Genomic DNA, 113,485 nt, shown 5'->3' on the forward strand with positions numbered 1-113,485 from the left:
ATGTCTATTTTCACTACTGTTATTTCAAACTCTAAATACTATCTGCAAGAGATCTTACTTTAGCTTCCAGCCCTGGCAGAAGGCTGGATTTTTCAGCTAATAAGGACCTGGAGGTTTTACAAGACCACAGGGTTTTCAAAATATCTTTGCATATTCAAAGCAGGCGAATTAATAGATCTTATGCCAGACGCAAAATGGCATTTTATGGATTACTTTAAAACAGTACTAAAAGTGAAACTTTAGGATTACATAAAGATATGCAACCAGTTAGTTCAAAATAAACTCTTATTCTACTGCAATCATTATCATATATTAACTGTTCTGCAGTGAATTTTCTGTAATGCAGCTTGCAAGAGCTGTAATGCAGCCCAGAGAAAAATGCTTCACTAAAGTCCTCTGCTTTTGAAACACCTCAATCTTGACCAATCACAATTTGACAGCACATGTGCCCATGCAAACACACACAAATATACATGACATGCAGTTGTATACTTTCATTCTCATCTATTCGCTTCAAAACTGTTCAAATAAATACAACCATAATCATTGGAGTTTTCAAGAGGACTGCACTGTTATTCTTATGCCTTAAAGCCATAAATCTTACAAGCTTTCTATGCCCTCCTTGCTGTCCTCCATAAGAAAGTCAGTAAAATAATATAAACACCTTGGTCTTTGTATTGGATTTTTAATTATTTCACATCACTACTGCTCCTGAATAATGTTGCTAGCTCATATAAAGATACTGGTACTTTAAGTATTTTAATAGTAAATATATAATTAATGCTAAAGACCAATACACTTTAATACACTCACATATTTGAAAAGTAATATTGACAAAAGAACACGAAAAAATATTTGGACAAATGTTGGAATTCCAGCAACTCAAAATGAACAACAACAAAAATGAGCTAAAAGCAAAGAGGAATGCAATAAACTCCAGAATATATCAAATTGTCTACAATGCAGTCACCATACATGTTAATATTCTCCAAATCATACACAGAAAGGTTATTAAACAGGAGTGGGTAAGACAAGATATACTTTGCTTTATTTTGCACTGAAGTTTTATAATGGTATTTGAATCTCAAAATAGGGATTGGCTCCAGAGAATTAGTGGAGTGTCTGGCTTTCTCAAATGCCTGCAAGGCAATTATAAAATAATCTGGATATGTGCTCCTACTTCAGCTTTGAGGGACAGCTCAGAGGCAGCATTAGTCACTGGCAGATATTCTTTATCACATAGAAGAGAAGTCATCTCTCAAGTAATTGCAACAGTCAGAGGGCAAAAATACCCGTATGCTGCCCATCTCATTGAACTGGCAAACTCCAGATTTAATGCTGGTTTTCAGAAGGGTTGAGCACACATTGCTTTCCCATCTGAAATTAGTTGAAAAGGTACACTCCACCTCTATTCACTGAATAGCGGCTGCAGGTGCAGAAAGCAGGGGAGTAAAATTGCTTTCCAGTGACACCAACCCAATAAAACTGTTCTTGGGACTATCAGCAGCCTTAATAGGCATCTCAGATGACCCTGTTCAGTCAAGATTTAATGGTAATAGCACTGCTCATGGTTTAAGAAGTGCTTATAATCCAGAGAGATGGGTCAAAGAGAGCTGCGATACAGGTCCTGAATCAGGTTCTGTCAGAATTACCTAATGGTTCTGTTTAATGATGCTGGACGCTTTTGTCTTCGTGAAGATATTTCAGAATGTCACCATTAATTTAAAATCCGTACCCGGACTTCATCACTGGGACCAGCACAATAACTACCACTAGCTCCAAAAGAAGTTCTTCAGTGTGATCCCTGACAGCTAGACACACGCTAAAGTCTGAGCATCTGGTGAACATACGCAATAAAAACTGTGTACAAACATAGAATCCTTAAGGTTGGAAGGGACTTTACGAGATCATCTAGTCGAACTCCATGTAAGTTATTCTGAACTTCTCCTGCTATGCTGTTTATTGGACAAATTTTCAGAAATAATGCGAGCACTAATTGTTGTTGTCCCACTTTTTGGTTTGCTTCTGATAAAAAAAAAAAAAAAAGGCAATGAGTATTTGCTAAGGGGAAACTCTTAGAAAATGCTCTAACTTGCCTCTCTCCCACTCCCATGGAATGTTTTAAAAAGATATAGTTGTTCTTGGTACAACCACTGGCTAAATGAACTTTCTGTAGAATACAGAAGTATGACTACAATCATTTTAGGTGGAATAACATAATCTTAGTTATACAACAGTTATTGACTGCTCTGTTTGATGACACCTATATTATGATTTTTTCATACATGTTATACACGCATAAACCAATACCAAGCCGGAAAAAAGACACCATGTAAGAATTTCCATGTCTGAAAGGGAACATTTCTTCTCCATGAAGTAATGAGTCCACTTATTCATAATTTTGTTATTCATAACAATGCATACTGCATTAGAATCTTGCAGGTGAAATTTCAACTGTGGGGAAGAAAAAAAAGCACTAAAGTACTTGGGCTCAAAACTGATCTTGTTATGGTATTATGATTACTAACTTTTAGATTTGCAATCTAATTTCTAATATCTAAAACAAGTTTACTGAGTGGTTTTATGATTTTTCTTTTTAAAGCCATTACGGAAGAAATCTCATATTTCTATGGAATATATTCATTAAATAATGGTACATTCTCTGTTTAGCAGTTCTAGTATATCCATCACTTGAACCCTACCACAGTAAGGAAAAACATTTTACTAGATTTTATAGCATGTAATTATGCCAGAGTGTGCTTACTGAAGAAATAACTTCCTAGCTTCAGGCAAATGAGTTGGTTAATCGTGAAGGATGAATAGACCAGAAATAACTCTTCATGTATAGAGTTTTTTGGTTTTTTGTTTTTGTTTTTTATTTTGATTTTACTTTCTCTGTGCATCATGCAGCAACATTCGGCATACAAAAAAGAATAATGGAAAAATGAGAAAATTCAACAGCGATAACTGAGAAGAATCCTCAAGGGAATACAATTCCCTTCTCTTTATCCTGCTTACCACCCTACAACTAAATATAAAAGAAGGCACCAAAAAGAACAAATCAAGAAACAAAGCCTATCGCTTTTCTTCAAAAGCCATCTCTTCCTACCCCCTTTCCTCTGTATTCATTTATCTGTAGAAACCTGTATGTCTAAATAGATACCTATAGAAACTGAAATCTGCTCTGGGAATAATTAAAATCCTAATCATTGAAAGAAAATTATGAGCAGCATAGCAGAAAAAATATTTTCATGAAAGCAAACTTTTGTGCAAAACAGTTGTTTGCTTCTTGGAAAAGTTTTTACATATATTTTCCTCACTAGAGTGGAGATTCTGGGGGTTCCTTTTCTCCCCAAATTCGTATCAGTTACAGAACTGTCCTTCTTAGCACCAGATTAAGCTCAGCTGGTTCTGGTACGGCCTTTTCACATGTCTGCACTTTTTGAACATGCTGAATAATTTTCAGGATCCTTTTCTGAAGTTACTGAATTCCATAATTCCTGAACACAAATCTTAAGGTCTGAAAAATAACTATTTCAATGAATTTCCTTCTCTCACACAGAGCAGTGGCAACTCAAAATGAACAAAATCAAAAGGGCAGTATTTTTCATAGCCATATTCCACACACTCACTAGTCATAATTTTGACAGATTTATAAACAGAATACACTTGAGCAGTCAATACTATTTAAACAAAATATTCATAATTTTAAATAATCAGCAGTTAACATCCTTGAGCATGAACAATTTGCCAACAGACAGGAAAAGAGGAGAGGAAAAAACAAATACAGAACACAATCCATAGGACTGTGAATACTCAGTACATATGGGTGGGGCGGGGGAAGCAAATACCACTTACTTCAGATTTGGAGGATATGTTTTCCTCTATGTCAGAATCATTGGGATCCACAATATTATCAAAAGGTAGAAGAGTAGATGTCTTCTTTTCCAGTGTATCATTTTCTGTTTTGACTTTCCCCATCTTGAGTTGAGCTCTATCCTTGGTTTGTTTTTTGTCAGATGAACAAGTAAGAATCAGTGGTGGAGCACTAGAAAAACTTTTAAATAAAGACTCTGAACTACCTTTTTTTCTTTTTTTGGTAGAAAGTTCATCAGAATCCACAACAGAGGGCCTTTTTGTAGGAACCTTTTTTTCCAGCTGCTGTCCACCAGTTATGGTAAGGATGGGAGTGTTTTCAGATTTTGGCTCCTTGGTCATAGGTTTCGGTTCCTTGAAGGCCATCTTAGGAACTATTTTTTCATCTTTTAATGGTTTGTTTTCTTTGGGTTTCTTAGAGCATTCTTTGGAAGATTTACTGTGTTCCCTGGAAGGTTCTTTGAAGGCACTTTTATGTTCTTTTGAGTCTTTAGAAGTTTTTTCCTTGTGCTCCTTTATTAGCTTATAGGGCTTTGAAAAACTGTTAGTACTGCTGCTACTGCTACTCGTGTTCATTATCTTAGTTGGGTCCTGCAAAAAGGAGAAATAAAGCTTTATTTAAAAACAATCAAACAAATAATAATAATAAAAAAAAACCCACAAAAAGCTCCAAGACACGATATGGAACCATGATTAATTTTTTTAAAATAATAATAAAAAAAAGGACTAGAAACTGCAAATTATTCTGTAATAACCAAATCACACAAGCCATCATTCTGGTCAACTTATGTGCTACAAGGTGGTGGACCATGAGCAGTTACCATTGTTGGTCAGCGTTTCTAAGAAGAGAATTGATTCGTTATCTTAAAAACCTAACATGACTTTTAAGAAACATGATTTTTAAAACATAAATAGAGCTTGTTTAGAAAATGTTAAATGATGACTACTAAATTGCTGAAGGAGAAAAAAAGAAACATGTAAGAAAAGATCAGCACAGGAGCCTGCATACTCCAGAGAGAATTAGGGCAAAACATGTCATTTCAGGCAAAGTTGAACTTTTCAGCCACAATTCTGTCTTCATCTTTTGTCAGACCATTTTCCTCACTTGCAGTGACAACTCTGGGTCTAGACTAGTTATGCAGGCCTTGATTGACACCTCTCAACAACTAACATCTCTCTAGTGAAAATTTCTCCTAAAGAAAAAGAAAAAAAACCCTTTCCTCCCCCCATTTTCTTTGCTGCTGTTTATGCTAAATATTTCATTACATATTTTAATACAACTGCAGCAAGTGAAGAGTTTCCTGAGAGTGTGATGATAAGCATTCTAAAGATACGCAAAAGTAGTTAGGAGCAGAGCAGTATCTTTCCTGGCTCATCTATTTTTCTGCTAAAATCTGAAAGGTTAAAGAGATAGGGAAAATTGTGATCTTTTTAACTAGAGTTGACAATAAGGGAACTGAACTATTTGGAACAGATTTTAAGGGATCCTTTTTTCTGAATATTAACTAACGTCCTTTCATATTCTCTGTGTATTCATTGAATTTTCAAAAGATAAAACTACTCTGAACACCACCCAATTTCACTGGAACCACGTGCAGCAGCAGCTCAAAAATACCTACTAGCCTAACTAAATAGGTAGGCTAGTACCTATTTTACACTACTTGCAGTCTAGAAAAAGACAGGAATTAACATTAACAGGAATATATGCTGAACAAATTTAGGTTGTTTGTTCCTTACAGGCACATTACAAAAATATCTACCTATATACTGGTCCTTTTCAAAGACACTTTCAGGAAGAAATACTTAAAGAAAGATGTTGCATATACATGGGAAGGAAATCAATGGGTATCATTTAAGGTTCTAGACTGGCTATAAAACCCAAGACCAAATCCAAATCCAAGCAGTATGATTCTTTTCTTATTTTTACATTATGCAAAATCTGATAAAATCCTAACTGTAAGTACAGATTTATACGGAAAATGATTTCATTAAAAATGTCATGCTAAAATAAACAGAAAAAGAACTCATACTAACCCCCTGAAGCATTAAAAAAAAAATTACTCCTGTTGAAAACCCGTAAGACCGTCAACCTACAAGCTGAGGAAATCACTGCTCTGAGAGGAGGATCTGCCCTGACCAAGTGCTATACTCCATGAGAGCACACAAACCTCCAGCTTTCAAATGATCAGACTCATGATTAACCGAAAGAACTCTAATAGCTTTAATGAAGCTAGATGGGCTACAGCCATTCCAGTATTGCAAGGATTTCCTGGCCCATGTCTTACTTGTTGGCAAATCTAGATAATATAGCAGAATAATTTTAAATTACTCTTCCTCAGGACAAAAAAGGGGTTAACACTATTTACCAGACACTAGAATGAATTAACTTTGCCCCAGTACATATAATGTTTTAAAATTACAATTCCACTGAAATTCTGAAAGTGAAGAGCGCTTGATGAACAAGTACCTACAATTAAATTTTTTCCATTACAATCCTTACACAAAAAAGCATTACTGAAAACGGTTAACTACTGAAGAAAATGTTTATCCATATAAATATTAAAAAGGCATTTCTATTTTTGACTTTCAATAATATTGCTTAGTAGTCCAAGTTTGCAGGCTGCAGAACAAAGTAATACCCATGATTCTTTAGTCTGCTTAAGACATGATACCCTCTCATTTATACAAACTTCATGAACAAATACTTAGCTCTATTTATTTTTGCAGAAATCTGCATCAATGTTTACCCACCATGCTACAGTGATAAGATCTGCTTTTCTGTTTCGACCCTCTAGCATACATGCAGATCTGGTTTCTCCGACTGTTTCACACTGCCACATACTTACACAATAGCAGAAGGCAAAAATATATTCAACTTTTCTTCCCCCACACTTCACCACTGTTTTAACCCCAATATAAATGTAAGAGCAATAGTGCAGTGGAAGTCAAAGGAGAAAAACAGGGCATGCAAACTCCAAATTCTACATGGAATGACTTTTTTTCTAAGTACAATCTGTAGAATTGCCCTGAAATCCACCCTCCCTACCCTCCTCCCCCCTGCAAATAAACAGGACATGAACAATTTCTCAACAAGATAAGAAAGTAAGACAAGGAATATACCCAATAATATACCCAATTATTTGCTGCCTATTAACAAAATTAGCAGATCATGTCTATTACGACTTGAATAATACGAATGTTGAATGCTGTAAAACCTGGATGTTTTAATCATATGTACAGAGAGAGCAGACTCCATTCTTCTGCCTACCAACAGGGGAAAAATCAGTTAAAACAATTACTTTCTCTTCATATATTTTAAAAGTTACCTTAATTGAATTAGTAAAATACTGAATTTTCACACATATACAGCTGAACACACACAAAAAAAGTTTTTATTGTGTCATTATTACAAGTAGATTCTTACATCAGATTTGGAAATCTATATGTACCAATATTAACAACAGGCAGAAGCATAAATCCAGCACTCAAAGCACTAGGAAATATTCAAGTTCAAATCTTGCAAGAGAAGTGAGGATTAAGAATGACTGGCCTCAAGTTAAATATATGCACTATGGATTAACTCTTCAAAAGCAATCCTAATGTATGCCAAATTTCTGGGGAGACCATCTTGAGCTGGCAGAAAGGAAAAATATTCCATCAATAATGTACAAGAAAATGTTCAGTCTACAAGTGTGAAAGATTCTCTGGAAACATCAGCTTGGAAAGTAATATGGCAGAAACACCAAAGTTTTTCTTCTCGTTTTTATAAATGTAAATTTACTTTAAATGTTGGGGAAAAAAAATTATTTTGTCTATCCAATATAGTTTATCCAAAACAGCGTGAGTCTAAAACATAAATTGAAATCTTTATCACTCCTGAGCAAACTTTGGCTGTGATCAGCAGCCCAAATCCCAGTTTTATTGGCTAGCCTATGCTGCATACACTTTTCCTTACGGTGGTCTGCCAAAAAGGTTAATTTTGAAATTTCAGCTATCAAATTAATATACACTCTACTAACATTCCATGCTAATGAAAGACAAATGACTGTAAACACAAAGCTGTAAATAAAATTTTTTTTTCTCATAAACAATGAACAATATTCTGATGACATCTGAACGTCTAAATAAAAGGCATATCCTTGTTTCTCAAAACTGTAAAGGCATTAATCATTCCCTGCATGTGATTAGCCAAGACTATTTGCCAGGTTAAAAAAAAAAAAAAAAAGACTTTTTTTTCTTTTTAAATACAAAACCAACACACAAGGTATGTTGTATGAATTCATTATTAATGCTTTCATCTTCAGATCTTGTTCTATCACAGCAGAGCCAGAAGTGCTGCTCAAGGAAGAAACAGGGTATGTGTAAACATAAATTTGCAAATTTGTAAACAAGATGGAGTCCTCTTATTTTTTTCCACCTTCCTTACCATGAATTTTAAAATGCCCTACAAGAGGAAGCTAGTTTTAACTGCTTTCCATCAGAGAAATGTGAAATCAACCTTGGGAGGCAATATTATCACAACCACTGGAAACTGGGGACCTATGTCTGTCTGTCTGTCTTTTTTTTTTTAGACAGCTATACTTCCTTTTCCAGAATATGGCAGAAGCCTCCGCTTCTTTCAAGGAAATCAAAGTATAAATATATGGTATGTACTGTGACATTTAATACCATGTTTAATTCATTCTTTAAGTAAATAAAGTATCTTTTGTCAATTTCTAATCTTCAACAAAACAGCTGAAGAAACAGTATGAGGCACTCAAAATTAAAAAAAAAAGAAAAAATATAAAAACAAACATACTAACTTATAAAATTCTATCATTCTAGTGGTGAGTGCACATCTGATTTGGGGTGAGCTGTGGGTAAATTTTCATAGCATGTGCTACATAGACCTTAATGTAAATCAGAATGTATGCTTAAATGTTTTTTTCCCCAACTTAAGAACTGTTGTGAGGAATAAAAGTGAATGATATTTTTTCTGTGTGACATAGCAAATGGGCTTTTTTCAAATTGCATATGCAATATAGAGACTGTGGGGTTGTGACAGATACTATTTTTACATACCATAGCTTACATTTGTGCATTCATCAAATATTATTTTAAGAAACCCAAGTATACTTTGATATATTGCAGGACAAACACTGAAAGAATAATATAGCAGATTATAGGCATATTAAACAGGCTGTAAACATCTTATTTTATTAATCCAAGCAACAGCAATCACACATATTTCAAGATATTCGGCCCCTTTGACAGATCATCAGTAACAGGCCTTTAAAAATAAATGTTACAGAAAGTGTGATATAGTCTTCTCAAAACAGAAAAATGGTGTTGCTCAACAAGTAGCGTATTTCCACTTCTGGAGTCACAAGAGAAAGAATGGTGTTGAATTTTCTGTATATCTTGCAGGGCTGGATTTTAACTTCCTACTACAAAATGTAACTCTTCATTTGATTAAAATGGATAAACCATTTAGGATAACCAATGTCCTCTGAAAGTCATTTCAAACATCTCCAGGTATTGACACATATTGACACATACTAGTTAGAAAATAAGACAATTTTTTTGAGTTCATTAAGTGGCTCATTAAGTTTGATTAGTCATTAAGCTGAATACATTGGTTAGGCCACTCCCATCTACAGTATTTTTATGTTTAGACAAATAATTTAGGATTGGGGGGGTCATTTTATGACCCCACATTATTTTCACTTGTAATACAAAAATGTCATTTATTCAACTGTTATTGAGATAATATGGTCGTGTCCTGGAACGGAATTAGTCTCAAATATGCCTTCTGCTCTCAGAAGGAAAAGAGGAGGAGTTACCTAAAAGGAATTGCTTGTGGGAATTAAGATTTCTAATATATACAAATATGTTTAGTATTCAACTGAAAAAGCACAAATTGATTTAGATGGGGAGAAAATAAATTATTTTAAAGGTCTCCACAAGTACAGTGTTGTTATTTCACTTTCTAATAGCATGCTAGAGATAAATTCACCCACTGCCAGTTCTCACAGAATTACCATGGTCCACATTCCCAAAGCTTTCCACACTTCATGAAACTTCTTTCTTGCTTGCCCAGCCCATTGTATAATTACGAACGATGGCAGCTGGACAAAGAGAAGCAGGCTACACACAGCAGTTGGAGACAGCCAGAAGAAGCAACATAAAATTCTTCCTTCTGATCAGACACGAGAAAAAGAACTTGAAGTAAACTAAATTTCTATGCAAATGACTGTATGTTTTATTCCTAAAGCCAATTTTCCTGATTAAACTGATCATACTATTTCTCTGTTGTTCCATGCATACAGTATTTTACATGACATAAACATGGTTACCAATACAACTGCCTTGAAAGCAACAGAAGCATCTGGAACTAGCATGTAGTTATTTTTATACTCTGAAAAGATTCAAAAAATAAATAAATGCATGCAATAAGGAAAAACATTAAAACTTTTTTTTTTTAAGAGTAACACTTTTTTTTAACTAATGCACTGAGTCTCACTAACACACTACACTACTTACACATAAAATAATGGAATTTCAGCAATGTGGACACCCACTATTTATGAACCCATATTCCTCAAAAGTATGAGAAAGAAAGCAAACTGATAGTTGTCTTACGTAACCCTGTGCTGTACATTTTTGATAAATGAGCATTATCATATTTTTGCACATGCTTACTGTCTTGACCACAATTCTCTGCTAAGAGCAGTTGTGTGATAATTTGTAGATGCCAAATGGGTAGGCAAACCTTAGGGTTCTGGTTTTACATATTCAGAGTTATGAATTGACCCTGAACTTTAGTTTGGTATTCACAGATACCAAACAAACACACCAGAACAAGCACATCGAAGTGGTACTGTTGCAGAGAAAGAGAAAAAAAAAAAAAACCTGCTTGAATACTTGCAGTGCAAACACCTACAGTTTTAGACTCACTGATAATCCATGTCCATTAGCAAGACTGATAATTACCAAACTCTCCTACAGTTACCATGTTATATTTAAATTTGAACACTGAGGATGTTGCATCACATGAAAATAAGTAGACTTACTCCAAATTATCAAGCAATAATTAATGTGACCAATTGTTTGAAAACACATACCTCCCAACAAAACAAAGCATCTTCAGGACAAAAAATCCAAGACTTTTAAACTGTTAGAATTTTATTATAAAAGAACAAGTGTCTAAGGTTATCTCTTGTGCCTATTCCTCAAAAATAGCTGTTGATCATAAGTAGACCAGATATTTACAACTGTTTCTTAAGAGACACAGAAATAGCTCCTCATTAGTGTGTCTTTTAAATTGGAGAGGATCTATCCTGGACAGGAACATCACTCCCAGGTGACATTATATTGTTGGTATTATTTTAGGAGCAGAGCTACTTTATCTTGAATACAGTTATGAAGGGATGACTGGAAAAGGAAAAGCATTGCTGCTCATGGTCCTATTTTGAAACAAAACATTTTGGGGTAAGAATGCCACTGATACAGAATATGATTCTTAGTCATGATGTACATCTGAGTTCATATTGACTCCCACAGTAGTTTTGTTGCTGTGACCAAACTCATTACAGGTAATTACCTAGGCAGAAGTGAAAGATTGCTGATGTTTGAGGTAGAATCAGTCTGAGACTAGACTGGGCCCACAGGAAACATGCAAGCACACTATACTTGCCAAGGTCTTCCACAAGAGACAAAAGTTCATTACCTGAGAGAGTTTAAAATAAAACATCCCAGGTACCATTTGTCATTAAAGGAATTGAAAGGGAGACCCAGGATTTACCATGGTGTACAGTAAGTAGGTGAAGGACTAGTGCAGGACTTGGTGTCGCTTCTGTACTTTTCTAATCCTTTCTGTAGGAATTTGGCCTGCTTGATTTAGGCCAAGCCTCCACATGCCTGCACTGGAATGTAGGGCAAGGCTCAGGGAAATCCACATAACAGCTACATCCAAAGAGGATGTTCAGAAACCAGTTCTACGGATATACCCAAATTCACAAGGAGCCATATTATGGTGAGTGAAGTGTCCCAAGTAACTCATCTGCAGTACCCAAGTGTTTGCAGCTACCTCCCAGGCCAAGTGGCTGGGCAGTTACCTCTGCACCCTTGCATCCCTTCCTTCTAGGCACTACACACCGGTTTTGGTGCCTTCAGCCTCGTCCTCAGATTCACTCTGTCTCATGCCAGGGAAATGAAACTGCCCAGACCCTCTGGCTTTTACAAGAACTGCACTACAGAACGTAAGGTGCTCGGACGCAACACAAACCAGGCATTGACATACTAAAGTTAACGTTGTTTCTCTAAATATCCTTTTTATTATGATACCTTTTTATCAATGTGTATACTTAGGTGTAGGATAGTTCACTGCCTGTCCGTTCTTTCCAGATAAAAGACTGGGCATTTTTCTAGCACATTTTGTACAGTTATAGAACATGAAGATTACTGGTAAAAACTAAGATTGTTCTTGTAACACCAAAAATCAGATGCCAATGAGATTAGGCATAATAATAATATTATAATAATATATTAAGTATAATAATATATTTCAATCTAGAAGATGTGACAAAAGGAAAACCAAATGCCAAATGATTTTGAAAACAGAATAGAAAAAAAAATGCTAATTCATTTATGAAGCAAGTAGTAGTCTTGCGTTCGTTTTTCCTTTTAGAACGGGCATACTTCTTATTCCTCCACAAGATTAATTTATTTTGACAAGCTGAAGTGCTCTGATGTTTTAGAAAGGTTAATTTATATTTCTCAAAAAGTTCATCTGAATACAAATTTTCATCATTTTCTAGCTCTGTGCATTCAATTTAATGTCCTAGAAATTGATAGCATATTGCTATCTTTGAAATACTTAATAAAGAATTAATCCCTAAAGTTTAAATATAATTAAAAACACTAGAGAAAACATTTTTTTCAAGTTTTTTCTACACAGTTATCTTACAAAGCATTCATTTATAAATATTTAACAAACCAACCAGTTATCTTAGTATTTTCTCAAATTCTATCCATTTCTGTAGATCTCATTAAATCTTTTCCTGGGTAAAAAAAAAAATAGTTCCCTCCCTCCTCCTTTTCCCCCCCTCTAAGACCACAACAGACAACTAGAATTTTTTCAAGTTTATTCCCTGAGTATGCCTCATTGGTTCAAGTGTCTTCTGTCAAAATAAGTCTCACCTTTGTGCCATGAGATGACTTCTTCTTCACTTCAGAAAAAGACAGGGAATTACTGGGAAGGTTGGGTAGATGAAGGCTCTGTCCTGAAGAGACTGATGTGTTATCTGACATTACCATGATCTGCCATAAGAGGAAAAGCATTTTAAGTCAAATAGCATCAATAGAGAGACAGAGACATGCATACAGAAATATTTTGACCTGCCTAAGGAATTAGTAAATTGCACTGAAGTGGTGGAATACCACTTCTCCAACATTTAAATTTAATGAACAAATTGCATCTTTTGATTTCCATGCAAGCACAACACAAGCCTTTGAGAAAGTGGCACAATTCCTCATTCCTGTACCATTACTGTTCCTTACATTGCACTACTCTTGAACCCTGAATTAGCATCTCTTTCACTTATTCTAATATCTGGTAAAATTGAAAGTTTATCACACCTGTGGTGAAAGTTCATCAGATTACTGACATTCCATAAAGCAATGCTATGTGCAGCAGTCTTTACTTTTGGATAAAGCAGCATGATGGAAGGCACACTGGTATACTGTGAAATTACCTTTATTTTTAGTTCTGTTTTAGTATGAAAATAGTATAACTCTACATCTAAGAACTCGTCATTGTCAAAGGGACTAGATCTGCACCAACTCCAAGCTTCTGCCTTATGAGTTCTAGAGTACATAGATCCCTCACGAATAAACAGTGCTTCTGCTGTACCAAGAGCCTAGTACTGTCATCTGCTTGTTGATTTTAAAGACTCAGGAATAAAAAAGATCAAATGCAGAGTGCACAGAAAATTCAGCCACGGCTAGAGTGGTTACTAGACCTGACAAAATTCATGCTTTCCTTCAAAGCTAAACTCAGTTACCTCCCTGCTGTGCTCTAGTGCTGCTGTGCCTATATCTTGCTACTTCTTAGCAAAGCTATCAAGTAATTTCTTGCTTCAAAAACACTAAATGCCAGACACAGCTGACTTACTGTCTGACCAGCACTGTAAATCTAGAGAGAAGTTAGAGCTCTGCAACTGCAAGGAAGGAACAGCATCCCACACAACAATCTCATCACTTTCCTGGACACCCTGTGTGATCACCTTTGCCCCTCACATGACCCAAGGAGTTCTTCCTTGCTGTATTAAAAATAAACAAAACAAAATAAAACAAAACAAAACAAAATAAAATAAAATAACACTTACTAGAAGCTATTTATATAATCATCAAATACTCTGTGAAATAGGATTCTGCACAGAACATGCCAGGAGGCAATTCTCTCCCCAAAAAAACGGCAAGGAAAAATTGCTTCCAAATTGTAATCAAGGTAAAGCCAATGTGAATTAGTTATTGTGGTTTAGCACATCAGGTGATTTTACTTTAGCCTGACATATACTTTCACCTCCACTTGCCAAGGGTTTTGACTGAACTAAGCGCAAATGAAAGCAAAGAAAGGGAGAAGCCAACAGGGAACGACCAGTAACAGGGTAATGAAGGTTACCACGAAGCCCACAGCCATACATACACATATATCACTTCTGGAACATACCAACAGAAGGGTCATGACCGTTATTCTCTCATGGACCCAGTTTAAACTTGGTGCTTAAATAAGATTGTTGGTTTAAAACTTGCACTGAGTTTAATTTAAAGGAGAACAGCATTCTTTGTAGGAAATACCATCTGCACTAAAATCAGATGACCTTTCAGTAGAAACAGACATGAGGTCACTCACCCTTAAAGATTTTAAAGAGGTCATTTATTGATGCAGAGCAGTTCTCTTCATTTACTTGTATGAGTAAAATCTGCATATCTATGTGTTAGAGGAATCAAGAGGAATCTATGTGTCAAGGTTTGCCTCACTTTGATTACAAAAGCAAAGAAACGAACAAACAAATCTACCATGGATCTTTCTCCTAGGGTTGGAAGTTGCCAATTTTTCCTTGAAACATAAGATTCTGACTAACTAAAATATGTCAAGGCTCAACCACTATCCTTTTTAAATTTAAATTGGTAAAAATTCCAGCTTAGAAATACTTATACATTCAATATAATACATAATTATTCTCACAAGGCTGATATTTTAAAAGAAGCTTAGCGAACTTTTAGATATGTTCATTTCTGGGCTAGTATCCATTAAACTGTTATTTGGATTATTGACCTTCTCAGTGTCAGGACTGCAGAATATTAAGGAGCAAGATGGCTCTCTACAGGAAGAGCTGTAGGGCTGAGACAACAATTGTGCCATCCCAGTACAGGAAGGCCTGGCAAATCTAGCTCCAGACAAACAGGCAATAAATCCAATACAGATTTCAGAAGACAAAAATCATAGAATCATAGAATCATAGAATCATAGAATGCTTAGGGTTGGAAGGGACCTCTAGAGATCATCTAGTCCAACCCCCCTGCATACGCAGGGACACCTAAAGCACGTGGCGCAGGACTGCATCCAAGCGGGTTTTGAAGATCTCCAGAGAAGGAGACTCCACAACCTCTCTGGGCAGCCTGTTCCAGTGCTCTGTCACCCTCACTGTTAAGAAATTTTTCCTTAAGTTCCTATGGAATTTTTGATGTTTCAGTTTCCGGCCATTTCCTCTAGTCCTATCGGTGGCCACCACTGAAAAGAGACCATCCCCGTCCTCTGCACTCCCTCCCTTGAGGTATTTATATACACTGATTAGATCCCCTCTCAGCCTTCTCTTCTCCAGGTTGAACAGGCCTAGCTCCCTCAGCCTCTCCTCATAGGGCAGATGTTCCAGGCCCCTGATCATCCTTGTAGCCCTGCGCTGGACTCTCTCCAGCAGCTCCACATCCCTCTTGTACTGTGGAGCCCAGAACTGGACACAATACTCCAGATGTGGCCTCACCAGGGCTGAGTAGAGGGGCAGGATCACCTCCCTCGACCTGCTGGAGACGCTCTTCTTAATGCACCCCAGGATCCCATTGGCCTTCTTGGCCACGAGGGCACACTGCTGCCTCATGGTCAACTTGTCGTCCACCATGACACCCAGGTCTTTCTCCGCAGAGCTGCTCTCCACAAGCTCGGTCCCCAGCCTGTACTGGTGTCTGGGGTTATTCCTCCCCAGGTGCAGGACCTTGCACTTGGCCTTGTTGAATTGCATGAGGTTTTTCACCGCCCAGTTGTCCAGTCTGTCCAGGTCCCTCTGGATGGCAGCGCAGCCCTCTGGGGTATCAGCTACTCCTCCCAGTTTGGTATCATCAGCAAACTTGCTGAGGGAGCACTCTGTGCCTTCATCCAGGTCATTGATGAATAAATTGAACAGGACTGGACCAAGGACTGACCCCTGGGGGACCCCACTAGCCACAGGCCTCCAACTAGACTCTGCACCGCTGATCACCACTCTCTGGGCCCTGCCATCCAGCCAGTTCCTAATCCATCTCACTGTCCACTCATCTATCCCACACTTCCGGAGCTTGCCCAGGAGGATGTTGTGAGGGACGGTGTCAAAAGCCTTGGTGAAGTCGAGATAGACGACATCCACCGCTCTCCCCTCGTCTATCCAGCCGGTCATTTCATCATAGAAGGCTATCAGGTTAGTCAGGCAAGATTTTCCCGTGGTGAATCCATGCTGACTACTCTTGAGCACCTTCTTGTCCTCCATGTGCTTGGAGACAACAGCCAGTATGAGCCGTTCCATCACTTTTCCGGGGACGGAGGTGAGGCTGACTGGCCTGTAGTTGCCTGGGTCCTCCTTCTTGCCTTTTTTGAAGACTGGCGTGACAAAATCTGGCTAGCACATCCAGAAGGAGAAAATATGAAGGCATGTCTTATTGCAAGGTATTAATTCTGCAGCAAGAATGAAAGTTCATAAAAAAAGAATGTATCAAGACTTCTCTAGTACAAAGTCAACTTTGAAAACAAAAACAAACCAAAACAAAAGCAACAAAAAAGCATACTCTTCTGCACTGCAACTTTCTTACCAGGTTGCAGTTGCGGAGGGCAGTACACTGCAATGCATCAAGGACACTGCTGCAGCCTTCACTTAGGTCAAAACCACCTTGTGCTTGGGCCTACCTGCTCCCACAGTGACCCGCTACAGGGACAGGAATCAGCAACTGTATTTATTCCTTTTCTCAGCCCCTTCCATGAGTTACTGCCTTGAGTTACTGAGTCCACCAACTCAAGGGGATCAAGACAAGGAGGTGGGATCTGACACCAGTGCCAGTGTTAATGAAGCAAGGTGAGGTCACAGAGGCAACAGTTTGACTTTAAACAAAACAGTTAAGGTCATCATATTATCACATCCTGGATGCACCAGTATTTAAAGCCTGAAGTTCCAGTTATAGTTGTGCTGCTCTTTCACAGATTTAGATTCCTCTTGACTATTTTAAACCAAGTGCCAGGCTCTCCATTTGACACTTTCATATTTTTCCTGTTATGACAGGGTCTCCTACAGACTGGACTTAGCTAACGATACCCTGAAGTATATTGCTGACATGAGCATTTTAAACTATCAGACAAGGTAATTGTGAGTCCAGTCCTTAATGTAAAAAATTTCATCCACAGTATGGTTAGAGACTGTGGAGGTGACTGCTTATACCAGAAACAGGAATGAACAGCTTGACAAAATGAAGAATCTGGCTCAGTCAAAACTTAATGACCATCAGGGTGCCAGAGGATCACTGCGAAAACTAAACAGTTGTACAACGGCGGCCCTCCATTGTAGACCCTTCAAATTCTCAGTCCCTTTCTCTTGAAAGTAGGAAGACTTCTAAAGTTATTGAAGAAGAGAAGGCAACGAAGAAATTCTTCTCTAGAAACACTAAAAACATTTGTTACAAAAAAATAAATTACAGTGAAGGGTCAGGTCAATGGATACACGGTATATGCAAACATGGTGGCTCAGGGGAAAATGAGATAGTGCTGGGAAGTATCAGTGGCTTGACCACATCCTATCAGTGGCACAAGAGAAATGTCAGAGAACCAAATTATAAGTGGAGAAGTGGACCTAAAATATCAATTTCAGCTATAGCATATTATATAAGGCTTTTCCAATACCTATCTCAGGAGCAAATAGAAAGACAGTCTTAACACAAGCTTAAGAATAAAGGAAAAAGAAAAGATGCTTCTAGCAAGCAAGCTTTGGAAGTGATACAGAAACTTAGGGAAGCACGAGCTCTAAGCTATTTTTAAAAGATTTTAAAGCAGGACACTGGAGAAATGCAGACAAGAATAGAATTAAATATTGATTGTAAAGATGCATCCTTCTGAATGAAGCTAGGAAAAAAACACTTTAAGTTAAGAAACAATGAACTCCTAAGAAAAAGAATACTTATTAAATAGGTCATGTAAAAATAGGCAGTTGAACAGAGCACTAAATATTTTAGGAAAAAAAAGTTGGATGAACTGGAAGATCTGGTTCAGAATAAGCATTCAAAATATAGTCAGAAGAAAATAATTTACTCCACAGTGTTACATCAGGGCATAAATGACTCAGATGATAGAATAAATTATTTTAAGAGATATGTCTTCATGTTGGGGGCATTTAAAGTGGGGTGTTTAAAGCTAAAGGAAACATATGTAACATTAACTTTATCTGTAGAACTACAGAATACTTCTATAGAATAAAAATATACAAAATTAAAATTCCTTGCATCCATAGAAAGTGACTTATATTATGCATTGTGAATGGCAATAATTGGAGGTTCTACAAAAATAATGGCAATAAAAAGAGGGCAATGGCAAATGTGGACATGCTGCTCAATGGGGCAAGAGACCTTGAAATAAAGAACATGAGAAAGAATGAGCTGCTCAGTGCTTTTTTTCTCTTGCTGTTCCCCGCTCCCCACCTCAGTTTTCACTAGTCAGGTCTGTCCTCTTACTTCCAATGCCCTGAACCTCCTGCTGAAGTTTGTGAGAGGGAAATGACAAGGGACCCATGGGAGAGCAGGATTGAGTTAGGATGCCAGTCAGACCCTGTGACACAAGGAAATCTATGGAACCAGAAGGGATGCATCTGAGAATGCCGAAGATCTCTCTCTAGTATCTTCAAAAGGTTCCTAATGAACAGAAAAAAAGGTAAACATCACACCTTCATGTGTCTTCAAGAAGAACAAGAAGATCCATGGCACTGCAGGCTGGTCAGCCTGACCCAGGTCCCTGGGAAGCTGTCGGGGAAAAAAAATCCTGCAGCTCATGTTGTGAATGGGTAGATTATGAAAGGGTTGAAAACAGAATGGACTGGCAGGCTTAAAAACTTGTGTTCAATAATAAAAGGCCCAAATAGGAATCAACTACTAGCAGTGCTCCTCAGGGATCAACATTTGGCCCAATAGTGCCAAATCTTCATTAATGTCTGGGCAAGATGGAGTAAAATTTTGGCAAGTTCACAGAAACTAACAAGTTCAGTGGAATAGCCAGAGTGCTAGAAGGCAGGACTGTCATTTAGGGAAATCTGGGTCTGCTGAAGAAATGGATGGACAGGAACCTAATATATTCCCCAATAGATAAAAAGCCAAAAAAATGCCAAAAGGTTGTCCCTGGGAAGGATTAACCCCTTGCAACAGAAGAGGCTGATGCTGACTTATCAGGGAGCAGTTTTCCAAAACTGGCCCTGGTGATCATGATGGACAGATTGGGCAAGAGCAAGCAATGCAATCAAGAAGCAGTGAGAAAAAGCATGGGCAGGGAAGGCTACTTACCTTCAATTATAAAGTTCCTCATAAAAGAAAATGACAAGTTTACTTTTTCAGCAACCCCTTTAAATAATGCTTAGAGGTTGCATGCAGAATTTTACAGACTGTAGTCAAGGATGAACACAGTGCTCAGTTCTTCCCAGAGTACTGCCCTACTTCAGAGAGTGAAGTAGCCACAGCAGGAGAGAAGGGGAAGAATTCTCTATGGATCTGATGGCCCCATCTGCCTCACCATCACACAGTTCTAACTATCATCACAGACAGTTCTAAAGGTTCTTCAGAAGGAAAAATGCGAATATGTTGGAGTAAAAACAAATAACATTTTTATGAGTTAACATCATAATCAGATAAGTGCATTTTTGTTACTGTTATTGAGAAAGTTGTTCTGCAAACATACAACATTAGTCTGTCCATCTGATAAAGAATCTCAAGTTTTGTTAGAAATGACAAGCACAGCTTTACCTGCCATGTTCCAGTTCAGACTGTAAGAAACATTTTCACAATCATCTTCTCTCCCTCTGACCTTTTACCGTTACTCAGACTCATGCAGTCTGAGATGGCTTTCACAACACAGAATACACACAAACACAGCATATGGTGATTATTAGCTACTTAACCACTACAAAAGTGCAAATCAGGAACTGAGCAACATTCACAATTGTAATATGTATGCATTTGACTGAGTGCTTTACTTTTTCAGTTTGCGTTTTTAGGGGGCAATTTTTAAAGTACCACAGTTAACATGCCCCCTGCATAGCTTTTCTTGTTATTTATTTGTGAATGAAGCACTGACACAAATGGAAGAGTGGAGGAGGAAGCACACAACCTTAGTTTTTACATCCTAGATTATCAAACAGTTTATATTTGCACACATTCTTTTTAGCTTAATCTGATACAAAACAGCTCACATATAGAGGAAATATAAATGATCAGTACATGTGTCTTAGGAGAGAAAGCTTGTCATGACCATTTTTACGGCCCACCAATACACACAAAAAATGTAGTATTGGCTGATTTGTGAAGACTGACTTTCATGAATAAATTGATTTTTTATGTGTAAATTTCTTCTATTTCAGATTTTTGAAAAAAGTTGTTTTCTTTCAATGCCAATATTATTCTGAATAATAAAAGCAAGGTAGAGACCTTGCTCTCTTTCCATAGTCATCACCCCATCCTATATGCACACTTGAATATATTCCATGAATATATATAGCTCCACTTTTCCGTAACACTTTTGCTATGGATAACTAGCCATTTTTCACTGCATGAAGTATTCTGTCATCAACATGACAAAAAAAGCTGCACCTTCTCCACAGTTAGGACTAAGAATGAGAAGTAGATTTCTTCTTGTTCTCCTTCTTAGGCAATCCAGAAAATAGGTATCTGACTGCTTTTCAGACAACCCTCTGCTGTTCAGAAGCTCCACTACATGAACATGAGTGTTGGAATGGATAATCACACACAGAATCACAGAGTGGTTGAGGTTGGAAGCGACCTCTAAAGACCATTTCAAGCAGGGACACCCAGAGCACGTGGCACAGGGTGGCATCCAGGTGGGTTTGGAAGATCTCCAGAGAAGGAGACTCCACAGCCTCTCTAGGCAGCCTGTTCCAGGGCTCTGGCACTCTCACAGGAAAGAAGTATGTTCAAGACAAAAAAGAAAAAAAAATTGCTAGTATGACAGAAAACAGAAACAAACTCAGATTCTTGCTTATGTTAGTCCCCGTCTTGTGCCAAAGTCTGTTCCAGGGACACCAAGGAATGTGGTCAATGAAGAGTTCTAGGAGAGTTATTTAATAATTCAACTGTAGAAAGAGATGGAAGGAGCCACACTGCATTCCACCATCCCTGTGAAAGGAGAACTGGAGGCTCAGTGTGGGCACCTCCTCAGTGCAGAGCATTTGGGAGAGAGATTTTTTTTCCTGGTTTGCATTGTGACCCATAGGTTTTCAACAACAGCAAAGACCACAAATAAGCCATTACATACTTGGTATATACATATATATTATACACATTACCTTTAGCTTAGCAAACAGTGGACATGATGACATCAATGAAAGTTTTAACAAGATCTCATTGTAGTAACATATCTAAGAAATAATGGTGAAAACACCACAAACCCAAATCACACTGGAACATCCAAATATTACGTTAACGTCATGATGATGTTAACGCAGAAAAACAACTACCACCACCACCGAAAAGTGTGCATAAGCTATTTGTTGCTTTCACCGCTGTCATAGCCATATGACTTAAAAACTTTTTTATTATTATTTCTCCAATCCAACCCTAGAGACATATTTCCTCTTTTTGTCATCAAGGGCAATTATGGCACTATGCATAGAAGTATTCAAATTGATCTCTTGGCAATACTGAGTTAACCAAACACCCAGTTTAATTGCCTGGAGCTATTGAGTTGCAACTAAAGCCTTTGTGTGCCAGTTAACAAAAGGCGGCTTCATTGGCCAGGGCAACAGAGGATTTCCCAGGAACCAGTTGATACAGAAGGCCAATTTGTACCCATATTGTTGGGTAGGAATGAACTTATTGCTTGATCCATCTGAAAAGAGTGATTTAAAAAATACTGTTAGAGCTGCAGGCACTCTCCAGGGGTATTTCGTTTTGCTGCTCAGGACAACCAAGTGCTATGGAATGAAAAACCGGCATACATATCCGGATTTATACAGTCACATGCTCTGCAGAACAAAGTAGGGAATGAAGCAATCATAACAGTGTACCACCAATTAACCCAATATAAATGTGAGGCCTCTTCTACTAAACACAACAACTTTGGCAACATTCTAAAACCATAATGCCTATATATAAACCTAGTCACAACATATTCACAAACTGCATACCAGAATCTGACACAGCCAACACTCACCTACCAACACATTTGGCACCTTGAAATACTCAGATAACCACAGTAAGATGAGTCTTCTTTTTGAAATGCAAAACCTTGCTTTTTCAGATTCCAGTAGAGCATGCCTGAGGAACAGCCTCAAGTGTTCCGTGAAACTGAACTTCAGCTTCCACAAATAGATATTTTATTACCCTAGATCTGTAGAGGTCACAGTCCAACCAGCTACAAAGATCCTTACTTATTCAAAAACTTCATTAGTTGTCACAGTTGCTCCAGATTAACAAATTAGTGCTTGTATGGGAGAATGAACCACTACTAGACAGCTCTTGCCTACATCTTGATTTTTGCTTTTCATAAAAGACAAGAAGTCACCAACAAGGTTGAAATAACCTTATGTTAAAAGAATCTGCACCAGGCTACCTATAGTTTTCACTTACTGCATTTGTAACCTAGGGGCACATCCATGATGAGTTTCCCTTTAATGTGCTGCACAGAAATTCAAATAATAGTATCTTCAGTGAGAGCTACGGGAGGTCTTCTTTGAAATCTAGGCAAAATGATCCATTACAGCAACAGTACTAAGATGCAATTATACTTTTTTATCATAAGGAGTAGAAGAACTTCAAAAAAAAAAAAAAAACCAAAATTACTGCTTGCAGGTTCATTTACCCTTAAAACTAACCAATGACACTAAGAGTCAAAACAAAAATCCAATTACCTTGAAAAGCTAGCTATTAAATAAAGAAATAAATAAAAAAATCCCTAAGGGAAAAAGGAAATTCTAGATTTTTTAAGTTCCATACTTGAAAAAAGGAAAAAAAAAAAAAAAGGCAAATGTTAAACATACGGTTAAAGACAATTCAATCACTTAATTATGAAAAATGCCTGGAGCAGCAATGTATCTAAGGCTGTCACTGGATGGAAACCAACTATTCTAACTGACACAGGACTGGCAAGGAAAGGGGGAAGACAGAGAAAAGGGAAATCCCCACAGTTTCTTCTTCATTATAGTAGGTTAGGATCACAAGCTTCATAACCTACATAACATAACTAAAAAGCTATCTATTAACTTTCAATCCAGTGAAAACATGAGGACATAAAACAACCTCCAATAATTGAATGCAGTGTCTTTTGGCAAAATATCAAAAATTTTTACCATTATGTTTTCTAAAAATTGTATCCATCTCAGAACGTTTCCTTCTCTTTTTTCTTCTCATTAATAGTTGAAATGTTTTCAAAAAGAAAGTTATGCCTGGTACAGTAGAGCTGTTTTCACTTCCAAATGCATTTTACGGGAAGTGGACAAAAAGAAAACATCTGTTCATAAAAAAAAAGTCATTGCTATTCTAACAGCTACCTATTGCTTGCATCTTCTAAGTCTGAAACCTCAAAACACATATTAATAACCATGTATACTTGTAATAATGCTTGAAATTATACTGTTTTTGTAAGTTGGGATAACTGCTCTCTGAGGAGCACCTGTAAGACAGACTTTCTTTTACGAAAACAAAACAAAACAAAACCTAACCCTAAAATACTGTTTGTGCAATATTTCAGTCCAATTAAAAGCATAAATGATCAAATCGAGACTTCTTCCAAAAAGTTGGGACTACTACTATACAAGTTCACACTGTACAATGCTATACAAACATTCTCTTTAAAAAAAAAAAAATCTTTCTCTCTCTCTCTCTCTTTTTTATGGACTTATGGCAGACAAGGCTGTATAATATTGCTGCCTTAATGCGAACTGAAAATGTTTTCATTGTCCTTTTCCTGAAAGGCTTGAAAATAAGTTGCAGTAAAATCATATTGAAACAGGTGATACCTGAGCAAAACCTAGGCTTCCAGAGGCAAAATTCAATTGAGGTAGCTGTTAGGCAGGTGTCATTTAGAATCTTCAGAATTATTTTCTTACTATTGGCTCATGAAGTAGATTAAGTTTCTAATTTAAATTTATAATCTTTTCTTAAAATTAAAAAACACACAAGTCAAGACATCAATAGAAGTAGCATGAATGACAATGGAAAAACACATAAATGGAATCATACGTTGTTTATAAATAGCTAGATTCAACATTCAAAAATCTAGTTAAAAATTGAAGAACGTAAATCAATGACTACTATTTCCTTATCACTGTCAATCCTCTTCCCATCTTCTAGCCAAAAAAATCACCATTAGGTATTATACTGCAGAAGCGATAGCAAAGAAGTGCTCAATGTTATAATATTAATAGCAAAATTTTCTAAAAGAGTGTTATTTAGCTTATATACTAAGAAAAATGGAATATAAACAATAATACCCAGTTCTTAGGCTTAATTTGCTCCATGCATTCTTGAAGATATTTTTCTTAATATTCCTGAGTATCTTTATGATACACATGGGCCATTGGAAGTAAGTAAATAGCAGGAATAAGCTTAACTAACTAAATCTTTTGTGGGAGAAAGAGTCCTGTGCAGAATGTATGTTTCTGAAGATGACAGACTTTGACAAAATCTTTCCTAACATATCCTTTCACAAAGGACTTAGAAAATGGTACGCAGTCCCTGTAAAATTGAACAAAAGGCTCAGGGTGACACCTGTCATACCTCTAGCTAATGCAAAGACTTCTTCCTGTAAGTATTGAACGATAAAATTCCCAGCTAGGAAAAGAAATCAGCAACTCAGGGGCCTGTTATTATGACTGAGTATACTAAGGCATCAATTCTGATTATATTAACTGTAACACTAAGAAATAAATATTGCAAAGAGCTTATCTATATGATGTCAGACATCACCGTAAATACTCTCTTTGCCTTAGACAAAGATGCCATAGCTGCACTAAAAAAAAAAAAAAAAAATAGAGAGAAAGAGAGAGCGAGAAAAGGAGAAGAGCACTGCTTGGAGTAATTCTGAGGAGTGAAGTCCGGTATTTTCAACAGCAAATACAACTCCACCTGTTCTTCATGCCTGTCCACTTTGAGCAAACGCCTTGATTTACAACCAAAGCAGATGCCAGGTGAGTAATGTCCTACACAATTCTGTGCTTCTTCCCTCCACAAGGACATACAATTTTTAATATACATATGTTTCTGAAAATAAAAGATAAAGAATTGTGTTTAGTAGTTTACTTACTTTTGCTTGGAGAAGAAAATGAGAGAGCTAGGCTGTGAAGTATGCAGATACTATGCAATTCACACCACCATTTAAAAGCAAGCCAGCAGAAGTTTTCAGTGTTAAAACCCTTTCCCTACAGCTATCATTCAATATTTCACATTTATTCGGTATCATTCATTTTGAGGAACATGAAGTTGATTTTGTCTGATTTGTTGCCAGACAAGGACATTATCTGTGATTTGTTACTTCTATTTTTCTTCTTAAGACAGCCATAGGCAGAAGTATTAATTTGGCTTACATAACAACAAGGCCCTTTTCAAATGGTCTGCTTTTCTGTAAGTACTTTTCTTTGGATGAAGCACAGTAGTTACATGACAGTTAATGTTTTCGGTATTCATTTAGTTGTCTATTGTACTCTCCACTACTTATGAGACAATCAAAAACAACAAAGATGGCAATCCATACGAGTATAACAGGCCTTACGGCTGTAACTGTTTTCACCAAGATATTTAATAAAGAGACAGAAAGACAGACAGGACATCACCTGCTCGCAGCTGACTGGGCAAATTGCAACGTAAGAAAATGTACAGAAGAAAGCATGAAAGACTAATAGCTTCAAGAAAGAGAAACCAATTCTAGGAATAAAATTGGAGACTTGGAAGAAAGAAAACCAACAAAACCCCCAAGTCACCAAGAAGTTTGCATCCTCTAAAAGACAAACAATCATCATGCAAAGCACTGTAAGAACACACTGATATATTCAGGGCAAGAATTTGACAAACATGTCCCTGTATTTCTTAGTTAATAATTAGTTGAATTTTTTGCTTTTATTAAGTCAAGACACATAAAATATAATCTAAATATAACCTAAAAAACAACGAACAATGAATAAAATAAACATACATTTCAATGTACATTATATGTTTATTCTTCTCATTCTATGCCCACAACTCCAAGCTGCCTCTTGGAGATTTACTACTTATTACACTAGCAGGTAAAACTTTTCCACTGATAGCCTGAAATCATAGAATCATAGAATTGTTAAGGTTGGAAGGGACCTCTAGAAATCATCTAGTCCAACCCCCCTGCACACGCAGGGTCACCTAGAGCACGTGGCACAGGACTGCGTCCAAGCGGGTTTTGAAGATCTCCAGAGAAGGAGACTCCACAACCTCTCTGGGCAGCCTGTTCCAGTGCTCTGTCACCATCACTGTTAAGAAATTTTTCCTTCAGTTCCTGTGGAACTTTTGATGCTTCAGTTTGTGGCCGTTTCCTCTAGTTCTGTCGGTGGCCACCGCTGAAAAGAGGCCAGCACCATCCTCCTCACTGCCTCCCTTGAGGTACTTATAGACACTGATTAGATCCCACCTCAACCTTCTCTTCTCCAGGCTGAACAGGCCCAGCTCCCTCAGCCTCTCCTCACAGGGCAAAGCACTATGTTCCAGGCCCCTCATCATCCTTGCAGCCCCGCACTGGACCCACATCCCTCTTGTACTGTGGAGCCCAGAACTGGACACAATACTCCAGATGTGGCCTCACCAGGGCTGAGTAGAGGGGCAGGATCACCTCCCTCGACCTGCTGGAGACGCTCTTCTTAATGCACCCCAGGATCCCATTGGCCTTCTTGGCCACGAGGGCACACTGCTGCCTCATGGTCAACTTGTCGTCCACCATGACACCCAGGTCCTTCTCTGCAGAGCTGCTCTCCAGAAGGTCGGTCCCCAGCCTGTACTGGTGTCTGGGGTTATTCCTCCCCAGCTGCAGGACCTTGCACTTGGCCTTGTTGAATTGCATGAGGTTTCTCACCACCCAGTTGTTCAGTCTGTCCAGGTCCCTCTGGATGGCAGCACAGCCCTCTGGGGTATCAGCTATTCCTCCCAGTTTCGTGTCATCAGCAAACTTGCTGAGGGAGCACTCTGTGCCTTCATCCAGGTCATTGATGAAGAAATTGAACAGGACTGGACCAAGGACTGACCCCTGGGGGACCCCACTAGCTACAGGCCTCCAACTAGACTCTGCACCGCTGATCACCACTCTCTGGGCCCTGCCATCCAGCCAGTTCCTAATCCACCTCACTGTCCACTCATCTGTCCCACATTTCCGGAGCTTGCCCAGGAGGATGTTGTGAGGGACGGTGTCAAAAGCCTTGGTGAAGTCGAGATAGACGACATCCACCACTCTCCCCTCGTCTATCCAGCTGGTCATTCCATCATAGAAGGCTATCAGGTTAGTCAAGCAGGATTTCCCCTTGGTGAATCCATGCTGACTACTCTTGAGCACCTTCTTGTCCTCCATGTGCCTGGAGACAACGGCCAGTATGAGCCGTTCCATCACTTTTCCGGGGACGGAGGTGAGGCTGACTGACCTGTAGTTGCCTGGGTCCTCCTTCTTGCCTTTTTTGAAGACTGGCGTGACATTGGCCTTCTTCCAGTCTTCCGGCACCTCCCCTGTTCTCCAGGATCTTTCAAAGATGATGGAGAGCGCCTTAGCTATGACCTCTGCCAGCTCACACAGCACTCTGGGATGCATCCCATCAGGGCCCATGGATTTGTGGGTATCGAGGTTCCTTAGGTGCTCTCTGACCCAATCTTCCTCTACCCAGGGCAAGTCTTCCTCTCTCTAGGCTTCTTCTCTTGTCCCTAGGGCCTGGGACTCTAAAGGGCTGTCCCTGGTAAACACTGAAGCAAAGAAGGCATTCAGCAACTCTGCTTTTTCTGAGAGTAACCAGGGTGCCCATTCTGTTCACCAGTGGACCCACGTTTTCCCTGATCTTCCTTTTGCTGTTAACATATTTGAATAAGTTTTTCTTGTTATTTTTAACATCCCTTGCCAGATTGCGTTCCAAACGTGCCTTAGCTTTCCTTGTCACATCTCTGCATTCCCTGACTACGTTCCTGTATTTCTCCCAGGGGGCCTGTCCTTTTTTCCATATTCTGTATACCCCCTTCTTCTGCTTGAGCATTGCCACAAGCTCCTTGCTCATCCACCTGATACTATATATATATATATATATATTTGTAATATATATATATTCAACCTGATATAATGGTTTATATGATATAAAAAGCAATAACTTCTGAGGTTTTCAGAATATAATCTTAATATTTTACTTGCCTACACCTATAGTGTCCAGCAATGTACAAGATCTCACACATGCAAGTCCAATACACAGCTCATGCTTCACTTTCAATAAAACTGTAATTACAACAGTTCTCTGGGAAGAAAACAAGCTCTTTCTAGTTATGCCTGCTTCTTATTCCTGTTTTTCCAAAGGTCCTCCTCAGCAGACAGGATGCTCTAAAACTAGCTCCCTATTTAACTCAACCCTAGAACCTTCTGCTGTATAATTGCACCAAATTTGACTAATATTCTTTGTTACTTATGACTACTCAAAAACATAAAGACAAGCACTGACCTAATATAAATGGAGAAAATGAATCATAACTTAATATTTCTACCAGTGACCTGGAGGCTGAGACAGCATGCACTCTGTCACATCAAGTCTGCAGAAGACACCAAGCTGGAGGGACAAGCTCACACTGTGAAGAGCAGGGCTGCTGGTCGAGGGGGCCTAATCATACTGGAAGAACGGGTGAATGGAAACCTGATAAAATTCAAAAACAGAAGATGAACAGCCCACTGTGACCGGAGGCAACTCGGAAGAGCACTATGGGGTCAATGGCACTGAGCAGGGCATGGCTGAGCACGGGTGCTGCTGGATCCATCCTCAGAGGATGGAGCCCTGAGCTCCCATGGCTGAGCGTGCACAGGGCAGGATGCTGGACCAGGAGCTCCCAGGCCCCCCACAACAGCTTGCCCAGGCCTGCAATTGTAGTGAAGCACAGAAGAATATTGGCTACGAGCATACAAAGCATCATATTAAAACACTCCTGCGGGTTTCACCTTCTCCTCCCTTCAAACTTGCTTACTTCCTTTTTTTTTTTTTTTTTTAAATATTCATTCCATGAACACATAAGTAAGTCTACACAAGTGAAAGGTGCATCTCTGTACATCGTCTGACTCAAAGTGGGTATGCTATACACTACATGAAATTTAAGTAGATTTACTTATATATAAGGTTTTCTGACTTGTTTTGCCTCATATCTACCTGAAATTACTATGCTTAAAATAGTCATTATTCTCTGAACACGAAATGTTTGTTTTCTTCTTACTTATTCCTATCCTAGTAGCCTTAATGTATTTCATGTCTGAAATAAGTTTCATTTATAAGGTCCAAGATCCTTATTGCTTCTGATGAAGTAAACATGAATCATTTGGGTGTTAAGATAGGCAAGATGTAACTGTCTGAATAGTGTAGCGTAGTTAAGATAGGCACATGGTCCCTTGCTCACTTGTTCCACTCCAAGATAACAAGCACTAAGGTCCTAAGATAAGTTAATCACAAACACTTCACTTTTTTCACTGTCAGGTCAATTTTTATTCTACTAATCATGCACCAGCAATAAGCAGCAATATCTTTATTGTGATGGCTTTTTACACGGGTGCAGGACTCACCCCTCCTGCCTTTAGCAGCTTTCTTCTGAATTCCTCTGTCGGGTTGTTGAATGTGAGCTTTTCACAGCGGAGGTGATTTACAGGTGGGTGGCCTTCAAGGTGCAGGAATAAGTCATAGTCAAATCGAACTTTCTTAGGTTCTTCCTGAGGGTTGAAAATAACCAGATAGAAATATCTAACATGAAAGCTAACTAAGTCGAAAACAAGGGCTACATAAAGACTGACAATTAAAATGAAAATTATGTTATTTTAACCATTCATTGTGTTCATAAACACATGATGGAATTTACTGAGCGTCGGCTGGGCTACAGTAAAATAGAAAAACTTCTATGAGCCCATGATAACACATGGTAATTTTATGAGCTTCGTGAACTACAAGCTCTCCTGAAAAGACTTCATTAAAAGTATTTTACATCACGTTTTCTGCAAGCTAAATGTATATGCAGAGTCAAGAATCATGATTCAGCTGACACAAGGTAGTTCAGACACCAACACAACCACAGTCACACTTCTGAGTCCTGCCTAGTGTAGGAGACACTGCAATGCATTTGCAAGCTTCTCCACAGAAATCAAACATCTCAGAAAAAACCATGAAGAAAGGAGTGGGATAAAAATGTAACTGCTGCAGCAAACTATACTTGACTATACTATGGTATCTGCACATTTATTAATGACATCGCATTCTCTTGAGCCATTGTGGCCAGCTAGACTTCAAATATTCCACCACAGCTTCCAAGTGAATAAAATTCTCTGCTATCAAAAGGAAGCAATGAAATTGAATGTTCCCTGTAGCAATATGGAAAGAATAAAACAGGATAAAACAGGAAAGGCAAATTATTTTTGAAAAATCATTAGTACTCTATTGTTTGGAGAAATCCTTTGCCAAAAAAAGAAACTAATGTCAATGAATACACTACAGTTTGTGTTACAAAAGAAAACATATTAAATACATTTTGTGTTATGCATTGACACAGTTCTATTCTAGAAACCAAAAATAAGTTATGCATTCTATTAAGGCAACACTAAATAGCCTTTCCTGCAAGGGCCCAGATGTGCAAACAGAAGCCACCAAACCAATGGAAGTTTTATTTGGCAAAACACAAATAAAGGCCAAAATCAAGAAAGCCTTCAGCAAAATTAGAACAATGACAAAAGAGAAGAAAGAAAGACAGAAAAAATCTTAACAGATATCCAACACTAAAATTCTAATCAAAATTACAGAGCAATTTGTGTGCTGTTCAGTGGGAAACATCCCTGAGAAAATATTTAATTTTGATTGAGAATTCAAAGGATGTGAAGAGCAGGAAGCATAGAAGTCTCAAGTATGGCCAAAAAAAAGAACTTGATGCAGACACAGAAAGAGACATGGGCTAAAAAGCCTGCAGCAGCTTGTTTCTGAAGACAGAAGATGGTAGTTCCCTTAAATGAACTAGTTGTTTGAAAACCCTGTTTCATAGGCAACCATGGGTGAAGACACTTCTTATTTTTAAAAGATTAACACAAGATTTATTTCATAAAAAGTGAAAATGGTTTATTTCCCAGCCTGCATAGAAAACAAATGTCATGGGTAATCAGTTGGTACCAGTTGGTACCCATTGGCATAAAAGCAGAATTGTAAGAATTGACAGAGTGGAGACATCAAACAAATCTGAGGAAAGTTCGATGATTACAGATAGGGATTTTGAAACTGTATTTTTACACATGAATCACTCTCAGTGCCACTGCCATTATTTTAAAACAGTCTTGACAGTGAAGGCAAGTATAAGGCTAATAATGAGTATATTTTAAGTAATTGCATTTTCCAGTGTAGAAATCCTTGAACATAAAAGGATTTATTCAAGGACAACAGCTCACTAGCAAACAGCTACCGCCCACTTTTGTTGAACATGACAGGTTTTAAAAATGAGTTGGTTTAACTCCTTAGAGGTTGGGATATTTTCTTTCACAGAGAAATGGTCATTAGATGTTTGATCTTAGGAATGGAAACATGTTAATTCTTTGAGTTCAAGATCCAAAATGGGTTCTGATGCCCTTGCTTTCTCTGATAAGGAGGGTACTTGTTGAACCAGAAATGGGAAGTTGTCTACCGTGAATAAGTGATGACAGTCTGTTTTCTTTTTCTCCTCCAGTCTATCTCCTCTTTTTCTGTATTGGAATAGCCTTAGGGGAGAGGGAGTAGCTGAGCCTGGAAGAAGTGGTAATTTTCCTCAGGAATGACTATTCAATTTTTGTGACATTTTTCCTTCTTATTCTACTGATCCCAGAAAAGGGCTGGCTGCTGCATGAAGAGCTAGCTGACTTACAGTCTGACTACAGCTTGTTGTATTCCATGACACTAAAATAGGGGTGAGAGATTTCTGCAAACTTCCTAATTCCACATGCTGCTTGAGGGTGAGGTGAGTTGTAATCATTGGAGCCCTCTTGATTTCAGTATAACCCTCAACTCCTGCTGGGTAACTCCTGAGCCTTGCAGGCCTCCACAGTCACCAAAGTCAGACAAAGTCTGAGTGGAAAACAGAAAAGAAATGATGGGATGGAAGCCTTCTGAAGAGTTGCTTCACTGTAGAACTGGCTCCTGACCTTGTCTCCCTGCTTTTGGTATAAACTCTGAATGGAGGAGGTAAACAGGATGGTCTGCTTTTCTTCAATAAAATTAGATTTCCTGCAATGGAACAAATAGTGTCCCTAATGGGTACACAGCTAAAGAGGGTACCAAGAAAGTCAGTCAAGTCACTGGGGCAGTTTTGTTTCTTTTTCCATCAGCAAGTGGGGTAAACTAAGCCCTATTGTTCACAGATTGATACAGGGAACATTTCAGAATTAATTCTTTAAAACATATAACTTAGAAAGTGCCTGAGCCGAATTGTGCACCTGTTACACCTTGACAGAACTTCCATGAAAGACAAAAGAATATTAGAAAATCCATTTAAAAGTATGCAAAATTAACATAGTTGTATACTCCTGCACCTGTAATTGTATGTGAACAAAATTTCAAAAAAGGTTTTTGTACTATGCAATTGTTTTTTTTAAACTTTCCACAAAATATTCAACAAGTCAAAGACGATAAAACTTCTACTTGATTAAAACAATTATGTTAAACTACATCCTGATATTATACAATAAATACACACTATCTCACAAGCAAGTGTGATGTACAATAACAGGTTCCACCAAAACACATGGCAAAAGATGTCTAATATATAGCAATTATTAAAATACTGTAAGTACAAGAAACTATGTGAGCTTTTTCTTTTTAATTCCCTGGAAATAGGATTCTTTTTGCCTGAACTAGTTATTAATTATACAAATCCTGTTATGTACATTAAAGGAAATCCCTGAAATTATTACTGGAAAGACGCAAAATAAGTGCAGTGTTTATTTAGATTCAGAATATGAGCTACCACAATAATACCAGTTTTGTAGAACAGCAATAGTTTTGTTTTTAAACAAAATTGTGCCCTGGTAATGTTGAGTAGAATCAATATTCACATATACTCTAAAAGATGTTGTTTTAGACTGAGGATGCAAGGCTCTTTTTGAAAGGCAAAAGTAAAAAAAAAAAAAAAAAAGTGCAGGACCTTGAAAGAATGGCAATATTAAAACAGAACAATGGCTTCATTATGAAATCAAAAGGATCAAGATCCGTATCACTTCTTGAAGTTTTTAAATGCCTATTTAACTTCCTGAAGCATTAGTTAAAAAGTATACCGATATCTGACCAGCATACTAATCCCTCTGAGTAATTATAGTCAACTAATTTATTTTATCAGGTAATCCTAATCACTTAGGGATAACTTCAAAAGTAAAATTAGGCAATTCTACAAGTTACAGTTAATTTGAAGAACAGCATTTATAAAGATATTCTAAATGCTAATATTAAACCAAGCGTGGGAATTAAAATGTAAATCCTAAAACCTCCGTATGATTTTTTTCTAATACAAAGATGAAAGTATGTGATACTATACCTTGTTTTTGAAGTAAACTTCAATTGGCAAAATAAAACCAGCATACCCAGATTCTTCAACTTTATAAGGTGGATCCTTGCACACTGAAACAGAGAAAAAAAAATCTTTATACACACGCAAAATAAATGAGCAATTGGCTTGTGTGATAATGCTACTACAGCAGCAACAAAACCACACATACAAACTGGGACACATCTTGGAACATATTTATGGGAAATTCAGAGATAGAAGTGCATTTTTTTAAGCACCTTCTGAAAATGGAAACACCAAGGACATCCACACCAGATAAACCATAGCAACTGAACAAATACAACAGCCATGTAGTCACTGAAGCCGAGACTCATTTTGAAAATAGAAAAATTACATGTTTTATATCTTGAGAAATGTTCAAATCACTTATTTGGGTGGAGGGGAAACAAAGATATTCCAGGACAGAAAGAAGAATCTCACAAAGGTTAACCGTTATATTATTGTTATGTTAAATTAGCATCAAGGTCTACTGGATAAGACTTAGCCTTTTTTAATGTGACAGTATTACTAGCTCCAATATACATAGATAATGTACAACTCATAACACACTAGCTGGAGAAACCATGCTTTGTCTCCTGCATCATTCTCTCAGTTGCTTCCAAATGCTGCTACTTAAACAAGCAGTGCTGTGGGCACTACCACACCTCAGTGACATCCTGGGATGCTAACAGTTTCTTTGCTCAAGATTGCTAGAAATGATATAGTTCCAACAAGTCAGACAGATTTCTTTGGAACCATTCACACCAGCACTATAAATATCCTACAAAAAATTATTCTCACATGGCTTATCACTCCCTAGGATGGGTGACTTTTCCAGAACTGCTGGGCATAGCTCATTACACTTTATCAAATGCAACTTTCACCGTTTGGCATACTCCATATAAAAACTGTGCTTGGCAGTTATCTGTGTCACAGCCAGAATACCAGAAGTATTTTTTTTAACCCAAGTACTATAGTCTGAATACCGTAAGTATTCTTTCTATCAAAGTACTGCAAATGGGCATTTAACACCCATCATTCCCAAGATAATTCTCCCAGCATGTCCAGACCCATCAGAAAAATCCTTTTTTTCCCTCAAATCCCTCAAAAAAAAATCAGCTTTCTCAGAGACAGGCAAGCTTTGTTAGTATCCACTTAGAAGAACACAGCAGCATAAAGCGAAATGTGAATAATCTGTTTTCCAAATTCTCTCTGCAGTACTTTCCTCTTATGTCTACAAAATTTGTTTTTTCTTGGCAGGAGTGAAAAAAAGGAACTTGTAAATCAACCTTTGAAAAGATTTGAAGAAAAGCCAATAAGACAATAGGTTAAACCTGAGAAGTGATTTCAGACAAACAAAGCTTTCAAGTTCAAGAATCTGATTTTTTTTTTTTTTTTAACAACCTCCTAGAAGTAGTATTTCACCTTATAATGACATGTCTTCCCTGTAAGAGGTCTTATCAGTATTTGTAAATGTAAATATAATAATCCTACTTCAGTACGGTTACAGCTTACAATAATAAGTACTGATAACTTTATCAACTGAAGTACAGGAGCCTTGCTGCTCCTCCTCTGCGTTTGCAAGACTGCTTTAGAAGAAAGCCTTCCCAGAATTATTTGAATAATACATGTACGTATAGCGACAGAAGTCTGAAATCCACTTAGAAAAACAGGAAGAGGTTAAACAGATATTTATATAGATGAAAAATATAGAAGTTTTCTCTATTGGAATAATATGTTAACTGGTATTGAAATTTCAGGTTTCATTACAAATCACCTTTCACTACCTTAAAATGTCTTGACAACTATTTCCTGAATATTTAATTGGTGCAAAAAAAAACACTGCTAGCACAAATACTTTTCATTTTCTTCCTCAAATCTCTCTTCTTCTGGATTTACACAGTTGTCAGCAACGCTGAAGAGTACCTTAGAATCACAGAATTGTTATGGTTTGAAAAGACCTTTAGATCACTGAGTCCAACCATAAGCACTTCAACACCCTGCCTGACAAATCACATCCCTCCCTAAGTGCCCCATCTACACGTTTCTCGAATGCCGCCAGGGACGGTGACTCCACCACTTCCCTGGGCAGCCTGTTCCAAGGCTTCACCACTCTTTCCTCATCAAATTCTTCCTCATGTCTAACCTGAACCTCCCCTGGTGCAACTTGAGGCCATTTCCTCTTCTCCTAAGGGTAGTTATTAGAGAGAAGAGACCAACTCCTGTCTCACTACAGCCTCCTTTCAGGTAGTTCCAGAGAGCAATAAGGTCTCCCCTGAGCCTCCTCTTCTCCACACTAAGTCACCCAGCTCCCTCAGCTGCTCCTCATAAGGTCTGAGCTCCAGCCCCTTCACCAGCTTCACTGCCCTTCTCTGGACACACTCCAGCACCTCCATGTCCTTCTTGCAGTGAGAGGCCCAAAACCGAACCCAGTATTCGAGATGCAGCTTCACCAGCACTGAGTACAGTGGGACAATCACTTCCCTGGTCCTGCTGGCTACACTGTTCCACCTCTAGGATGACCATCTCATGTCAAGGAAATGAAGGTGATCAGGAGTAGTCCACATGGACTCACCAAGGTGCAGTTGAGTTTGACTAACCTGATAGCCTTCTATGATGGGACGACTGAGTGGATGGATGAGGGGAGAGCCGTGCATGTTGTCTGACTCGTCTTTCACAAGGCTTTCGACAGCATCTCCCATAACACGCTTATGGGGAAGCTCAGGAAGTGTGGGTTAGATGAGTGGACAGTGAGGTGGATTGAGAACTGGCTGCATGGTAGAGCTCACAGGGTCATGATTAATGGGGCTGAGCCTGGCTGGAGGCCTGTGGCCAGTAGTGTCCCCTAGTGTCAGTAGTGGTCGCAGTGATGTTTAGCTTGTTCAACAGTGACTTGGACGAGGGCACTGAGTGCACCCCGAGCAACTTTGCAGATGACACCAAAGTGGGAGGAGTGGCCGACGTTCCCGACGGTGTGCTGCCGTTCAGAGGGACCTGGACAGGATGGAGAGTTGGGCAGAGAGGAACCTCGTGAGGTTCAACAAGGACAAGTGCAGGGTTCTGCACCAGGGCAGGAATAACACCAGATACCAGCACAGATTAGGGACTGACCTGCTAGAAAGCAGCTCCGTGGAGAGGGATTTGGGAGTCCTGGTTGACAACAAGTTAACTGTGAGTCAGCAGTGTGCCCTTGTGGCCAAGAAGGCCAATGGGATCGTGGCCTGCATGAGGAGGAGCACTGTCAGCAGGTTGAGGGAGGGGATCCTGCTCCTCTGCTGAGCTCTGGTGAGGCCGCACTTGGGAGTATTGGGGGCAGTTCTGGGCTCCCCAGCACAAGAAGGATATGGAGCTTCTAGAGAGGGCCCAGTGTAGAGTGCTAAGGATGTTTAACATACCGGTCAGATTGAGTAAAGAACAGCAAAAAGTCCCTTTAGATAGAAGCTAACAAACATAGAAGCTGTTGACAGAGCAACGTCAAGACCACAAGGAATTATGATGGTACATATAGTGTGTAGATAGTACAGACGTGCATATATGTAGCATGCACCCTGCAGACTTCATGAAGTAGATGCTCATATGAAGTAAAAACTTGTGAGAGAGAACTGGTTTACATCACTATTTGTATTGATACCCTGTAGCATATTGGTTATCCTTCAACCAGCTTTTCCCTCTATTCACCATTTTAATTGACAGAAGCCTGCTTTTCACAGCAAGTCTGACTGTAGTACTAAATCCCTCCTGCCTCAAAATGACATCTTTAAGGCAATCAGCTGAGATCTAATAAGAGCTTTTGGACCTTGCTGTTCATTAGCTCACCTTCCCAGCTGGTGGACCCCAATACTTTGGCTCTGTACAAAAAGTAGGAAGAATAGGCATTCATTATGCTCTAACTTCAGTCATTAATACTAAGAAGTTATTAAATCTGCTCAAACAAAAGCTAGTTGAAATTACAAAGTTGTGTGACTTAAACTGCCCCTTGAACTCCAGAACTTTTTACACAATATTTTATGCTGACAATATTTCATGAAAAAATACGGCCTCTTCATCAACTGAGATATGCTATTTAAACAAGACAGGAGGAAAGGGAAAGAACTTGCTATGTGCCCAACACGCTTTCCAAACCAAGTGCTACTTGTCCATACCTTTTAAACATTGCTGAATACCAGCAGAGGGAGTAGTAAACACTCACTCATAATCAAATTTCAAACAAAAACATACTAATAAAGCTAAGTTTTCTCAGTTAAACACAAAATATCAAGAAAAGCTAGTTCAAGTCTGCTTGTGCCCTTTTAATTCTGTCACCTCGTGCACAAATGTAGCATTCAATCTTGAACACAAAATTGTTAATTTCTGATATACAGAAGTGATTTTTTTCTGAATCTTTAGACTCCGGTGGTGCAGCTCATACTTTTGCACTTACAATAATGCTAATAGACAACTTTGAGTGTATTTTCCTATAATTTAGCCTTAATTGCAGGATGGAAAAAAGGTGCTTTTTAAAACTAAAGTTATTCCTATACTATATTTCGCTATCTAGACCTAGACCAATAGAATGTCAAATTAATGTCTTTGCATTTCTCTATTTCAACTTCATTATATGATACAAAGGTCAACTTGAGGAAAAATATTTTCAGAGTTATCAAAATTGTCTTGTATGCAACTCACACTTGCATCAAACTTTCTCTAGCTGAAGGGCCAGGGCTTAGAGTTTTTCCATCACATCACTCTGCCTTTGTCATCATTTCACTTTGTTAATGATTCATAAATATTAGTTCTTTTATTTGCAAGGCACTTATTGCTACAGATCACATTCTGCAACTTTCAAAACATAACACTATGTTTCTATTATAATAAACAGTTTCATTTACACATACGTACACGCAAACATATTTTCATCAGTGCTGACAGATGTTATTTCTCCACCAAGGAGTGCCCCAAAAAAAAAAAAAGAAAAAAAAAGGAAAGAAAAAAAGAAAAAAGAAAAACTGGTCATAAACTAATCTTCAAAGTTGTACAATCTTTCCATTGTGTTATCAGGCAAGAATTGAAACTCAAGGGAGTTAAATTGCCTGGTATAACTGCTATGAATACTTCAGACCAAAAAAAACCAAAATCTGCTATTTCAAAGACCCTTCACCATTATGACTAGTCATGATAAATCTAGCTGGCATTTTACGTAGCAATTAAAGAGTCCCATAAGTAGAACAAGTAACAGTCCTAGGTGGATTCCTGCACAACTTGAATAGCTACTGGTTTGGATCAGCACTCTCCAGCAAAAGCTAAGTACCAGAGGCCTCTCGTCAGAGACAGTGAAATGAAGTGTTTAACAAAATAAAAGACAGAAGTGGGAGCTGAGGGCATACCTCCATTCAAGTGGCACAATCCAGGACTGTTCAGTTAATGAACATACATTTTGTGTTGGAGATTAATAGTATTAGCTATTATCAAAGAGTTAAGATAGTTATTCAAAAGAGTTAGCATTGTCCTAATTATTTCTCTCTTCAGGTATACTAATTATATATATTTATTGCCCTTTGAAGCCTGCAAACACACCAAAACACTAATTTAGATGAAAAGGAAATAGCTACATACAGAAATACTGTAGTATTAGTCAGATTTTTTTCTTCATATTAAATATACTGGAAAACCACAACCCATGTTGCCTGACACCCTTCTTGATGCATTTCGGAATAGCTGCATAAGACATCTTTAAAGTTGGTCCATATTTAATAGTAAATTTAGCAACTGAATAGTGGTAGTTAGAAAAGGCAAGGAAATTAAATTCTTGCATATTTTGTATTTTTCCCATCTGTTCACAAATAATATTAATAGAAAAATATGCTATCTAAGCTTTTTAGTTACTTTAAACAAACCACTAATATGGTATGTGCTTAAGACTACAGAAGGGTGCAGCTAGTGCCGAAACAATTGTTTACACACAGTGCTTACATGAATGCTAGACCTGACTGTTCTGACTTTTTTTTCAGCAACATTTATGCAGGGAACAAATCCAAAGCTCTACAACTAAAAACACTCTGAAATACACAGATCTGAGGTCGTTGTGTAAACCAATTCCGCAACAAGCACTATGTAGGTGTATGCCCTAGCACAAAAACACATCTTAAAAGCTGTGTTTGCAAGCATATGTTGCTTATACTGGCATGCAGGTAATGATGACAATTATATTACATTGGTACTCAACATTTGAGGCATGAAAACAGGAGAACAGCAGTTAATACAAAGTGCATCATAAGGTAGAACAGAAACATCAACCTTTGTTTTCTTTAGACAAAAAATTGTTAAAATTGTGATGGGTGAGTAAAAAGTTAACAAAACTGCTGAAGTGCACAAGCTCTGCCAACAGGCCAGATGGATGGCAGAACAGTCTACCAGTGATGGCAGAAAAGTCTATCAGAAAAGAGGTAGTGACACTTTGGGTGCTTTCCACAGCAGCAAATGGCCATACGTCATGCGCAGGCAGGATGGTCTCACTTTGCTGACATTTGCAAAGAAAGACCCCACTCAATAAAGAACTGGTACACTTGCAAAGCACCTGACAGGGGTAAAACTCAGCTGAAAATAGTGGAAGGACCTTGTGAGTATGACTATAAAGGGCAGAGTCTAGCAGTGAGGAGTTGAGCAGGGATCAGGGAAAACACCTGACCACCTCCTCTGGCTGGACCAAGGTGTGAGTATCCCTTCACTCCCCTTAACCTGCGGTGCTGGGCTAAGGTGACTCTCTGCAAGGTTGAGTGTCCCCTGTACTTTCAGGCTGTAGAAACGCTAACATATAATTTTTCACTCCATGCAAGGTTGAGAGTCCTCTGTATATTCGGGTTGTAGTAATGCTACAGCAAACCCTTTAAAATATTTTATTTCATTTTCTTTTAGCTTTTTTAATTATTATTATTTCTTTTTTTTTTCTTGGAACAAGCAGTGTAGTCCACTCTAGTTGTACTAATTCCTAAGTCCTGCTTATTAATTGATCAGCCGAATCCTATAACAATCGCAACTGTTAACAGTGGATGCTGTTATAATAAAGATCTTGGCTGCATAATAAAAAAATCAACTAAGTAAGGCCCCTCTGGATTACTTTACTGTCTCCCTTTAACAGTAGGATAGCACGACAAATTGTAGTCCTGTTTCTGAACTCTATAGTGCACACACTTTTTGCTTTTGTAATGTATACAAGGTAACAGATCTTTGTTGACTTCTGAAAGTTAACAATAGTTAACTTTTTTCTCATATTTTTCAGTCCTACATATTATATAGCCTTAATAACAAGTTCTCCTTTGTATACATCACATGGAAAGAAAGAAGAAAATTGGACTAGATCTTAAAAGGAAAAAAAATGAAAGTGGCATATAGTCTAATCTTCAGTAGCTGTTTTTAGTTTTAGGTTAACTCCAGCAACAACTGAACAAATAAAGTTTAAACGAAAAGTACACCTTAAGAAACTGCTACATTTGCTAGACTATATTTGCACTAATTACCTGCTGGTAATCTGTAGGGGATTTAAGAAAGCAGTCTGCTTTCTTAGGCATGGAAACTAACCATTTTGGACTCCACTTCTGCTCTTTTAATAACATCTTTAAGAAGTGACAAAGTTCTTTTTGCAAATTGATCTGATTATTAAAAACTTAAATATATTAGAATTGTTTTATTCATCCCATGTTTTAGAAAAACATGCACTTGAAAACAAACAAAAAAGCAACTCCTTGCAATACATTCACAAGTAAGTGAGAAAGCAGACTCTAAAGGCATATGAAAGGGGCAGATGCTAAAAAACACAACAGTAACTGCAAAATTAAGTTAGCTTCATATTGGGACAAACTAGACAAAATTAGAAGCTCTTTCTTCACTATAAGCTTGAAGCCAATCATTTCTAGGCGGATAGATCATACCACGTTATAAACAAACATAATGCCATTTCTTCAATATCATGAAAAAGGAAAAAAAAGAAAAGAAAAAAGAAAAGAAAAAGAACTAGCCTACTCTCACAGAAGAACATTGTACTATTATGTCAAAAATGACTTTTCTAAAGAGAGTACCAGCCTTTAGAGACTGCCATCTGGCTGCTGACATACTTTTAGGAACCCAAGACAGCCCAAGCATCTGGAAGCCCTTAATAGACTCAAGGTTTCCTTATTGTTCACAAATAATTGGAAATTCTGTACTTGTACATGGATGCACACACATACACATACATTTACACATGCAAATAAAAACACTGATTCTCCTGGAACACTTATATGAGTTTTAAGAAAAACAAAATACAAAACAAAGCTTTAAAAAAAAAAAAAACAGCTTATAAAATCATACTTTCCTTCAAAGACACATCCAGATTGGAAAGACATCTATGTTTTAGAATATCCCTGAAACTTCCATTTTTCTCTTCTGTGATATCTTCATAATTCCATTGTGGGTTTTTAGCATTACGTAATAAGCATATAATTTTGTTGCAATTCAAAAGGAATAAACTTGTGGGTTTTTGTTTGAAAGGTGGTTTCTTTTTCTTCTTTTTTTTTTTTTTTTTTTTAAAAGAGGGCATTGGCTCCTTACTGTGTTAGCTCTGCACATCTACAAAAGTGCTTCATATAAGTTCAGACTATATTCAAAATGCTAACATTCACTTTTATACTGAATGCTCCAGCCTTTTTTTTTCAGGGTTTGGATAATATTAGGATACAAAAAATATATTTAGAAGCAATAGCAGTTGTAAGCATGATATTATTAAAAATAATATCATACTCTAAAGATAAAAGTTTCTGCTTCTATAAAATAATTCAAAAAATTCCAATAACAGAATTTGAAGAATAGTTCAGTGAAGCAAACAACCAACAAAAATCTGATTACAAAATTATACTACAGAAAAATACATCTGTAAAGCTGCAAACTCAGTAAATTCTCCACTAAGATTAATAATACAGAGACCTGGTATAACTAAACTTGAAAAGTTTATAGCTAGACCAGAATAAAGTGCTTGACCCAATGGATATATTTATCCATGGATAAATATATATAATGGATATATTTGTATATATATATTATATTTATCCATGGATAAATATATATAATGGATATATTTGTATATATATATTATATTTATCCATGGATAAATATATATAATGGATATATATACAAATATGGATATATATGGATATATATATGGATATATATATGCATTTGGATATATACAAATATATCCATTATATATATTTATCCATGGATAAATATAATATATATATACAAATATATCCATTATATATATTTATCTCCAATATATATATCGAATATATATATAATGGATATATTTAAGCTGACTTTTCTCAAAAAGTGTGCAAAAAACTAATACTTAACATTTTCCTTCATCTGTACCCTCTGAAAGTAATTTGAACCTCATTTCTCAACACAGTTTTTCATCTCTCCTTTTCTATATTCATTACCAAGGTACTGAAGGTATTTTTACTGCTCTATTTTCACTATTGAGATGATCTTCTATTACTTTGTAATCTTCGTGATGAAAAGGATTTGAACTTTTGTTCTTATTCCACCTTCAAGTTCATCAAACAGGAAGTCTATCAAGCTGTGATGAAGCAAACTTAATGAAGCATCTAAACGTTCTTTACATGTTAAAATAATCATGAACAAAACCTATTACAGACACTCTAGAATGGATTTTGGTCCCCTGAAACAAAACAGATCTTGTTTGTCATGTACTATGCTAGGTAAAATTGCCATTTTTAAATGGTTTAAATAAGTCAGGGCCAAGCACAAGGAAACATAAGAACACACTGAATTTTGTTATTGATTTTACTAGACTTTCTGCTTTCATATCACTCCTATCACACTCTAAACAAACCATCAATCTTAAAACACGCGAACACTGAAAGCAACCAAAAAATACGAATATGGTCAGAAACTCCATAGCAATTCATGACTTGTCTTTTTTTTTTCTCTCTCTCTCTCTTCTCTTGACATTTCTCTTCTCTTTTTGCATTTCTCTTCTCTTGGCATTTCTCTGACATGTATTTTCTATTTGTATTTTATTTGAACAAGTAAGAGGTCAGCATAAACACCCTGAACAAAGAATTAAGTGCATGACACCGGCCAGACACACAGGAAATGGATAATTTCACACTTCTCTTGTTTCATTGGTGATCACGATTCCAAAGTACAGCAGAACAGAATTTTTTACACTTTTCTTCAGTTTCAGTGAGGGGAATGTGATGGAGTGAAGTACTTGAAGTGAAGCAATATAAACAATGCAGATCTGCAAAATTATGTACAGCTGGCAATAATTTGGAATACATACTAGAGGACATGAACTATATCAAAATGGAAATCAGCATTTCAGACTAGGCTTATCAGATACTTTCAAAGAAGCCTCATATCTTTTCCACATCCCATCTGACTTCTTTGGACTTCTTTACTAGTTCAAAACATGAGTTCCCACAGTATATCTCATGAATGACAACTAACTGCACAAGATAGGTTTTTAAAACGCAGCATGTTCAATTCTGTGGTTTCCTTGGCTTATTATTTATTTATTCAAATAGCAATTGCCCCTGGTACTTGTCTTAACAGATGCTACCTAAATTATTTTCACAATTGGATCCTTGGTTTAAAGAAACCCTATTCAGAACAAAAGCAAGACTATAGACTACAGAAACAAAAATAGAAAGAAAAGCATCTACAGAAATTGAACCAAATCAGAGTAAAACTCTGAAGTATCTACTTTAGCATTTTTCCATACATTTCAGAAGGTAAAGAATTCTTCCACCAGTCAAGAGCTTTAAAAATAACATTCTACTCAATGTTAATGGTTTGGTTTTAAATTCGTATTATTTACATTATGACAGTAAGCTATTAAAAAAGTTATCCTATTGGGACCTCTCCCTTATCACAGGAATGAATGGGATGCTATGGTTGATCAGCATATGCCCTTTTGTTGTTAAATAAGAGGATGGTGGAACACAGGCCCGTAGGAACCGGCCCTGTTCATTGCTGAGCACTCACGAGTGAGCGCGCATTCAGGATTGCTTCCTTGCCACCAACCATATTAAGGGCTAGTTCATAATTACTTCTGCTTTCTGAGAAAAATGAAAACAAGAGAAAACCCTTTTACTTCAGTGAAAAGGTCACAGTGTTAGAAATGTCTCTCTATGGCCTCGTTCTGGGTGAGAGTTAAAGAAACCTTCCCACATACATAATCCAATATAATACAAAGAAAATGCTAACAATAATAAAACCAAAAGTGTGATGACTCGTAATGTTCAAAGCTAAGAAAAAAGAGAAAACAATTACACATTCCATTATGGAGAGCCCCAAAGCCAAAAGGTTCAGAGCAGGAGAATAACAAACTGAAAAGGAGTGAAGGGAAAGAATTGCTCTAACACTAAATATTCATCCTAGTTCTCAGGAAGTGAATTCTGTAAATCGGAGAAGTTAAGTTATGTCCAACAGGAACTAGAAATATTTTCTTTGCTTCTTGCCATAATACTATATGTATAATATTGAATCCTATTTAGATATATCAAGATTAAAGGAAATACTAAAGAACATGGAGCAACTCGGTAACATTGTCTTCACCTGTAGGAACAAAAAAAACTTGAGAACAGCAAGCAGCCTTTTTATGAGATTCAGAGTTTTCCTCTCTAATAACGATTTACCCTTAGGAGCAGTCCAACTAAAAAGAGCTAATGTCATTTAAAAAAGAGAGAAAAGAAATGAAGGGACAGATGATACTGAAAACATACATATCCTAAAGTGCTAGCTTTAGAACTCACTCTTATCTTTAAAATGCCTTAGAGGTTCTTTATAGGCAATATTTACGTATACGAAAGATACCACAGTAAATCAAGACAAAACTGTATTTATGATCCACATAAGTGTAAGTTCTTATTAACATCGCATAAAAGATAAAACCTTCTTGTGCTCTGGGGCACTCTTCAGGGAAAGGAAAAATTAACTATACCTTTTTCTTACAAAACCGTTTTGCTTAATTAAGAAAAAATGCAAAGACAGGGAGTCTGAGGAAGCAATATCTCATCTAACTCAACTTTTACTTCGAGAATAACTGTCAGCATCTGACACTCTTAGGCTTCCTCATGGACCCAGTTAAAATTTTAAACTCTAGAAACAAAGCAGTAGAAGAGACAGTAGAAATGTCCGCTAGACAGGCAGAGACCAAGGCACACTTGTAAGGAAACTTCCCATAGTCTTACAGTACTTTCTTCTCAATTAAGTCAATTAAATGAGTCTCGAATTACTGCATTTGAATGCTAGGTCATGACTCTATTTATTCCTACTTGGCAAATTGAGAACAAATAACACTATAATATAGGTTGGCAAAAAATCACAGATATATATAGCTAACAGACTTCACAAAAAAAATCTTATGTGAAATCAAATGAATACAGAACACTGAAGTTGTTCAGAACACTTAAATTGTTCAGTAATGATTTTTTTGTTGTTGTTAAACATACAAAGTCCTTTGAAATTAATGATTCTTTATTCACTGTTTTTCAACATGTAAGTCCTGGGCCATTGCATAGATTTATTAATAGCTGGATGCAAGGCAGGTAGCCTAGGAGGCAAAAACACTCATGAAATAAATTTGCTCAAGATCCAGCTGAATATAATAAAGAAATACAGGTGATTTCATAAAACTTGCTTCATTAAACAAGGTAATGACAAATAGAAATCACTGTAGAGATAAGCATATTGTAATATAGTGATATGTCCTAGAAGGAGACCATTCGATCTTAACCACCCATGGCAGCATAACTCGCTTATAAACAAAAACAATCAAGACAATCCTAGATGAATCTAAATGAGTGACTATTTCATGTAATCATTTCTCTTGTCTTCTACAACGTAACACAATTACTCTGAATAAGGGAACTGTGGCAACATTTATGAAAATTTGAATTTATTTTTTTCTTAAACAAAAATCTTAACAAATATGGAAAAAAAAGAGTATTAGAGAAGAATTGTAATATTACTGAGAAATGTTGAGGTAAGTCTTCATTCATAACTTAATTCAAAATACAAATGGCATACCCAACACAAACAAAACACAAATGGCATATGCAATAATTGCCTTTGAGCTAGCTTTAGCATACTTTCTAAATCCACCTATACACTTTTGAAAGCACTTGTCGGAAGCTTTACAAAAAAAATGAGAAAATCATAACACCTCCATTTTAGACTGACGTATAACTTGTAAAGAATAAAAGCATTTGCTGATAATAAGCACCAGTTACCCTTATTTTAGAACACAGCAGTTATCATAGGCCACTGAGCCGTAGGTGCTGATAAACACTGCATTGAAATTGTCCATCATTTAAACCACCGACACATTTAAGACAAACTTAGCATACTTATGCACAAACAGGGCACTACACTGTGCTCTGCATCAGGGAAATACTGGTTTTAGCATTCAGTGATAACAGGTTCTTCGCAGCAGAAACACAGGAACGCTACCACTGGACAGCAGACGTACAGCACCCTACAAAGACGTTAGTGTTCACCTAGTCTCAAATTTACTGCTGAAAACTAAAATCCATCATTAAAAAAACAAGTGGTTTTTTTTTTTCTGGAAAGAAGTAGTAACTTTAAATATCTTTTACCTCAAACAATGGTTACCTAGTAAAACATGAGTAACAGGAACAGAAAATGTACGCTCAGGTAATCTGTAATGCATAGGAATGAAACTAACTGCAATTTCTTAGCTACATAAATCTCACAAGAAATACTTCTAAAGCCAGCAATTTCCAGAAAACAACTCTTCAACTCCCCATTAAAGACACAAATCATTCAGATAATGGTGTCATGCTCTCCTATAACCAGAGCAGCAGAGCTTGGTAGAACTTGCACAGCTTCTGTGGTTGCTTTCTCAGAAAGGGAACATAAAAGGCAACCAGGATATCAAATACTTGGGGCATTAGCACACTGATCAGCATGCTGGCTAGATACCACTGCCCACAACTTCACTTCGCCTCTGTAACCCTCTCCTCTGGGGTCAGTAGAGCAAGGTATTCTTTCTGTTCTGAACTGCTATGGACAATTGTCAAATATTTGCCACAGTACTTCGGAGTTATTCAGTTCTACAGACTTAAGGAAAATCAGGTAATTTATTAGGCTATTAAAAATCAGACTGTTTAACATTAACAGTGGTCTCAAACCATCTTAAGTTTTATAATCCCACCCTAAGACAACCTGACTCTTCTACTAGCTTTCTTCTACAGTGCCTCCTGTAATGCAGAAAACTGAACCACATGTAACTGTCCACATACCCCTGCAGCAATGCAAGCTGTGACTATTCTTCCCGCTGCTCTCTGGAATGCCTCCTCCTAATTATACTGTAGTAGCTGTTTCTGATTCTACATACGCCCAACATAGAACAAGCCATTTGCTGTTCGCTATGAATTTCTAGCCTTTTTTCCCCATTCCTTCCTAAATCTGTTTTCAAGACTGCTCTCTGTAAACTTGCCATTATGGATTCAGTCATTAGCTCATGATAAGCCAAATTAAATCCCATTTTATTATTTATATTTAAAAAAAGAAAGAAAAAAAAAAGAAAAAACACAACCCTCCAAGTCCCTTTAGTGTTATTTCTTCTGCTATAGCCTCCCTACAGAACAACAGTTGCCATTTCATTAGCAACTTGCTTAGACCAGCTATGTGATTAATGAGGATGTTAAATAACAACATTCAACACAAGTCCCCCTGATATTCTGCTGAACAATATCCCCAAGCCAAATTTACATCTGTATTTAACATCTTCACTTTGTCTGTGAACCTTCAAAAAGCAGTTTGAAGGTGTTTATATCTGGGCCCATTTGAATTGTCTTTACGGAATTAGATTTCACAAGACAGCTCTTTACTTGTAGAAATTGCTTAACTTGTTAAGTTAGAGAAATTTATCTTTTTGTTAGGCTTGTGTATCATAGACACTGAATTAGGTTAAGTTTCACCTTGGCCTCTTTAATGACTACTCTCAGAGTACAAAAATGAGCTTTTCAGGAAATCTGTAAGGTTTGAATAAAGTATGTGGCAGAGAGTTTGGGGAGAGTACCAACACCATTATTTAAAAGGATAATTTCCATGCAACTGCGGAAGAACACTCTTAGAGTTACATTTTGACTGAAAGCTATCTCACCGATACCAAGCTATCAAGATACCTTTACTTTCCTCTTCATCCACTCCTTTCCCCACTAATCCATTTTATCCTGGTTATCTCCCTTAGAACGGAAGTAGTAAATAGAGAACTTAAGCTTACCACTGTTACTTGGTAACATATTTAAAAAGCATTGCTAACAGCCCAAGTCCACTCTCTACAAGGAATATCATTCATTAACTAAAGCAGGAGCTACTTCATACAGATTTCTAAGAAAAACTTCATTTTTGCTTTAATATGATATACTTATCATTAATTCTGTGCTACCTGCTCCCTAGAGGGGAGGCTCTTTCTTCATGCACCTGCAGGCAGAAAGATCTTCCACCATGCTCTTAAATGAGAAGGCTTCAAAGGAAAAATAGTAGAGCCAATCTTATTTTCAGCATCCACCCAGCTCTCTACTGGAAGACAGAAATCAGACTAAAGGTTACAACTATGAATCTATTAACAATTTAATTTAATCCAGCATTTCTTTTTGGCTATAAATCTTCCAACAAGAGTTTCTTGTGAGTTATTCTCAAGTCCCTCCAGCATCTAATGCTTACCCTCTTTCTTTGACTGTGATGGTTCTTCCTTTAAAGATTTTTTTGTTGTTGTTCACCTCCCTATAGATGTGTCTTATCTTGTTATTTTTTGTATATGGGACACATAGGAGCAAGGTCAGATCCTCCATTTAAGGGTCTCGTTTACCCTTGTATTTCCAGCAGAAGTTATCTAACCTCTCCAAAAACAAACAACAAATGAACTGTGCAAAAACAACAGATGGACCGTTCACACTTTTGTTCCTCATTTCTTCTTACTAGTCTTACATGAAGAAATTTAGAGGAACAGAATTCCAAATTTACTCCTCTGCCTTTGAGCGGCTTTGGGAAATGACTACCAACAAAGCAGTATCTGTTCATCTTGCCCTGGGCCTGGGAAGGCCTGAAAATTGAGAAAACTGACAAGAAAAGAGGCATGATTTTTAGGAGTTGCATGAAGAAGATACAAAGTTTTAGCCTCAGAAGTGTCACACAGAATTAGAATTCTTTAATACTGTTTCTTCCATCCTTCCATCTTCCTTCCTGCATCTTTACCAAAGGAGGAGAAAGGTTTAAAAAGAACAACAAAAAAACCTCCCCCCAAAAACAAACAAATAACACAACATAAACATTAAGCATTAAAGCAAAAATCAGTAGGTGTGGGAGGAAGGCGGCCTCTATTTTGATTAGCAACAAGTTGCTCTCCCAACAGCACAGTTTCTCCATCCTTGTTTTGTGCAGATACAGGGCTCCATGCCTCGCCTACCCTCTTTGGACTCATCAGCTGGAAGCATAACCAAGCACCCTCCTGCATGCACAAGCAGGAAGCAAGCATAGACAAGCAAGTGCTGTAGCTCATTCTGAGGTGTCTGTCTCCTGGGTCAGCAACATACCCTCAGCATCATACATCCCTCAGTGGTGGCAAACTGACTTGTTTCTGCCCTTCTGCCCTCCCCAAGACATCCATTTTCAAAAAAACAAGGAAGAAAGTAATAACCTCAAGATTTTCATATATCTGAAACTGGCTTAAAAAAAATCTATTCCCATTGAATTGGATACTCTGATTTTTTTTTTTTTGCTTTCACTAAAGCTTCAATAAAACATTTGTATTCTGATGATTTTGTGAATTACACTCCACGTTTTCCTTCACATCTTTAAAATACAGTTTTCCCACAGAAGCCCCTAATTTGTATCATGTATATCAGGATGAAATTCCCAGAGGTTACAAGCTTGCTCAGATTGCCAGAGTTTCCTTGGCTCTTATGCATTTTTCTTCACTTGAGTCAGCTGTTTCAATAAATTATTAACAAAATTGAAGATGACATTTAAATGCTTGGATTTCAAAGCAGGCCATGGCTAGAAAAATGCTGCTGTAGAAACACATCTGGGCTCTAAATATTTTTGTTACTTAAATATACTCCTAATAATTTTGGTCACTGGCTAATGAATTTGCAGAAACACAGGTGGTATTAAGATCGCTTATGACATGAGAGGCATTACTCACTTAATTCAGTGTATTGTCACAGATTACAGCAGTCTGGTCACTGTATACCTCTCTTCCAATAATATAACTTTCAGTAGGAATAATCTTCTTTCTAGCTCAAGTTTGTTATAATCATATAGCTAGGCTGACTAATGAAAAATGAGAAGCTGCTATTTAGAAGAGAATCCCAAACTCCTTTTGGGAAACTTGACCAAAATGTTTCCTCCCCTGTCCAAAATGTGGGGCTTTACTGAATTCCATGTTTGCAATTTTCCTAAAGCATTCTTTAGAATACAGTAGTTGAGTCTGAAGAAAACAGTACCTCAAAACATATTTTCTTGTCTTGAATCATGAACAAATGATGAGAAGCTCTCCCTGCTGCTCCAGGACTTCCCATGTCTATTTTCTGCTCTTTACATTATCTTTTCATACGAAAGATATACCACTGACTTCCAAACTTCCATTGTTCTCTTTATATGATCTTGATTACATAGACTGAATGTGTGCATCTGTATACACACACACTTCTCACCTGTTCAAATGGATTTTTTTTGCACTAAGGACCATCATCTACTCTATGACATTGTGTGACTGAAGGTAGGTAGCATAGGTACCTCTGAAGGGAAAACTGGTGAATTAGTTTTCTGCACTGTTATGTGGAGAAATTTATTATCTCCATCAATATTATAACATATAACATACATTAGACATAAGTCACCAAATTTATATGTCCAAACTTCAACAGGGGAAACATCCCCTTATGTGTTTATGTAACAGCACATAAACATAAGAAGGTGCCCAGGAAAACATACAGGAAAAGTTTTAGTCGCATGCAATCACCCTTACAAGTTACTTAACTGAGGACAAACACAAGCTGCAAGTGAACTTAAGATTTATTCTTTTTCATCACGTCAATACCAGCAAGGAGGTCTAGTCATGAACCATAATTCATGCTTATTAGTGCATTCAGGAAAAAACAGTCCACTCCTTTCTGTTTGTAAAAAAATAAATGTGTATTAACAACTTTTAATTTAATTAATTAACTTTTAATAATTAGTCCAGTGACAATTTTCTAAAATCCTTCTTTGTTTCTTACATGCTCAGCACTTTTCAGTCCCCTCAGTTCTTCAGTTGTACAGGATTTCTGGAGAGGAAGTTGTTTTTTTAAAAAATATTAGAGTAGGCTATCCAATTAAAAGAGCATCCAGGATAAACATTATACCATAAATATCATATTAATGTGGTAGCCCGTAAAATTTCTGTTCAGCTAAGAAAAGAAAAGCTATTTTAAATTACTTATCAAGACAAGCACAGTAGTAAGTTCAAAGCATCTTATGTAGGAAGGCAGGATTCAGAGCCACCAATTTTAAAAGGATTTTGGGACGAAACACATAAACCAAAGTTATCTACTAAATCAGTAGTAAGAGTCAAGAAGAGATGCCTGGGCTTCTGGTTTCTATTAAAACATGACTGTATCCACAGAAGACTTGCATTCTGATGTAGTTTTACCCAATCACACCTGAAATTGGCCACATTTAACAATCCCAAGGGCCCAGGGCAAATCAAGAGAAACAAACTAAGATCCTTCCTTCAAACATATTTGCTTCTAGCCTGCTCTGTACACAAAATGCCTGTTAGGAAACAATTATATGACTTTGTCTCCCACTCCTTTTAAGGAGTTTAAAATTCTGAAATAACACTTGAAATACACTCTGAATAACATAAGCAACATATATTTTTTTGTCAATCTTATTACTAAACCTTAGCCACAATCCCTCAGAGTGTTAGGCCAGACACAGATGCGCATGAGATAATTTTCTAAACTGAAAAGTAAGTAACCTTTTTCTTCCTAATAAGATTAGCCTTTGGATAAAGAAAAAGCAATAGCTGAATTGTTTTCAAAGCTTTTAAAGTGCAATTAAAAATGTTTAGAGAATGTGTTTTCTGAACAGCACGTGGTTGCCTTGTTACAAATACAAAGCATTAAAAGCAATGAAGCATTAAGCGTAAAGGTAGAGTAAATCCAACATGTTCATTATGGCAGAAGATCTGCAATTATCACAGACCGATCAGGAGCACTGGAAAGAGATCATATTCAGTAGAAACAGAAAGACTTAATACACAAGCCCAAAACATCCCCTTTAGGGAAGTACCACACAACTGATTGTCTTATCTAACAGCTGGGATTGCTGTTGCATTTATAACTGAAGTGATAATAACACACTTTTGGAAATTATCTATTAATTAATCATGACATCAGCATTGCTAGGGGGATCAGCAAGCTGTAGCAAAGCCTGGGAAGGTGAACATGTGATGCATTTTTACCTTCTGCCTGGAATAACATGTTGTTGAATAAGTTACTTTCCATTGTCCCCATCTTTCACTGTTTTCCACCCTGCAGCTTTGCCTACGTAAGTTCCATTTTTTAATTTGGTTTTAAGAAATTGGATAGTTTGTCATAAACATTACGGTTGTATGTTCACATTATTTTAGGAAGGCATCCCTGACCCTTCTCCTACTCATTTTCACAAAAAGTCTTGATTTTTACTATCCCATCTTAAACTTGAAACTTGATATTGAAATGTTTTTTGTAATATCTTTCCCTTTTCACAGTCACACCTGTATGCTCACTGTTTGCACAAGTGTGTATATGCAGCTTCATGGCTGTGGAAGTAGATGTCCTCTCTTCCATACATTTTACAGGGAAAGATGGAAAATAATTTAGAAAAAAAAATAAAAATTGCGTGGCCAAAACCATTTATGAAGAGCTTTCTACTTCTTCTTCCACCTCATGGCAAAGGGTTAAGGTACCAGATTGGCATATGACACGCTACTCTTCCTCATGCCCTAGGCAGAACTGCCAAAGATAGGATCATCTCTGCATGTGCCCAGAGCAATCCATTTTTAGAGAAAAGCACAGGAGACAGAAGCATTTTCTACATTTTCACATTGCATATTCCTTCACAGAGAAAGAAAAGTTGACCAGTATTCAGCCACATTCTCCACTTCTGGACGACAGTTGGAGTAAAATATCTTTTTTTTCCCCTCACACCTCTCCCTTACCACCTACCACCTATCTGCAAGGTGAAAAACCATGCAGGTGAACTAAAAGCTTGGCTGATATTTGTTGCATATAGTCAGCTACCTGTGATGGGATACTAGCTCTGGATGTGAGGAATGGTCATAGACAAATTTGCCCAAAATCTGGGTTTCCTTTTTTTTGTTTGTTTGTTCTTTGGGGTGGGTTTTTTTGTTTGTTTGTTTGTTTGTTTTTGCTAAAAGGATTGGCTGATTCAATGAATCATTAGAAGTTGCAGGATGTCCCTTGCCTATTGCATTCTGTTAAACCGTTCTGAGAGAAATGCTTTTCAGGAAACAGTAGTTCACAAAGCATATGTACTGATCTTCCTGCCAATCAGCTACTACCTGGAAAATCAGTTTGCAAAACACTGATGCTAGGAAATTAAGTTAGGGTGGTATCAACCCATTTGCTTTGTGCAGTTGCAAAAAAACATCAGGACTATGCAACCCAAAGCACTACAAAAACAAATAAAAACCCACAAAAAGACCCAAGTCCCAAACCATCGAGTTTTAGGTACAAAGTAAATCTCCAATAAAATTTTGACTTTTGTGGTATCCGATGACAAAGTTTTTGCCAATTTTTTTTATTGTTCAATCAAAGTCTTCTATATCTAATTAGAACTACCACAATCAGTAATCACCGGTCAAATTTAAAATCATTTATAACATAGCAGTCACAAGTTGGGATTTTTTTTTTTTTTTTTTACTTATTCAGTTTAAACTAGAACTTCGTCACACACATTTACAGAGAAGATTGGTGATCAGTGAAGTGCTTTTCCTTTACAATACATTTGGTCCATGAGTTTGTCAGCTGCAGTTTCTATTCACAAGCCCTTCACATGAAGAAGAAAATCTTATCTTTCCAGAAGCACAAGAGAATCCCACAATCAGCAAAAAATGTATCCTCTTTTTGAATTATTTACTTCAAAAAACAAGCTCTACAAAGTTTTAGTGTCTGCAAGTTAATTAAAATCAGTGATTAAGTAGAAATCTCTCTGCTAACTTTTTTATTCTAGTTAATATTTTACTATTTGTTGTATGTTAGAAAAGATGTACATGGTTTAGTTAATTCTGATTGTCACCCCTAGTTACAACAAGAAATGTGTGTGTAAATGTAAATTGTGGTACAATTATAAATGGAATTATGCAGCCTTAACATTACTTTAGCAGTTTTTTGCAATTATGTAAATCATAATAAATGACAACTCTATAAGAATGTAGCGCAGATCTTCTGGCAATTGTCTGCGCTGCAGTTAAGACAGAACACACACATTCTCTCTCTCTCCTACACTTAATTTTCACTTAAGATGACAATAGAACACCAGGTACCGAAGTCCATCTAAACATATGGCTTCTGCAGTGCCTACTTCCTTCATATTTTTAGTTCTATTGTTTTCTACACACACAATTGCAAGCGAGTAAAGTGAAAAATGCCCTTCCTTGCTCTAAGTTACAGACCCACTCCTACTCCTTACCTTTCTGTTTTCCTTTACAGGAGGCATAATCCTTTATGATAAGCTTGCATTAGCATCCATATAACTGATTTTGGCTTAAACAAAAGGAAAATATTTGGTACCAGAGATTGCAGCAAGGCATGGCTGGCTGTTCTCTCAGTTCCATAGAAATTACAGATGATTCTTAAGAATAGCTTTACCACTAAAAAGGAGAAATCCAAGGAGAGGTTCATGGACATTTAAACATCTACAACTTTGACAAACAAGTAACAATTAGAATTTTTGCAGTCAAAAAAAAAAAAGTGCACAGAACTTAAAAATGAAAGCTAAAGTTCTGTTTTCATTCTAGCCATCGAATGTAACTGAATCCTACTACACATGTTTTTTATTTTTCCATTCTGCAAACCATTCCCATCAAATCCCAAAGCAAGTATGTTCCAGTCCCAAGGTCAGTACAAACACATGCTTCACTCTGTCCCTTTGTAAATTAGCTTTTGTAAATTTTTGGAGAATTTTCAGCCTTCTTAAGGTAACAATAGACCTTTTCGCCATGTCAAAATGTTACTCAGTCTCCTATGGGCCTTATTACCTTGTAGGCCTGTGTTATGCAATGTAGTCGTCACCCTCCAAAACTGTTTTTTATAAACTTGTGACTTAGAAAATTACTGAAGAAATATCAGCCTTGTGGTTGGATGGCACAGCTCTTGAAAACATGTCTCTAATGGATCACTACAGGGGATTAGAAGGTAGTTCTTCTCCCACAACAAATGTCTCTTGTTACCTCTAAGTCAAAAGAGAAAAAACAAAGCACACTGCCAAAACACTGTGGAAATCCAGGCCCTGAATTTCTCTTTTCATGCATCTAGACTTCATATGACAACACAATTTGGTCTTCAGATTAGCTACTTGCTAGTCTTTCATACCGTCTCTCTGCTCAATTCAATCTATCTATTTATAGGATACAGTAATTCTAAAGATATGATAAATGTTCTGTGAATGACAGAAAAGTCCTACCCATTAATATACATGATAGAACAAGAGACAATCTTTGAAAGATTTTTTTTTCATAAAAATACAGCTGGTTAAAAAGGTCAGCTGTATATCATCAACCTATTTTTAAATTTAGTGAAAATCACAAAGCATACTTCCTTCTTTATACCTCTTCAAAAACTCTTCCCTGTTACAGCTGTGTTATCACCTGTCAGAAATACCTTATGTATATTCATTCACTGGAATAAAGAAACTGTAACTTCAAAATGAGACTAAAAAAAAAATACCCTGCTTTTGCCAAATGTTCTAGGTGAGAATGAGGAAAGATGATGCTCTACAGTGATAGTTCCTTTCCCTGAATTTAAATTACCCATAAAGGAATAGATAAGAAAACAGAAGGTACATGAAAAATTAAAATTGAAGGAAAAAAAAAAAAAGGAAAAGGAAAACTCAACTCTAGGAAGGAGAGAAAGCCTCGGTTTGTTTCTGTTACACAAGTTGGCAGACAACTTCTCATGTAAACAGACATTTCCATCACAGTTCATGGATGTTTACTTGGTGTGGGAGGTAAGTGAAGTTTAAATTCTCTTTTAACCTAAAGCAGTAGTGCTACTTGTACTAAATTCAGTGCTCCCCTCCCCTCTCATTTAAGTTTCTTGGAGTGACTGAGCATAGAAATGAAGGATTTATTGTTTCAAAAAGAATGCTCTCCAAAGTACTTCCTTTAATTTCTAAGGAATTACATTTCACTTAAACAGCATTTAACTAATTCAGTATATGCTTGCCCTACTTCCTATCTATTTTGCTGTTGTTGGTAGATGCATCCTCTTCCTCGTGATGTTTTCGGAATCAGACTACTGCCTACCAAGTCTTTCAGCTTGCTGAGCAAATTGCCATATTTGATGCTTTGGGGCAGTTTTTGTTGTTTTGTTGTTTTTCTTTCTTTTTTTTTTTTTTAAAGAACAACGAAATCTCTGCAGCTTTTCATTTTCCATTCTCCATCTACAGATTGCACCTACTGCATGCGCAGGCTGCTTAACACAAACTTATTGGTGAGTGGAGCAAAAGACACAGCTAGAAAAAGTTTTGAAGTCCTGCATCTGCGTATTACCCGTATGCTTAAAACAGCTTTCCATTTATGTATTGCATCTTCATACCAGCACACAAATTTTCTGCTACTGTGACTTTCTTTTTAGACAGTGCATCACTTTCACAGATCTCTAATACATTTCATCCTATCATAGCCAAGAAATACTGTAAGACTAAGGATCACAGAGGTTCAACATGGATATTGCTTTCATAACCAGCTTGGCAACTGGAAGCAATTATAAAGATAGGTTTGGATTAATTACATACACACATGTTACTGGTCAAGACAATTACTATTTCCATGTTGCAATATGTTGCAATATGTTTAGCAATATTTATATATCTTTTATTTGTGAAAAAAATCCAAAATGATCTTAATTTTGAGATAGATCTTCGTAGATCTTCTCCCAGAGAAGGAAGGAAAATATTTTTTTACTGGAATATCAAACAAACAAACAAACAAACTACATCAGAATTCTGTGAGAGGAAAATAATTTTTATAGAGGCACTAGCATCTCATGTTTTGATTCCTCAAGTCCCACATACAACTCAATCAATGGCCTTAGTTCTGTTTTCTCTGGCACAACTGCTTGCCTTCCTACAAGTCTGTCGCCTCTCAATACTTCATATAATCACTATCTTACACAGAAATCCATTTTCAGGGAAAAGGGCCAATGAAAGAGGAAAAAATAGAATATCACAGACACTACCATCATGCTCTGCTGAAACTCTTAAAGGATTAGAGGGACAGTACTTGTTTAACAGAAGCAATAGCTTTTTGGTCTAATAAAAGACTCCAAGCAGCATGTTTTTGGTAGAGCAAAGGAAAAGGGAAGAGCAAAAGAAGAAAAATAAGCAGCAATGAGTCAGTTTCAGGATTTTGAAACTCTCCTGATACCTAATTTATCCTTTCACTTTCAATCCCCAAAAGACATAGTAAAGATACTACATTAATGGGTTACATATCTAGTAAAATTGCTCTGTATACTAGACTCCAGACCTCCCCAAGTTTTTCACAGGGTTTGAGCTGGAATTTTATTTTGAATGATTTTATGTTCAAAGCAAAAATACTAACCTTTTTTACACAGGGAATCACTTATATGGTCTGCAGTATGTTCATTCTGATTTCAAATTCTCAATAGTCTTGCGTGGGGATAGCCTCTGTTGTCTTCTGTAATGTTCTTACACTGAAGAGTTTGATTTTTTTTTTCTTTTTAAATGCTGAATTAATTGAAGGAGCAGAAGAGGCTTCCAACAACAAAAAATATGGAGAAGAAAAATACCCACCACAAGGTACCTTCCGAAGTAAACAATGGGTATAGGAAAAACATGCTTAAAAAGAGTACAAGTAATATTCCATGGTTACGAGAGTAAGGTCCAGGTACCGCCATATCCTCCCACATTCAAGACCTGATTTAAAGAAAGGCAACATCTTAAGCAAAGAGACTATAGCAACAAGAGCAAATGAGCTGTGTGATGGGCAACTGACCTAACTCTGATGTCACAAATAAACTGAATTACCTTTTAGTGCTGACACATCTTAAAACAACCTGAGAGAGACAGACCGGTACGTGTTTCCCTTGCTTCAGGAGAGGACATAACTTTGATTAATCAGACCAGAATCATTATGAAAATATTCTGTTTACATGTAATGTTAAAAACATCTCCATTTAAACTTACTGGTGTTTCAGTTACAGAAAAAATACCTTTTCCTACATACAATTACTTTTCCTACATAAAATTATTATGATTATCTGCATTCAGTTTCTTTAATATGCTTGCCTGTGTCATACAGAAAAAGGCAATATAAATATATGAAATAATCCCTCTACACAGTTTTTTGAGAATCATCAAAATCTTCAGTGCTTTGAAATTTTCTTTTGATCTAAATTTAAACTGACCAAACTGAGTGTTTAGTATATACCACTAACCGAATTCCCGAATATATATATTTGTTTTAATTTTGAAAGAACTGCAATGCAGAAGAAAAGCAGCATTTCCTATAGGTAAGAAATATCAGCTCTCAAGATTTTTAACAAAACAAGCATTAAAGAGCTGCTTGAGGGCAATCGAAGGGCATGACATTATTTTAACCCCAAAGCAAAAATGATAAAGACACCAGAATTTAACTAGTGATTGTAACAGGTTGGTAAACAGTTTAAAGCCAATTGGAAATCATTCTTGGCTTTAATACTTTAGCAGTCCTTATCCTTAGAGACATTTGTTTTAAGAACTAACCATGGTATCAGTTAAAAAAAGCTTAGTTTAAAAATCATGGGAATAAGGCTGGAAGAAGAGATGACAAAGCAGTACTGAATTTACTTTGCTGAAATTATGCTGCTTGAGCTTTATGTCCCCTGGACATAAAATTTTATATTCTCTACCATAGACATTTAATAAAAACTAGAGCTTGTAAACACATAACCAATACTAAAAGTAGTAGTAGTAAAACAAAAAGAAAGCCCACAAAAAAAAGCCAAAAATGGGCATTTACACCATCATGGTTTTGATCTTATGCCTTGGAATTAAACAGAGACTGGAAATCCATTACAGAATGAACAACTACTGTTTTCAAAACAATACCTCACAAACCACATAGCAATAATAGCAGCAAGTGAAGTAGAATTGCTACACAGTTATCTCACCCAACAAGGCCCATTGCTGAAACTCAGTTTTCAAACAGAATTATTTCATAAATAAACTTCTCCAGGCTTTCTATTAAAGGCTGTATCTTTTTCACAAGGGAGTAGCCAACTACTCTGGCAGTACGTGTAGCACTTTTTCCTCACCTCATAGGGCACCATCCTTCCTCCCTGCCTCTTAATCCAAAGCATGAGCCCTTTGAAACTTCACTTTTAGGTTACTTAATTGGTACCACAAAGGGGGCACCATGGTTGCTGAGTCACGTTCCTTACACTCTTGTCATTAAAGGGACCTTAATGACTGCCGATCAGCCTAGCTCCATCCACTTCCTTGCCCAAGGATGCAGTTTCAGTACGGCCTGGAGCTCAACTGCAGAATCATCCCTGGCCCCCTCCAATGGCAAACCGAAACCTCAACTCCGAAGGAGCTCTAGACCTGTAGTAGTACAGGAGAAGGGGAAACTTCCAAAATGTCACTGTAAACTTGTTTTATGTAACACAACTCTACTCATGCAATTGCTCTCTTAAAATACATGACAAAAAAACAGCCTAACTGTTCAGAGAACAATTTCTTTCTATTTAGAAGGCATCAAACCAACCATGCTTTGGTAGTCAAGTATATCTGTGATAGCCAAATATGTATTTGGAATCTGTGCCAAGATCTTAATCTGGCTGCAAGATATTTTCTAAACAAGAACAACAAAGCGAAAGAACTAGAATCATATATAATGTGTACTTATATCCAACAGGATTTCTTATCAGATGCCATAATATGTACCAAAATACCAACATATGAGAACTTATTCTTACAATAACAAAAAGCTGATTTCAGACATAGACCACATGTATGAATCAGTCATCAACGCACTATGAACTAGACTTGTATCTTCTGTCTTTTCCTGCATCTTCCACAGCTCCAGACACTCTGAAGTCATGTCTGGAGCACTTGAAGAAATAGGTAGTTCAGCTTCTGCAGTGAGCACTCCAGAAGGTGCTTCAATCAAACTCGGACTTTTTGGATTGCTATTTAAAGCGCAAGTCTCTTTACAAAGAAGGCTCACAGGGATTCTTCTATGTATTACAGAAAGAGGAGTCCTAACTATTATTGTGTATGTACCTACATACAACACATTAAAATCAGCTGTGTAGTCAATTTTTCTGCTTGTTATAGCAGCTTTCAGAATTCAGGCAAGATGGCTGCTTTACCTGTAAATCTGCAAGGACATACGTGCACAAGGAAGATCATGCCCTGTCTATAGCCGTGCTGAAATGATGAAGACTGGACAGTACGTAAAGTTAATATTAACTATCTCTCATAACGATCATAAATGTGGTGTAGGGACCTAATTAGGGTCTTGGAAGGGAAGGTCTTGGGGGGGAAGCATTTGCATTTAGATTTCTAGGGGGTACAGCTATTAGAACATAAACCAAAATGGCTGATGGTTAAGAACTGTTTAGTTCTTCACCTGTATTACATTCAAAGTACCACTGAATTGAGGAAAGACTCCTTTTCTACTCTCAGGAAGTCTACTGTCAGCCCCTAAGTAACATTCAGACCACAAATACATTATACATGGTAAAAACTTATTATAGAATAACAACTTCAATTAGGTTATCATAAAAGAAAGAAATTGAAAAAACACAATACCAGTTGGTCATTATCAACTTGCTATGCTCCTACAAAAACACAAAAGAAATACACGTTACAGGATTAACTTCCTGCAAAGCACATTTTAGAAGCATCTGGTCTGTATTAAGCCAAGTTCCAGATCTGCCATGGTACAGGTTCATGATTATCAACTCAAAGAACTTCAAAAAAAACTTATTCTCTACTTGATTAGACCATGTCGTGCCTTAGAGGGTTGAAATTCAGGATAGTGAACCACACTGGGAGCAAGGTACTAAGATGATCAGAAAATGCTGCCAACCTTCCCAGTTTCCACATCTGTTTCCGTGCAAGAAACAGACTATTGGCATCCTTTTATAACTCTAATAGGCAAACCAACCCAGATCCCGTCCCTTTGAGACTGAAAAGGGGCACTAAAAAGCAAAGTTGACCATGCATTACAAAGTTCCCATACCACAGTCACAGGACAGACTCATTAGAAGATAGATCACTCAAACTTTATGCGACTGGCAGTTTGGAGGGAAATAATGTGGTCACTGAACCTGATCTACAGTCTGGCATTTGCAGATTTCCATGTCCTCAGAAGATATAGGAAATGTTGCTGCAGTCAAGGGTCGACTGTCAAGGGTGCTATTGGGAACGGGAGGAGTGAAAAGTGAGGAGAAATAAAGGAAAGGCAGATATAACCAAAGGCACTAGAAACACGACTAAGGCACCTTATAAATCAGCTGAGTTACAATAATAACCACATGCATGGTTTTAGCCCCTGGCAAAAGAGAGTAGAACAAGCTTATGCTTACTGAGTGAGCACGTCACAGAGCTGAGCTCTGCTGACACAGCAGCTCACTAAACCAGTTTGTGTGCCTGTTTCCTCAGAGCAACATACTGTATTTTGAGTATCTGCTGGACTATTGAAAAAGACTATTTCTTCAGAAGAAGAACTGAAGGACAGAAAAGGAGAAAAGGCAGTAGGAGAAAAATTCTGTCAAAAGATGACAGCGAAGGAATGAGTCATGTGTTCGTCCCACACTCCCTCCTTTATTTACATGTGCAAGCACCCATAAATACACTGGAGGTACAGAGGAGCCTATTGTGCCTGGAAGAACTGCAGAGGGAACAGAGACTTTTCAAGAATGCCCACAAGAGGCTCATGACAATTGTTTGGTCAAAGCCGCCTAATGGAAAGAGTAAAAATGAGACATAACAGTTTACATATGTACAGGCCAGGAAGTAATCTTGGCTCCATTTTGAGCACAAGGTAGACCCACTACCCAAGAGTGCATATGATTGTCTCTAGGAATGTCCTAAGGTTTATAGCTCCTCTGATCTCAATTATTCTTGTGTTTTGAACAGTTTAAAAGTACAACCACTACCATGTAAGAGCATGTAGCAGGTAGGCAGAATTGGTGGTGATCTGCATTGCATTTGGTCTAGCAGAGACAGCATGCAGCAGGTGGCCCCTGTTCCGTATTCTGCTACTATGTTTCAGTTTCTCCTTATTTGTAAAAAGGGATATGTTTCTATGAAATTGCTTTGAGTTCCACAGTCACAATTCAAGATCTGAATATTACTGAGACTCAATACTCCATCTCCTCCCCTCTTTCCAGAATCTTAGCTGAAAATTCAAAGTTACCATTGCTTTATACGTGCTCATATATGGCGGGGGGGGGGGGAAGAAAAAAGAGTTGTTGTTCTTAGGAAACTGACAAGCACAACTCAGTAATACCAAGATAAGATGCTCTCTCCAGAAGACAGCCAGGGTTGGAGACATCCAGAACAAGAGAGGAAAGGTATATGCCACGACCTTGCTATTGCTCCTCTCCAGCTTTGTTTTGAAGAGCGGGCAGCAGCCATCGCTAATCATCCACCAGCTGACACATACGAATGTGGAAGGCTTCACAAGAGCAGGCTTGTATAACTGCAATCATGATAGAGTGCAATCATGATAGAGTTCAAGTCCTCCATGTATCTGTTTTGAGAAGAGTATGTAGTACTGTGCATGCACACCCACACAACATTTTTTCCGTTGCTTTATTAATAGCAGCACAAGACTAGAGTTAGGTCTTCCTTTCCCTTAAGCAGAAAAAAGAGCTGTGGAGGCAGAGTAAATTCAGACACAAAGTTGCACACATGCAACTGACTTCCAGACACATGGTTGGGAGACAGGGAACATCAGAAACAGACAGATTTCCAGACCAGTTAGACTCTGTGAAGAAGATGGTGTTAATAGTTTTGTGAAGAATTCCGTGGCAAGATGAGCTACTCTTAAATGCCCAATTTTATATTTGTCTGACAACTTAGATAAAATGCTACATATTTGTGAAGATAGACAACTGTAGCAAAGCTTTGATGCATAACAGCTGTTTTTGAGGCCATTTATTATGGACAGGTCAAACAAAGTTACAATATTGAAGTGTGCAATTACTACTATACAGGCAAGGCTGCCAGAAGAAATCAGTGAGGAAGTTAAATACAGTCTTCTTGTTTATGTATATAGCAACAGAGTCTGCATAGGAAAACATTAGTTCAGAGCTGACAGGGATGAACTGCTTTCTTCCTGTGGAAAGCAACCATTCAATATATACAATTATATAGTCATGTAAGTGACATCCCTTCCTTATTCTTTGAGAACAAGCTAATAAAACAATACTTAGTTTTATTTAAAATAGCAGTTGGGAGAGACTTCTGCATAAAACCGCTCCCTTCCCAGATTTCAAAGTTACAAGAACACTACTCCATCTCCACTGCCTATGCTGAGATTTGTTACCTTCAGTAAAAAAAATAAAAAGAAGAAATATACAACACAAACGACAACTGACAACTTGAGTCCTAACTTACTATGCAAAGGTTATTTATAATTGCTTACCTTACCCTTCTACCAACACAAACATTATTTCAGCAGATAAAATGGGAGTGTTTTTAGTACAAAAATCTGAAAAGAGTAAGTTGACATGTTTCAGGCACTTCTGATGAGCTGCTCTGCATTTACCAACTTTCCCCATGTTACTGCATGCATCAGAAAGTACAAGTATAGCTGGAGTTTTATCATGCAAATCCATTGCCTCACTATCGAGCTGTGTGCAGACATCCATGTTATCATCATCATGTGCAGACATCCATGTGAATTCAGAACCTCACTTCTGAGTTCAGGCTTCCTCTGACATTTGCGGCTTCTTGTCCTCTTCCTTGAGTAGCTACTTCTTACTCTGAGTTTCTGCTAGGGCAAGAGGTCTGCTTGCTCTTCTGCCTCCCCTCCAGGTAGACCCCTGTCTGCAGGGGAAACTGGTCAGCATGGTATAGTGAAACATTTTGTATCAGTCTGCTTTTTCATACATTATGCACAAACTCTTGGCTTTACAAAGCTCAGCAGGATACAGTTCATTACATATACTGTAAGTCTCAATGGAAACACTGGAGTCCCAGTTTTTCATAAAAAATAAAGTGTAATAAAAATTGATTACTGTTCTCCCCACTCACACAGCACATAGAGGCTGCTGCTAAAACTATAAAGTGATTGAAGGCTACTCTGCTTTTTCACACACAGAAGAAGAGAAGAACTACAATGCAGTTCTTGACACAAGGCATAAAAGCAAGGGAGCAGCATTAAAAAAAATATATTAGATGATCCACGGAAGCATGGGAAAAATATTTTTGATTAAATAGCGGAAACCAAGAAACTGAAACAGTCTCTTCATTTGGAGCAGCAAAAGACAAAGAATCCCGAGATCAAAAACGCTCTGTCTGCCACAGTCTAACTGCGTGATTCAAAGGCAATGAAGAGCTAAACATCCTGAACAGAAAGCAGTGGAGCCATTGTAATCTAGGTAAGACAAAATTTTAAACACTTCTTCCTTCCCTGTGGAAAAGTCCAGCACAGTGACCTTTTTCAAGGTCAGTCTGAACAGTTAGTTCCAATAAATTGCTTTTGTTTCTTACAATAGGACATGCCTGTAACACACTATTGCCAGGTCTCTCTCTAAAGTATCCCCAACTATTCCACTGACTCTGAAACCTATAAACCATGCATCTTCAAAGAATAATTTTCAAAACTACATAAAATAAATTTAGAACAAGAAAAAAAATGGCAAACTACATACTAAGGAAAAAATAATAATAATAATAATAAAAACACACACACACACACACATTACAGATGCCCTTATTTATAACCACAATCTGTCCTCTCTCATATATCTCTCAGGAGAGCTAGAATACTAACACAGAGCTAGAGATTCTTTTGCATTCCATTTCTGTCCTCAACTGGCCATTTTACTGTTCTACCATTCCAGACAAAACTTTGTACACTCCAAAGTCCTCCCACTTTGCTCAACCTCAGCAACAGAATCCAGAAGTTAGCAACTATGAATGCGCTGTAGTTACTCATAAAACCCCTATTTCCTCAAAATGCCCCACTAAGTATACTTTCTGTGCTAAACATATTACTAGACTACCTTACAGCTAGGTAAATTCAAGGATATGTTCTAAAACAGAACAAGAAAGATTAACAGATCTTTTTCAACTATTGAGCTATCTCTGTCCTACAACTAGTAAACGTACTCCTTATTACTAAGTGATTAATGAGTCTCTGCCTTTCTTACTAATGGCCTGAAGCCTGAAGCATGTGTGAAGCTAATTAGTCTAGCCTATCAATTCTGTGCAGCCTAAGCAGTCCCATTGGGTTTATACATTTTGTCTCACCAGCAGTCTCACACTATTAATGTATACAGATTAGGGGCGGACAATAGAAAACATCCACAGGACAAAAGCAGGCAAAACATAGAGGACACACCTTGGCAGATCTTTTGCACCTTACCTCCTACCTACACCCCAATTACAGCTCCTGCTCTCAACTTCCTTATGAAATGAGTCGCAACTTGATGAAGACTGAAGTTGCCCACACTCCTCTATTTTTCTGTTCTGGTTAACAGCACTAGCACTCTCTGAGAACAAGCCATATCCAGAATGGCTCACTGATTCCAAGAAAAAAAAGTTTGGCTATTTTCCCTAATATGCAAATTACACTGTAGCATGCAGAGGTTTGAAAAGATTTTTTTTTTAAATAAACAATTGGAATACATGACTGTAAGCAGTATATAAACTCTAACATCTCTCGCAGAATTTTCCAGAAGTGTAGATAGAAACAGCTAAATAAACCTTAGTCTCTGTTGCTTATATATGTAATATCCTCTAGAATATGAACTGGAACATCTAAGGATACCTTAGACTACCTAAGGATTCAAAAAATACCTTAATGTCTTTTCAAAACCACCTCCACCATATAGCATTTTCATCTAAGTAATTTTAAAGTTCTACAACTATGACCACACCCTTCAATACCTATTCCATTAAGCATCTTTTTCCCTAGCACGAAAATTCTCCATTTTGAAGGAGATGACTAAGAACTGGCTTTTGATTTCAACTTAAGCAGCATTCAGCCTTCACAATTCAGTTTGAAGATTTCTTCCCCACAGTTGGATTAGTGATCGGGGATGCAGAAAAGTGCAAGAGAAGCAGAAGCAGAGACAGCAACTCTCCCCTTCTTTTAATTCTTGTGTTTGTTACAAGTGAAATCATTCCACAATGATGTTAACATGAAGAGCCAAGGAATGAGGACTCCTCATATTTCAGAGTCTACTGTAACTAAAAGCCAGAAAAAACATCACCACCTTACTAAATTTGTCTGCTTGAAACAGACAAGTTTTACCACTTGTACAGGTTTTCTTTAAGAATGTCCTGTCGCTTTCCAAAAATAGAGGTAATATGAACTGGCTTTTTTTTTTTTTTTTTAAATGCTACCAACGAGTACAGCTATGAATGATAATAACACCAAAAAGTTCAGGAAGAAAGAAATCACCCTCTAATAAATATCCAAAAACCCTTGGCAGTATTAATCTGAAAGAAGTCAACATCAACAACCTATTTCAGATCATTACCAAAAAAAAAAAAACAGAAAAACCTTGTAGATTTCATTGCTAAAATGCCTTAACTCCCATTGCCCATGAAAAAACATTCAAATGATAGTCTAAACTTTTTTTAACAGAACAAATGCCTCTAAAACTTACAATGCATGCAGTTTTCCTACTGAAAAACTCTGAGCAATACTGTAAACTTATTTATTTGCACAAAGAACCATTTGACAATCTCACCTAATACATTAAATCAAAATTTCCACATGATTTATCAAAACTTCACAGAATTAGTTGAGATTTCTTAGTATCCCCTGAAAAAAAATAAATCCTATTCTTATATTAGTAAGGGATTTCAGCAAATGATTTCTTGACCAAAATTCATGTTTTAATGTCATGCTTTTTATTCATCAATGGCTTGAATGAGGGGACAGAGAGCACTCTCACCCAGTTTGCAGATGATACAAAATTGCTTGAGGAGGGGGTTGAGCTGGATGATCTTTAGAGGTCCCTGATAACCTCAATCATTCTGTGATTAACTTTCTAATAGTCAGGGACTGATTTAAACACCTATACAGGTTTCTACTTCTGCATACAGGGAACCAAGGTACTTCCTTAAACTTTAACTGCCTTCTGCTCCCACTTTTCCCCCATACTTTAGTTTGGTCAAAATCAGAGAACAATTAAATGAGCAGCGTGAGCAACTAGCAAGTCAGCAAGGGAGAAACAAGATGGCCAAGTGAACCTTTCCATTTTCCTCATTAAAACCATTGCAACAGGAAACTGACTCAACCTGCTGAGAAGCAACAGGAGACAGAAACTCTTGGACAGGTAACTCTCAAATTCATTGCAGCCCTAACAGATAGCCAAGCTGACGTAACCTACCAGAAAAGCACAAAACCAAAAATGAGAGTCGATCTATCTTTACGCCAAAATACACAGAATTGTACCTTACAAGCAAAACTTTACCTTCCTTCCTGTGCTATGCTCACTCCTCCAACTCTTTGATATTTCCATAACCTAAAGGGACTGTCAAAATCCATCATCACCTGCCTTCCTCAGGGCTCAATCTTTCAGATCTCTGAAAATCCCAAAGGACAGCTTTTCATACACTGTTAATCAGATGGACATGATAGACAGGAAAAGAAGAAGAAGAAAAAAAAACACATCAGATACTAGAAACAGCAGGAAAAAACAAGGTGAGAAAGGTTTGGATTTGTCTTTTCAACTAAGGTTTTGATTGGGAAACCTTCTTGTCAGTCATGAAAAACTTTTGCTCTAGACAATGGATTTCAGCATCAAATAAAGAATAGGCATAATCCAAGTTTGAGATCAACAGATTTGTAAGTAAGGAAAAGAGAAAAAGAGGGGAAAAAAAGAGAGAGAAAATGAATTCATGAGTGGAAATTTGTCTTGAATGTTATTAAAATACTATCACATTAGTATCGAGGTCCCAGAGGTTCCGTAGAGACAGCAGTGTTTCTTAATGTTTATCTTAACATTTCAGATTGGAATACACTGAGGTATTTCCTTCTTCTCCACATTTTCATTTAACATCTTCCTTTTTTTTTTTTTTTTTTTTTTGTTTTCCTTTTAATCCTCCACTATCCTTCTGTTTCCTAGCAACAGATTTATTCTCTGTTCCCTTTTTGGGCTCTATTTTTCTATCCCAAAGGGGAAAATCTCTTTTGTTAGTTTTAAAACCAAATGTTAACTCTTCAGATCTAGAGCCATAACTTACAAGCACCATGTGGTTCATGTGCCAAGCATGCTTTAACAAACATGGAAAATTTTAAGAAAAAGGTGGTTTTTTAATGTAATATGTGTTCATATAATGGAACAGTCCATAAAGCAACTGATAGTGGGTGAAATCAGATGACCAAAATATTCGCTATCTTTTCTCTCAGAATAGCCAACAATGGATGCCTAAAGGAAAATAAGAACAAGGAATCATGCAGTGAAGCTTCCCATGTGTTTTACCAACTGCAGTGTGAATCACAGACGATCCAAAGGGAAGACCTCCCATTTTTCTGAATCCTTCAGCATTACTGAGCTGGTAAATGACAACTACTCTGTTCTTCATGGTGAACCAAAATACAATTAGTATTTTCACACCACTATTAACTTCCAGTCACTATATACATGGATTAGCTTTGAAGAGATAAATTTCTCTAATCTTTTTGTCCCTGGAGCTATCTGAAGCTATTTATATTTCTGGAGCTATTTATATTATAATAATTAGCTAAAAACGCAATAGCTAAATTTGGCCATTTTCAGCCCTCAAGGTATTCAGTTCTCTAACTCACTAGTTTCACTAACAGTGAATTGGTTTACTTTGTCTGTTGATTCCTAAGTACTGTACAACTAGGAAAAACATCACTTGCAAACTTTAAGTGTAAAAGGTATTTACTGTGAACACGGCATTTAATTTTACTGGTTACAAGATTGACATAAAGAACTGAAAAGAAATATTCAAGAAAAACCTTAGATGAGGTAGCTCAAAGCCTAAATCAAGATCAGAAATGGGACAAGTGACAGAAGTAAGCAATTACAAGAGGCATATCAATCTGTGGGATAACAATCTCTGAGAGCATCCATTCTGACAGCAAACATGTAGCAATATAAAAAACAAACAAATTCTATATTTTTAACTATGGAGATAAGTAAGTTTTGAACTTGTCAAGATAAATAAATAAAGTATTGATACAGTGACAGAAATTAGTTTCCACATATAATGTGTTTTTCACTGTTCACTATCCTGTTTCTTCACATACTGTTACTGATGTTCACACAGATGCAGAACCATACTGTTTTTTCAGAGGAAACCACAGGACTGAAAACTGTTGAAGCATGGCTGTATTACTGTGTCTCATCTGCAAAACAGATAATCGGTATTTGTCTGTTTAAATTTCACTCTAACCTATAATGATAGTGTCTTCAAATATAAAGATTTAGGAAAACTGTTGAAGTTCTTAGTGCTCCTCTTCAGACAGGATATATGAGATGTCAGTATTAACTGTTTTATTCAGATACCATTAGTTCATGCTAAGTAAAAAGAGTTTTTGAAACAAAGACCAAATATGGCTTCCTTCCTCTACCAGAAAGACACCAGCTCTTTGTTTGCAAGGGCTTCAAAACTCAGAAAGCCTAGATGTTGTCTTTGGCTCGGCTAAAGTGAGTGCTCAAAGAATTTTCTCACTAAGCTGCTTTGATCAAAGCAGAATAAATACAGCAACTGGTAATGTATTTGGCTTTCCACTGTCCTATGCTAGCAGACTCAGGAAAGTTCTGGCTAAGCAACTGTTTTGCTTTTACTTTGAGTTACCAGAAAACTAAAATAATAAAATCCTACCACAGGTAGGATTTGCAGGACTGTAAGTCATTCATCTATATTACCATACAGCTGCTTTCAAAAGTGCTTGTAAGACTATTAAAGTCTTAAACGCCACGAACTCCAAAACTGGAAAAGAAAGGCACAGGGTCAGACAGAGAAATGTGTTTTTTGTGCAACTCTTCAGAATATCAGAAGCCTCACCCATTAACCTGGCAGAGGTTCATATTAGAGCATTCTCGTTGGGTTTGAGACTGAAGCTACCTGCCAGGGAGAACAGAAAAACAAAAAATAAAAACCTTCAGTGGCTTATCCAGCATAACTGACTATAGCAGGAAAAGGGTCTCGCAGATTTAGGTCCTTGCATACCTTCAACTTAACCCAAGATTTAAAATAAATAAAAAATTAAAAACTTTCAATTGTCTGGAGACATGCAATGAAAAAGAAACTACCAACCTGTAATTTTTCAAGGCTTTTCTTCTCACAGGCTATTAAAAGAGAGAGAGATATAATAGAGCCGTAGGAAAACAAAGTAGGGTGCAGCAGGGTTAACAGCTAAGAAATCAGGTTTTAATTCACACATGCACCTGAAAATGAAGACCTGTCCCAGAGCTTGCATGAACTTAGACCTTACAGCAATCTGGAATTCATTAAGCACTTTCTCAGCCTGCTTCTACTGCACTCCTGTACTTGCATAAGATAGGAACAGGCCTCCAGCAGAAGTCTCTGTTACTGTACAGAATCACAGAAGAGCAGAGATTGGAAGAGACATCTGGTCCCCTGCTACGTCCTTGAAATCTAGCAAGCCTGAGCATCTCTTCCAAACTCCCTTTTCAAAGCAAGGTCAATTACAGCAGCTTATTGTCAGAGCCATATCCAGCAGGGCCAACCATAGAGTAATTATGGTTGGACTCAAGATCGAGTCCAATCATAAACCCCTCAACACCCTGCCTGCTAAACCATATCTCCAGATGATTAAAGGCATGTTACATTCATGAACTGCAAAAAAAAACAGTTATTCCAGGCAGACTAAAATTTATTCTTTCCTGTTAGAAACAGCTTCCCAATTTAAATCTGCCTACACAAATATAAGATATTTAGAATACCATACATTAACCAGTGTAGTTAATGAATTTAAAAGACGACCTAAGCTGTCCTCAAGTCTTTAGCATCCATGCTGAAATGTGAAGGCAATTGCTCATGTGCAGAGAACACCTTTCTCTTTCATAGGATTACCTGACAACTCGGGCTGCAAAGCACTTCAGGAGGTCTCTAGTCCACCTCACTCAGACTCTGGGGCAGTGCAGCTCCACCTGGGCTTTACCGGGCAGGATATGAGAGATACTGACAGACACTAAGGATCATAGAATTGTAACAGTTGGAAAAGACCTTCAAGATCGAGTCCAACCATAAGCCCCTCAACGCCCTGCCTGCTAAATCATCTCTCTCCCTAAGTGCCCCATCTACACGGTTCTCGAACGCTGCCAGGGACGGTGACTCCACCACTTCCCTGGACAGCCTGTTCCAAGGCTTCACCACTCTTTCCACGTACAAATTCTTCCTCATGTCTAAACTGAACCTCCCCTGGCACAACTTGAGGCCATTTCCTCTTGTCCTATGGTCAGGAGACGAGACCAACCCCCACCTCCCTACAACCTCCTTTCAGGTAGTTGTAGAGAGCAATAAGGTCTCCCTAAGCCTCCTCTTCTCCAGACCAAAAAACACCCACTCTCTGGGTATACGAAATAGGTATAGACTCCATGACTCCTCTGGGCTACGTGTGCCAGTGCTCAGTCAATCTCACAGGGAAAAGAAAAAAAAAAAAAAAAAAAGTTTTCCCCTACGTTCAGATGAACCTTCCTGTGCTTCAGTTAGTGTCCATTGCTTATGCATTCATTCCCAGGATACCACTGAGAAGCATCTGTCTTCCTTACTCCCTCTGATCAAGAACTCATATGTGCATAAAAACCACCTCCGAGCCTTCTTCTCTCCAGGCTAGTCTACCCCAGATTTCTTAGTCTCACTTCCTATGGGAGATCCTCCAGTCCCTTTATCATCTTTGTAGACTCTCTTCAGTATGTCCATGTCTCCCTGGTACTGGGAAGCTACATTGGACATCATAATCAATACGTGGTCTCACCGAAGCTAAGCACAAGGGAAGGATCAACTCCCTCCACCTGCAGCAATGCTCTGCCTAATACAGCCCACAGTACCATGGTCTCCTTTGCCACACTGCTGACTCTGGATTCCCAGAGCCTTCTCTTCAAAGCGTCTTTCCAGCAGGTCAGTCCACACCTTGTCCAGGCACTTATTTTCCTCCATGAGCAAGACTTCTCTTGCGCTTCTATTTCTTGAGATTTCTCTCATCTCTCCAGCTTGTAGAGGTCTGTCTGAATAGCAGCAGAACCCTCGAGTGTATAAGCCATTTCCCCCAGTTTTGTATTATCAGCACTCTGTGCCTCCACCCAAGTCACTGATGAACATGATTGGACCCAGTGCTAACCCCTGGGGAACACCACTAATGATTGGTCTCCAGACGGATGGTCTTCATCCTACTGATGACAACCCCTTTAAGCTTAATCTTTCAGTTTCAAGTCCAACTCACTGTTGATCTTTTTAGCCTCATGAGTTTGCTCATGAGTACTTATGGGAGACTTATGGGAGACAGCTGTCAAAAGCCTCACTGAATCAACACAAGCATCAGCTTCTCTCCCCTTACCTAATTTTCCTGCATAAATCCATGCTCACTACCTCCAGTCCCCTTCTTGTCTTCAATACTTTTGGAAAGGATCTACATTAACAATTTGCTTCATCAACTTCCTCAGGGATTAAGGAAAGCCAGTAATTCTCCATAACCTTCCTCTTCCCCTTCTTTAAAATAGTAGTCACATTGCTTTCCTAGAATCCTCAGGAAATTATCTGGATTGTCCTGACTTAAAGGTAAATGAGTGTGGCCTCATCATGACATTAACTAGCTCCTTGAGCACTCATGGGTGCATCCCATCAGGAACTGTGAATCTGTTATGTCCAATTTCTTGAAACTATCAGTCCTTCTTATTTAACTATTCATTATCTAGAGCAACAGGCTGGAAACACTCAAAACTTTGTGCTTTTCTAACAAATAAACCAAGAAGTCATTCTTATGCATTTCTCCATTTGCTAACCACGTATTACATTCCTTCACCCTTGCTGCAACCTTTTTATGAAAACTAACAGCATCCAAGCATTCAATTCATTTTAAATTACAGAATGTACATTGGTATGGCAACAATTATGTTTTAAATAGATGAATTACTGCCAACATCTTCTGCAATCAAGACCACAAGCTAAAGGTTAACACAGAGTTATCTAAATTCTCCTGGCATGGCATCTTCCCTTAAGTCCACCTATTTGTTAAATTTATAAGAACATACACATGACATAATATACATGCATTTTTCCTTCAATTATGTTATAATGGCAAAGCCTGAACCAACATTATAAAATCTACATAAAAAATAAATAGCCATCTGTTTGGTGGAAAGGTATTCAAGAATAAATGAACCATGCCATGAACTAAATCAATACTGTATTTTCTAAATATTTCAATAATTAAAAAAAATACATTTATATCAACCATCCCCACACAATTTGTCAGCAAATGAAGTTGGCTACAAGTACAAATGAAATGTACTGTAGAGTTTATCCTCTATATAAATTTGGCAGTAACGCATTATTTTCCTCTTGTTAACATCAGATTACTTTGGGGGAGGGAGGTTGGTGAAAACACACACACTTTTCGGGGCAGGAAGGGGAGGAAGGCCTAGGGCATAAAAGCAAAGCTATTTCAAAGTACTGTATTAATTAAAAAAAAATTAATTGCTTTAAATCACTGTCAGTTACTCTATTGCACATATTTTACACAAGCTCAGTCATACAGCATGTTGCTGAATAGTATTTTGGGAAAGAAAAAAAAATACTAAGTGAGCAATTATTGAAAGAATCTCTTTTCTGAGGCAAGGGAAATGGGAAGGCAAATAACAATAATTCTAACACAAAGCCTTCTGGCCTGCAAGCGCTTAAGCAAGTATGCAACTTCATGCATAGGCTGTGAAGGAATTTACTGCTGTTTCAATAACTTGTAATTTCAGGATCGAAAGTATTTTTTTTAATTAAAGGAAATCTGATGTTTCAAAACAAACTTACTATGTGAATGAGAACATATAAATTCTCAGTAGGTTAATAAACCTCTCAGTAAATTTTTGGTTTGGCTGGAGGTGGGGGCAGGTGGGAAGAAGGAACAGGAAAAGTACGCAACGCTACTATATTAGCCTGTCGCAGCTCACATTTTAGTAGGGGGAGGGTAGGACATTCTTCAAAATCACCTACAGTTGTTAAAAATACAATCTCTATCCAACTCCAAGTGCTAGCCTCAACAGCACAGAACAAGAGTAAAGACAGTTCAGTCTCCCCCTTTTCAGAAGTTTGTCTATCAGAAAGAGATTAGCTCCATACATAGCATTAACAGCTTGCTTTAATGTTATGTTCTCACACATAAATGTTAATAGGCTTGATCTTTTCCAAAAGATAAATATGAGGAAGATTTAGGGGGGAAAAAAAAAGGAGAAAAAACATTTACAGATTTATATTGTTGAAAAAAATAAGTCAAGATAAAAAGGTCTGGAGTTACAGTTATACTTGGAATATTAAAAAAAAAAACACAGGCAATCTGCTTAAAAAGCATAACTATATAAAATAAACAAGTGGCAACAACTAAGTAATCTTGTCCAAATTGTTTGCTTTTTGTTTTAATTAAGATGTAAGGAAGTCTTCTCATGATGTTTACCTAAAACCTGATCAAGAAAACCAGATTTGCATCATTTGATTTTTCTGTGGAATGATTTCTCCCTCTTTGTCCTAGTAATAGATTATATTTTTTTTTTCGTGGCAGAAGAGGGTATTGTATGGTTTGAAAGACTTTCTGAAACTAAAAACATCTAAAATCAAAAAGAAATATTTTTAAAACAGAAGAGGGAAAAAAAGTATACTTTTGGGTTGAATGAAGAACTACAACCAGTTTGAAAATGTCAGTCCCGATAGTTTTTGTTAGATGCTGAATTCTAGAAGCTGCCTTGCTACGTTCAATTAAGAATCGCTATTCAGAGAAGACCCACAAGCAGAGCTGTTGCTCTCCTTCCACATTGCATCCCCACTAACGTGATGTTGATGTATGTGTTATTTTATATGTTTCTTGACATCCTACGTTTATAAAGCTGATAGTGTATCTAGTTCAGGAGTGTAGTCTCATGTTAAGAGTTGCAGTGACTCAGTAATCCACCGAGGATGATTGCAACTCTGCATCTAACAGGCACTTGGTTCCACTACTCGACAATAACATGGATCAATTTGGGTCAAATAAGAGAATTCTCCATTTTATTTTTCCATTCATCTTTTACAATCTTTTCATCTCCAAGGCTCAGATTTGTAAAATTCTGCACAATCTTCTCTCACCAAGAGAAACTATAACATTATAAGAGAAACAGGCTCACAAACATAGCAGCAACTGCAGACAACTACAGTAGTTTATGCTTCTGCCAAGAGAGTTTATACTAAAATGAGTCCATAGGCCTGTAAGTCAAAGGGCAGACACCAGTCTTGAAGCAGTTAATGGAAACACAGTTAACTACGGACAAGAGGGACCAAGAGATGTATGAAGTCTGCCATCACCACTGCCTCTTTAGTCAGAGACTTCAAAGCAGCTTTAGAAAATAAGTGTGACTATCAGAAGACTTGTTTATAGGCAGAAAAGCAGGGATAGTGTAAGGTATTATCTAGTCCAAAATCATGAAGATAGCCGCTACCATTAACAAAGCTTCTCAATAAGTAGTTCAATGACTGGGCCATAACTGTGTACTTTAAAAGTGTCTTTTTCCTACCTGCTTTAAAAAACAGAATAAATGAAAAGAAAGAGCAAGCTTGAAATTTAGATAACCAGTCTGGTAAGAAAATGGTAAGAAAAAAAAAATGGTTAAATAGTTTCATAGCTTGCATTTCACACACAAGTTGTATTTGATCCTTGCTGCCTTGTATGCTCTACATTTCCTTGTGCATTTCTCTAAATTTGCTATATTTCTCTCTTCAGCTTTGTTAGGCTCACTGATAACCCATTATCTAGCCTATGCCAGGAACCTCTACTTTAAGCATAGCAAGAACAAAAATTAACAAAAGCCAGTACTGGCTATTTCACACAGCACCAACAAGAAAAGAATTTGTAAGAACACTGCTCATCTTCTGTACAATATACGTGTCCAAGATGCATGACAAGTGCTGGAAAGAGCATTAACAACATTACACAGCATAGTCTCAGAAAATCTGTTTTACACTCCTACAGCTGAAAGGTGCTTTGCGTAAAACAAAGCAAGCTTACCAGTTTGAAGAACCTACTACACTTGTAAAAGATTTGACAGCACGTACCTCAGCTTCAGATTTCCACCAGTTGATGTTGTCCAAGTATTTTGTATCTTTGTATCCATTGAGAAGTGATATCAGCAACACAAATATTCAGGATTAGAAATGCATGAAGTTTATGTTTAGAAGCTTTTTGGAAAAAGGAAAAAGGAAAAAGGAAAAAGGAAAAAGGAAAAAGGAAAAAGGAAAAAGGAAAAAGGAAAAAGGAAAAAGGAAAAAGGAAAAAGGAAAAAGGAAAAAGGAAAAAGGAAAAAGGAAAAAGGAAAAAGGAAAAAGGAAAAAGGAAAAAGGAAAAAGGAAAAAGGAATCTTTCCAAACTGAAAACCTTTGCAGGAAGTTTTTGTTGTTTTTTTTAGGAACTTCCATTGATCCAGCTTCAGTCTGAACCAATACTTCTCCAGAAAGCATGAAAGAAACATTTTTCTTATTTTACTGTCAAAAACACAAGCAGCAGCATGAGTCAGTGTGGCCTGTTACTGCTAGCCTCTTAGCTCTCCTTGGAGACCAATACTGAAATAAAGAGTGTGAACAGTTCGCATAGTTATAGCTCGGACAAATGAAACCAAAAGTGATGTCTTGTTAATTACATGGCCATCTTCAAACCAAACATGGTTAAACACTTATTAGCTCATAATGGGCCGAATTGCCTAACTTGGGCTAGCTACATCAGAAACAAGCAGAATTCAGCCTCTGAGACACTAACAGATTGCAGCATATTCTTCATCACTTCATCAAGTGATGAACACCACTGCTAACAGTGTGCCACTAGGTCAAGTGAAATTTCTTAAAGCAGCACATCAAAGCAAGAAGCATGTCTTCAGTATCGCTGTAAGGAGCCCTCATCTCTGGCACTAGAAGAGTTGTTTCTTTGGAGACAGATAACAATGCTCGCTCACTTTTATCAAATATGAAAGACATGGAAAGGTCAGATTGCCCTTCCTCCTCCCACCCATACCAAACTCAGGAAGTTACCTGCTTATTTTATTTGAGGAGTTAAGATTATAGTTAAAGAAATAAGACAGTTTAAATGCTCTAAAACAGACATTTTTATTAGGAAAAAAAAAACCAACAAAGTGTGTAAGAAGTCAGGCAGAGGGGGCAGGAGACCTGCGTGGATGAGCAGGGAGCTTGTGGCAATGCTCAAGCAGAAGGCGGCGGTATACAGAATGTGGAAAAAAGGACAGGTCCCCTGGGAGAAATACAGGAACATAGTCAGGGAATGCAGAGATGTGACAAAGAAAGCTAAGGCACGTTTGGAACGCAATCTGGCAAGGGATGTTAAAAATAACAAGAAAAACTTCTTCAAACATATTAACAGCAAAAGGAAGATCAGGGAAAACTTGGGTCTGCTGGTGAACGGGATGGGCACCTTGGTTACGAATAACACAGAAAAAGCAGAGTTGCTGAATGCCTTCTTTGCTTTGGTGTTTACCAGGGACAGCCCTTTAGAGCCCCAGGCCCTAAGGACAAGAGAAGAAGCCTGGAGAGAGGAAGACCAGCCCTGGGTAGAGGAAGATTGGGTCAGAGAGCACCTAAGGAACCTCAATACCCACAAATCCATGGGCCCTGATGGGATGCACCCCAGAGTGCTGCGGGAGCTGGCAGAGGTCATAGCTAAGCCGCTCTCCATCATCTTTGAAAGCTTCTGGAGAACAGGGGAGGTGCCGGAGGACTGGAAGAAGGCCAATGTCATGCCAGTCTTCAAAAAAGGCAAGAAGGAGGACCCAGGCAACTACAGGTCAGTGAGCCTCACTTCCGTCCCCGGAAAAGTGATGGAACGGCTTGTACTGGCTGTTGTCTCCAGGCACATGGAGGACAAGAAGGTGCTCAAGAGTAGTCAGCATGGATTCACCAAGGGGAAATCCTGCTTGACTAACCTGATAGCCTTCTATGATGGAATGACCAGCTGGATAAATGAGGGGAGAGTGGTGGATGTCGTCTATCTTGACTTCACCAAGGCTTTTGACACCGTCCCTCACAACATCCTCCTGGGCAAGCTCCGGAAGTGTGGGATAGATGAGTGGACAGTGAGGTGGATTAGGAACTGGCTGGATGGCAGGGCCCAGAGAGTGGTGATCAGCGGTGCAGAGTCTAGTTGGAGGCCTGTAGCTAGCGGGGTCCCCCAGGGGTCAGTCCTTGATCCAGTCCTGTTCAATTTATTCATCAATGACCTGGATGAAGGCACAGAGTGCTCCCTCAGCAAGTTTGCTGATGATACCAAACTGGGAGGAGTAGCCGATACCCCAGAGGGCTGCGCTGCCATCCAGAGGGACCTGGACAGACTGGACAACTGGGCAGTGAAAAACCTCATGCAATTCAACAAGGCCAAGTGCAAGGTCCTGCACCTGGGGAGGAATAACCCCAGACACCAGTACAGGCTGGGAACCGACCTCCTGGAGAGCAGCTCTGCAGAGAAAGACCTGGTTGTCCTGGTGGATTATAAGTTGACCATGAGGCAGCAGTGTGGCCTTGTGGCCAAGAAGGCCAATGGGATCCTGGGGTGCGTTAAGAAGAGCGTCTCCAGCAGGTCGAGGGAGGTGATCCTGCCCCTCTACTCAGCCCTGGTGAGGCCACATCTGGAGTACTGTGTCCAGTTCTGGGCTCCACAGTACAAGAGGGATGTGGAGCTGCTGGAGAGAGTCCAGCGCAGGGCCACAAGGATGATCAGGGGCCTGGAACATCTGCCCTACGAGGAGAGGCTGAGGGAGCTGGGCCTGTTCAGCCTGGAGAAGAGAAGGCTGAGGTGGGATCTAATCAGTGTATATAAATACCTCAAAGGAGGCAGTGAGGAGGATGGTGCTGGCCTCTTTTCACTGGTGGCCACTGACAGAACTAGAGGAAACGGCCAGAAACTGAAGCATCAAAAGTTCCACAGGAACTGAAGGAAAAGTTTCTTGACAGTGAGGGTGCCAGAGCACTGGAACACATTGCCAACAAAGGTTGTGGAGTCTCCTTCTCTGGAGATCTTCAAAACCAGCTTGGACGCAGTCCTGTGCCACGTGCTCTAGGTGACCCTGTGTGTGCAGGGGGGTTGGACTAGATGACCTCTAGAGGTCCCTTCCAACCTTAAGCATTCTATGATTCTATGAATCGGGTGCTGCCAAAGTCGTGTCTGTAGCCACCACAGTATTTGGCACCCCAATTAAGAAATGAGTCCAGTCATCCCCAGTCCTTCTCACCCCTGAGGATCGGCTGTAACCAAAGGGGATTCATTTCCTACCTAATTTGCCCCCCTCTTCAAATCACAACATTTTAAAATGGTGTATTCGACAGTATGTTGATAAAGGAATTCCTAGGGATGCAGCCATGTGGCCCCTCAGTAAGTGGGGAAGATTGGTCAGAGGGAATAAGGGTATTGTTTGTGCTATTCTGAGCAGGTGTCTAACGCAGGCACAGAAAAACTATAAACAAAGTAGAAATTGAAAACAGATTATCAGAGTAAGGACTCAGAAATTCAATACTTACATCATGAATTAGAGAAAGAAAAGAAAGGTAAACAATTATTAGAACAGTGAATTGAAACAATGCTAATGCATGCACCCCAACCCCTAATGTGCAACCAATTAGAAAGTTAATTCCTAACACCGAGGCTGAGGACTGGAACAGGGGTGTATAGAGAGATTCAGATAAAGAAGATAGGAGGGACATAGAAGAGGAATCCTCAGAACTAGTGACTGTTCGGCCACTGATCATGACTAACAAATCTGAAGGGCCCCAAAGTCAGGGGGCCCACACTACACCTGGGACTGACCCTTTTTCAGGTTTGGAATTAGCAGAATTGCAGACTAAATTTTCAAGAAAACCTGGGGAAACCAAACCTGCGTATTTGTGGAGAGTTTCTATTTCTGATGGTGACAAAATACTTTTAGACAGAGACGAATCATTGGGCTTCTGGGGACAGGGAGTATTTCTAGGTGAGAGGTTCCCAAATGATAATTGATCTACTACTGCTTGAGTTTATTACGGGCAGAGGGAACAGATCCCAGAGAAAGAAATCAGCATTAGAGGACTCTCTGTCTTATCAGAAGCAATGCAAAAAGCAGCTTGCTTTATGCACAGTGTGATGTTCTGATGTTCGGTTAATGGCTGTTGGAGACCCAGTCCACCTAAGGCCCCTCATTAAGGGTCTGCCTCACACTGCAAAGATATATATTCAAAATTTGAAGGAAAGGGTCATTAGGCCCAAGGACTTCAGATCAGAACCATCACACCCACCCGCACACATCCCTGCTTGGGTGGATCTGTTACAGGAAGTGGCGAGTCATGGATGAGATGGTGTGGTCAGAAACCTCCACTAGAGGAATTATAGACAGGTAGGAAGATGTTTCACACAACAAAATTACAGGGTCACCTGTACCCAAAACATGAACCAGAATTCTCTTGGGGTCTGCCAGGATCTGTAAATCCCTCTGCATGAAAATTTATGGTGACAAGCATTAGCTTTAGGAGTGCTTGGCTGTATGTTGCAGGGGCAATTCACTGGCTGTAACAAGAAATTGGCTGAAATTCTGCAACATAAAGTGACTAAACCTTCTCCTTCAATAGGCAGGACAAAAACTCCCCCTATTCTGCCCCCACCTCCCACAAAGCAAACAACCCATTTGCACCTCTAAGGGATGAGTTGAGGAGATCAAAAAACTAAACACTGCAGATTAGGGTTTGAGCCACCCAACCTGCATGATACATGTTTTTCAGTGGTCCAAGAACAAAGAACCCTGCATATCAATTACTGCTGGTCCCAAAAAACTTAGTCTAGAATTTTTGATTGATAGTGGAGCACAGATTAGCATCCTGAATAAGTTTCAAGCAGAATCCTTAGAAATTAAGTCCTCTTGAAAATTTATAGCGATTGGAGTTACAGGTACTAACGAAAAATGCCCCCTTTCTAGGGCACAACTATGGTTGCCCAGGGAAAAAGAGCATGACAGCTGTGGATGCGGTACTAAGTTCACACTCGGGAAATATTCTAGGATATGATGTGCTTAGAGGAAAGCGATGGTGTCTACCTACTGTTAACAGCATCTTTCAAAAAGGAGCTTCAAGTCCTTCACGATCCCCGCTTTTTTCATCTACTTCTTTTAAAGAAATGGTGCAACGTTTCTTTTCCCACTCCAAAGCTCTGAATGGGAAAAAGGACTCCTTTCAAGCAGTGAAAGAAGCAGAAAAACTACAAATAGCACAGGATATCAGTGTTCAGGGACCTTCTCAATTGTTAAGCCCTATCCTTAAAGGCATGCCTCCTCCTAAAGGTGGGGGTGTGGTGTGAAGATGTGGCATAAAAGGGAACTATCTGCAAACAGTATGCTTATCCAGAAGAAACAAGCCATTTGTTATCATTAAAAGAAGGAAGGACTAAAAACAGCCAGTAAACTCAGTTATTATGACATCACGGCTCCCCTACAAACCCTCACCTATTAAGGTAGCCCCAGAATGCACTATGACCTCTAAAAAGGATGGAATATGGTTTACTGCTGCCTCTGGCTGAAAACAAGCACAGGGTAGCATTTTAAGGCAGCAGCCCCAGGAATAAGTCCAGGACAGTCAATAACTGAGGAACATGAGGGTATCACCCAGGTGCAGAAACTCCAAGCCCATTGTTAACTGTGGAAAATGGAGTTGATATATTCTGCATTTCTGATTCTTATGCTGCATTTAAGGGCGCAAAAAGATTTACATGTGAATGGGAGGCAAAAAATTGGAAGGTGAATTGTGTACTGGCATGGAGGACAAGTGACTGACAGAGACTTTCAGTAGTAAGCAAGCACCAACCTTTAGAGACAAGATGGGTAAAGGCACATGGAAAAACTAGCGTACCAGCGACAAAGCGGAATCAGGAAGCAGATTAGCAAAAGTGCAACAGTAGCTGCTGAAGGAGATGAGTGGCAAAGGCTAATCAAACGGTTGCAAGTAAAAAGGGGATATTCAGGAAAAAAACACCTATACTACAAATGTGTGGCAGGAGGATGGCTTCTGTCAATAGCATTAATTAGCGAAATTTTATCAGCTGGTCCTCAAGGAGGGCCATCTCCCACTAAAGACGAATCACTTCAAGTCCCCACTCAGCACATTCAAAGAAACAAAGTCTTATGGAGCACTGGCATGAAGATCCTCTCGTGGTCGAAAACATACTCAGGTGGACATAGAAATTTGCACCTCTTCAATCCGCAACACTCAGAAAGAGAGGTCAGTCATTATTTAGGCAACAGGCTACGAACAGATATAGTGAACCATACTATGAAACTACACTCAAGTTTATTGTTTGTATGACTTCACTAACTGCATTTATCAGGGCTCTGAGAGTAAAACAGTTATTTAACAACTGAGAGAGCAGACTTTGGTAAAGAGGCAGAAGGCCAAAGTATTTAAATGAGGTGTTGAGCTACTCTGGAAATGCTTACATTTACCCTCAACTAAACCACAGCGAGAGTAGACATACAGAGATTGCTTAGATAAGCTTACAAGCTGCAGATCAACATTCTGTGGCTAAAGATCTTGTTTTATAGATGGTTAAAAGGAATCATGTTCTTTTTTGCTATAAACTTTATGGAGGAAATAATGACATAGTAGCCACATGTTAAAAAGAGTGGTATAAACAAGACTTCTTGCAAGGATCTACTAGCATTTAAAGCTTCTCAGTCATTCGTAGTAAGCTCAGAATAAGAACAGATGCAATTCAGAATTAGACCGCATGTGCAATTTCAGAACAGCGCATATTAATAATGGAAGTTTAGGTACCTGGAGTTTATCTAATGCAAAATAACCAGAAAATAAGCAGAAATGCTGGATCATTGCTGCTCAAGAAGACTGCAGAGTGGGAAAAGTCAAAGGCACTCCAACTACTGCATACAGCTCCTTGGCCATCCTACGAAGTGATGGAAAAGAGGCATCCTGTTACTGCACGAGACCACACAAGAACACAGTAGACCTGGAGTAGACCCCACACCTGCTCCTGAAATCCTTCTAGATCAGTCAGAAATCCCCATGAATCAGAGTTAACACATCAGCTTTTAATTAAGCTCTGTTCAGAACATGACTGACATAAGATCTCTAACATTTACTAATAATGTCTCCTATTGAAAGGCAAAAGGCTATAGTCATGCTCTTATAATACACAATGGACAGACCCCCTTCACATGTCAAGTGATTTTGATATGCCAGAATTCAGAAAGCTTAACTACATAAATCCAAAATCTCCACTCTTTCAATACTCTACAGCCTAAAGATTTGTTAACAACGGAGAATATGATTTCAACAAGAAATAAAAGCATTTTAGCCCATACAGCGCTCAAACAACAGCACTCCGAGTGATACATAAGTTGCATGATATGAGGAAAACTGCTAGCCCTCTGAAGACACAATTTTAACGGTAATCTTATTCCAGTTTGAGCTACAACATACTGTTTTTTCTTTTTTAAAACTATTCACATCTCACTGCATAGCAGTCACTAGCCATTCGGCCTGCATCTTGATCCACTGTATGTTTTCTGCTTCTGATAAAGCTTTTCAAAGAGAAACATTCAATGCATGGGCAGTTTGTAGGTCCCAAATTTGTCAGCTACAGTTCAATAATTCCAGTCCAAAGAGATTGCTCGCCCAAGAATCCAAGCTGAAGCACTGCCTCAAAGGAGGGAAAAAAAAAAAAAAAAAGGCATTTATCTAGCAAGTCAATTTACATATTTCAAGTAAGTCAGCTCAAATCAAAAGGGAAAAAAAAAATCAAATGAGTAACATAAGATTAGCCCTCTGGAATCTCAGAATCCCAGACCCTAGAGACAAGAGAGGAAGAGAGGAAGTCTGGAGAAAGAAAGACAGATTTACCCTTGTTTGAGGAGGATCACGTTAGAGATCATTTAGACAGACTTGACACCCATAAATCCCTGGGCCCCAGCGGGATGCAACCAAGAGTTCTGCAGGAGGTGGCAGATGTTATTACTAGGTCACCCTCCATCATCTTGCATTTGGAATAAAAGAGGATGACCAAGAGTATTCAGCATGGACTCACCAAGGGGAAATCGGGCTTAACCAATATGATACCCTTCCATGATGGAAAGACTGTCTGGATACATGAGGGGAGACCAGTGAACATTGTCTGCCTTAACTTCAATATCATAAAACATAACATAGTGTTCTCTTAGGAAAGCTCAGGAAGTGTGGGTTAGATAAGCAGGCAGTGTGGTGGATGAGAACTGGCTGGATGGCAGAGCTCAGAGGCTTGTGATCAGTGCTGCAGTCCAGTTGCAGGCCTGTAGTTAGCCGTGTCCCAAAGGGATCAGTTTTGGGTCCAATCCTACTCAATTTATTGAACAATGACCTGTATGAATGTCATCATGCTTCTGTAACTACAAGTACTTCATTCAGACAGCAACCATTTTGTTACCTTTCCCAGTGACTTTAGTCCCACTTCTTTTAGATATGCAGGTAGACAGGGCCTCAAGTTTTCCTTTCTTTTATTTGTACCATTGTAACTTCACACACCTCTTTAGACACTGCTTTTAATTGACGAAATAAGGTCCTCTAACACTTGCCATTACTGCAAGGAACTGACGAATACCTCAGAGAAAACTCTTCCCCCACAAAATTTCCAGCAGTAGGGCAACTGAATAAATACTCACAATACTCACCACAGATATCTGAAAAGGAGGTAGATGCAAGCAAATTACTACCACCAGATGCTTAGTGAAGTACCTGAAAGCAGCAGAACACCCCAAAATTCTTCTGTGGGAGTGTTTTTTAAACACTGATTTCTCAAATATTGTCACCAATGACTTCCTCTGTGCAATTGAGTGAGAATGCTATCAGGATTTCAGAAGTGCAAGCTTAACTGCTCAGTCATGAGTGGCACACAGAAGGTGATTTGAGGCAAGACTCAGAAAATATAGAGCATACATCACACACATATACAAGAGGAAAATACACAGTATTAGAATTAGTTCAAAAGTTTCAAGAATCGAAGCTCATTTGAACTATTCATTTATAAACACACAGCAGTATATTATTTAGCCTTCAACCTTCTCAGTAATTAAGTCCTTTGTAACCCATACATTTCAGACTACGTCTGTTCATTTAGTAAAGGATCACAAACGTGTAATTTTACAGTACAAGTACAGTATTAAATATCCTTAAAGTAGACAGGGCCCTTGTTAACTTTACTTCAATAAAAACTCCCAAACCCCGCTTCCTTTGTCTTCCCTTGAGAAAATGGTGAAGCAATTTGCATTTACAGCTTAGTTCCTGTTTCTGAAACACCCCCTTAACTTTTTTTTTTTTTTTTTTTTTTTTTTTATGATGGATATAAATGGCACCAAATTGTCAAATCACAGCAATTTTCTGTGCTACCTATACAAATAGGTCTGACTTCTGGCAAGCCATAAAACAATTACTGCTGAATTCCTTAGTGCTTTGATATCCCAGCTTGCCTGCAGGGCTTCAAAACCATCTTGGGGAAATGTTAAAAAGCTAACTTCCAAAACACATAGAGGGAGAAAGATAAAACAACCAATTTCTGCTCATTCAAAGAGAAATATACCAAAAATCTTAACATTGGGATCATAATGTTTGGAGGAAAGTAATATGGATCCTCATCTGTCCAGGATAGAAATCAGCACACTATATTATTTCCATTAGCCTTGTGTCACTTTAGTAATTTAAAATAAATATTAGTTGGTTTTTATAGATAAAGCACTCTAATTCACTAGGGCAGCATCCCTTGTTCCAGTTTAATAGGACTGAACTGGAATCCAGCTGTCTTAATACATAAATATCAGATTATTCCTTTTATCTAGTGCTTCAAATCAGTACATTTAGAACAAATATGGAAAACAGACAAAACTGAGTAACAATTTAAATCAACACTAGCTCACAGAAGGCAAGGCAGATAAAACACAACACAGAAGAAAAAAAAAAAAAAAAAAAACCAGCAAAAAGCACATTCCACCTGAATCCGACTCCCCAGTAATTTTTACAAGTTTGGAAGCACATTTTCATGTTGAAACATTTCTCTTCCCCCTGTTTTTGGGTGCAAAGCAAAAAAAAAAAAAAAAAAAAGTAGAAAATAATCACAGAAAGCAAAGAAAAAAATCATGAAACAGGCTAAGTACATAGAAGAAACAGTGAGTTCTCTAACTCATTTTTTCACTATGGATATTGTCATTGTTATTCTAAACAGTACAAATACACTGAATATTGCAGGCACCTAGGGATTTATCCAGTTGGATTTTGGCTTTGTGCCATTATCTACCAGACTTCTGGAGGTCTTTCCTGTATACAAAGTGGGGGGGGAGTTAATCCCTGCAGTACTATCATAACACACGTGCAACACTCAGAGACGAAGACAAGGAGTCAAAAGTTTAATCTCTTTAATACTAACAGTATTTTGCCTCCTAAAAGCCATGAAATTTGCAAATTAAATCTGACAAAATTGAACAGTGAGCACTACACGTCTTTGCAAGGGGGATATCTGCATGCCCATCAAGGAAAACATCAGAATAATGTAACTTTTAATGGTTGAGTTTTATACAAAATTGAATACACCTTTAAACGCTTACCTTATTTTGAAGGCCTGCAGATTTTTGGTTGAAGGTTGTTAAAAAAAAAAAAAAAAAAAGGCTTAGATCCTGCTTTCTTTCTATACCACAATTTCTTGTTATTCCTAGTGAGCAGGCATGCAGAGACATACAAACACAGAGTACTAAATCAGAATATTGATTCCCCACTCTTAAGTTGCATTTAATATAAATATAATAAATGCCTATGTGCCCTGTTTTTCTCTGCATAAAATGAATTCAGAGTGCATATAGATGCTGCATAAAACTATCATAACCCTAACTAAGTCCATATTTTGTTTTCAGTCTCTTTTGAAAACACAAGTACAATTTTTGTGATCTCTAGTGAGTCAAAAGAGTGGTTTAAGCGAGTCTTGATGAATATCAGAAAAGGAAGACTAACCTTTAATCCATGCTTGTCACCCTCCCCCCCATTCCTTTGTGGCACTTCTGAAGAAAAACATGTTTCAGAATTAGTTCTGATTTTTAATATATCTTCAGAAATCTACTACTCTTAATTGTGGTCAGCAGGAAAAGGAGTTGCAAAGAAATGTCACATAGCTGTCACACAGTTGCAAAGAAACGTCACATAGCTACCTAACTGGCCATGGCTAGAAAGCCTTTTTTACTTGCTATGCACTTCATTTGCAGAAAGCCTTTGGGCTCCCTCATTAGCTCTGAGAAAACAGTTTGTTAGAGAAATTGTTTAATACAAAGTACAACAGGCTATATAAAATATTTGAAAGAAAACAATCCACTACGGAGAGCAGGATGGAGTGGGGGGAGAAGTAAATCTTATCTCTAGTGCCTGGCTGCATTTCAGTTTTAACTCTTGTTAATTTGCTTCATCTGCATTCATAGAAAGATGCAGATGCTATTTCTTTTATTTAATAATATTATTTTCAAATAAAGAATGCACCAGAAATTTTCAGCAGAGTAAGAGTTTATATTAAATGACTGAAGCCTCCAGGCAAACATCCTGATTTAATCATTGCATTAGATTCCAAAATCACTTATTTTTCAAGCCAAAAAAAATAGGTTGTTGTTATTCTTCTAGAACTACAGTGTATATGCCCACATATGCAGACAACTAAAATAACATGGTATAAAGGTAAATCTTAATATTTACATATTACATGCATCACTAAAAATGAAAACCACAAAACAAAGGTTAGACTTTAATCAAGAATTAGTGTTTTACCTAGACTTCAGCACAGACCATAAGGAAGAACCTAAACTCAAAACTCAAAAATATCCAGTTGTCTGGACACCCACAAACTGGTAACACACTGTAAGCTATTCATAAATAAATAAATCCAAGAATCCAGAAACTTAAAGTCTTGAAAGAAATAAACAATTTTGAACTTTATACTGGAAGTGTTGATCTACGAGTAAATTATTAGTATTACAGGCCTTGTAAATCTGAAATTCAGCCATTAGCACACAAATATCCTCATAGACTAGGAGGACTAGCCCAGTAGAACCAAACCTTTTCTGTTACAAGATCAGCAAAACCTGTGGTAGCTCTTTAACTTTGCCGTTAACCATAACGGCAAAAATTCAAGGAAGTAACTTAATGCAGATCTGCTCCATAGAAACCAGACTGTTTCTATTTAGTTTTCAGCCTGTGGATATGATAATGGAAACAAAATCATTCCATAGTTTGTTTGACAACCTAATTTTTTATAAAATATTAACTTTTATTCTTATGTATACTTGCTGAAGACATTTAGTTTATGCAGAGATTTGTAGAGAAAAATTAAACTTCACAGCATGGGACAACTTGACATCCAACAAAAAAGGATGAAGTAAATAGCAAAATAATTGATGACTACCTTTTTAAGAACAGCCTTTGACTAAGTGCAATGCCCAACAGACATATTCAGGTTTCTATAGCGGAAGGATTTAAACACACTAGGTTCAACACAGCCACTCAACCTAAACTGTTGGACAGCTACAGAGTCTGTGCTAAATACCATTCCATTCCTGCACTTCAGATACGTCTCCTACCCTGCCTTCTGTTAGACCTCATGTGAAACAATTGTAAAAAAAATAAATAAAAAGGAGGGCAGATGTGCATGCAGGTTTCTACAGTTCACCCTCACATTAACCTTATTTGGTTTCTGCTCTTGTTTGAGCTACAGAACCGTTCTAACTGAATTCACATACAATACCTGTTAACAAGAACCTGCCAGTGTGAGTCCAACTTGTTGGACACAGATCTCCAAAGCTTCCCTTGAGTTACCCAGACTTACACTGGTGCACTGAAACTGGACCTGTTCACTTGGGTAAGTGACAGCCATTTTCAGTATCATATTTTACAGCATTAATGACAGACAACGCAATCCATGTTTACAGAGCTTCTGCCTGTTCTACCACATGCAGCCATAGGACTGTACAGTAGTAGCATGCAGACACAGGCTGATTTCATTATATTGTTGCTGGGCTACTTTATTTGATTCAGTTTCAATGACCAGTCTTAGTTTTTACATAACACTATCAAAAGCACTCAAAGAGCTTGGGTGGAGTCACTTTCCTGTAATTTATATATAAAATCTTACAGTATTGGTAACACACAGCTGTAAACTGCACCCTTATAAATATATATAACCATGGAAGCATCAAGAGGACTAACACTAGAAGAATAGTACAAGCTAATACGCTTATAGCAAGAGTCGTCAGCTAAGTTAATACGAAGGTTGGCTGTACTAAGACAAACTCTCCTCTATATATTGGGGGGGGCGGGGGAGGAAGAGAGAGACAGAGAGAGAGAGAGAGAGACAGAGAGACAGAGACAGAGAGAGAGACAGAGAGAGAGACAGAGAGAGAGACAGAGACAGAGAGAGAGACAGAGACAGAGAGAGAGACAGAGAGAGAGACAGAGAGAGAGACAGAGAGAGAGACAGAGAGAGAGACAGAGAGAGAGACAGAGAGAGAGACAGAGAGAGACAGAGAGAGAGACAGAGAGAGAGACAGAGAGAGACAGAGAGAGAGACAGAGAGAGAGACAGAGAGAGAGACAGAGAGAGAGAGAGAGAGAGAGAGAGACAGAGAGAGAGACAGAGAGAGAGACAGAGAGAGAGACAGAGAGAGAGAGAGAGAGAGAGAGACAGAGAGAGAGAGAGACAGAGAGAGACAGAGAGAGACAGAGAGAGACAGAGAGAGACAGAGAGACAGAGACAGAGAGACAGAGACAGAGAGACAGAGACAGAGAGAGAGACAGAAAGAGACAGAGACACAGAGAGAGACACAGAGAGAGAGAGAGACAGAGAGACAGAGAGAGAGAGACAGAGAGACAGAGAGAGACAGAGAGACAGAGAGAGACAGAGAGAGAGACAGAGAGAGAGACAGAGAGAGAGACAGAGAGAGAGACAGAGAGAGAGAGAAGCCCTATTTTCTACACCTATCCTTTACTCCTCAAATAACGATACACAGTTGTTTTCCATATAGGAAAACTGCTGCCTCTATTTAGCCAAATGGGTTAGACTATGTATTAGAGTAAAAAGTGTTTCACTGAGAAGGCATGGTATCAATATTATACAGAACAGGGACTAAATTTAATTCAACTGAAAGCAGCAAAGAAAGCCTCATGGAATTTAAAGAAGTTTCAGTTTTCGCTCTGTAATATGTGCTACATAGAAATGGGATTTTTAAGTATTTCACAGAGTCATATAAAAAACATACTTGCTCTTTCATCTAAGGTGTCTTTCAAGTAACAGTCAAGCAAAAAAAAAAAAAAAAAGAAGAAGAAAAAATATTAAGAACAACAAAAAGGTAAAATTTAACCATATAGCAGTTCTGTGACAGAGGAAAATATACCTTTATGGCCCTGACAGGAATAAGTTGAGCAGTAGCAGCATCGAAACAGATATGACACTTCTATAGATGACAGAAAAAAAAAAAAAAAAAAGGAAAGAAAACTAAATTGGTATTTTGTCTCCTGTGTAGCATACAGGTAAATAAGTTTTCTTTTGTATTGGACTAGAAATAGTTTTAAATGAAAGAGAAATCAAACTACTACACATAAAGATCCAATTCATTGCTGAAAAGTTATACATATATGTCTTCCAGATACTACTGGAATTACCCTTTGCAGTTTTCATTCCTTCTTACCACTCATTAATTCGAGAGCACTGAAGCTTACCTGAAATTTAATATTTTTAAATGATGTAAATTAAAGAACTATTAACTGTACAATTGTACATCCACCTTCTAATCAGCAACTAGAGCAAGTTTAGGTAACCACTTCCAAAAAAATATGGGTTCAGTTTTCAGACAAACAAAAATCCTCCAACAGCCTCCCTGATCATTTCCTCAAAATTCAAATAGAGGTCTCATAAATGGATATTCACTGCGAGTTACTTCCCTTGACTTTACCAGTTAGTTCTTACTGAATATGTTGCTAAAAAAACCTTCATTGTGCTGCTGCCTGCAGCCCTGCACATGAACAGGGATTTCACTGAGGTGAAAGAAAGTCCCTAAACGCACCAACTGTACAAGTGGCAGCAACAAACACACACCACACACAGATCGCAAACTCTCAACAAAGCCTCTAATTTCTAAGCATCCTTCTAATAGTAGACATCAACTGGTTATTTCAAAAAAAAAAAAAAAAAAAAAAAGAGAGAGAGAGAAAAAAAAGGAGGGTTTAGATTTGACTCAAAAAAAAAAAAAAAAAAAAAGTGCTTATTATTCTCCACTTATCTCTCAGTTGGAAATTCAGTTTCTCACACAAGCAAAATATTGCAATACCAGGATGCCATTCTTTTAAAACAGAAAGCTGCCTGTGTTTAGGTAAATGAAAAGAAACACTTGGTAATATTTCTAGTGATGTAATTCTCCTTAGAATCTTTTTATAGAAACACAGCCTTGAGGGCAAAATCTACTCCATTAATACAAACCTACGCACCCTGTGAACATGACTCTACACATTTTAATATGCATTACACAGTTATATACTTCATTGTACTAATATTAAATCATTTTCAGGTGTTCAGAACCGTGATGCATGTACAGATCAGACAAGCAAGAAATCAACTCATCGGGCAGTACCCCAGCTATATAAGTTGCCTTTGAATATTACGCAAGACCTATGCCTCTTCATGTTTGAGAGCAAAAAGATTTCAAATCCAACCCATCTCTCTCTCTCACTTTTCAGCAAACTGTGTTACTCATGCGGTGGTGACCTAGAAATATTCTGCAATGGTATTATCAAATATTTCAGTAACATATTTGTTGGAATCATACAGAATAAAAATAAAAAACATGCAAATATCCTTTTGTGTTTATTTTTGGACCCAGTACTGAATCCCAAATTCCATTTGCCTATTTGGAGAAATTTTGAGTAAAAAGGTTTCTAAAAAACTTTCACTATGCACCGTCACTAAGGTGAGAGTGGCACTCTTTCCCACACAAGTGATGGAAAACACTGTATATCAACTTCCAGCCCACAATATTCAAGTAGTTCTCTCTGCTGAATCTGAGGATTATTCCTTTCTAGAGCATCTGTCCCTCCAAGTTAGCATAGTAAAGATAAAATAATGTCTCTTTGAGAGTATATAAAGAAAACTCTTGACTTCCCCCCAAAAACCTGCAAACACAAAGCACTTTGCCTTTCAACCCTTATTTCACAGAGATATACTACATTCTAATGACTTCCGTATGAACAAGAGCAAAATGACTACGCGTTTCACTGATTTAGACGAGTTGTTTTGCAGGAGCCTTATAATAGCAAGCACAAGTAGCGAATTTAAACCTACTCCAAACTGTTCAGAATCCAAACAGTAATCATAAAAATGAATCTACATTTCTTGTTTAACTCTTCATTTTTACATACAGTAAGGCTGTTTTGGCTCTGATCTCTGTCAATAACAAGTTGAAAACAGAAACATACATATTCACATTTACACTTACAAGCAATACATGATTTAAAATATATATCCCATTGTATAGACATATGCTTTTTTGTACAACGTTATCAACAACATACTGAGACCATTAAAAGTCAATTCATATTCATCAACTGCTGAAAACAGTTCTTAATTATATTTGAAAACAAACAAAAACAAAACTTATACTCAATCATTTACACAATATTATGGCAGTTAAGACATTTAGGGCCAGAGTAAGCCATAGTGTTTTTTTTTTGTTGTTGTTGTTTTTTGTTTTTCTTTTTTCTTTTTACTTTTAGGGAATTACCCTACAATATCCCCCTTTGGAATTAAAAGAAACAAATCTGAACTCCTCACCGTAAGTGCAAAATTTCTGCTCAAGATCAATGGTGTGATACAGCCCTTGATTGGGTCTACAGTAGTGGGAGCAGCTCCTACAGTGATAGGAACAGTTAACCATCAATACTCTACATGAGAGGATCATAGAATCTCAGAATGCTTAAGGTTGGAAGGGACCTCTAGAGATCATCTAGTCCAACCCCTCTGCACACACAGGAACAAGGACACCCATGTTAAATTCTCTGATGACTATACTCAACTCTGAGAATCTTGTTCTCTAGCATTATTTAGAAAGAATGCCAACTCTGAAAGAAAGATTAATAAGTTTTCAACAAGTTACTGAATAACAAGTTTTACCTAGCAATTCACAATTATTGTGAAATTAGTTTTCTCCTTTGTGACAGTATTCTACATTACCTAACAACTAAAATAAACTTGATTTTAAAATAAACTACCACTAACAGAGTTAAGTAAACATATAAACATTTAGGATATCAGTCTCTTCGTCTTTATGTACAGGGTAGGACAGCAAAAAGCCACTGAAAAAATAAAAATACAAAAAAAGAGATTTTTCCATCAAAAGTCAAATGTTTTGTGACAAATTGAGAAAGCACAATTTACAGGCAAATGTATAAATAGTTAAAACTTAATTTGTTTTCATATATGCCTATCAACCACTATCAGAAAAAGATACAGAATGACCACACAAAATGACTACACTTCTTTTTCAAAGTAAGCAGTCATAATAAACCTTTTTTTAAAAAAAAAAAAAAGTGTTCCCAGACTGCAGCAGTGTGCAGATTAATTTCTAAATGTAAACTTGCTTTTACCACCTATCTCAAGTGCTACCTCTTTATCAAGTTACAGTCATCAAGTTGTTCTATCTTTTGTTTTGGTGAAATCTGTGGAAGAGACTGACACCTTCTCTAACATTTCTTCCAAAATCCTGAATAAAGACCACATGGCACATCATCGTTACAAAGAGAGTCTTCACACCCCAACCAGTACCACAAAAACTAACACTAGTAAGTGATAAAATCTTAGAAGTCTTGTTAACACCAAGAGGAAAGTTTAAGGGACATTATTGTATTAAAAATGCAGATTATCTAGTGTGTAAGACTGAATATACTTAAAGACTTTTTACATACCTATTACTTTTATAAGGATAAAAACTGCACAAAAGTAAGCTGAACAACAATAAACACCAAACAAACAATGCAGGCATATACATTTCCCCAAATACTAACATATTTAACCAATGATTTTACCGTTTTGAGATATATCCCCCATATCTTACAGAAGAAGTGATAAAGCTATTGCTCATGCAAGAATCTTTTTTTGTGTAACTCTTTGAAGTTAGTATTGTTCCACATCTATTCAGATCATGTGTATGACAATTCTGTAACACCATTTCATTTCTTGCTAGTTAAAATCTGCAAGAATTATGAAGTACTTTTAGAAAGACTTGACCACAGGCTTGTAAAACTAGAAATACTGTAGCAACAATGAAACAAAATTCAAAGCTAACTTGATGTGAAATGCATGCTACATGTATATATTTTTAAATAACCTTAGATCATCCTTTAATAACCTTGGATCATCTTTTACTGAAATGATGTAGCAAGTGTTATTGAAATTGGAATCGGAATTGATCAAAAGTTCTTCGGGAGATCAGCATTTTTCTTTGCACAAATATGATATAACCTTTATGAAAATCAAGTTTCAATTAGATAACCCACAAAAAAGAATCCTTTTTATTGTGTGATTTCATTGCTCAGTGTATTTAATTTTCATTAAGATGCAAGTTTGTGGGATAGCCAATAATAGAGCTCTTCTGAAAATTCACACAGCAACATCCGCCCCAAAGGTTCATTTTCAAACCTGGGAATCCTGATAACTAGAAGATTGCTGTGAAAAGATTCTCACACATCCAGCATGAACCGTGGTTTTGGCTTAGGCTAAATATAAAAGGAGAAAAAAAAATCAGAAAGCTACAATTAAAGTACGTCTTAAAAGTGGAACTAAACATTCTATTCAAATATCACACTCACAAATTAAGAGCTGTAAAAAAAAAATATCTTGCCCAGAAATTTGTATGATTAGATAAAATACAAGCTACCAAAAGCAGCAGATTCTTCACTGTGGTCACGTTAAACTAACTGGTCTATGAAAAGTGGGAGAGATTAAGACTCTCTCACCCCTCCTTTTCCACAAATATGCTTGATAGTATACTGAAATCCACTGAAAAGACAGTTTTAAAAAAAAAAGTACAATAGGTAATAAGGGCAAAAACAGCCTGCTTTTTGTAAATAAAGTTGATTCTAAGACATGCACACCTCTTTTTTCACCAGTATACTTTTAACCAATAAGTAAATGTTTAGTTCAAAACATAGGTCATTAGAATCATTTTGAAACCTAGAATTAGACAAACTTGCATAAAAGAATTAAGTTATCAATGAAAAAAAAAAAAAAAAAAAAAAGAAGAAGAAAACCCACATCTTCAAATTGAATTATTTCTCTTAAACACCCAAACATTTCCATGAAGCATCTGGTCTGCCTCCTGACATCTTGAAATTTTACCAAACCTTTGCTCATCACAAGTTTAGACACTGAGGCAATCAACTCAGTTAAGTTTGTGTGATGAACACAAACGCATAGCATCAGAACTTGATCAGCATATTTTCATTTCCAGGTAATGTATACAGGAAAAAAAAAAATAGACATGAGATTTTTTTTAATCAAAAATTTTTAATCAAAAAAAATCTCTTTTAAAATAACTACTAATCTGTCTGCGGACTTCTTTACCTAGAAATATACTGCTGCATGAAAATCTACCAAGCAAGCTGAAAAATGCCCCAGCACAGTTTCCACCTGACAACAATAATACTGTGCAGTAAGGGTAGAAGAGACAAATTGGGGTAACTGGAACAGCACATGTCACCACACACCATGACTTGTGAGCTACCTTCAGTTCACAACAAGTTTGTGCAGGCTCGCACAGCAGCTAGCTCCACAGGGAAAAGACACACTTCACATCACTGCATTTCACACCATCCTTCTGGTTCCAAGATTCTTATCTTATCATGACCCAAAATAACAGGGACTTTGAGGCAAAGCAGTCTTCAAAAAGGGCCAGTGATAACAAGGACTGCAAATTTTAGTGTTTCTTTGTCTTCATCCGACACCCAGAAAACAACAGATCCAGAATGAATTTCATAACTTTTCTACTGTTCAAAACTTTTGCCTAGTTGAGCTGTGGAATCAAAGCTAGAAAAGCCATTGCATGACTACAAAAAAGATGTGTCAAATAAAAAGAAGTCATTGGTGCCTTTTATTTTAAGTCTATTATCATGAAAGTCAATTAATAAAGTCTATTTTTAAGTTAGTCTGGTTTTAGCTAAACTCAACTAACTCTAGATCATTCCAAAACATCATCCAATAAAGTGTCACTGTATGACAACAGATAATATAAAGCAAAAATAATCAATATCGGAAATCTAAGCTTTTAGAAGACTTTAAACGTTTTGTCCATCCTATAGCAGGCTATCATGCAACTCTACTCCCACCAATGTGTCATATTGCAGTAAAACTTTCTGAATTACAGGGGAACAATATTTACTAGACCCTTAGCACCCTGAAGCAAAACAACTGATCCTCCACTTGTTAAGTTACAACATCTCAGTGTCCAAACCCTCATTTTCGTATCAAGTAAATCATCAGTATATCAAAAGAATCTATCCATTTCCATACGAAAAATTTTGATTTTGTTAAAACACACCACTATTTTAATAGAATCTGAACCACTGAAGCCACTCCAGTATCAAGGCTGGTTTGGAACTGCCCTTTTATATATATATATATATATATATAGTTTCTTTCTAGTAGTTTCCTTAGCAAGATGTAATATCGCAAGGCAAACAGTAAGTTAGATCACTGCTGCAGAGTACCAACATTCATTAGACAGGAAGGGGAAGAAAATATTCCTAACTTGGATAGCATCCACACAGTGTCATATAATACCAGACAAGAGCAATAGGTCCTCTTTTGATAGCAGCCCGCTGCTTATGCATTGTGCAGCACAGTATAGCACTAACTGTAACCTGATGACAACTCTTTTTCCATAGATATGCTTCAAAATACTGCATTTCTATACACAGCCCTACTTCCTTTCCATAAACGGAAAACAGCTAAAAATCCACACTTTGAAAGAAGTCTGGAAACTCCTCAAGTCTTCTGTTAGGCAATTTACTCAGCAATGTGAAACAGATGAGACTGGAGAACTAACAGTAATGCTTATTTGTGATTGCATGATATGCAGAGTAATACGATGGTGATTTTAAACAGCTTTGGTCCTACAACCTCTGCTTCAAAACAGAGTCTGGACATCAATATACTTTATTTAACCACTGAAGTAGTCCTACAGCCCCGCCAATGAAACTAGGCATAGCAGGCCATGACACAGGAGGAAATATGGGGAATCAGTCACTGAAAACTATTGCCTGCTCCACTGCACAAGGATAAACTGAAGGACTTAGTCACCATAAGGCTAACAACAGAAGAAATAAAAGCACTGCGAATACCATGTTTTTAAGGTGAGACGTGACAAAAGACGAAGGAGATAGTTTAATTAAGTCACTGTAGCTCATATATACTCTGCTGTTCTCCCTTAGTCACCATCACCTTCCCATTGCATTTACACTCGCAAACCAAGCTACGCTGTACTCTGAGTGTTCCTAGTGAGATTTCCACCTTAAAACTAATGGAACTTCAGGGTATAGGACCCCTCATTTGCTGCATAATATCAGCAGAACAAATACACGGACACACCTTTGTTTGCAAATTCACCAACCTCCAGGATTTCTAACATCCCAAGCCCAGCCACTGTGCCAGGAAAGATAAGCAAAGTCTGAGATGCAGTCTGCATACTGACAAGTTTAGCCAGTTATTCTCACAAACATGAAAAGCAACTGCACTGAAATACGGCTTTAGGGAAGAAAAAAAAAATTACCTTCCTCCTTCTTGAATGTTTGGAATGACCATATCCACAATAAGTGAGCTAGCAACATAAATACATTATGAGCTAAAAAAAAAATGATATTCTATTCATTTATTAGTCTCAAATTGATTCAAGAGCTCTACAAATAGACTTAACTAATTACAACCTTTTCTAGTAGCTACAAGCATATACTTTAGAGCAGTCATTCACAATATGAGCCTGAAAAGATGCAAAAATCACTTGCCAAAATAGCATGTGTTATTGTGGCTAGCCATTTTAGTGATGCTTTACTTTCATTAACACCGTGTACCCACGTGTACCTGTGAAAACCCAGGTGTGACAACTTATCAAGAACTTCCAACTGATGAGTTTTCTTGCCCAGCACAATAAAGTATTTATCAATTTCAGAGACAGTGAACCGCTAATTATAACCAAGCATTCATTCCCATTGAATTTAATACATAAGGTACCACTGGTAGGCCATCTGAGGTCAAATCAAACTACCAACACTGACTTACAGAGCTAAGAAAAGCAATTTTTTTTTCAAAATTTTTAACCATCTTTGTAAGTTATAAAGACAAACAAAACGCCCACATGCATGGCCCGTGTAATGCCATCATATACTCTTTAGACGTTTTTTAAACAAAAGAAAACATGCTACGTAGTCCAAATATAAAACACCTCCAGAAGCACAGTACTCAACACTTCTACAGCCATTTCAGAGGCCTGAAAGCACAAGGCTCCTTTAGCACCTATTTTTCCCTTATTGTTGCAGTTTGAGGAGTAGTTAAGCAGACCCCTGAAACGAGTGAAATGCTTGTCATAGGGGTACAGCCCTAGCGCTCCCACTGGACCGGGCTTGTTCTCCCACAGTGCAGGTTATGCATAATTACAACAGGACAAGTCCCCTCTCGGGCTATGCAAGCGGACATTTTTCACAGGAGTTGTCACACCATGAGAGACACACACAAGCAAATCCCCCAAAATAAACATTTTAAAACAATGGCTTAAATGACTGCATAACCAAACTCAGCAGCTGGACACACAAAGCAAAACATTCCCAGGAGCAAATGATCTATCTTTCCCTTGCAGAAGTCCTAACATATATTGCTATCAACAAGCTCAACACCACACCTAGCAACTGTCCCCGTGTCTGGTTTGTAGAGCTGTGTTTCCTTAGGCTGGACAAGGTGGGTGGGGGGGAGAGAAGGGGGAGGCACAGGAAATAAAAGCAGTGAAGCAGCATGTCAAACACTCGATATGCAAACAGAACTTCAAAACATTAAATACACTTTCTACCACTGATTTCGATACATCACTCCATTCACTGCACATAATAACACAACCTCACATATTCAGAGCACTCAAACCTTTCCAAGAGTTTCTTTGCCAAAACATTTAGATTGAGTCAAAGTCATGTTTTTTTTCTTATACAAGAAATAGAAGAAAGCAGGAAAGACAGGAAGAATTTAGAGCTAAATCTGGACAATTAAATTCTTCAGAAATGTTGCAGTATTACATTCAAGTCTCAAAAAACTGTGTGTCATATCTAGCTTTTTTCAGACTAAAACAAAAACAAACAAAAAAAAACGGCTGTATGATGATAAAAGGGAATTAATAGTTTACAGGTTAGAAAAGTCCTAACAGTTGAAAACCAATGCATTATGAGAATTGCAATAATATAAGAGAGGCAAAATAATCTTGAAAAAGACACAGTAATGGGTGTAAAATATTTCACAGCTTGCTATCTTCAAACTCAGAAACACTAAACTCAAGTAGGCATATTTATCTTATGACAGGAAAGCTTTTCTATTTCAGCGCTGAAAGCGTTCCTCTGTCTCGTACTCCTTCAGCGCCCAGCTTTCCCGCACTGCTCAAGCGGCAGGGATTTACTACGACCTTGTCCGAGGGAACCGCAGGAGTCCTGCATGCCGATGAGGACTGCGGAACAAACCAGGGATAACTCCTAACTGAGCGTCTGCTTAGAGAAATAAACCTGCTCTCAAACAAAGCACTTTCTCCTCTCCGTGCCGCTACAGCTCCTAACGCAGCTAAAGCCATCAGGTCGCCAGCAGGGCCGGGAACGCCACCGAGCACAGCAGGCTTCGCCACTCTCGCCCTCGGACCGCCACACGCCTTTGGGAAACGACGAGCGCTCGGCGACGGTGCGAAACAGAGGGCGAAACGGAAAGCTGTGTGTCTGGCGGAGTCAAGACACAAGCGCCATGTCCCACGTGAATGAGTAAATCAATAAATAAGCGAGCGAAGCTACGCGCAGCAATCGCAGCCGACCCGCGCGGACGGCGCTGCACGGCGGCACCCTACCTCTCTTGGGCCTGGGGAAGCTCTCGTGCAAGTGAAAGACGACTTTCTCCACGAAATGCTGGATGTTGCTGTGCTCGGGCCCTCGGACGAACACCATCCAGTCGTGGGTGAAGCCCTCCACGGTGGGTTTCTTCCGCACCTGGGCGCGGTGCCCCAGCTCCAGCTTCACCTGCACGGCGCACTGCGGGGCGAGAGACCGGGCGCACCGTGAGCGCGGCGGAGGGGAGCGGGGAGAACGGACACGGCGCGGCGGGAGCCGCTGTCAGCACCGCGCACGGCCCACGGGTCCGGTGGCGGAACATGGAGATGCCGCGGTGGGGAAGAGCCGCGGGGCGGACGGGAAGAGCCGCCGCGCCGCGCCGCAAGGCGCCGCGCCGCCGGGCACTCACCGAGCTGGCCATGCCTGGGAGCCCGCGGCTCGCCGGGCTCTCCGCACCGCTCGCCCGCCCTCCGCGCTACTTCATGGAGCCGCCGCGGCGGCGGCCGAGGCAGGTGGGCGGGCGGAGGCAGCAGGACATGCCGCGGCTCCCTCTGCCACGGCCGCCGCTCCTCTTGCTCGAGCGCCGCGGCCCCGGCAGCCCCGGCCCGGCCCCGGCGGCTGGGAGGGCGCCCGCCGCGCATGCGCGCCGCGCTGACACCCGCACACAGGCATAACAGTGCGGCGAGGGGCGGGAGCGGCGGCGGCGCGCGCAGCCAATGGCGGGCGGCGGCCCGCCGCGCCCGTGCCCCGCCCACCCCGCTCTTAAAGGAGCAGCGCGCCTCGGGGCGGCCGAGGAGGGTGTGCGTGTGGCCGCGGCGGGAGCGGCTGCTCTGCCGCGTGCGCCAGGGCAGCTCCGCGGGGCGCCCCCTTTCCTCCCCCTGCCTCGCAAAGGGGCTCCGGCCCGGCGTCACGCTTCTCCCGGCGCCCCCGCTACCGCCTGGCCGGCAGCCGGGAATAGTGAAAAGTGTTTCCCCGTTCTGTAATCTGTAAGGGTCGCATTTGTAGTCTCACCCTCGCAAGGGAAAATTTGCGAGTGGGGAGAAAAAAATAAAAACCGCACTTACCATGCGCATCTTCCGCACGCGGTGCCCTCCCGCGAGAGAGCAGCCGCGGCCGTTAGGTTCGAATATTCGAACGGCGGAGCGTTGTTGGCGGGGTGGGTGTGGAAGAGCTGCGAACAAGCGGCGGTCCGGTCCGTTATTCCCTCAGTCTGTGCTGAAAGATCAAGTTGTGAACAAGAAACATTTAAAAAAAAAAAAAAAAAAAAAAAAGTACTGCCTTCTGCTTTCACCTCCAGCACCTAGACCAGGGCGGAGAAGCACGCGAGGCAGCTCAGTGTAGCTGCTCACCCCGAGTGAAACTCTTCGCAGAGACCCTGCTCACGAAATTTCAGCGTTTTGAAATGCGGGCTTTTAAGACTAGTAGCCTTTCTTCGTGTTTTTGAAATTATACATGAAGCGGCCTCTCTTTTTTTTTTTTTTTTTTTTTTTTTCAGTGTTTGGGACCCACTTTCCTATTTAATTAGGAACACCCTGTGTCCAAATCACATTAATGGAGGAAATCTCAAAACCAACAATCTTAAATAAGTGTTTCTGGAGACGCTCCCCACTCCCCGCCAAAATCCTCTTAACAAATAAATAGAAGACAGTCTGCAAGCAGTGCACTAACTGAACAAGTATTAGAAGTGACAATGGACAACAGAAGCAAAATTATTTAACTGATACTTGTGTCATTAAATGCTATCTCTAGCATTAACAGGGCTGATATGCTTTAAAAACAGACCAGTCCCTATTACAACGACCTTTATGTAATTTATCTGTGTTATAGAAGATAAAATACTAAATTACATCACAGAAATAGGATGGTGAAAGACTGCAGGTAATTTACTGTGAATGTTTAACCCTTAAGACATCAGTTTGTCTACACTTGCCAATAATATTTGCCACAATGAAAACGACTTTTTATGTTCTATTCTTATTTTTTTTCTGTAATTTTGGACGATAATTATAACTAGGTAAGTAGACAATAAACATAGGGACTCCTTTTAAGAGCAGTACCTTTAAAGGGAATAAAACAGTGAATTTTACATATTCTCTCCGGGCGTTCCAGATTTCACCAAGAGATGGCGCAAAGAGCCCTTGAGTTAATGTCCTCACTTGACCTTTTCAGAGATCTCCAGAATTGCGGGGCTCTTCCTCTTCTCCTCTCCTTTTGCTTAAGAATGAGAAATACATATTATTAAAACAATTTAGAATTCAAGAAGAACATACTAATTTACTCAATGCTTCTAAACTCCATTTTGTTTTTCTTTCAGACACTGTTTGAAAGGAAGCTTGGTTTTTGATAGTGACAACACACTCTCCCCTACATTTTTAGAAGAAGGATAAGAGTTTACTCTTGTTCTGAGATCTAGTTATGTTGCAGCTTGGAGCGGGTCAGGAATGCCAGACATCAACTTCATAGAAGCTGGAACCGACTTCGTTTATTAGCTTTTCATGCAGTACATTTATATGATTCTTAACAATTAGTGATGTAATTACACAGGCTCCTAATTGGTAGACAATGATCTAACTCAGACCCTTACAGCCCCCCTTACTTGTTTAGCTCATCCTTTTAGTTCAACAGCTCTTTTATTCCCTCTGACCTTGGTCTACTTTCTTATCTCCTAGTTAGCACTCCCTTTGTTCTTTCACTGAAACCTGAAGGCTGGAATTGAGCAGGCCTGCTGGGCAGCCATGTACGCGGCTCTCTAGCCATCCCTCTACATAGTTATATGATCTTTCATCCTTGAATAATAAAATAAGTACTAACTGCACAGAAGGTTAAGTGAATACAACTTCTAAAAATGGTTACAGGTTACAATTTATTAACATTAACCTTTCAAGCATACGAACATCCAAGTTTTAAAGTTGAAAACTGAAGATACAGACTTTCATGTATTTCACTTGAATCTTTTGTTTGGCAGCTAGTTGTTGCTTTTCCATACACTTATCAAAACTGATCCTGAAAATTTTAAAAGTTTATATATGCAAGACATCCCAATAGAGATACTGAAACTGTTTACTAGAATAAGGATTATTCATAAGGTTAAGAATAACAAGGCTCGACCAAAACTGCATTTAATATCATGGGTTTTAAGGAACCAGGAACCACGTGGACAAAGCAATCAGGATCCTGGAGGACATTTTTCCTAGAAATGCTTTACTTCTTTTGTAGCTGAGCTACTCCTTTGAAATGCTGTCTCTCAGAGACTTCCAAGCATTGGTGTTAGATCCTCAAAAGCATTAATACACTTAGATCCCTTTGATTGCAATGGAAGTCAGATCAAATTCTTTTAAGCTTTTTTTTTTTTTCTTCTTCAGTGATATTAGAGTAGTAATCAAGCAGATAGTTAAGCCATACACCTAGCCACTCTCCTTTCTCTTCTCTTGCCCTGTCACCTGTATTCCGGCTTTGCATTACTCATTAACATAAATGCCGTTCTGAGGAGAGAATTAACAGTGAAGAAAAGAAAGGTCGTTTCCTTTCCTCCTACGCTGGGGTAAAAGTTGGGCACATTATATTTCCATGAACTAAGTTAAATTCCCCTGTAGAGCTATTAAATGAGGATTTTTTCAACATTCACATGGAGTTTGAATGGGGAAAAAAATCTGTATAGGAATCATAGTTTGTCTTCTGGCTTACTAGGAAAAAGGCAATCAATCAAAGCAGTCAAAAGCAAAAAGAAAAGTCTTATTTTAGGGTGGTATATTCATATTTCTTATCCACTTCCACCAGACTCTGACCTCATCAGACTCTGTCCGAGTCCATGACTCTCCGTAAGGGCAAGGGTATAGAGACAAGCGACTGTGGCTATGGTGCTGAAGCAATAACACCTGAAACTGCAAAACCACTGCTCATGTGCCAAGGACAAGAGTTGAAAACTTTGTGTACCTTCCCATAACAACAAGGAAGGGAGGTAGAAAGTCTTGCAGAGGCTGGGCAGTCTCACTTCACAAAAAATTGCAAACACCAGACTTGCTGAAGAGCTGATACACTTGCAAAACGCACTAAAGAATTGAAATTCACCTCACTGATGGTGCAAAGAGCAGATAATCTTGTAGAACTCACCTTAAAGTTCTGGAAGTATCTCCTTATAAGGATGATCATAGCACAGCCACGCCATATTCCTCTTAACAGCACTGATGAGCTGAGCAGGGAACAGGAATGGCACCTGACCAACTCCTCTGTCTGGACCACAAGTATCCCTCATCCCTCCCTTGCCTTTCCCTTGGTGTGCTGGGATGAGGTAACTCCTTAAGCCTGAGACTCCCCTGCACATTCAGGGTGAAGAAACACTGACGTTTGTCAATTTCTTGCAAGGTTGAGAGGCCCCTGTACACCCAGAGTGAAGAAAGGCTATAACATTTTTACTGGGACAAGGAAAGTGCTCCATTTAGTTGCACTAATTGCTAGTTGCTCTTATGTAATTGATAAGTCGATCCCTATAACATTCACATCAGCTAATGGTGGATGTTGTTACCACAAAATCTTGTGCTGGTGAATAAAATCAGCTAATCAAAGCCCAGTGGTTGTTGCCCCTCTGGATTGTTTTACTGCCTCCTTTAACGAGCTAGCACGACAGCTGGTTACTTGACAAACTGGTGCTATCTTTTTCTTTCCATTTTGGATTAACAGCTAAAATAACTTATGACGCTTGGGTGCAATTATATGACTATGAAAGTGCAAGGATTCTGACTTAAGGAACAAGCAATTTATAAAGATGAAGGAAATCTTCTAGTACTACTGTCCAGTAAGCTAGGGTTCACCAGCTGTGATTATACAGCATTGTTTTTGAATTTTCCTTTGGAAAATGACAGACGCTTTGAAAACATTTTAAAAGCATTTAACTACCTAAGTCTCCATGGAATCATGTAATGCCAAAGGTCTTTGTACATTTCATGTCTGCTGGCATGACTAAAGTAGCTACAGGATTCCCAATAGGCACCAATCCTTATGTTCAGACATCTTTGGACATATCTGTGTCTGAAGTGTACCTTCATAGGTACCCAGGAAAAAGTGAGTCAACACTTTCGCTCACAGCAAAGCTAGTCTGGAAACAGTATGGCTGTGCTAGTGCAGCATTGCATCTTAATTAAGAAATATATTTCATGATGATACTGTTTTTGACTCCATATGAGGCTGTAAGGAAGATTGCCTGGGCTTTTCTGTACTATTTTCTTAAACAATGCGGATATATCTTTTGTCAAATAAAAATTAGATTGTTTCCTAAGTCCCTTGGATGCAATAAATTGTCTTCATTGTTTCAAACACAGCTGTTTAAAATCAACTTTTCCAAGCTGAAATTCTGTGACTCAAATATATGGACTAACTTTCTGGTTTTTAAATGTTTAAAATAAACACCTAGCTGCAATAGCTAATATTGCTAGCAATATCAGAAACCACAGTGAACATTGTTTGCTTTATTTGAGATCTTTTATTTTCCGGTTCAGACAATATATAAAATCGTAGCCAAGCCCTGTTACAAGCCAGATACTTTGATTATGACATTAAGATGCTGGTCTGAAGCAAAGCCAAAACTTAAAATGGGCCTACAGCTGATCTTACACATATGACAAGGAAATGTATATGAACTGCTTTACAATGCCACTCAGGTTGCCAGGAACTAATGGCAAAATAGTTTCACTGGATTGGCTCTTTTTTAAATCTACTACATAAGCTGAGAAAAAGCCAAGCAGCCTGGGCCAAGTGCAGTCTTGTTTTGAGTTTTTATTGGCTTGTCTACTTCCAATCAAAAATTAAACAGAAAATAAGCACTTCAGCTGGTAACATATTTACTCAGTGGAAAAGATCTTCAAGAGTGATGGCTGCAATGTTTTAGAAAACAATATAAAACAGTTTATAACTCACCACGAGGCACCTCAGAGGGAGGTAGTAATGACAAAAGATGAATGCAGAAGGGAGTCTTGGCTATGCACAATATTGCAGTACAGAAGGCTTAAAAAAATAAATGTTTGAAGGCCTCTAGGGATACATAAGGAAACCTGTTCAGAGTGGAAAGTTTTGTTGAGAGACCTACAAGGAAGTATTTAGTTTTTGACTTCCTGACAATCACGTAGTCTCCAGAGGAAATATTCTTGTTAAACAAACAAAGAAATATAGAGTCAAATTCTGTGTTCAGTTTAAGTATGTGTAAAAACTGAATTCAGAAAATCTGCTTTGTATTTCCACCATTGTAGGCAGGACAGATTTTGATCACATGTGCAAGGGAATTATTACAGAGTGACTTTGCTTAAATGAATTTGCTTATTTCTTTGTCTAAAGGGATAGAAAGAATTATCTCCCTACTGGGAATAAAGAAAGGAATTATGTGGTTGTCCTCACTTTTTATTACCTCCTGGTCCTCAGCTATAATGGAATATATATAAAGTTGACCACAGTCCAGGAAAGGAGTTATACATAAAAACAAGATTGTGTGTCATGTGTTATCACAGAGATACTTTCCTGGTGCTATAGCTTATTTACAGGAATATTGGAGAGTCTAAGTATGCTGCCTTTGCACTGCTGGGGCTTCTCTCTCTGCTAAGAGAAATACAAACTAGTGTCACTAGCAAGTGAGTGTGGAGCCATAGTGGCTTAATTTTACCTTGGCAAGAAACTCACAAGGAAAAAAATATATTTATCAGTGCTCATGTAACTACACATCTCAGTTGTCCTTATCTTTAGTGAACTCATCTTTGGCCCATCACTGTGATTCAGAAATTGCTTTTATTCCTAATTAATGGGTGGGGAATTGAAACAAAACAAAACAAAACAAAACTGGAGAAGTTGCAGAAATAGAACAAAATGTGGAATCAGAAATATCATGGGAGAGCAGCAAGACTGAATTTTACAGATAGCTTAACAATAAATTTTTGTCAAATGTGGGATATGAAAGAATACTGTAAAATTTGAGAAGCATATTATGTGTTTACAGAATTCTGGTCTAGAAGCTAGATAGACATATTTCAGAAATCAAAACAGAAATCATTCAAATGACAAATGGTTGCATTTACACATGAGAAACTTATAAGGCAAGTCTGCTCAACGTGTGGATGGTTGGGAGCCAGTTAGTAATCACAGCACTACAAGAAAGTTGGAGGTAATTTTTATAAAGATGCGGAAGAGAGCAAAGCAGAATAAGATGCAGTGGAAATACTTTGCCAGCTGCTGGGGGGGATCTGAGAAGCTGCAGCCTATATATTCTTCCCTGCCCTGGGGATTTCAAATGTCCTCCCATATAAGCTCTGTGCGGTCCACTGAATTCAATAGATTTTGGTAGGTGAGCAGCTGCACTCAGTTTACACTCCTCCTGATGGTAGACACCACTCAATGCACCATGAATTTCCTATCAAAAAGACTTTCCACACCACATGACTTTAATTTCAGTCACTTTCCCATGTATTTATGACTTCAAATAAAACTCTTCAGCTAGCAGGATAGAAATTCAAAAAGCATGGCATCCTGATCTGCTGTAATTTCTGTAATCTTTCCATGTCCCATTGCCTCTTTTTAAAATGCATTTCCCATACAGCAGATTTCAAACTGAGCAGATCTAGTATTTTATCATTTTTATGTGCCCAAAATTATAAATACATACATACATATTTATACATATATATGTATATAAAGACATACAGAGAGCAAGAACCAGAGCCAAAGAACTTCATACATCACTGTTCCATACTTGCACATTCCTCAGAGTGGAAGTCCTTGAAAGACACCAAGTTAAAAAATGACCCCTCTTTTAAGGACAATGGACACCAGGAGGAATGGGAGGCAAAAAAATGGCGTCCTTTGGGGTAAATAATCTGCTTTCAGAATTCAGATCTACAGGTATGGGAGTCAAATCCCAGAATCCGCTTCTGCAGAAAGCTTCCCTTCATAAGGAAAGGGTTGCACAGACAATCTGTGGGGTCAACAAAAGATGGAAGTTTGAGCCCTAAGAAATATTTAAAATTCTTATAATTGATGATAGTGCAAGCACTGGAAACCTCTCAACAAAATGACTGAATAAACGGTGAACTAAAATTTGGAGAGCTAAAGACTGCAGTCTCAAATTAGAAAAAGTAACTGTTACTCCAAAGAGCAGCAGCAAATACAAGTCATTGGAAACACTGTTCTCCAAGATCTGTGAAGAATATAACGGAAGGAAGGAAAGAAGGAAGGAAGAAGAGAAAGAGAGAAAGAGAGAAAGAAAGAGAGAAAGAGAGAAAGAGGGAAAGAGAGAAAGAGAAAGAGATGAAGAGAGAAAGAAAGAGAGAAAGAGAGGAAGGAGAGAGCAAAAAGAAAAAGAAAAAAGAAAAAAAAAGCAAATTACAGAAATGCATAAGCACCTTAAACAGAAGCTATTATACTTTGCTGAACTTTTTTCAACAGTAAATTTGTTAATGTCAGTAATCTTCCCATAAACTGTTAGAGCCTTCCATACCAGCAGCGCTGCTTGCATGAAGTGAATAGAGAGAGAAAGGTTCTCTAAGAGGTTGTTTTAACCTTTGTAATGATGGTTCAAGTGTAACACAGTGGTCTTCAATGGAAACATTAAAATCTTTTATTGCAAATGCACATAGAGTAACTGAAAATAAATGAGTAGATTTGCTAACCTCATTGTCAATGACTGGTTTGCCCATCTATTTAGAATAGCTCCTGGGCAGACTTCTTGCAGTATTATGGCATTAACTAAAATCCATTTAAGTAAAAGGAAATAGCCTAATTGATCAGGGGAGAGAGATGGGAAGGCCTAAGTAGAAAGCTAGTCAGAAAGCTGGGAGGATTAACAGGACTTTAACCCCTGCCATTGATCCTACTTATGTCTCCTCCACAAGCATCATTGACAGTCTCATCTCTACTATGATTTCCTGATGCTGCATGCAGGGAAGCAGAGAAGCTGTGGCTCTGGACAGTAACCAGCAAGTTTGCATCTAATCCTATCTCTGTCTTAGAATATAACCTGTCCCAGTTTGAAGAGCTTTTAAAGATGTTGGAGTAAAAGATGTTAGTTGAGTAGTTTGCAAATCCAGGCTTTTCCCCCTGTTATGCTTCACTTTTCACTTTTCACTGCTTCACTTTTGTCCAGAGAAAACAACTCGGCTGTGCTGCTCTTGGAAGAGAATCACTGAACATGATTGTGATAATTGAAAAGTCTGTGCTGGCAGACACAATACCGTCCTCTCTACAGAGCAGGCAGAGCTGTGTAGCAGTACTGCTCTGAGATGAGCTGTCCAACAACTGGAGGCTCCCAAGTGACTGCCATGCATGTAGGCAGGTGGACCAGATATCTGAGCAATTTTAATTCCTAGTAGCCCAAAATGATATAGCAAGAAGCAAAAGGAAAATAAAATAATAATAATAATAAAGACTCTTTCTATGGTTTGAAACACAGAGCTGAGGCACAAAATATAGTCTAAATCGTACCCATTACTGCATCCCTTGAATTCTTCTTTGGTCATGCAGTACTGCACCGTGTAAGTGGAAGGGGAACACATTTTGCTATTATGAAGTCATCCTTATCCCTATCTGCCAGCCAGGTTTGCTGGGGTTTGAAATCTTTAGACCCGATTTCAGATTCTAGAAATCCTTACTGATCAAGATGTTGCTATAATATGAAATACAGTTTCAGTATAACAGTTTTAGGAGTTTTCAAACTCTATGAGAAGGCACAAGTAAAGAGCAAGGTAGCATCAAGGGTTTGCACTTTACAATTTAAATATTTTTGAATTTTTCTTTTCCAGCTTGAATCTCCCACTCAGATTCTGATGTCCAGAAAAAGATCTCAAAACTTCTCAGAATTATTAGTAGCTACATGGAAAGAATTAATAGCTAAATGGAAAGTAGCTGCATGCAGAAAAGGGGTTATCTTGTTACTTTGATCACCCATATTTGGAGAACACCAGTGAGTTTCCAACCCTAATTTTGAGTAAGCATGACAGTTGGAAGCTCTGTACTTCCAATTACAATTCTGGAAAAAACATCTTCTTTTTTTAAAAAAAATTCTTTCTTTCTTTCTTTTTTTTTTTCCCTAGAAGTCTGATCTGACACATGTTCTTTGAGAATATAATTGAAGTTCTCTGCACTGCTTTTCTGTTCAAGTTTGCACAGAAATTAGCTGTACTGGAGGTAGTAGGAGTGTAATCAGTGTCGCAGCAAAATACAAATCTTTTATAGCCTACAGACATTTTGTTACTAACTTCCTTTGGAATAAAACTGCACTCACTGGATGCACCTCTGAAAAAAATTCTTCATGTGATGGTTGATCACCAAATCACAAGGTTACATTTTGGGTGGAATCTGACTAGCACCAGAAGCTGAAATGCTTTGGAGTCCAGCTCAAGGGATACAAGCTTCATACTTCAGTGCCGAGTCATGACATGGTCTTTCAGGGAACTGAGGATGATGAATTCTAATTTTTAAAAAAATACTATAAATTCCTCCCCCCCACACACATACCTTTTATTTACTGATTTTCTTCTTATTCCATCTGTTGCTTTTTGTTCCATTCTGGAGCTGGGCTAGTATTATTCAGGTGAAGAGTAAAATAAAGTTGAGGTTAAATGGTAACTCTGGATGTCCCAGTCAGCTACAGTAGGTTGCTTAGCACCTTATCCCACCAAATTTTGAATATCTTCAAGGACAGAGTTCCCACAACTGTTCTGGACAAGTCATTTGAGTGTTCAACCACCGACTTTAAATAAATGTTTTCTTATGTTAACATGGAATTTTCTCTGTTTCACTTTTTGCTTACTGCCTCTTGTCCTGTCTCTAGGCCCCACTGTGAAAATTCTGACTCCATCTTCTTTACACTCTCCCGTTAGATGTTTATACTCAATGATGAGATCCCCCTTGAGCCTTCTCTTCTCCAGGATAAATGATCCCTGCTCTCTCATTTGCTCCTCCTGTGACAAATGCTGCAGGCCCTTGATCATCTTTGTAGCCCGATGTTGGACTTAGTCCAGTATCTCCATTTCCTCCCTCTACTAGGGTGCTCCAGGTTGGAGGCAGACCTGCAGATGTGGTAAGAGGGGAAGGATGAGCTCTGGTGATGCTCCAAATGCAGCTAGAGTGGCTGTGGGTCTTCTTTGCCCCAAGCACACATTCTTAGCTTCAGGTTAGCTTGGTGCCGATCAAGGACTCTTAAGTCTTTTTCCTATGGCAAAAGCTGCTTTCCACTCAGCCTGTTTCTTTTCCTGCACATGGGTTTTTCCTCTGAACAGGCAGTGCTTGGTATATTCATTTACTGAACCATATCCATTTACGACATTCCTCTCAGTCCAACTCTCCATCCGCTTGATGATGCTGTGACGATGCTCTCCATCCGGTCTGTCAGCCACTCCTCCCAGTTTGTATGATTGTAACATTGTATGATCTGTAATATTGCTGGAGGTGCACTCTTCTCTCATCATTCAGGTCGTTAATGAAAATGTTGACCGGTATCAGCCCCTGGGGGCACCATTAGTGACTCACCACCATAACAGCTTTGTGCTGCC

The 113,485-nt window shown here is 38.2% G+C and overlaps 1 protein-coding gene across 1 annotated transcript; it reads right to left on the bottom strand.

The window, feature by feature from the left end:
* Nucleotides 1-3,858: 3,858 nt before the first annotated feature.
* On the bottom strand, nucleotides 3,859-102,463 carry MLLT3 (MLLT3 super elongation complex subunit; the record flags this gene model as incomplete). Its single annotated transcript, XM_088529789.1, has 6 exons — nucleotides 102,373-102,463; nucleotides 101,984-102,164; nucleotides 34,129-34,211; nucleotides 30,164-30,307; nucleotides 13,057-13,176; nucleotides 3,859-4,467 (listed from the first exon to the last, which is right to left on the bottom strand). Coding segments are annotated over exons 1-6 (1,149 nt in total), but the record flags the coding sequence as incomplete, so codon positions are not given.
* Between the last annotated feature and the right edge of the window lie 11,022 nt (nucleotides 102,464-113,485).

This window comes from Tinamus guttatus, unplaced genomic scaffold (genome assembly GCF_059628265.1).
Source record: "Tinamus guttatus ecotype Peru unplaced genomic scaffold, ASM5962826v1 Tinamus_guttatus_pri_ptg000345l, whole genome shotgun sequence".
NCBI classification, from domain to species: Eukaryota; Metazoa; Chordata; class Aves; order Tinamiformes; family Tinamidae; genus Tinamus; species Tinamus guttatus.